This window comes from Danio aesculapii, chromosome 20 (genome assembly GCF_903798145.1).
Source record: "Danio aesculapii chromosome 20, fDanAes4.1, whole genome shotgun sequence".
Lineage (NCBI taxonomy): Eukaryota > Metazoa > Chordata > Actinopteri > Cypriniformes > Danionidae > Danio > Danio aesculapii.
Genome location: NC_079454.1, coordinates 30,683,827 through 30,828,005, shown reverse-complemented (window position 1 = coordinate 30,828,005; position 144,179 = coordinate 30,683,827). Strand labels below are relative to the sequence as shown.

The window sequence follows — 144,179 nt, the reverse complement described above, 5'->3', positions numbered from 1 at the left end:
ACAGGGATGGGCAAAAATACATTGAAGTGTATTTTAAAATAAATACAGCAGCCACATGTACCAAAATAAAATACTGTATTTTGAAAATACTACAAAATACTTTTACAAGGAAGCATGATATTTTTTTCATAAACATTCCATCTATAAGCATATTCAATCAATCCCTACAGCATTAAGTGAAGTTTCATAAACTAATTTCGAGAGGAGCACGTGATATGATTGAGCACGTCTGGCCACTCATCTGTAATCAGTAATAATCCAATCAGAGTGATCCTAGTTTACTATGAATGGATTAATTTCTCCCGACTGTTCTATCTTTGTTTGGAAGAATCCCTCCTTCCACCCCATCTCCTCCTTTTCCTCCCTTTTCTAAAGGGGGAGCTCTCGAGACCTACCTGATCCCGGATCTCCTGATATGCTTATCGACCGGGCGGGAGCCCTGGGCTCAAATATCTCCGAGCTCAGGGTTCTCTCCCGGGACAGCATGCCAAACCTGCTTTATACGCCAAGCATATCTAAGTGGGAACTCTTGAAATTGATTTAGTAAACAATGATTTATAACATCAACTTTTCTCTGAGCAAGTTTAAGTCAACTTCACTGCACCTCATTCACCTCTACTGTACATGAGGAGGTATTCATAAAAAAATGTAACTTGTTTAAGTTTTCTTCAGAAAATTTATTTATGAATAAAAAAATTTGTAAGTTTCATTCATAAAACTTGTTTTTATCTATGATTTTAGTGTAGATTTTTTACAGAAAGTTTTATACAGAAAGACCTGCCTTGGTATGATCTCTTTAATCACTGTAAAAACCATTTGATGCAGCTAATGAGTTGGGATATATTACTATATATATTGATTGTGAAAATTGCGACCATCTCTTAAAAGTCTTATTTGTCAACATTTTTGCGATTGAAATCTTCAATACTCAATGTAAAATCACGATTTCTGATAACTAAAATTTCCAGTTTTAGTCATTTTTAAAAATCATGTTTTTTTTTGCAATTGTACCCTTCAAAACACAATATGAAACTCGATATCTCAAAAAATGTTTTTGACCAGTAGACTGGGATATTAATTAATATTTTTGTCTCATACTGATTAACTATGTCAAAGTTTATAATTAACTATAAGGAGCACGTGCAGATCAGCTACTGGCATTTGAAATGAAGTATTGCAGGTATCGCCAATGTAGGTGTTGCTTGTCTTATTTTCCTGTCTGATTTTGACCTGCTCCCGAATTTACCCCTGCTATTTGTCTGTTACTTTCTTTGTAAGTGATGCATAATTTCCATCCATACTCCAAGCATTGATCAGTTTCTTTAATATTAATCAGTTTTGTAGTCTGATCTCAAGCCTATAGGAAAATAACTAAGAAAACACCAATCAAAGGCCACATTTTTGTCATCATGTACACTTCTTACAAAGTATTTAACAGTATTTTAAAAACACAAAAATACAAGACACTAAAGTATTCTGACACAAAATATTAGCCTGTTTTCACAAACCTTATCAAACACAAATTACAAAATACTATTTTGTATTTAAAATACATATTTGAAATACTTGTATCATAAATACTGCCCATGCATGCACAACCTCAACTAGGAAGACTGACTTTTTATTGATTCCCCATGAAAGATTGTTTCCTTTTGTTAAACATTTAATGTATCATCAGTGGCCATGCATATTAATTTAGTTTTGCCTGTATATGGTTTGTGACTGTAGCTTCTGACTTTTGGAAACATCAAGGACCATGGTTTTAGCTAAATAATATTCTTCAATGTTCCACTGAAGAAAAAACTCTCCTACATCGTAAAGGGAACTATCCCTTTAAGAGGTTTAATTTAAGAGACTAAATTCTCTGACCTTAAACAAGTTCCTTTGTATAACTAGGACTTTTTGTGTGTATTACTTCTTCTTGTTAAATCACCTCAACAAGAATGCCTCCTCAATTGTAAGTTGCTTTGGAAAAAATGACAAAATCTTGGATTCCCTGCATATTGCCTGCCTCAATTGGATTGCTTAGATTGCCTTGAATAAATTCACGACAGATATTCATTTCTAGGTGAACTGTGCTTTTAATAATAGCTTTAATTGCAATCTAAAAATTGCATGGTCTACAATTAGTATTATTATTATTATTATAATTATAATTATTAATGTTATTATTATGTTTCGCTTTGCATCCTTTAGTATGATGATAGTATGAAACATGAAGCTTGCCTCAGTCTGCAATTATTGTAACTACAAGAAAATGACCAACCAGCAAAATGTAGTCTTAGTTTGTAAAAAGTTGAGGGTGGACAACACAGCAAGAAGGTCGCTGAATCGAGTCCCGGCTGGGTCAGTTGGCATATCTGTGTGGAGTTTGCATGTTCTCCCCATGTTCGCGTGGGTTTCCTCCAGGTGCTCCGGTTTCCCCCACAGTCTAAAGACATGCGCTATAGGTGAAATGGGGAAGCTCAATTGTCTGTAGTGTATGTGTGGGAATGAGAGTGTATCCAGAGTGCATCCTTATCCGGAGATATCAGAATCAGTTCACTCATATAGAGAGTAAGCTCGGGGTGCTCTAAAGATGCGTATTTTCAGGCTTGTCAAGCTTCGTTTTGACACTGGTGGAAATGAGAGGTTGATTCCTGTGGTAAGCCACAGTGAGTTGTAAACTCTCAGAGATGGATGATAACCAGAATCCCCGAGGGACAGTGAGAGTCTTTCTACCAAGGGCTTCTGAAGCACAACACACTGGCATTTAGCAGACAGCGAGTCTGAATCCTCTCGATGTTCCCCGGTTGTGTTGGTGTTGATTGTTTTGGCACATTTTCTGCAGGCTTGCGTTCTGTAATTTAATTAGAAAAGTGTATTGACATTTTTGCCAAAATGTGAAACATACTAGTAAATTGTATACTTATAAAGCTGTAATAGTAGGAAAAACTGTGTAAGGAGTTCAAGTAAACACACTTGCTAACAAGAACTTATTAGTTATTTGTTTGGCATCTTGTATGAAAAAAATGTTAAACTACAGAATTAAACTTTTTTTTGTTGTTTCTTCCAGAAGGAGTGATTCATTGTTCTGGCATTATAATCCAGTAATCCAGTGGTAAATAAACCTTTTTCTGTATCATTTTTGTTCTGAACACTGTACGTCATGTAGCTAATGTAAATACCAAAGTAAAGTCATCTATATCTTGCTTTTGTAACTTGGAACATGTAGAAGGTGTTTCTCTGTGACAGTTTTTGATTTAATGGATCTGGACTGTTATGTGACCTGACGGCACTGGTGCTTTGGAAAGTCCATTACTCTTCTCTGAAATACGGAGCCGGATTGCCTCTTCTGCTCGGGATGAATCTGCTGATGGCAGCACTTGATGTGCCAGGTATCCAATTAGAAAACTGAAGCCACAAAATGCTTACCCGCATAATTCAATTCATTGATACTGCAGTATATTGTAGATCAGTGTCTGTGTAACAAAGTGTTTAAAATTCACATGAGATATCACCAGAAGATTACATCTTATGAATAAGTGTAAACAACTCTAAGATGTTCATTGATTGACTCCCACCAAAAGTGTAAACACTGTGGTTCTGCGCTCTCAGTATTTGATTGATAGTTCTGTTTTTGTTACATACATCCCAACCAGCCTTGGGATCCAAATCTAATATTTAGATTTGATTAGATTTTATTTTAATTAGCAGAATTTTTTAAAATAGTTTTCCACAACATAGGCAAACCTGAAAAAATACATGTATTATTTATGCAATTCCAGTCAATGTCATTGGTGGAGCAGAAAGTATACATTTAAAAAACAAACTAGTTTTTCAACTCTAGCCATGCCTTTGTAACAACCTCTGAGAAACTGTTGACTATTTTCTTTCAAAGTACACAGAAAAGAAGGAAGTACTCTTGGAACTGACAGAAGAAACAAAACGTAAGACACTTAACATGAGAAATGTCTTGTTAGGCAATAAAAGACTAGTTTTGTGGCTGGGCTTAACGCCAGTGAAAAATATCCATCACTTACTGTGTTTATCAGATCTGCAAATCATTACAGCCCATTAAGGGCTAATAAAAAAAAAAGTCTTTCTTAAATTGGACCTTATTTAAGGGGAAAGTTAGATTTAGCTTAGATTAGCACAAAGAGAAATATACTAGCAAATGGGGTAAAGCACTTTTTTGTAATCAGATCTGGAGGAAAATAACTAACAATCGGATTCTCAGAGAGTTCATACATACGCTTGGGTCTCAAAAAGGCCTTGATACCTTTATAATCTGTATAAACCTCAAGATTCCTGATGATCCTGATGGGATTCTTAAAGATGAAAATATTGAGATAAGAAAACTGGTTATTTATAGTGAGTTAGGAATCATCTTATTGGAGAATCAATCATGAGCTGATGCGGAACCAGCAGAGAACAATCATAACCATGTGATTCTCTCGAAATTAGTTTATAAATAAACTTCACTTAAACCAAATCAAAAAAGCAGATTTTGGTACCTCATTTTAGTTACAGTTAAAACAATGGGCATGGGAAGTAGAGGTGTGGAAACAGGCTTTTTATACATATGAAAAAATCAATAGGCTAAATAGCAGCCCATTTGTAATACAACTGCTATTTGCGGTGATGTTTTATTAACAAAGTTCGGGAGAAGCAATAAATTTGACATAGGTGTAAAGCATTTAGCTAATCATCTTAACTAGCACATACTGTAACATGTATAAATATCCAGCCCACTTACCTCTGTCTTAGGAAAGTTTACTGGCATCCCTCTTCCACCCCAAACTCCTCACTTTTAATTGATTCATATCCCATACATGGGATGGGGAGATTTCACTGGGTTCAGGCCATATTTCAAGTTTGGAGCCCTCCCTCAAGACAGCTCACTAAAATATGCTCACTATACACACTACCATCAGATTAGATGTAAGGGTGAAATTATTGTTAAATCTGCATGTTGTGTGTGCATTCTAATTCTAACATGCATACAGTGTTATGTTTGAGCAGCTCAGACATGTTTCGAACTACTCAGATTGTCCAGATATCAGTGCTGAACTGGGCCATTGTTTATTTCTCAGTCTGAAAAGAAATAGAGAGATGGATCAACAACAGCACTACGTTAAGACAGCAATAACCATATGGTGAGTTTATAGGTGCATATGTTAATAAGGAATAGTTGATATTGGTTTCTGTACTAAAACAAGTATAAAGCTATTTTTAAAACAATTTAAAAAATAGAGAAACAGCAAACAATTGAATGACAGGCTGCAAAGGTATAATGTCAACGTTACTATTGTGTCAAAATGTATTGAATACAGAGGAATTTATTGTGTACTGCAGTGTTATAAATGATTTCATGATAGATTTTTTATCTTCGCAAGAGAAGGCAAATATTAGAGCTGTAGCAAAAATCGTTACTGTGCATTCACACCGAAAGTGGCGAGAGTGGCAAAATAGCCAGAAGTGCCATTTTTCCAACCTAAAATCCACCAAATATCAACGTCTAATCATGTTACACCTTGACATTGTGTGGACGTTACCACTATGACATGTATCAGACATTGGATTTTGGTCACTTTCCAACACAACCTAAATATCAACATAATTTGACGTCGTTATTGGACGTAAAAATAATGTTGTCCTTAGACACTGACTAGACATTGAGTTTTGGTCACCTGACGTCATGATCTAAATCAAACCTAATATAAACGTCTTATGATGTTGTGTGCTTGCTGGGTGGAATGTGCACTTCACAATCTCACCGGAAGTAGTAGGTCATCCGGGTACTTATCTCATACTGATTTTCAAATTCTATGAATTACTATTGTTTTTAGCGTCCTATATAGTATGGAAGTATGCGGTTTCGGATGCAGCCTTAATGTTACTGTTGTGCATTATTGTTATTGATGTGCATTAATGTTATTTTTTTTTTTCTTTAAAAAAGTGGGAATCTTATGCGACAATACAAATTAGTGTTGCTGCTTGAGAATATTTCAAATATTCAAAAAATATGGACACATATTGGAGCAAAGCCACACCAAATGCAACTTGATCTTCCATTGTTAAATGAATTTGATAAAAAGTGTGTAACATTTTCATGCTAGAAAGAATGTTTTTATGCAGGAATCTAACTGATTTCCTGAGCGTTGACGCTCTCACCGCCTTCAGTTTGAACGCACAGTTAGAGAAATGGATTCTGAATGGATTCTGAGACAATGAACCGGAAGTTGCTGAGACTTTTAATTTAGTATGTTGATGTACTTCCAATCAAAATGAAATATTGAGTAGGGGGCGGGGCTTTCTTTTTTGCACATCATGACTAACAGTAAAAAGGGGTGTGGTTGAGAACATTGTGGCTGAAGTTGTCCAACTGACATCATAAGAAAAGGCCTGCCATTGCAAACAAGAAAAATCAAGCGGTCAGACATTGAAGATTACCAAACCAAACTTTTTTTGGTCATTGGATTACCAATGTGAACAAGCTATACAAACATTGTACATTTTTGATATCACACCAACTTAAAAAATAATCTCTAAAAGAGAATAGCAATGCATAGTGAAAATCTCAGAATCTATTTCTCGAATGATTTGTCGCCACAGCTTGTCATATTTCTGTAAAATGATTTCAGAAATTTTAAAATGGTCTGCAGCAAACCAAGAATAACGACTACTATGATGTTATTAATTAATACCTTTATTAATAGATTAACAAGTTTTAAATAAAATAATTTCAGCACTGGTACCACAGATGTCCCAATACTTTTACCTTGACAATTCGATGAATAAAAAATTCTGCTCCTTGGTATTACAGGAAGACTAATCCTAACCGACCATTTCCTCACTTTGTTCGCTTCCCTCCAGGAGCAGATAAGAGACACATGCACACTGAAACGTGCCGCTCTTCAACATCCAGCATGGCTGTGCAAACTCTCAGGAATGTGAGAGACAGTCTATGATGATAAGCAGACAGCGGACGAGAGATTACCAGCTCTGAAGGAGGGGGAAAAAAGACATCTAGCAAACAGAGAAGTGAGAAGGTCTGATTGTTTTATGTTAATAAATGATAATGTCAAATCCTTACAAAACCTATACAGGTTAAACACTCTACTGCAAGTGTTAGTGTGGCAGAAGTTTAACAGACACCCAGTCTGTGACGGGACCTCCCTCCTTGTGCTCAGTGGCAGATTAGATTATCTGTCTCAATGCCTTCTGCACACACATTTGCGGATGTCCTTGCCCAGGGAAATGAACGCACCATTCCAGGGTGGAGACCAAATCATCCTGGAAATAAAAACAGATTTGAGATAAGCACTCTGTCCATCTTTGGAGTCAGCTGGACACTGTTTGAATCTCTTATAGAGATGCTGAGCTGCCTTTTGAAAACTGCCCTCCCTAAAGATTGTTAATTGGAAGTCATTTTCATCAGGGACCAAAATGTTCTTGGAGATGCAGGATGACTAAAATTGACAGACTGCAGCAAAGTGATTACTGCTCTGTCCTGTCATAATAGTGAGAAAAAAAATGAAATCTGAGCTATTGTCTTATGAATCAGTGTCTCCTGTGTCTGTGCAAGTTCTCGCCCACTATGCTTGCTCCTAAAAACCCAGTTTTTAAAGCAACATCCACTTTGTATTGCAAATATATTTTCTAAAACAGAGATGCATTGATGTATTGGCCACTAAGTTTTATTGGCTAATATTTGATCAGATTACAATGCCATGGCAGCTACAAGATGGAAAAGGTTGATATTAGAAAGCGATTGTTGCAAAATTAAACTTTTTTTGAGTTGAATGAAGAGTTAAGGTGCAAAAGATTGGCATTTTTCTCAGACTCGTCTTCCTGGAGTCAGTCATTTCTAGAAGATTATTAAGTAATTTCTATAGAATCTATTCATCAGCATAAAAGTGAAATTACTGAACATTAGAGATGCTTTGATTCAGGATTTTTGCAGCCGATACCAAGTACTGATTCCTTGTCATGGTGATCAGCTGATATAGAGTACCGATTCTGATGTTTTAAACTTTTTTGATGCATTAAGCACATTTTCCCTCTAAGTATGATACTTAAATGAAGATCTCTGCTTAATTTAGGGAATAAATTAAGGATGCTACATATTATCCCTTAAACACGTCTCTTATAACCATTTAGCGTGGACAGAAGCAGCTTTATAGAAAATAATAGAAAGCACAGATAAAAAATGGTAAGAAAAATGACTAACAATGCAAACTGCAAACATTGCAAAGGATGAAAGAAAAATCCAACATGTCTCAATCAAGAAAAAGTTTAGAGAGCATATCTGATGCATAGGAAATTAAAATGCTCACCTATAAATCCATTACTTCTTTACTAAAAGGAAATAGGCCTATAAACTACTGTTTATTGCAATAAGTAAAGTGAACTTGCAATTAGGGATGTGCAAAAATACATTCAAATGTATTTTGATAGAAAATACGAAATACCTCAATTTTACATGTATCAAAATAAAGCCAGAAATGTATCAAAATAAAATACTGTATTTTAAAAATACAAAATATTTTTACAAGGGAGCATGACATTTCTCCGCAAACCTTCTGTCAATAGGCATATTTGATCAATCCCTTGACCATTAAACTGACTTTCTCATTCATTTTAGCATACTTTTTGTACAAGTTTCATACAGAAAGTCCTGTCTTGAAGATAATCTCTTTAATCACTGTAAAAAACATGTAATGCAAATAATGAGTAGGAATAAAGTGTTATATATCTTTATTGTGTTTCCATACATTGCGTGGCCAATGAAATTGCAGCCATCTCTTAACAGTCTTATAATTTAAAGGGAGATATATGAAGATGTTATATTATTTATTTTTGTTCAATAAATGTAGTTTTTTTGCAATTGAAATCTTCAATACTCAATGTAAAAAAATGATATCTGAAAACTACTAAACTCTCCAGTTTTAGTTATTTCCATAAATCATGTTTTTTTGCAATTGTACTTTTCAATGCACAACATAAAACATGATCTCTAAAAAATTTGTTATTTTTTTAAACTATTTTTTCAAATAAACTGCTCATATACATCCTGCTGCTGCCATGTAGTATTATTAAATATTTGTGTCTCAGAAACTGTATTGTGCCATTTTGACATCTCTTCTTTAACTGTACGCTGTATCTGCAGATCATCTACTGGCATTTGAAACAGTCTATGAAGTATTGTAGGAATCACCACTGTAGGACTTATTGTATGTTGTTTGTTTTCTTGGCATCTACATCAGCAATCCACATAAAACTACAATTATTTGTACAGTATAGTAATTATTCCAAGATGTCTGAGTTCTTCTTTAACTGGAAGAATCTGTTTACCCTCTTAGTGAACACCAGTAAAGTCTTTAGGTGTTTTAAATTTCTAAAGTGCCTCTGCATTTCCACCTGCAGCACTGAGACTGAGAATGATTATTTGCTGAAGGCTCCTCATCATGTTCTTAAGAACTGATATTTTATTCCATCTCATTTCTTAAGCAAAGATGCTAATGCCAAATTGAACACTAAATTGCCATTACATATTACTGGTCTTAGCACTGTGCAGTATACTATTTTCAATGATTATGGACTTGTTCCCAAATCTACCCATGCCATTTGTCAGTTATTTTCTTTGGTCCCTATCATACACCCGCTGTGTTTGCAGCGACGTGTTTCTATTTTCAGACCAGCGCAACCTTAATTTTTAATTTTGTGCCAAGTTGTTTAAATAGTAAATGTATTTGTGCCACTGTGTGGACTCATGGTTGTGCTGATGCTTTTGTACCATGCTCTTTAGACTTTGTGCCTAGATTGTTAAAATTTAACCCTTTATGTGTGTTGCATAATTTCCATTCATACTCCAAGCATTGACCGCCTTCTTAATTAATTTTCTGTTCAGATCTCAAGCCTAGGCAAATATCTGAGAAAGCACCAATCTGAAGACCCATTTTTAGGATGTCATCAATTAGACTTCTTACAAAGTGTTTTACAGGATTTTAAAATACTAAAATATAAGACATTAAAGTATTTTGATACAAACTACTAACCCATTTTCATAAACCCCATAAAATACAAATTACAAAATACTATTTTTATTTAAAATATGTATTTTAAATACATATATCACAAATACTGCCCATCCCTGCTTGCAATATTGTCAAAAACACAGAACTTTAAGTTCTTAAATGTAAAAAGGCCTAAATACATGCAAGGTCATTCAAATATTTTGCTCATCTCCAACTAAAACAAACACTAGCGATCGGTTCATGAGATCAGTCTGATCAGTACTAATTGAGTCATGAAATGTGATTATCAGCAGAATCTGAACATATATATAGTCAGAATTATTAGCCCCCCTTTGAATTTTTTTTTTAATATATTTCCCAAATTATGTTTAACAGAGCAAGGAAAATGTTACTATATGTCTGATAATATTTTTTTCTACTGGAGAAAGTCTTATTTGTTTTATTTCGGCTACAATAAAAGCAGTTTTAAATTTTTTAAACCCCATTTTAAGGTCCAAATTATTAGCCCCTTTATGCTATATATTTTTTTCAGTAGTCTACAGAACAAACCATCATTATACAATAACTTGCCTAATTACCCTAACCTGCCTAGTTAACCTAATTAACTTAGTTAAGCCTTTAACACTGTCCTGTAGAATGTTAATGAATCATGTGCAATGAAAACTCATTTCTCTTAATGTATATCTCTTAATGGATGTTTTTTACTGCTACTGTATTTTAAAACATGAATTGAATGATCTTTTTAATGACGAGCTTTTACACACTGTTTTCAGCTCATATTTAGGTGATTTTTTTAAATGTGTTTTAGCTGTGTAAATTACTAGATGACAGCGATTTGATTTTAAAAATGTTTTTTAAAATAATATAATTTTCTTTATAACATACAAAAATGAACTAATGTCAAAGTAGTGTTAAATGTTAATTATTCATGCACATGCATATCCGTTTAGTCTGTGTATGAGCACTAAAAACAGCAAGTGCATGAACACAGTCCTGTAATCTGCCAAAGTACATGCCAAATACTGGCTTTTTTCATGCATATTCATGCATATTTTTGCAGTGGTGGAAAGAATACTGAAAAATCATACTCATGTAAAACTACCATTACTTGCCCAAAAATGCAGTGGAAGTAAAGTAAAAGTGTCTGTTGTAAATATTACTCAAAATATGAGTAGTGTGTATTACACTGTGAGCAACAGCACTAAAAAAAGTACTGAAGGGAAAGTAAAAGTCCACATTTTTAAAACTAATTAATAAACTACAATTTCTGAGAAAAACTACTCAATTACAGTCATTTGAGTATTTGTAATTTGTTAATTCACATCATTACACTTTTGAGAGTTGTCATTTTGTATGTGAACAGGGATTCTGACAAAAAATGTCATATAATCAAAATATTTTAGTTTTTAGTGCAGCTGTTGTTAACCCTAAGGGAACCCGTGACAAATATCAGGATCAGTCATAAGTTCTTTAATAAATAGATTAACTGATTTTATATATCGTCTGAATATCAGATATTCAATTTAGTGGACTTTTAATTCATAATTTCTGATTCACTGCAAGCTGTTATGAGATAATTTGCCAAGAGAAGAGATCTTGCTTTTGATGACTTTTGAAGTGAATTCACTACATGAAACGGAGATGCCAGAGAGCAGAACCCAAAGCCTCGAGCTAAAATTACTCATGTACCTCTAATCCAGACTTTATAAATAACAAAAACTTTAGATCTGTAAGTTTAATTAAAGTATTTCTTTCAGAAACTTGCAGTGATTTTAAGCATTTTTTTCTACCAATTATTATTAGAATGATTTAAAACTCAAAGTTTAAATGTATAGATTTCCATACTAATGGCTCATCTCCTATAGCCATCCATAAGTAATAAAAGGGCTTTTTGTAGCTAATACCCGGTTCTTAAATTTTTATTCTGTGTAATTCTTTTGATATCACCTGGCAATGATAATGCAGTAGAAGTGGATTTCAGACAGCGCTATGATTTTTGGAGAGCTATGACAGACGCTCTATGGCATAAGGACAGAGGAACCTCACAGATGGCTTCTAATGGCACTTACTCAGGAAACGAGAAGCTTCTGCTTTCAGCGTCATCGCAAGACCATTAACTAATTATGACAATGGTGAATCACAGGTGCAGAATATGACCTCTTGTCAGTGTAAATCTTCAAAATGGCACTACACCAACCGAAAACGATGGAAAATAATAGAAAATATAACGGCTGCATGTGAAGCCTTGTAGAAACGCTGAAAACAAAGATTACTGCTTAAAAATGAGCCCTTTGACTACAAGACTTAATGTTATGCTGAAAACTGCCAAATAAATATTAGATATTATTTATTCGCATAAATACATCTGAATAAAGCCAAAATTCAATCTGTTCGTTATGCAAAGTGATCGTGTCTCCTAGCAAGACTTGGATTATAGCACTTGATTTTTGTGGTTTTTGTTTGTTTGTTTTTTTATCTCTGTATGAATACTGTTTTTTTGGTAACACTTTATTTTGATAGTCCAGTTGAGTATTAGTAGACTGCTTAATATCTGTTGATACTGCTCCTTCAACAGACATTTAATTGACTATAAGAAACTTTGCAAGTACATGTCAACACTCTAACCCTAACCCCAAACCCAACCTAACAGTCTACTTATAATCTACTGAGAATTAGTTGGCATGTAGATGTAACTTAAATTCAGCAAACGGACCATCAAAATAAAGTGACCTTTTTTATAGATGGTGGGTCTGAATTTGGTCTCATTTTATTTTCATGGTTCATTTAACATATTTTGTTTATTATAAGGTACATTGAAACTACATACCAACTTATTGACACCAAACTTTATGAGCATTATTGTAACCTAAAACTGACCACAACACATCACATTTGTTACTCTGCCACCTATTGGTCAAAAGTTATAAACCTATAAATATTAAGTTAATTGTGTTCATGATTTTCTGATATTTTAAGTGAAACATACTTCAAATGATTTCAAAATCTCATTGTTTCACTTGGTCAGATCATACCTGCCAACACTCCTGGTTTTCCCGGGAGTCTCCCGTATTTCAGACCCATCTCCCTTTTGGTTCTGTCTCCTGCAAAACCCCCCCTACTAATAATTTCCAGCATGCCACTCACACCTACACATCACCCACCACTCGGCGCCCACCCCCCTCCGCCTCTGCCTCAGCCATCACTGCTTTGCTCATTTTGTCTCTGAAGTGTTTGGCCCCTTAATTGCTGCTTGCAGCTATATTTTGAATTGAATTTGTTAGTTTAACATGTATATTGTGAATTGTGGCAAGATTCACAATATACATAATCAACTACCAAAAGAGACAGACCTAATGTTAAACAGACCTAATGCCCCTACAGGGTGGCTCTGGATAAATTTATCATTTGCCTTTCCCAAATCTTGTGTTCTGACGATGAGTTGTGATTAGATGAGATACTCCATGTCTATTTGCATTATCTCAGTCATCTATAATGCCGGTCTTGTTTTCAAAATAATTACAAGCTTAGGCTTAAATATATATATATATATATATATATATATATATATATATATATATATATATATATATATATATATATATATATATATATATATATATATAAAGATACCATTGTTGTAATTTCAGGAACGAAGAAACAATGATGTTTGAGGCTAATGGTTTGTCATTTCCATGTACTGAACTCTTATTAAGTACATTCCGATTTTCATATGGCATACATTTAACATGTTTTATTGATTGTAAGATAATAATACTGATTTTAAAAAAAGTCTATAGATAAACTACCATTAATGACATCCACAGAAATCTTGATTGTTTTGTTTTCCATCAGACGAACAGCAGCTACAATCTGGCAACAGTTCAGCAGCTTATTGCTTTCTCAAAGATGCATTCTGTGAGCCAAGTTGGTGGCTGGACTCTCTGCGATATTAGTTTTTATTGTTTCCAGCTGCCTAAATGATGACTACATGTCAAAGAGATGCCACATATCTGAGAGAGTTTGACATTAATTTCATCTCTCCGCAATTGTCTCTGCTTATAAACTTCCAACATAACTCACTTGACAGCCACTCCTGGCTTTTTTATTACATTTCATTCACACCCAGCCGAAGAGCCCTGGTCCTGCTGCTGTTGAGTAACACTGTTGTATTTCGTTCCTCCTTGTTAATGGACAAACATCTTTGGATGTTGAGTCCTAATGTTGGAATGTTGCACTAATATTATGAGTAGCGCTGGTGTGTGAAAAGTGTGACAGTGACATCAGAGAGCGCTTAAAAATCATGCAGAGCACAGACTTCAAAACCGCAAGACTTACAATTCAAGGTTGGTGCCCATCTGTTAGATGACCTCTGCTGTAAATGTTGGAGGAGAACAAAGGTCTGTGAATGTATGTGTGTGTGTGTGTGTAAGAGAGAAAGAGAGTGTATAGAGCAGTGATGCCCAAAGTAGGGCCCGCGGGCCAAAGTTGGCCCATGGTAACCTTTAATTTGGCCCGCCACATCTGAGAAGAGATTTAGCATGAAGTTTGCAGCAAATGCCTTTAACAGAGATCATCATTTCTAATTTAACATAACCTTTTGTTTGGTTGTTTAATTGTTGCGCTACAAAAAATCAACTGAAATTAAATGTTTGAATTCAATGTTGTGCTTAAATCTGATTTTTCAAAATGTAAATACTGTCACTCAAAGATAGAAAACAATACACAAGACATCGACGAGCAAATCAAAGCAAAGGCAGGTTCAGCTTGACCCGAGTATTTAGTATTGAACAGCATTGTGTTATAAATGTGTTTGTTTATGTTTGTATTGTAAGAAGTCCATTATAAATTGTAAAGCAACACGTATAATTATTAATATGATTAAAGTATTTTTTCTATTTATTTTTCAATATTAATAAATTAGGAAATTACCATGGCATCTTTAATGGAATAGTTTGACATATTTACCTTTGGCCCACCCCCCTCAATCAAGTTTTGGTTTTGGCCCTTCATAAGTAAAAGTTTAGGCATCCCTGCTAGGAACCTCAGGCCGATGTCTGTATGTATCTTCAGCCTGCAGTTGACACTGTTTTGCTCACAAAATCATAAAGGTGACCCTCATCAGCCAGTTTCAGTTTCACAGAAACCACATACAGCTGAAGTCAAAATTATTATTTTTTATTTTATTTTTTTTTAATTTTTGTAATTATATACATTGTTAGGGTGATGTGGTGGCGCAGTGGGTAGCACGTTCGCTTCACAGCAAGAAGGTCGCTGGTTCAAGCCTTTCCTGGGTCAAATGGCATTTCTGTGTGGAGTTTGCATGTTCTCCCAGTGTTCGCGTGGGTTTCCTCCAGGTGCTTCGGTTTCCCCCTCAAGTCCAAAAACGTGGTATAGGTGAATTGGGCAGGCTAATTGTCCGTAGTAAATGAGTGTGTATAGATGTTTCCCAGTGATGGATTGCAGCTGGAAAAGCATCCACTGTGTAAAACATATGCTGGATAAGTTGGCGGTTCATTCCGCTGTGGTGACCCTGGATTAATAAAGGGACTAAGCCAAAAAGAAAATGAATGATAAAATTATTAGAGTTTTTTCAGTGAGCAAGGAATTTTTCACTGTATTTACTATGTTTTTTTTCTGCAGAAAGTCTTATTTGTTTCATTTCGGCTACAATAAAAGCAGTTTTTAATTTTTTTAAAACCATTTTAAGGTCAAAATTATTAGCTCCCATCATTACACAATGATTTGCCTAACTTACTCAATTAACATAGTTAAGCCTTTAAATGTACTTCTAAGCTGAATACTAGTGTCTTGAAAAATATCTAGTCAAATGTTATACACTGTCATCATGGCAAAGATAAAAGAAATCAGGTATTAGAAATTAGTTATAAACTTCTAAACTATTATGTTTATAAATGTGTTGAAATTACCTGAAATTAAACAGAAATTGTTTGGGGAAAATAGACAGGGGGGCTAATAATTCAGGAGGGCAAATAATTCTGACTTCAACTGTGCATCAAAAGCAGCACTGTCTGACATTCTATAATTCTAAAAAAAAGGTGATTTTTTTATTAGATTATTTAAATGTTCTTCATTCTAAATAAATAGTTGTTGTAAGAACTGCACACTAAATGTTTTAGAACCTCCATTTTTTGGTATAAAGATGCACTTTGTTCAATCGGATCAAAATGAAGGACAAACATTCCTGTTTACACCAGGTGTTTTGATCCATCTCTTCTGTCCACTTTTCTGCTTTCCTTGATGGGAGTGTCTATGGATGGGTGTAGGCATGGGTCTTTTCTGAACTAGTGATCTAACATTGTGAAACCATCTCACAATGATACAAGAACAGCAGCTCTCATTACTGCTCCGCAAAACTATACTAAACACTATAGGTTTGTGCTGTAATCAGACAATTGATTTTGGTTACAATAAGCACACCATAATGTTCATGGATTAGGTCAGTAGGAGAAAAGGTACTATTTGGTGGCTGGCCAAATGCATTTGACCAGGTTAGAGTTTAAGCTACAAAAGCAGTCCATTAGAAGGCATTTTGACTACATTTAGAAGTTGCCAAATATGAACAAGCTTTAACAGTTACACCTGTATTTAGTGTAATTCACTTGTTTTTACAAAATACATCTTAATACCAGGTGGGTCCTGAGCCTCTATCAAGAAGGACGTTCATCGTGTACAAGGCCACTGATAAGCCAGTTGTCTACTGCTGCATGGGTAAACTACAGCTGTACTTCAGAAGAGATCTGGACCACTGAGCATGGTTTCTCCCAAGGTTTTTTTCCTCTCTCTTTCTATTTTTGTCACCTGATAGACTTTGGCTTCCTTGACTCTGTCACCTGTTTATTAGTCACAGAAAAAAAGAACTTCCACAAAGTCTCAAACTACTTTATTTCTAAAGGAAATAACGTAATTAAATAAATCGATGGGATATTTGATGGGATTGTAGTTCTTTTCATCATTTACACCATCTAGAGTATGTTCTTGTTTCTAATCTGTTTATTATGGAAAAAAGCTACCGTTAATTCAATTCAGGCCCGTAGCCAGGGGAGGTTCGGGTGGTTCGAAAGACCCACCCCCCACTGACTAAGGTCCAGAATTTGTCCCATACATGAGCTCATTTGTCCTACTTTGACAGTTATGCCATCATTAATTGTTCAAATAACTAATCGAAGAAGGCTTTAAGACCATGCCGAATCTGATAAGTCATCTTTCAGTACTGACCTACTGAATACAGTTTATGAGTAACTTTTATACTAAATCTTGGACCTTATTTGTAAATGAAAAAGGACTAATAAAAAGGTGTGAAGCAGCAAAAGGTCATTCTGAAGCATGTTAAAGTTGATTTTAATACTAATTAGGCTATTGTTGTTATCTATGAATTTTCAAATGTACTATTTTACAAAAGAGGCTAGAAAAATGAGGAAGCTCAGTTCAGTTTGTTGGCCAGTTTGTTATTTGCCAAATAAATGACAATAGGCTAGTTTTTAAGTTAAAACTTTAACAGATTCTTTTTTTAATGATATGTGATAAACTTGAATTTTACAAATAAAATGTATAATTAAGTATTTATTTATATTTCTTTATTCTAAATCTTTATTTAATGTTTTTTAAGATTATTTGAAAAAAGAAGCAAATAACTGCAAAAAGGTCCACTTTTTGAGAAAAAAACTTTTGTCACTCTACAATTAGTTTTGAAAATCCACCTGATTTTAACCTGCGTTTTCATTGATCCATCCACTGGTCTGGCAAAACACCTTTTCCTTTTAACACTACTGAATGAATAAATGGATGTCACATGGCTTCAGAGCTCTGGAAGAGATCAAAACATGACAAGCTCTCAAGCTCAAAATGAGTCCATTTACACCTGTATTTACTGGTACATGTATAAACAGAGCCTTGGAAATAAGCAAATTCGGTATCATTTTATTTTGGTTGTCTATTTGAGTATTAGTAGACTGTTTGCTTAATATCTTTTGATACTGCTCCTTCAACACAATTAACTGACCATAAGAAACTTTCCAAGTGCATGTCAACTTACACTAATCCTAACCCCAACCCCAACCTAACAGTCTACTTATAATCTAATGAGAATTAGCTGGAATGTATGCAATGTAACTTAAATTCAACAAATAGCCCATCAAAATAAAGTGTGACCACAAATTCTTTTTGCTCTTGTTTCGATTCAAATTTAAATTCAGCTTCCTCTGGTGTGCGGACACTTTAATGAGAAATAAATCAAGGTGAGGTGGAGTTTCAGCAACTTTAGTGAACATATTAACTGAAAAGTTGTCTCACCTCACCTCAACAAAGGACAAAGCAGGTGATTCTGCAGCATGCAGAACTGAAGACTGATGAAAGACACAGCCTCACAGTGGACATACTGGTGAGTGGAAGACAGGACAGATAAATTAGGTCAAGCCTTTGTGGTGAGCAGCCAGCCAGAGTGACAGCTCCATTACCCAGAGGTGGGCAGATGCCCGCAGCATGCAGCTGGGGCAGTGGGGGGAGTGTGAGAGCGGGGCAGGGTAAGCAGGTGTTCTCCCTGTGGGCAACAGCCTCCCCATCCTCTACAAGCACCAGCAGCCCCCCAGCTAGAACACTCCCCATGACATCCACATATGGGCTCCCCACCTGGACACTCAACCTACCACACTCAGCTGAACACCAAGGAGGAAACTTCACGACCAAGCGTTCGTACTTTACGAGGGCTCGTCTTCAAAGATGATCAGTCAAAATGTGAAGCTGTGGAGACAATGGAACAGTTCTGAAGCGATGCACTTTTCTCAAGTTCTGTTGTAATAGTGGAGTAGATAGAAGTGCATGCTGGTTTCAGGTTGTTTTGTTGACGTGGGTGGGGAAGCCCAGAGAGCCTTAGGTGCAACTGGCACACATTTCAAACACCTGCAGAGTCTGTTTGTGTGCTGGGAGTTGCTAACGACAGGTAGTGCTTCTACTTACTTAGCTACATTTTTTCTGTAGCATGATAGTAGGTTAACTGTTTTTGAAATAATGTAGTTTTTCCAGTAATGACCTACTTTTCCAATGAGCCTGGAGTATACATTGCCATTTTTATGTCCGAGTGAGTGAACATTTATACTGTATGTTCGTGTTGGAAAGTCCAGTTCATTCTAGAGTCAGATCATCCTAAATAAATCATCTTTCTCTATTGTGTTGTGTATATGTTGAATGTCATTCAATGCAGAACAGTTCTTTCTACCAATTTGGTTTGTTCCAGATGGTTCTGTACTTTCTCAAGTTTTGCACTTGAAATTTTGTTCCGAATGGATCTTTCTTTTCTGACCTGTGCAGTTGCATTTAAATTTAGTTAAGTTACTTCTTAGTTAGTCAGTTTATCTACAGCTCTTGTTCTCTCACAGATGCTGCTCTGAAAGTTGTTAATCTTAGTGAATCACTTTGTCCTTTGTCTTTTATGCAGTGTGAAGCTTTGAACAGTTTAATTTATTGTAGTGAACTGGTACGTCCTTAACAATCCTCAGTAAATTAAGTGTATGAAAATGAACAGTGGTTTTATTATAGTAAAAGTGTAGTACCCATGTTTTGGCCACATTTGTAGAAACCAGCGGTGCATCAGAAATCGCATACTTCCTTTTCATATTTACAGTGTGTACGGAAAGTATACAGACCCCTTTAAATGTTTCATTCTTTGTTATATTGCAGCCATTTGCTAAAATATTTTGTTCTTTTTTTCTCGTTAATGTACACACAGCACACCATATTGACAGAAAAACACAGAATTGTTAATATTTTTTGCAGATTTATTAAAAAAGAAAAACTGAAATATCACATGGTCATAAGTATTCAGACTCTTTGCTCGGTATTTAGTAGAAGCAATATTTTTATCTAACACAGCCATGAGTTTTTTGGGAAAGATGCAACAAGTTTTTAACACTTGGATTTGAGGGTCCTCTGCCATTCCACCTTGCAGATCCTCTCCAGTTCTGTCAGGTTGGATGGTAAACGTTGGTGGACGGCCATTTTTTTACATGTTTCCCGAGATGCTCAATTGGGTTTAAGTCAAGGCTCTGGCTGGGTCATTCAAGAAAAGTCACAGTGTTTTTGTGGAGCCCCTCCTTCATTATTTTAGCTGTGGCCTTAGGGTGAGTAGCTATGTTTCCATCCACCTATTTTTATGCACATTTTGAAAATGCACATAAAAAATGCACGTAAAAAACTGCGATGGAAATATTTATACCGAACAAATTCCAGTATGCGCATTAAAAAAGGTCATGTGATTTTGTTATAAAAGATCATGTGATAATAAAGATGTGTGTGAATGGACAAACCAGCAGGATGACCGCATTGTAAAACATCTGAAATGTTGTTTTGATCATTCTCAAACCCCTTAACTATTTCAGTGTTAGTGTTATGAGATTATTAATTACCTCTAGAATCAAGAGCGTCTGTGCTCCATGTCTTACGCCTTCAAATGTCACTGTGCGTTCACTGCATGTCAAGATTGTCTTCTGAGGTGCAAATCATTTATTAAATGAAGAAAAGATTCACGCAGTTTCTCCCACCGCAGCAAAGTCAGTTTTACTGTTGATATTTGATGCCAGTTAATCAGGAAGTAAAGATTTAGTTCTCTTTGACTTGTTGGATGGAAACCCTGCTTTATTCGCACATTTTTTATGTGATATACCAGTTTTGCGCATAAAGTTAATCCGCATTTATGGATGCAAACATAGCTATTGTCTTGTTGCAAGGTAAACCTTCGGCCCAGTCTGAGGTCCTCAGCACTCTGGAGAATACTTTCCATACCCACTACATTTATATTTATGGTTGTGTGTGTGTGTGTGTGTGTATAAAATACAATAAAGCCTAGTTGTAAATCTGAATTCATAGGGTTCAAGAAACAGTACGACAGAAGTTTAGAATATTTTTTTAAAAATAGTGAATTTTTGAAGTGTCCCACAGGAGAGAATTTATGAATTGGATTAAAGCAACGCAACTACCTCAGACAGATCACATATAATGAGAAAATGACGATTATAGTACGTCTGAATTCCATTTATACAACACACGTTTATACCATATAGAAGGTACTTTTCTAATAATCATGAAGTAAGCTCAAACTAAAATGTAGTACCTACTAGAGTTCTATGTGTTTTCAGATGCCGCTCATGGCTAAACTAGAGTTAGTGTAGCAAAACCATTGTTGATTTATGGTTGCTGTGGTTTAAAATAGCCATTTTGTTGTTGTTGTTTTACTTTTAGTAACGCAATGGTCAATTGCATGAAGAGTCGATTCATCCATTGTACATCCTCTTATGGTGTTCTGGCATGTGTGATTTGATTAAAATAAACTATACAAGATTTTTTCTTCATACCTGCAATGTTGCCCATTACAGGTCAATGCAAGTGTCAGAAACACAGAAGAATTCCTGGTGCTGTTTTGATTTAGATTAGTTCTGATAAAAATACTTATCACTTATGTACGCAGTAAGCATGTTTAGCATGCCATTGTTTTAGATGTTTGGCAAGATATCTTTAATAAAATATAAATATTATACAAATCATTTTTCCATCTTTAGTTTGGACTGAAGTGGTTCAGAAGTGATTTTGAAATCCCATTTACAGTTCTGCCATTTAGGGGCTTTTATATTTTGTCTTTTTGTGCTAATTTGCCTGTTTATGTGTTTGATAGTCACTTTTTTTCTGTCTCTTTTTTCTTTTTCTTTCTTTTTTTGTGCCAACAAAACCATGATTCTAATTATAAATTATTGCATTTTTCCTTCTGAAATTCTAGTTCCACGTAGTTGAACACTGGTGTGGATGAACATATTGCTGTCATTAGAGGTCAGCTCTTGTTGTTACTATAGAAAGAGACTACAGCCGCAGCTCAATCCATCATGTGTGATGAAAAGCACTCACACATTAACTTCCTCATGCATTCTTTACTAACACTCAGGTGTGACTCCTCTAAATTGTGCACATATATTTCCACTTGAGTCATCCATCCACTCATGCTTAGTCTCTGATTTATCAGAGGTCACCACAGCGGAATGAACTGCCAACTATTCTGGTATATGTTTCATGCAGCAGATGCCCTTCCAGCCACAACCCAGTACTGGGAAACACTCTTACACACACACACACACACACACGTACACACACACACACACAATACAGCCAATTTATTCATTCAATCATTCATTCATTTTCCTTCAGCTTAATCCCTTTATTCATCAGGGGTCACCACAGCGGAATGAACTGCCAACTTATCCAACATGCAAACTCCACACAGAAATGCCAAATGGCCCAGCTGGGACTCAAACCAGCGAACTTCTTGCTGTGAGGCGACAGTGCTAACCACTAAGCCATCGTGCTGCCTCCACTCAATTTATTCAGAGCAAATCCTTCCCTGTCTTTCTTCACATGGCGTCTATGTGTCTCAAGCACATAGCTACCTGAAACAGCTCTGAGGTCATTTCAGATATAGCATCTATCTAAAGCTCTGATTCCCACCTTTGATGTCTGGGCACAGTTGTGGGGCAGCAGGGCAAACAGCACCTGTCCTGTGAAGTCATGCCTGAGGCGTCTCTCAGACTCCAACTCAAAAGAGCATGTAAACAACTGCACCCGAGGTCATCAGCACTGGCTGCTTCTGATGGGACAGATGTAGAAACATGCAACTGTCGCTTCTGGAAGTCTTTGCTGAAACACTTTATCAAGTAGCAAATACATGTTGATATGGCTACAAATTTGTGTAAGACATAAAACATCTGGTTAAATGTACGTTAAGCAGAGGTTACAAGACAACCAAGAATAATATAATATAATATAATATAATATAATATAATATAATATAATATAATATAATATAATATTCATTTATTTTCTTTTCGGCTTAGTCCCTTTATTAATCAGGGGTCATCACAGCGGAATGAACCGCCAACTTATTCAGCATATGTTTTATGCAGTGGATGTTTTGGAAAATGAATGCACATATTAAAGATTATCATCTTGCTTTGTAATCTGGTTGCCTAATAAAACTATTTAAAGCATCATAATTTTATGTAATATAATACTGAATGGTTATTAAATAATTTACAACAGTTCTGTCTGGTTCTTGAATCTGATTGGCAGATATTCTGTCAGTAGCAGCACTCGTACCACCTCTTCACCCTTCACCCTTGTGTATTACTCCGCCCACATACAGCAACAAGCAGACAACACTTCACAGTTTGACAAATATTACTGCTATTGGACAACATAATGTACTTTTGAAGCTTTTTATATAGCTTGATATAGTTGTTTAGATTGCAACTATGCAGTTTATTTATAAGGATAGTGCCTATTTTTAAATATTTATCATTTCTGGGAGACAGTGCGTCGGCGGCCATTAACCTGTCATTGAGCAGACCAAAGATGGTTGACGTTGTCCATCCACAAGATGGCGACATGGACCGCATAATAAGCCCTTAGAGGAGGAAAAATACAGTGTAATTTTATACTACAGCTGATCAAATCATTATAAAACAGGTAAGTGACTTTCTAAGTCAATCTCTCTCTTATGTATGTTGTAGTGCTGTATTTATTGTGTGAGATGGGACTCACCTTAAAGTCTTAAAACCGGTGATTGCCATCTGTTTCTAATGAGTCTCTTGTTTTCGCTACTGCAGACTAGTTCAGTAAACAGAAAGAAAGATGAAATACCTGCATGTGATCTGGTAGTGATTGCGTTGCTTTTTCGGGTTATTTATTGTGATCTTCCGATTGCAACAGAGAAATACTGGGAAATGTTTGTAGACTGATGGCATTTCATGTCATTTAGCCTTATAATCTTAAAATGTGAGGAAAATCACCTATTTTGTCATAGGCAGTATACTATGAGAATCATTTAAATACTAGCTCTAAAGTGACATGTGTGAATGAGCAATGGTTCCTGCTGTTTTGACGTCAGCTGCAGATGTGAATAAATGGCGGAAGAAAATAGTCCCTTATACAAAAGGAGACTGAGACTCTGTGTTTGATTTTCTTTTTTATATACACGATTATGCCATCGAACTGTTGTATAAACAATAGTTTGTTCAAACTACTTTTTTAAAATGAGCTGAAACAACCCAATTTTTGAGGTTATTTGGACAACTTAATTGTTTTTTGTTCAATCCACTTGAATTTGTAAAAACTAACAAGTTAAGTTAATTCCTTCCTTTTGCCCTAACATAAATCGATTGTGTGGAACCCAGCATTTTTTACAATGCAATATAATTACAGTACCTTGCAAAATTTGCCAACAAAATACTGTTCAATTGTGACTTTTTACTACAGTACTTTTACATTTATTTATTTGTTTAAGCACCTGCTGACTACAGAAACCAAAGCATACATTACCATGTTAATTTTCTTGTACATAACTGTTACATAACAAGGCCTACTTTCACCTATTTATAAAACTGGGCTTTTCTTCAAAATGGACTATTTCACACTGCAAACAAATAAATAAATAAAGATTTGACAAACATTTGACAGTCATCCTTATTCTACAAATACACACACAGAGTGTAAAGAGACAAAATGTGGGGCCATAAGTTGATATGGGAAATGAATGTTTCTCAGAATACACACTGCCTGAAAATTGGCATGACTTCAGGAGCACTCTGGATTGAGAAAACATGTTCTTCTGCTCATATTTCCCTGAAACAGCTGAGAAAAGAACATTATCCTGAAACTCTATTCCTTTTGGCTTGTGTACTTCAGTAACGGGCACAGAGAGAGCCAGAAAGGCAAGCTCTGGGTTCTGTGTGATGCTCCAAGGGATGCCATTCAGTCATGTAAAGTTAGACACATTCCTTTGTGTTTGCACCACTGATAGTCTCTGGAGGAAAAGGTCAGAAAACACTCTCCGCTGTGTCATTTTAAGATACTAGTCCATCATGATGACTCGCAGACTCTTCCTTTGCAGAATGAAAAAAGTAAACATTTCCTTCTCTACCACTACAGGAATATTTCACATTTCAAAAGCATTGCCAGTTACAGTAGGTCAATGTGTGTGACGTAAAGGGGAAACATCTGAACATTTAAGGCAAATCTCTGCAGGCAAAAACATTGTTGTTTTTTTTTGCTTCATACAACTGTCAATTTTGAGATGTTGGGGTTTCATAAAGGGTTTGTTCGCCCAAAAATGAAAATTATGCAATCATTTACTCTCTCTTGTTTTAAACCTAAGATACAAAGAGTTTAGATGCAAAAACCTCTAAATGTCGTCGGATATTTCCTCTAAAATGAGCATCTTTATCAGGCTCATGTGTGTATGTTCAGTAATATCACTTTAATGGCACAGAATAAGTCCTTTTCCTGGTCTTTAGAGTGAAATATCTCAACATAGACAAAGGAGGCTGAAAAAATGTTTTCAGACAGCACTTAGAGGTTTTTGCATCTGAACTCTTCATATACTGAAGAATTCTTAAAAGCAGCAGCCATTGACTTCCAGAGTATTTTTGTTCATACTATGAATGTCAATGAGTGCTTTTTTCCCAAAGCTCATCAGAATCTTGTTGTGTGTTCAACAGTGGTGGAAAGAGTACTGATAAATCATACTCAAGTAAAAGTACCATTACTTGGCCAAAAATGTAGTGAAAGTAGAGTAAAAGTATCTGTTGTAAATATTACACAAACTATGAGTAAAAAGTAGCCCTTCAATATTACGCTGTGACTAGCTGATGCGTTTTCATGCAATTTGTGCATGTGTGTGAAAACGTAACATTCTGTAGTGCGTGATTGTTAAGGCCATTTGGGCAGTCTAAATCACCTCTGGGTCATTGCATAGAAACATTTTAGACATCTTCTTGGACTGCTTCAAAACGGTTTGGTGCCTATATAAAGCGGCCAGGTCTGGAGGTTGTTCAGTATGATGCGATTTATGTAATATGTACAATTTGATTGGACGGGAATCACAAAACTGATTTTTCTTTTCAGCCAATCCCCATAGACAAGAAAAAATAAAGTTGTGATGCAATTTGAACAAAAATAGTGGAGTAAAAGTACAAATGCAGCGCTAAAAATGTACTCAAGGGAAAGTAAAAGTACTCATAAAACAACTCAATTACAGTCATTTAAGTATTTATAATTTGTTACTTTAAAAAAGAAATAACGTTTCATTCGTAAAAGTTTAGAAAAACTGTGAGTAAGTAGTGAGGAACTGTCCCTTTAAGTGTTTTTCAGTCTGATGTAAAGAAAGTATCCAAAATACATGTTTAGGTGTTTATTTTCAGGTTTCCATTACAATACATCTTTTACCAAAAGTATTTTCTCAAAATTAGTAATTTTCTGCTGCACTGAGCCATAAATCTCCACTTTAGCCATACTTTAAAGTTATTATTCATATATGAATTATTCATTCATTCATGTTCTTTTTGGCTTAGTACCTTTATTAATCAGGGGTTGCCAGAGCAAAATGAACCGCCAACTTATTCAACATATGTTTTACCCAGCGGATGCCCTTCCAGCTGCAGCCCATCACTGAGAAACACCCATACACTTTCATTCACATGCATACACTACAGACAATTTAGCTTACCCAATTCACCTGTACCGCATGTCATTGGACTGTGGGGGAAACCGGAGCACCGGAAGGAAACCCATGTGAACACAGGGAGAACATGCAAACTCCACACAGAAATGCCAACTGACCCAGCCGAGGCTCGAACAAGCGACCTTCTTGCTGTGAGGTGACAGTGCTACCCACTGTGCCACCACGCTGCCCAATTTGAATTATCTGTATTCTAAATTTTTACAGAGTTCAACATTGTATTCAACAAAAAAAATAGATTCTTTTTTTCGATTGTTGCTTCATTTTCTGAATTATGAAGTGATAAAAGTTTTCCAAAATCCTCTCAATAAAAATTTGTATATGAGAGATTTTGAGAGTAACTTTATTCAGTGTTCAGCTGTGTGTGCCTGAAATGTATGCAAATTAGTTTGTAAATAATGAAATGACCCCATGTTGATGTGGGTTTCCAGGTGCTCTGGTTTCCCCCACAGTCCAAAGACATGCAGGTGAATTGAATTAACTCAATTGACCGTAGGGTATTGTATGGATGTTTCCCAGTACTGGGTTGTGGCTAGAAGGGCATCCGCTGTGTAAAACATATGCTCTATAAATTTGCAGTTCATTCCGCTGTGGCGTCCCCTGATGAATGAAGGGACAAAGCTGAAGGAAAATGAATGAATGAATGAAAAGTCTCATTTGCATATTCAGACATAACATTTTAGAAAACTTGTAATATAATTTTTTTTGTAATTCTTAATGTAATCAGTCAAGTAGGGAAATATGGCGTTAATTGTTAGTGATTTTTACCCTATATAAAGCATATATTCACATATTATTATAGCTATATGTGAAAGTATACTGGATGAGCTAAAACACTGTTCTCATGCAGGGGTGACCCAGGGACTCAACTAGACAACTGCTGATCCAGCTTTATCAGGATTGCGTCTCTAAGCATTGCACTTGACCTGCAAATAGTGTGCTATCAATTACCTGGGATGAAAAGGTGTCCGCGTAAAGCTTAAGCCGAGTAAACAAAGGCTGATGTGCTTGAAGAGCGAGACCGAAGAAAACTGAAACAGAGAGAGACGAGCTGCGATGTGCTGTGCTGCAGGTGCACGCGTTCACTTCTCAAACTCTGAAAAGGACGTACCGCTCTCGGCGCCAGAAAGTCGCGAGTTTAGAAGAGCGCGTTCACGAGCGAGTCATCTATGCAACTTGGCTCTTTTGAGCAGATTGTTTGAAAGAATCGATTCGGTGAAATTTTATTGCGTCACATGTAACTACGTCATCAAGCCGTCCCTGAAGAGTCAAGTTTATTTATTCATATTATTAAACTTTATATTTGTTTTTTTTTTCCAGTAAAAGTGTTGTAGCCATGAAATGTATTTGCATCTTCTTTAAAAGCGCTATTTATTAAAAGATGAGTTGATAAAAATTTGAAAAATACATAAATTATTAAATATAAAAGAAAAAAAAGAAATATATATATATTACTATATCACACTTGTAATGTCTATGATCTAGTCTAATGATTCTATTAACATCTTGCTTTTTTCTCTGTGAACTGTGACCTCACACAACGTGTTCTATAGGTTTTCTCGCAATTCTTATATTTATTGCTATTGAGGTTATAGCAATTCTCGCTTCTTTTCCCCTCAGAATTAAGAGACGAACTCAGAATTGTGAGTTTAAGTCGAAATTGTAAGTTACAACTGTGTTAAATTTAATTTGCAGTTAGGCCTAACTTGCATATAGGCCTAGACTAATCTGATAATTTAAAGAATAAATGTCTGGATTGTTATAACCAGTCTATGGCTAAAACTCACAAGTTCAAGACAGTTTGTTAGAAACTAAAGGTTTGTCACTGCTAAACTCAAAAGTTTCTTTCAAAATTTCAAGATTCAGATTGCAATTAAAAAAAACATCTCTCTCAAGTTGCTAGGCATTCTTGCAATTTGTTATTGTTTATATGGTTAATGTTTTTTTTTCTTGTAGAATAATTTGAGTTGATAAAAAGTCAGTTCTGAAATGAAATATCAAAAGAAATTATTTTTTCATAATAAGATATAAACCCACAAATCAAAATTTAAACTAATTTACAGAGAAAAAAGTGAGAGAAGTAATCTTGCTATTGGGAAAAAACTATTCAGAATTCTAAATGTGCAATCCCACAATTCTGACATTTTAATATCAGAATTGCGGCTTTATTTCTTATAATTCTGATATTTAAAAAGTCAAAATTTTGAGATTGCATATTCAGAATTCTGAATTGTTTTTCTCCCAATAGCAAGATTACTTCTCTCACTTTTTTCTTTACAAAATTTGTAGACCCGCAGAGTAGAGTTTTTCCTCCTTGCAACTCCAGGTTTCTCACAATTGTACTTTCCCCCTCAATGCTATCAATAAAAGGAGAAATTTTAAGCAAGAAATTGTCTACAAAATTGATGTAAAATAACTAAAATAAAATAAATAAATCAGTTCTCAATTTTGCAATTAAGAACTGATCTATTTATTTATTTTATTTTTGGTTATTTTATATCATTTGTATTATTATTTATAAATAATTATATTATTATTTTATATCAGCTGAAGATATATTTTAAACTGAGAGCTGTAAACTTGGAGAAAAAGAATCTGAATTGTTAAATAAAAAGAATACTCCAAGTCGGATACAATGTAGAGTAGAGATGCCCAAAGTAGGGCCCACGGGCCAAAGTTGGCCCATTGTAACTGCCATCCCATCTGTGAGCGATAGATAGAGAGGAGAATGCCTTTAACAGAAATCATCATTTCTAAAATCACGTAACCTTTTTTGTTTGTTTTATTGCTGAGCTGCAAAAACAGCAAACTGAAATTAAATGTAAATGAATCTGAGTTTTTAAAACTATAAATAATTTTTTTGTTGTTTTTACTGTAATAAATAGGCTACATTATAAAATGTATATGTGTATATATATATATATATATATATATATATATATATATATATATATATATATATATATATATATATATATATATATATATATATATATATATATATATATTTAGTTCGTGTAAAGCAATGACTTGTAGTTATTTTTAAATATTATTATATTAATTCGGAAAGTACCAATGGCAATTCTATTTACCCTTGGCCCACTAGCCTACATAACGTTTTGTTTTTGGCCTTTCATAAGAAAAAGTTTAGGCACCCCTGCACCCCTGATATAGAGTGTGAACTAAACTGACATACAACGAAAGCATCTGGCGTTAATATGATTTTATAACGTGACAGAGGGTTTTTTAATGCTGACCCATGCGCAAATGCGCGTCCCTTGCGAAATCAGCCCGTCCCCACATAAACAAATGATGTGATGTTATTCTTCTTTGCATACAGTTGCTCGGATACTCTTCAGCACGAGGGAGGAATGCGGGGATGTGGGAGGCGCTCACGTGCTGCACATTTAGCCAATGTTGACGCCTCGCTTTACAGAGTGACGTCGTCTCATCGACCAATCCGCGTAATTCTTTATGCCTTATAACAAACCCAGCTCGGTTGCTATATAAACGCACTGACAACAAGCTCTCAGCGCAGAGATCCGAGAGAAAGAATCGCATGTGCTGAAATCAACCACAACATCGGCACATCCACCATGAAGGCAGTCAGTCCGGTGAGGTCCGTCAGAAAACCTGCCTTGTGTTTTTCGGAGCATAATCTGGGCATCTCGCGGAGCAGCGACCCGCTCAGTCTACTGTACAACATGAATGACTGCTACAGCCGGTTGAAGGAGCTCGTGCCGAGTTTACCGCAGAACCGGAGCGTGAGTAAGATGGAGATCTTGCAGCATGTTATAGACTACATTCTGGACCTTCAGATCGCACTGGACCAGAACCCGCTACAGCAACAGCAGCAGCAGCTTAGCCTCGGACAGAGCCCTCCAAAAAAGAGTGTCAGATCACTGGGAGCTGATATCAGCATCATCTCTTTCCAGGTAAGGCAAGTTTTGTACTGTAGCTGCACATATCCTACACCGTGCAGTCAAAGTCATTTACAAAATTACATTTAAAAGGCTTTAGAAAGGAAAAATAGAAACTGCATGACGATTTAGGCTAATATATACAATGCTGCACTGCGATTTACTGTTTTCTAGTACAAATATACATTCATAAACATTTATAAAAATAGGCGTCTGAGCAGTAAAATACGTTTTTGTTTTTAATGACAAAGAATTGTTATGCTTAAAAGAAACAAATATCTATCAGTGCGGTAAGAATAATAATCTGAATTTAATTATGTGTATTTTTCTTACCCCATTGACAGATATAAGCAGCATTAACCAGCTTGTTTTTGTCTTTTGCTTTCTCAGACAAGTAATTTGGCTTCTCAAGTTGATGTATGTCTTTATGTTTTTATTCTGTTGAACACAAGACGATGTTTGGAAGAAAGCTGAAAACATCTGACCATTGGCAACCATGGGAAATCAAATGGAAACCAACTGTTACTAGGTTTCTAAATATCTCTTTTTGTGTTCAACAGAAGAAAAACCCAAACAAGTGAAAACTAAAAACTAGTGAAGAGTGAATTTGAATTTTAAGTTATCTCTTTAGGAAAACGTACATATTTACACTCTACAAACTTCAACATTAATGTTACACATTATAAAAGCTTGATACATTTTAACACCAACTTGAAATGTAAGTTGTGCTGGCAGCGACACTGAAAATCATTGTTTACCTCTGTTAATTAACAGCCCAGTAACCCTCAAAGAGAGATCAACACAGATGACCTCATAGCCCTGTCTCGTTGAAATGGTGAGTAGATGCTCTACATTCATCTTCATGCGTTGACAAGCCAAGTTAAACTTTTGCACGTGGGGCAGTTTGCTGTTATACAGTAAGCATACAGTAATTATTTATGCACTAATTTTAAAAAAGTAATTAAACCAATACTTATTAGACACTACGTTTCGTTACAATTGCTAGAAATGTCATTATACTGCTTTTTTCTTCGTGTATTCATGTGTCTCGATTCATTTTTCTGATGGTGTTTCAAACCTACTTGACTTTTGTTCAGTGAAGATGGTTTACTAACATCACCGAATGAAAGTCATAGGCTTGTAGCAAAGAGGATTGCAGAATAATTCTTTGTTAATAATAGTGTTAGCTACGTGAAGTGCTATCAAATGTAAGTGTGAGATGCTGACTAGAGTCCGCCATCTGGAGCTGTATGGGATTGCCCGGTATTTCGCTTGTTTGGTTAAAAGTCCGAAAAAAACGTCCTGTGGCTTCCTCCCTGGCGCCAGTCTGTCCGGATCTCTGTCCTTTTGCCTTCTCTAAACACGCCTCTCTCTCTCACAATCTCTTGCAGGTGTTTCGGTCGTGGAGCAAAAACAGAGGCTTTTTGTGTTTTTTTTTGTCCCGTGTCATTCTCCTGGACTTCATCTTGAATGACAAAGGATTTCCCTCAAACGGACAAAAAAAGATTCTGACTTAGTTGTATATGGACTCTCCAATTCTTTCTTCCAAAGGAAGATTAAAAGAGACTGAAGGAAAAAAAACTAATTACGCAATCTTAGAAAGATGTTTTGTTCTTTTGTGTTGTAAAGAAATTGAGGAAAAAAATGTACTTTTGTTTTCTCTTTCTGCTGAAAATGTGATGTTTATAATATTACAGAAATTTTTATAATTATAACGTAAATAGCACTTTTATACTGTACATAATTAAATGCAAAGTATGAAGTCAGTGTCCTTGTCTGAACAAATGTTACAGATGCAATGTTTTTTGTTGTATTTTTTGTTTTTGCATATACATAAAGCTTATTAACTTATTACCGTTCAGTGGCTGTGTTGCTGCTCTCTTCAGTTTGTGTTTTAAAAGTATAGTTTTCAAAGTATGAGGGACAAGCCAATACAAAAGTTAAATAGGGATTTATATGTAGTTTTTAATATTTATTTCCCTGCTATAATTTCAACTCTGTGGGCGTTTCATAAGGAACACGTTTAATATAGAATCCTGCAATGATTTCAAATTGGTCTTTACCAGATGTTTCTATGTGCTATATGTAAGTTGTCTGCCATATTGGAAGTCAAAACCAGTCACTCAACAGCTTATCTGTGGTAATTCTAAAGTAGATAAGTATGTAAGAATATATAGTAGCGCTGGACAATATATTGTTTCAGCATCCATATCGCAATGTGGAGTTAGGATTTTCCACAGTTGAAAACACGTAATTTTTGAATTCACTGCAAAACTGAACTAACGTTGACCAACATGTTTATCATTTGCATTTGTTTTTAAGGTCTGTGAGCATTTCAAGCCAGTTTGAAACATTCAAAACAGGCAAGAAATTACAATGCTAGTTACTTTAAGAAATATTAACTGTAATTATGTATTGGTACAATGTAGACTATACAATGACATTTACAATTAAGTTTATCATTATTTTGCCTGCTAGACACCTAGAAAACCTTAAAATTCTGTGCATTTCATTTGTATCTTTGCTCCACTGTATTTATCAATGCTAGTTTGCTTTAGGTATTTTTAGCAGATGGACTAAACTGCAAAATTATCCTAATCAATCATTTCCAAACAGAGCCATTTATTTAATCTAGTGAAAGTATACTCAATAGCACAATATGTATTGCAGAAAAATTTAATATTTCAATGTCAGTTTTTTTTTCCCAATATTGTGCAGCCCTAATATATAGACTAGGTATTCATATCTATGGTTCGGTTCCTTAATCATCAGCCTGTATATCAGACTTCGTCAAAACAAGTACTCAGTATTGGCATAAAAGTGTGACCACAAAAATGTTTGTCTGTAATGGGGGTTCAGATATTGTTGATAGCTCCTGTTTTTTTCTTTCTGAGTCACTAATTCACGCACTGAAAGGACACATATGTGTTCTGGGTGTGGGATATAATTGTAATGCATGAGCTACTGGTGCCACCCGTCTGTAATTCACGGTACTAAAATAAGTTTGCTCTTAGCAAACCTCTCGTGGGAACATGAGCGTGTACAGAGAAGCAGAATGTTGATTTCAAACAAAGACTCAAGAAACATGACTACTGTCAGGTTTATTCCATTCCATGTTGAAGACGAGCACCACAAAACATGCATTATTTTTCAAGACAGCTGTCAATAGTGCTAGACTAACATCCAGAGGCATGCAGGTTCTACTGACTAATTTAGCAGCCTGACACATGCTTGTCACTGCTTATATAATACTGTAGCTACAGCACAATGATCGCATGCAGGACAACTCGGTACAACACACTTCCTAGCCAGATCAAAAGGTTTAGCTTTACCACAACTCCATATAATTTAACATTGGGGGACACTACTACAACACTGATTTCAAAAGCCATACAACTGATGACTAATAAGTTATTACGTTACTAATACTGATTAGAAACTCCACAAATACTTGAGGATGGTGAACTTCAGAAAAGAAGTTAAGTCAAAACTCTGATAAAGGAAACTGGGTTTTCTGTTTCAGAATGGGAGATATGTCAAAGCTGAGAAAGCGGGGTAAGTCAAGCCCATATCGAAATATAGGGTTTGACATACCTCCCATTTTGAAACACTCGCTTATTTCAGATTTAACATACTCTGAGTTTTTACTTAACGTCCCTTCTGAACTATACCCCTGAAGTGAATGAAAACAACTTTAATAACACTTAACATGTAGAAATGTGACAATAACCACCATTACATTTATGTAAGCATTACACCAAGCATGCATTGACACCACAGAACATCAACCGGCTAAGACCAGTTTGCAATAGATCAAGACGTCAACTACAGGATACTTTCTCGCTCTTCTCCGAAGGTGACGGTTTCAGAGGAAACTTTGAGGATCTCAGGAGGATCTCCAGGGTTTAGACCCCTCTTCAGATGCACCACACGGACATTTTCATTCTGGGTGGTTGCCGAGGTGGTGCTGGTTCCAGGATTTATGATGACGTCACTTCCAGTGGTGGTGGAGGTGGTGTTGGAGCTATCTGATGGTTGGCGAATGTGGTTTCCTTGTTGGGCGTTAGTGTTGTTATTGAGGGTGGTGTTGCTGGGTGTCCGGTTGAGGTTGTAGCTCTTGGAGGAAGGCCAGCTCTCTTCAGGGCTGCTGGCCAGAAGACTGCACTGGTCCTCCGAGCAGATGGACATGCGGGCGATAGTTGGGTCTTGGAGGCCACTCAGACTATTCGGCAGGCCTCGCTTTCGGGCCGAGTTCTCCTCGTCAAGCTCAATCAGGTTAGCCCTCTCCGATTGTGACAGATCAGCCTCTTCATCTTGTAGTGAATGGTTAGGTGAGCTTTCATTGGAGCGGACACCAGAGTCAGAGGAATCCTTCTTATCTGAAAGGTAATCTTTACCTTTGGTCAAAGATCGATCTCCGCAATCTGAGGCTTTGGCTTCAGGTTTCTTCCCATCTTTAAGCAGAGGGGCATTATCAGACTCTTCGGATTCTTCATCATCACTGGTCAGTTTCTGGTAACGTGAACCTCCACCAGCCTTCAACTTCAGATCAGCTCCCTGAAAGAGGCTCACCTTGTCTCCAGATGTTTTGCGTCCCAAAAGGGACTTTGATGACCCATGGTCAACCTTCTCATCCTCTTCTGTTATGGGATCCAAAGTGGCTGCATCTGCTGAGGCGTAATCTGTGTTATCGTTTCCAGACTTGGCGCTTCCTCGTTTGGATTTGCGCCCATCCTGGTCACTTACATCCTTCTTCTTGTCCTCAGAGCTGGAGTGCATTAGCTGGCTAACAAAAGGTGGCACAGGTTTTTCCATTCCTAACTCAAGCTGAGACATGGAGGCGATATAATCTTCATAGGCGTTGCGGTACTCTGCCTGCTGCTTGTCTGTTAGTTTGCAAATTTCATTGGAGGACTCTTGAGAGTTGAGACTAGACATGCTTGGTGTACGGTGAGTAGTACCCTATAAAAGACAAAAGATGTTTGACAAGTGTCTGAAATCTAAAGGCTTGCAAGAGCCTGTAAAGAAACGCTCACCATCCATGTAGCATTGGGATGTCTAGGAGGCTCCTCCAAACCCACGTTACTGAGCTCTTCAAAGCTGAGGTTAAAGTTATACATGGGTGAGGTGTCCGCATTTCCGGCTCCTCCTTGAACGGCTGCTCCAGTATGTCTGCAAGGCTCCACATGGCCAACCGTAATGCTACCCTGCTCACTAGGAGCCTCCTCATGCAAGACCTGGTTCTCCACATGACGCATCTCCAGCACCTGCACAATATTGACTTCATTACACCAGTTTTAAAAGCCAGTGTTTTACTGTCACTTGGAATGTCTTGAAGCTTGGATAGTATGTATGTATTTTATTTCTACAAAACTGTAAACATTTTGTTTGGTCTTAGATTTAGTTATGAATTATTTGGAGGCACAAAACTACAATTTTGTTCTGCCAGGGTCAATGAAAATGTTGGGAAGGCATTCAGAAATCTAAACTACTGAGAAAGTTTATAAGTCAGAGACACTACTTACTGATGTCCTGAAAAGTTGCCAATCTCCAAAATTCATGTTCATCTCTTTCTTCAGCTCATCAATGTTGCACTGAGACAGAACTCGGCCATTTATGTTAGCCTGAAATATCACAAAATCACAAGATGTAGAGGAAAACAACCTCATGTATTTTTCTTTTTTTAATGTAGTAAAAAACAAATACCTTCTTAATGGTGGCTGTATACTGAGAAATCAGGTTCTGATCAATACCGTCGATAAGTTTGACACGCTCACAGATGACATCTGTGCTCATCGAGCTGAGCAGAATTGATGGCGTGCCTGAGACCACCGAAGCTGAGCCCTGGTACACAACACACAGACACATTAATGATCTATATTCACTACAGTGTGTATGTCAAGCATCTCTGAAGCCGTGAAGACCATAAAAGATAAACCATGCAGATTTTTAGACAACAGTAGAAAGGGTTTGCAAAAGGTCTTGAATCAACGTTCAAGGATGAAAGAAGGGTCGAGAAGAGGAAAAGATGCAATTCATTTTGAATGTATTGCTGTCAGCGGGATAAAGAAGCTGGAGCAAATTTAGAGTGATATGAGAGCAAGAAAAAAAGTTTGGGATACAAATAGTCGCACTGAGAGTGCTGGAGAGTCACATCTAACACCACACTTAACATTAAGCATTATGTAGCTACGTCTAATTATAACAAAACCAAAAACTGTGACCTATACTACGGAGACTATAAATACAGATCTTTGTTAAGGGAAAGTCAGAGTGGCACCTGGGTTCTATACTTTTAAAGTTTTCTAACAGAAAGCTTAAGAAGTTTAGCATCCAGGCCACGCTGTGTGAGAAGCTGATTGTTTCAATAGCTTTTGTGCAATCATTGAAACACTCGCAAAATCACAACTGAAAGGGGACAGGATTGCTTTCATTTTTTATAAGGACAGAAGCTTGAAAGATCCAGAGGACAGTGAGAATTCTGGGGAAGGAGAAAGACTGCTCAAAGTTAATTCCTATTTTTGAATGAGATATAACAGTGTTTATAAAAATATATATTAATCAATGAACACAAGATAATGATAAGAAAAGATTCTCTTCTAGATAATGTGTTACTAAATAGAAGGTGAACAGCATGTCACTCAAACAACATGGATCCAACTATCTAATAAATTCTCAACGGACAAAATCAAGTCCTGCTCAACATCTACATGTTTAAGAATATATTTAAAGGGATAGTTCATCTCAAAATGAAAACTCTGTCATCATTTACTCATCCTCCACTTGTTCCAAAAATGTTTGAATTTCTTTTTTTCTTTTTTGCAGAAAGATATTTTGAAGAATGCTGGAAACTGTAAGCTACTGACTTCTAAAGAACTTTCTATTCCTACTATGAGCATCAATGGCTTCAGCTTCCCAACATTCTTCAAAATAGTTTTTTTGTGTTTAACAACACAGTAGGCACAGGACATCAACATGACGTCTGATTGACGTTGTACCCCAATGTCGTGGGACATTGCATTTTGCATGGGTTACTTTCCAACGCAACCTAAACGCATTATAGCTTGACATTGTGTGGACGTTACCAATATGACATTTATCAGACGTTGTATTTTGGTTGCCATACCTGACAAATAAATGTCAGTATTTGACGTCAATATGACATTGGTTTGATATGTAGGCTAAACGTTGGATTTTGGTCAACACAACATAAAATCAACCAAATATCAACGTCATTTCACATTGTAATTGGTCATCAAAATAACATTGTCTTTGACGCTGGCAACCTTACCTAATCTTACCTAATATTAATGTCTTATGACATTGTGGGCTCTAATTTGACGATCCATGTTCAAATTTCAAAACGCAGGGCGCAAACGCATTAAGGGCGTGTCAGAATCCACTTTTGCTTTTTTAATGGTCTAATAGGGTTGAGCTTATTCTCTTAATGAGTTATAGGTGTGTTTTGAGAATAAACCAATCAAGAGTCTCATCTCCCATTCCCTTTAAGAGCCAGTTGCACCGCGCCATAGCGCATTTGCTATTTACATTGCAGACTTTGTGAGTGGAAAAACTGAACCCTTCACTAGAGAGAAAACAGTTAAACACAGCATCTACAGCACGAGAATGAGAAATGAGCCTCCTCATTGTTTACTTTCGCTTTCACTCTGCTGAATAAGGAAACTTGTTGTGCGCACAGATATCTATTAGCCTATACAGAATTATGTTTGTTAAGCGCAAAGATTTGTTTCAAAACTATTTCTAAATTCAATTCTAATTTCCAGCAAACGAATAAACGAGTTAAATCCAAATACACATGCTGTGCCCCATATGGTCCAAAACCATAAACGCGACAAGTGGGCAAATCTAAGCCTGTTTTTAATAAAACAAATATAAATACAGTATGCATATAATGAATAATACTGCGAATAATGATTACATTATACAAAAGCAAATTCTTAAAATAAACTGAAAAAGCGTCAAGCCCATCCCCCCCCCCCCCCCCCCCCGAGATAAAAAAAGTCATGAAAGTATGGTTTTTATATTTATGTCACCTAGAAAATAAGTTTTTTGTAATATTGTAATCTTTTAATTCTTTTTCATATGTAAAGATATTTGCGTATTTCTGTACATCCTGTGTGTATTAAGCAATGTGTAAGCGAGGCGCTCTGCGAGGCGCTCTGCGCTGGACAATAGACCAGCTTTGATCTGGTCTATTAAACCGTCTATTTAAGTTCCTCAAAATAGCAACACGCCAGCAATGCGCCTCAACACACCTCCTTTTTTAGATCAGAATGCCTATGGGCGCACATATGAGCACAAATGCATTTGCTATTTAAACAGCGTGGCGCAAAACATCAAAACGACTCTTGCGCTGAGCTGAAACTAGCAAACAACAATCGCGTCGCGCCTTGCACCGCATTGCGCTGGGTATATGATAGCGCCCTGTGTGTCTGATGGGAAGTAAACTTAAAAGTCTATGTGAAATCAATATGTAAAAAGTTTTTTTGTAAACGCACTTAGTTATTCTTTAGGTGAACAATTAATCTACAAGTTAGCACATTGAAAATGTTTTGGTAGTCTTTAATAAAAGCTCACCAATTGCTTTTGCGTTTGGAGTGTCGGTCTTTTTCTGATGATGTCAGTTTAACGAATTCAGCCACAATATTCTTAACCACATCCCTCTTACCGTTCGTTTACTATGATGTAATGACGCACAAAAAGCCAGGCCCCTACTCAATACTTGATTTCAGTTGGAAGTGCATAAAAACACTGACATAAAAGTCTCAGCAACTTCTAGTTCAAGCTTATTTTATAGTTTGGAACAACCTGAGGATGAGTAAATTGTCAGTAAATAATCATTTTTGAGTGAACTGTCCCTTTACTCAAATACACATCAGAATTAACAAAGGTTATAAGTAAGTTCCGACTTTTAAATTCTACTATACTATTATACTATGTACAGTTAATTAATTCCTCCTTCCCCACTGTGAGAGATTTAAGATGTTTTTTTGTCTTCTATCTAGTGCATGCGGGATGTGAGTGTTCAAAGTTCTGGAAAGTGTTAGTGTGCGTTTGCGAAGGCAGCATCAGCAGAGCAGCAGAACTTAAGCCGAGTCTAGAAGGATTCAGTACCTGCTTCTTTTTCAAAGACGGTACTTTACCCTGCTTGAGGAGAGAGAGGAGAGGCAAAGAGACAAAGGGGGTGGAAATGGTGAGGGAACCACATTCATGTTGATGAAAGAAAGAAAGAGGGAGAGAAAGTTTAAACAGGGAGCAAATGAGTCTTTCTGTACAGCATGTGGGAACTGGTGGACTGTGAAAGCCTCCGGTGAACATTAAGGCAGCTGGTGCTTGACGTCACTAGTGCAATGCATGTTTGAACACTGGGTTGTTGCTTCTGTTATCACACAAATACAGCTTCAAATGCTAGACACTAGGTTTAAAGCACTTTCTACAAATAGGGTACAGAATAGTGTTTTATAAAGGCCTTCAGGTTTATCATTTGTGTTGCTATATTTTTTTATAAGAATGAAAATGATAACTTGTGCTAATGATAAACTGTGTGTCAAGTTGTTTTTAACTATCTTTTTACTTTTTTCTTTCACTTTCTTAAAAAATTGATCACAATTTTTCTTTTCTTTTTTTCAGTTCATTTTTATTCTGGATCCTTTTAACATTCACATTGGAGCCTATCTGAAATGTATCTGTTAACTACATTAAGATGATATGTTGCTTTGACAGACTTGCTGAGGATTTTCTTTTTGGCTTAGTCCCTTTATTAATCCAGGGTCGCCACAGCGGAATGAACCGCCCATATAAATACAGTGATTAAATACAATTCTGTAGCTCCTGGTCAGCTATAATTCAGACTGGACATTGCATATCTTTGCGATGTTACTATTGCGAATGCGCACATTGTGATATCGAATCTGAAACGATATATAGTGCAGCCCTACTGAGAATGAAACGTTTCTAATCATTGACAAAACACAAAATTAAGGTTTTTCTTACAATTAAAGAAATAAAATGTTGAAGCAGCAACATGCAAAAGTTAATGCACGTAACATATCTTTTGTAAACAAAAATATTTAATAATAAACAGAGCTTTTCATTAAATTACTCGAAAGAAGTAAAATATATATATATAACATTTTAACTTGTGACCTTATATTTGGGACAAACTTTAATTCAGAGGGGACATAAACAGTTTTTGATCCATGTAAAATTTCTGACCCTCCTCAAACAAGCTTTTATAGACATTTTAAGCTACAAAACAATGAAACAGTTCTGACATGAAAACTATTGTACCTTATTTGCACAAAGTTTTAACATCATCACATATATAACTCTACAAAAAGTATAAAGTTTATTTAGAGCAAGAAGATAAAAACCATGGAAATAAAACCATAATGACACGCAAGACAAGAGGGAAGAAGAAATTTAAATTGGTGTTTATAATAGCAAACACCTGCAGAGCAAAAATTAAACATTAGCTGTGGAAGAAAAGTGTGTCAGCATGTGGAAACCCTAGCAAGGCTAGCGCTGTGCTATTATCTAAAAGCATGAAGTCTATCAGCTTTTGTTCACGACTAGTACTTACAAGTCCACTGCTATGGTCCTTGGGATAGCCGGATTTAATGAATGGACGGTGAAGAACATGAGCAGGGAAGGAGCTGCCAGTGAACTGCCGTGGCAGCTGGTAAAGATGTTGGGGGAAATATGGCTGATAGACCAAATGTGAGGGAAACAAAAAAATATAAGGAATGACAACATAACAGAAAATCATAAATAAACATTTTCAGGAATGTTCAGCTTAGTTCAGTCCAAATCAATAAACTATGTTAATCTATATTTAACTATTAATAATTAAGCCTTTTCTTTAGGTTTTTTGTTTGTTAGTTTAAGTTACAAATATTTTTTGCAATTAGATTTCCACAATTATAGGCATAAGTACTTATTCTCAATTTATTTGACATTTTAATGAATATTTTCTAATCTTTTTCAATCAATGATCCAAAGACCATTTTGGCATTCAAGAGATTTTGTTTCATTACTGAATAAATCTGCGTTTTTGAATGAATCGCTTGAATGATTGATTCCATCAATGACATTAAATTGTAGCTATTTGTCACCACCTACAAGCAGAATTTAGAATTATTTGTTTGAAGCATCATGTTACTTGCAAAAGATGATTTACACTATTTTAATCACTGAGGACATTAGGGTTGAAATCTGATCTAGAAACAAATATAGGAAATGAAAACAACAGAAAATCAAATAAACATATGCAGCAATGTTTAGCTCAGTACAAGCTAAATCCATAAACTATGTTAATCTATATTTAACTATTTAAAAATCACAAGTCTTTTCATAAATGTTTTTGTTTGTTTAGGTTACGCATATTTTGAATTAGATTTCCACAATTATAGGCATAAGTACTTATTCAAATTTTTTATACATTTATTTCAATCAATGATACAAAGTTCGTTAGAGATTTTGTATTATTATCATTGAATCGATCAGCATTTTCAAATGACTTGCCTGAATCATTGATTCCATGTTGATAATAAATTGTAGCTAATTGTCACCACCTATTGGCAGAATTTTGAATGAAAATTTTTGAATGAAAAGTTACTTGCAAAAGATTATTTACACTATTTTGATCAACACTATGGACATTAGGGTTGAAATCCGATCCACAAACAAATATTAGAAATTAAAACAACAGGGTTAGGGTTAGGGTCATCTATATTTAACTATTAAAATCACAAGCAAGTTTTTTTTTGTTACGTATATATTAGATTTCCACAATTATAGGCATAAGTACTTCTCAATTTTTTTACATTTTACTTTGTAATGATTATTTTCTAATCCATTTCAATCAATGATCCAAAAATTGTTAGATTTTGTTTCATTACTGAATGAATCAGCGTTTTTAATGAATTGCTTGAATCATTGATTCCATGTTGACAATAAATTGTAGCTATTTGTCACCACCTACACGCAGAATTTTGAATGAAATTTTTTTGAAGCATCAAGTTACTTGCAAAAGATGATTTACACTATTTTGGTCAACACTGTGGACATTAGGGTTAAAATCCGATCTACAAACACATATAGAATAAATGAAAACAACAGAAAATCATGAACATTTGCAGAAATGATCAGCTCAGTACAAGCTAAAGCAATAAACTATGGTAATCTATATTTAACTATATTAATAATCACAAGCCTTTTCTTTAAGTTTTTGTTTGTTTTTTTAAGCTACAAATATTTTTTTAATGAGATTTCCACAATTATAGGCATAAGTACTTGTTCTCATTTTTTTTACTTATTACTTTTTAATTAATATTTTCTAATCCATTTCAATCAGTGGTCCAAAAATCATTAGATATTTTGCTTCATTATTGAATCAATCAACCTTTTTTAATAATTCGCTTGAATTATTGATTCTGTGTTGACAAAATATTGTAGCTATTTGTCACCACCTACTGGCAGAATTTTTTATTAATTTTTTGAAAAGCATCAAGTTACATCAAGATGATTTACACTATTTTGATAAACATTGGGGACATTAGGGTTGAAATCCAATCCACAAATGTTTATCTTTTGTACTTTTGTAACTGAAATATCAAAACTGTGTGATTGAAAGGTCTAAAGACTTACGCTGTATCATAACTTTACACAGAGGTTTGATTTGTCAGCAGTTTAACAAACTGTTCTCACTTAGAAATTGAGTTTAAATTGACATTGCAATCTTTCCACGATTAATCATGCAGCTCTAGAATCCTCTATATGGCAACATGTAAAATAATGAGGTGTCTAATACATAATCTCTCTCTACAATGCGCACAAACATCATGTAGCCTTCATAAACACCTCATTTTCTTACATCAGGAGGGCTAAACTTAAAAAAACAAAGCAAACGCAAATCAAAATGATGCTGAAATGAAGAAAAACAACCACTGAAACATGAGCACAGGGAGATGAATGAAAAATAGTCTGGGTGGGCATGTGGAAATGTTTGGCACCGAGGCTGGAATATTTGGAGAGGTGTGTGTTGGGCCCAGGGACTTCCCTCATCTCTTAAATGAGCCGATGTGCCTGGTAAAGTTCAGTCTCTAGAACACATCAATCTACACTTGACGCTATTTATCAGTTTTAACTGGATCCGTTTCACCTCAAATGTCCCCCGAAGAGATGGTAATATTGCGATGATAGATTAAAACAAAAACAAGCTCGTCAGAATTTCACAGTTCAGGTCATCTTGTGTGTTTTATCAATGCAGTGACACTCACCCTATTGTAGAACAGGTGAAAATGGTAATATTGTGAAATATCTAGGGCTGCCACCTAATAGTCGACTAATTGACTGAAGCCAGAAAAGGCTTGGTCGACTAAATTTTCATTGGTCATTTAGTTGAAAAAGAGTATCCACAACTTAATTAAAACTAAGATGTATTTTTTTATTCGATGTTTCATTTAAAGGCCTATGCTTTGAGGTAGTTATTATTGTCCATTAACAGTGTTTTTTAGTTTGACTATGCTGTTTATTTGTATTATATAAGCTATATGCTATAATTATTGAGAACTTTATTATTCAACGTATAATTTTAAGGCTCATCCTTTAGGCTGACTGGGTTTGCCGTTTTCAACATTATTTAACTCAAGTCTTTTCGTTTGCTATATATTCATTAGCCCCTTTCACACATACAGACCTTTAAATTAATATTTAAATTAATTGCGGCAATTTTCCGGAAAGAGAAGTTGTAACATTACCGGTAATTTGCCGGAATGCTGCGCTGTGTGAACGCAGAAGGAAAATTGCCGAAAAGAGCGTGTTCATGATTAGAACGCACGGACGTGATACGTCTACTCCAGCCAATCAGAATATTCAGACGCATTCACATCCGCAGTGTTTATGAAAATAAAAGCCTTTGAATAGTTTTCCAGACATTTTTCTATGTTCCTTCTTAGTGTCGAAAGTATTATCGATATAATACTTATGATAAAGCGTTGTTGGTTTACCTTCAAGCTCAGCTTCAGTTGCTTGACACTTGTGCATGTGAAGCAGCCGGTGAGTGCCAGCACACACACATATTATGTACCATCAACCATCAACTAAAGCCCAACCCCTTCTATGTTTACAAATACAAGCGCAGTAGTTTAGAGCTCATTTCTGGTTAATGATGTCAGAATCTTCCAGTATTTTGGAATAGATGTGAGAATGGTCTTTTCCCAATAAAATTCCAGAATGTTCTTGCCTGTGTGAACAGCGCTTTTTTTAAATTTACCCATAAAGTCGTTCCGGTAATTTTCAGAATATTTACCAGTATCACTGTGTGAAAGGGGCTATTGTGTTTCGTTTATGTATATATTTGACTTACATAAATATTTAATACCTTAAGAAAGCCAGTTTTTGCCTGCTTTGTTTATGCTGTTTGTTTGCATTGTTCATGTGACTTTGACCATAGACTAGGGCTGCACGATATTGGAAAAAATGGACACTGCAATATTTAGTTTTACAGCGATATACATTGCGATATGAAATATACTTCACTAGATAGATTGAATGACTCTTTTTGTGAATAACTGATTATTTCAGAATGATTAGGGTGATTGTATAGGAGAGTGCATCTGCATTAATGATTAAAATTAACTTTAAAGCACTTTTTTTTTTTGACGTGATCTCAACTGAAATATGAAGAAAGGCAGGGCATACAGTAGCTCTGCCCCTTAAAAACAGTCAATATTTAGTTTTTATTAATGCTCTAAATTACTAAAACTAACTTTAAACTTGATTTTTACTGGTAAAATTTCAAATGAATGAGAGAAAAAAAATGCTTTGTTTTATATTTGTCTGGTAAGTCTTAATAGCAGTTGGACACAAATATTAAAAAATATAACGTACACTTGGTAGTCTTCACTGTAAAAATGTATGTTTGTTAAAGCTACAAATGCTATTATTTCTTGTGCCTGAATGTTTTAAACTCACTTGATGTGTTTAACAGGAAAAAATGCAATTAATAAACTTTAAATGGTTAAACTTTGCCATTAATCTACAAACTCCTGGTTAACAATAATCCGTACTTGACATTGAGATCCTGCGATGGGAATATTGCGGATGTGCACATTGCGATATCCGCTTGTTTCCGGGTCCAAGCCGCTACTCATTTGAGTAGAGAAAATATTTGTTTATGGCCACTTTGTAGTCATATCTCACTTTAAAGTGAATTTTATATAAAATCATAATGTACACAACAGTCTCTGGACTTGCTGCATCACAAATACCAAAATTTTTATAATTTATAAAAAATGCATCACTTTCTGGCCATCGAATATTAGGCACGGATATATACATTGCGATCATGACTTTCGAAAGAATTACATCACTTTGTAAATGTTTATTATTACCATTAGATGAGTCTCCCCATACAGTTTGACAGAGCGCTTGGATCTAGAAACCGCTTCGCGTGACGTCACACTTGACAAGCGGATTGATGCTGAAACTATATATTGTGCAGCCCATAGACCTACTAACAAAATTGTTGCTTTAGTGTCATGATCAAACGGTGAGAATTATTGTTAACAATTTCATAAGTTGTGATTTGCGTGAATGTTACACTTTTTATTAATAAATAATGAATATTCAGAAAAGCTCTATGGAGTTTTTTCTGACACATTCATAATAGTATAATTTGTCAGTGCAATTTCATGTGTGCAAGTTCTTAATGTCTATTTTTAACACATTATCATCATCATTATTATTATTATTATTATTATTATTTAGTAGATCTGTAAAACAATGTTCCAAAAAGACAAACTGAAGACTGTTTACAGCAGTAATTAAATTAATATAATAAATGGGCAATTAGTCGACTAATAACTTTAATAAATGACCACTGCTCAACTAGAAAAATATTTAGTCTGAGGCAGCCCTGGAAATATCATTACAATGAAAAAAACTGGAAATGAAGCAGAATTTTCAGAAGTCATTTACTTCAGTTTTCAGTATGAAATGATCTTGCAGAAATCATCTGATTCGGTGCCCAAGAACTCTTTTTATTTGAATACAAACCCACACCTGTTACTTTTGATCAATTGACTGTGTCCCTGCTGAATAAAAGTATTCATTTCTCTCAAAAGAAACATTACTGATCATAAAATTTTGAACAGTGGTGTGATTCTGAGGCTTTTGTTTTGTAAAAAATCTGAATTATATAATTTAAAGTCATTTTTTTTCTCTTAGAAATAACATGCAGTGATAAATTATTTTAGGAAGATGTATTGAAGAAAGTGTCACTCACCCTGTTGTAGAAGGGGTGTTGTGGTCCAGCCATACCGCTAAAGTATGCGCTGTGGGGCTGAGGAGAGACTCCTGGAGGGTTATACGGGCCGTTGAAAGAGGCAGTCGGGGAACAGGCCGAGGACTGCTGGCTGTACACTGATATGGGACGGCCCTCCTGCAGAGGCAGTGTGGGATAGGTGACACCAGCCATGTTCACCTGTTCCCGGGCAGCACGCACATCTAACAAGAGGATACAACAAATACATGCTTTTTAACAGGGAACTACTGCAGCAGATATAAATATAAGATGATTACTTTAATCCTGTATGTAGGAGTTTTGCCTAATTTAAAATATTAAATTTTTATTTAATATTTTTTAGCTATACTGATTTAATAACATTCATTCATATTCATTCATTCATTCTCTTTTCGGCTTAGACCCTTTAATAATCTGGGGTCGCCACAGCAGAATGAACCGCCAACTTATCCAGTATTTGAGGAACATGCAAACTCCTATACAGTTTATATTATATTATATTATATTATATTATATTATATTATATTATATTATATTATATATTATATTATATTAAAAAACGTTCAGTAATGTATTTTATTAGCAATAAACATAACATATTTATTATAAACAAAAACAATACTATTAAAAATAATGATTAGTTACATTATTTTATTATAGTATATATTTTAAAATATATAATATATTTATATAATGTTATAAAATATATAATTTACGCGATAAGCAGTAAACACTTCTTAAAAACTATTTTTTTAAACAACTATATTTTAATAAAATAAAAGCTACACTTTATTTTAATTTATTATGTGAGAATTACATTTATCTGTTTTATAAATCACTAAAATAAAACAATTAGTTCAAACTAAGGTCAAATTGGAGATCAAATGTGGTTAATTTTATGATATTAAATTAAATATACAATTTATGGGGTAAGCAATAAACATTACATAAAAACAATAACTTTGTTAAACTTTGTTTGTTTTTATTTTATAAAATGAAAGCCACAATATTTAATTTTAACATATTATGTAAAGCTTATATATTATTTCTGTATTATAAAATACTACAATAAAACAAATAAAACTAACTAAACTAAGGGATAATTTATACCAAATGTGGTTAATATAATATAATATAATATAATATAATATAATATAATATAATATAATATAATATAATATAATATAATATAATATAATATAATATAATATAATATAATAAATATAATTTAATATAATATAATATAATAATATAATATAAATGTTAAGTAAAAAAACATTACATTAAAAACAATGACTTTAAAAAAATAGATATTAATTAATTAAATATTAATAAAAAAAACAAAATATTTAATTTAATCATATTTTGTGAGAATTACATATTATATCTGTATTATAAAATACTAAAATAAAACAACTAGCTAAAACTAAGGGCTAATTTATACCAAATGTGGTTAATATAATATAATATAATATAATATAATATAATATAATATAATATAATATAATATAATATAATATAATATAATATAATATAATATAATATAATATAATATAATAATATAATTTACGTGTCAGGCAATAAAACATTACATAAAAAACAATGGCTTTTAATATATATTAATTTAATGTTAAATTAAAATTTAATTTAAATAAAATTGAATTTAAAAATAAAAAACACAATATTTAATTTGAATATATTATGTGAAAATTACATATTTTATCTGCTTTATAAAATGCAAAAATAAAATAAACAAAAGTAGCTGAAACTATGGGCTAATTTGGGATCAAACGTGCAATTTTAGCAAGAAATGTACCTGCAATGATTTCTCTGAGTTTGGGATCTAAATTAACGGTGCATGGGAGGAAAGTTCGGATGTCTCGGGCTGCAAGCACCGGAGTACGTGATGAAAGGAAAACCTCAAAGCTACGAACATCCCCATCGATCTCCAGCAAAGGCTCCACATCTTTAGTGGTCGGAATATTCTTGGAGATCCTGCCAGGCAGAACGTGAACAGAAACAGAATGAGAAACACGAGACAGCACCAACATTTAAAGCTTTAAAAAATTGTCCGTCACGTTTTTGACTAAAACAATGCAGGTCTTGTGAGAATGACTGGTCTCAACATATATACCCTGGCATAAATTACACCCAGCTGTGCCAGATTAAACTAAGACATGATGGTTTTACAAGAAAAAAACGAAAAGGATGCTGATATAACTCAGCGTTAGCAGCACAATATCCTCATTTTATTTCGCGTTTCTGAGGCATGGGCAGCTTTAAGAGTGGAAGGAGTGCGTAGACGGCCAGTATCAACACAATACAGCAATATTACTGATGTTTTGGACGCCAAACCTCTTCGTAAAACCACAAACCTCATATGTTTCCACTTAAACAGACCTAAGGGTTTTCAAAAATGCTCTATAAAGCGCTCAATATGTCAGAATACACCCAGGCCGCGAATGCATCGGCTTCTCTCTTTATTTCTGAGTACAGCAAGAGCCGTGCAGTGATTGGACGAGTTCAAAAGTAAACAACAACAGCGCCATCTATCATGGTTTGACATCTGAAGACAAGACAATATCTGCGCAGTTTTCACAAGTCTTACAGGAATCGCATCATCTGACTAATCACCGCAGGGAAGCCTATCTAATGATCTGGGCCTGCTTTCCTTGGCTTCATCTGACATTCTGTGGCCTCCCATTATTTCTTTCCAGGAAGATTCCCTAAGGAGACATTTTTCTCTAGGACCCTAATGGGCTAATGAACAAACTACATGCGAATAGAAATCATACAGGACAAAAATGCATTACATAAGATTGTACGGATTAGCACTGACTTGAGTTGTTGATCTGGAGATCTAAAGCAACAGATGTTTCTTGTAATGTGATAGGACTGTAAAGAATATAGCTTTTGGTGATAGAGTGAAACATCAGGAATCATGTTGATTTATTATGGCGAAATGTGTGATGGAGATATTGCCTTTCGTAGATGGTTTTGAGATTGGTCTGGTCTGGGATGCCGTCGGTCTCTTCTAGGTAGAGTATAAGCCAGGATGTGCGATACGGCCACTGCTCAGTCAGGTTGATCCAAGATGCGAGCCGGTCCCAGTTAAAACTGATCTGATTAGCCCTCAGCAAGCGGCCTGAAAAAGATTGATGAAAGTTCGAACTTTATGATTTCATACCTGACAGTTTATATCGCATTTTACTGTTCCCTTTTCAAATGTTTGGGTTTAATATTTCTGATTTTTTTTGTTTAAAAATACAGTAGAAGCTGTTCAATTGTGAAATAATATTACAATTGAAAATAATTGTTTTCTGTTTTAATCGTTTTAAAATATAATGTATTACATAGTATTTTATATATAGAAAAGGCTCAGAAATGTAATTTTATAAGCAATGGACATAATTTAAAATTATCTTAAAATCTTATAATTTTCGGAACAGAGACCTTCTTCATATTATAGTTTACTTTGCTCGGAAATGTATCCTTGTAAAGTGGATTACTGAAGAACCCCCCCAGTTTAAATCAATGGCTGCTTGCAGTCTGCAACATAATCCCACTTGAGGCTTTTTCCACAGCTATGAAGAACAAACCTTTTCTATTTTATCGGACTTGGCACTAAAAACTATCTTGGACTGGGACAAAAGAAATGTAATATGCCTTTTTGTAATATAATTTTTATGTCATTATTATTTTTTATTTATTTGTTTGTTTATTTAATTACAATTTAATTTGATTTATTAATATATATATATATATATATATATATATATATATATATTTATTTATTATTTTTTTTTATTTATTTTTTTTTGTTTTTTTGTTTTTATAATTTTTCATGTGGGGGTCAGGATTCAATTTACATTTATTTATGTATGATGGATGTTATCTTATTACTCAGTTTAATTGTTTACATGTTTTTGTACTAAAAATGTTCAATAAAAATATATGTAAAAAAATAATAATTATGTCAGCGCCAATAGCCTAGTGGTTAAGTGCACCGACATATAGCACCATGGTGCTTAGGGTGACCCAAGTTCGATTGCTGGTTTAAGGTCCTATGCCAATCCTTCCCATCTCTCTGCTCCTAACGCTTTACTGTCTGTCCTCTACTGTCCTTTCCCAATAAAAGGTGAAAACCCCTAAAAAAAACTATAAAAAATAATTATGTTAAAATCAATGATTCTGTTTTTTAAATGAATTGTATAATTTTAATATAATAAATGTTTTTATATAAGCAATAAAAAAGAAGAGCGCATTTCATGAGTACTGAATGTTCAGACTTTATGATTTCATATCTGAATGTTTATATTCCATTTTAGTTACAACATACATCACTGTTCAAATGTTTGAGTTTAATGTTTCTGAATTGATTTGAATAAAAACACAGCTAAAAAAGAAAACTATATATATATATATATATATATATATATGTATGTATATCTATCTATCTATCTATCTATCTATTTATATATATATATATATATATATATATATATAACTAACTTAGACATGTCATGGCATCTTTTGCTGCTCTGTGGAGCTCTGAAGTGCTTCCTTTTCTTAAAGGTGTTTTTGTTGAACATGTTAAATATGAAGGATGCAGTACAAATAGCTTTTCATTTTTTCTTTTTCTTTACATTTAGGTTCTGTAAAAATAAATTAATAATATTAAAATAAAATACAAATAAGTAATAATATTAAGTAAAAGACATATTACTTTTATATATAGAAAAGAAAAGGAAAAGAAATCTATAAAAAAATTATTTTAAAAAACTAATAAGGAAAAGTTCTACTCTTCTAATATAACAAGGGTCCATCTTCTTTATGTGATCTAAAACAGGTTGCCAAGTGAGAAAAAACATATCAGTACAACATCTTACAGTCTATCATATTTTATCTAAGGTGAAGTGGTGTAAAAGTTCCATAAGCCATTGCTTAAAGGTTGGCAGAAAATGTTCTTTCCATTGGCGCAATATTGAAGTCCTTCTTTTATCTTTATTTGTACGTCGCTTTGGATAAAAGCATCATCTAAAGAAATAATCTTACAGACCATAAAACGGTAGCATAATTCTGAGACTTTAATAAGACAGTTTTTGCGACTGTAAAGTGACATATTTCAAAGTAAATGAGCTTAATTAAAAAAGAAAAAGAAAAAAGGAAAATAGAAAAACATTTTTCATTTGGATTGTGAAAGTTGGCCATTACTGACCTGATTAAAACAATGGCTAAATAGCAGTTTGGCTATTGACTGACATTACCTAATAGTTCAAGTGACATCAGAAAGGAGGTAGTTTCAAAACAAGAGTAAGTTACTACATTTTGATTCAAGATTAGACAGATTTTTTAATAATAAATCATTTGAAAGACAACGAAGCTAAATAAGATAAAATCTGATTTTACGTTGAGCTAAAAGCTTGAAGACTGACCTGTGACAGACACGATGTTAAGCAGCCTCCTCATAGTCTGAGGGCTGATGTCACTGAACCAGTCCTCGGTGACGAGCAGTTTGGTGAGGTCAAAGGACATCTGACGCGTGACTGACCTCTGCATCTGTCGACGGCGATAAGTATCCTGAAAAGAGATATCAGACACGTTTAAATCTTGCTTATTACTCAAAATCAATAACATTATGGAATATGGCGAAGGAAAATGTCAGGGGAGATTTTTTTTGTGTTATGACCACATCATGTGGTCAATCATGATTACTGTCACTGGATTATAGTCAGACAAACGGCACAAGCAGAAACCTTGGGGTTGCTAGACATGATGAATAATTCAATTAGTCTTTGGAGCTGAAAACATTGTGTAATTGTAAATGTTAGATCATATGATTTATCACATACTTATTAATCCTATATGAAAAATGTGTTGTTATTGTACAAGTAGACGGAATAAAGCAGCATATTTCTCATCTTACCCTGCGGTTTAGAGTTGTCTTACTGCCAAACTTGGTCTGGTCACCCAGGCTGTTCTGGGACAATTTTCTGTCCAGCTCTTCATGCCAACCTATAGCATAAGAAAATGTTAAGAAATTGAATTTGCAGGCACCACAAATATGTCCTTACTGCATTTAGCTTTTCGATGAGAAAAAAAAACTTACATACAGTGTTAGCATAAAACACAAGATATTATACATTTTGACCTGGTAAAAGTCTGTGGTTTTACCTAATGCTTTTATTCGGCAAGGATCCACTTAATTGATTATATAGAATTGAAGATACTTATATTTTAAAAAGAATTTTCATTTAAAATATATTTTGTTTCTTTTCTTTTTTTCAAAAACTTTCTGTTCATCAAAACTCATGTGTTTAAAAGATCATGAGACAGAAACCTGGAGTAATGATGCTGAAAATTCAGCTTTACCACTACAGGAACAAAATACATTTGGTAACACGTTAGTTTTAAGTACCAATTTTCGCTATTAACTAGTGGATTATGACCTGTTTATTATTAAGATATTGGCTGTTTATTTGTACATAAATAAAGAGCACATTGTGGAGCACATATTCATGATTATCTATTACATGCCTAATTAGGAGTTTATTGAGGCAAAAGTCATAGTTAACGGTTTATTAATAGCTAGAATTTTACCTTAAAATCAACCATACGTTGCAACCCAGGCTCATTCTGAGAACGTAGTCCCGGGGACGTTTCTGGAGACCGCGAAATACGTAGCCGGGGGTACGTGCGGCTGCATTTCATTTTTTTAAGCGAACGCTGCGGGGCGGTGTGACGCCGTTTCCCTTCGGCGCTCGCCGGCCGGCCAGCCGGCCGCTCGCCTCCGTGTGGAGGGCTTTCCCGCTGCAACCAGTTTGTCCGGTTAGCTCTTCGTGTACTCGAGGCGCAGAGAGGGGCTGACCACCACGACGACGACCGGGTTCGAGTCCGGGGAAGAGCGGTTCCAGGAATCAGGTAAGAAAACAAAAACAAAATCCAAAAAATGAAGCGAACAAGTTCGTCACAGGGTGAGAATGTGGTCAAAATCCGAAAACGTGGTAAAAACCGGACTAGGGCTTTTCTTTTTCTGGACGGCTTTTGTGAACCGTCGTTGGTTGGGTTTGGGGACGGAGGAGGGCGGGTCAGCCGATTGGCCAGTCGCACGGTCAATCATTCCGTCGTGAAGACAGGCAGACGGGCGGAAGGTCGTTCGACAGCGGCCTCCAGCGGGTTTACGCGAGAACGGCGCGGGAAAAAGCGCGCACAGCGGCCTCTCGCGGACTCGCGAAAACAAAAACTGCACAAATACGTACCTCCCGGGACGTATTTCGCGGTCTCCAGAAACGTCCCCAGGACTACGCATTTGAATATTTTTTTTACAAAAGATGCGATTCCAGTTTGTGTTGATTGTCCTGTCTCTACAGATTTAGTAAGTGTGTGATCAGTGTTCTTTGTTTATGTTTATTTAGAGGCAAAGATAGTTAGTATCGTCAGCAGTACTCTTTCAGTTTTTAAAGACATACCTTAGTCAAAAGCGTATACTAAAAACACTAATAATCAGTCACTATTTGAGCCAGCCTGTTCCCCCATCACATATTGATACAAACCCTCAGAGTTGCCGGTCTCTCCATTGGCAGGAGCGGGTGCACACATCTTCTTTGCGCTGCTGAGGCCACGGCTGTTGAGGAAGACAGGCAGGTGGACGATGTTGCGCATGTAGTCATGGCCGTTGATGTTGGAGTCACGCAAGACACTGTTTAGATTCTGGTTTATAGCTTTGATGATGATGTGAGGATCACTGGCGAAGATCGAGATAAAAGGACCCTTGGAGAACAACACTCTCACCTGATGACAAAGACACAAATTTATAAATGTAGAAATTTCTTCAAGCAAGCATGCGCTCTACCAGTAAATAAGAAATCTGTATTCAAGATATTCAAGTATTTTTTAATGTATGAACACATAATCTAATTTATAAAAAGGCACACAGACATTATCAGGGGCTCAATGCAATTGACTAAATGGATGAGGAATGCTTCTGGTTACCACTAAAACAAAGGGCCTGTTCAGTCTTTGTTAGACTAGACCAATTCAGAAAAGACGGTTGTATAAGAGCATTTTCTTTTCGAATAACTTAATAAGCTCGAATGCATCACTGCACATGACAACTCAAACTTCAGATTTAGTGAGAGATTTTACTGCTGATGACAATTCAAAAGGGAGTCCGTTTCAGAAGTAGACTGTTGATGTTTTTATGATTAAAGCTAGACAGAGAGCAGTAAACCAGAGATACTTATTTACATACTGACACAGTATTTACTACTATTTTTAAAAAAGAAATCATTTTGATTTCAGTCCTTTTGTCATATATATATATAGACTATTTTCACAAGACTGTTATGATGTGTTTAACGCTTATCATACTCTTAAATCCTTGAAAAGTTTTTAATTTTTTTTTAAATATGAACATTTATATGCATTTATGTATGTATTATATTATCTTTGCTCATGTGAGGTGTTTCTAATGCAGCGTCTATGGGGCTGAGACTAAATTTGACGTTATTCTCTCCTCTAGCTGCCGTCATCAGTCTCACATTATTTTTGTTCACTTTTCTGAAAGTCTTGATAACAGTATCGTGGAGTTTTTCTTGTATTATTTCAGCAAATAGGGTTGTAAAAAAATATTTTGTTGTACTCTCTGATTCACTGCGCTTACGTTTACCCAACCATGATGACAGCCACTACTGAGAAACCCGGAAATGTGAAAAGGGTCCATTATAGCTCGTTTCCATTAAAGGTCCCATGAAGTGCTTGGAAATACACATTTTTATACGATGTTTAACATAATCTCAACCAAAACATGAAAAAAGGGTGGAACATAATGTAGCTCCTCCCCTTTAAAAAAAAACAGTCAATAGTGTTTATCATTGCTCTGCCAGTGGGAGTGGTTGAGCTCAGGTACATCAAATGAAAAGCAAATGAGAAGTGTCTCGAAGAGGACAGGGCATGTCAGACACTAGAGAGCATTTGATTGGTTATGATCTATGGTTATGATTTGATGAGAAACTGTGGTATGAGGTGACGTGAATAAAACAGTTGATCCATTTAGGTGACACACTACAAGCTTTACATGTTTATATCACTTTTATATCTTCTAAACGCAAATTTTGTCACTGTTTTGGAGCAGACTAGATTATAAAAACTATTAATACTGATACTAACATCTAAAATACAGGGTGATTCAAAAAGAATACCACATCTTTGAAAATAGAGAACTCTCTGCAAAGAAGAAGATGAGAGCTGAGCTCTTTCTGTTGTCGATTTAAAGAAGCTCTGATATTTGTTAAGTACTCTTCACTTTGATTAATTCCCCTAAGTTCCATCATGTTTCTTTGATTAAATACAGATTTTCAAAGTTGTGGTATTCTTTTTGAAGCCCCCTGTACTTTATTTTAATTTTAATAAACTTTAAGTGGTATGGTTCAGTAGAGTACAATTTGGTATGGGTAACCCTAATCAGGTTTGCCTTTCCACTCCCAATAGTACCCTTAATTGGTAGGCATGGTGTATACCAGGAAGTTGCAACTGACATCTCTTGATAGACATGAAATACAAAGAAAAGTAGGGATCAATGTCATTCGGGCTATACGGGCCGTTCACATATTTCATCTTTTGCTCAAGTTTGTGCATTTTGAGTCTTGCTCCACCCTTTAGATATAAAAGAGTCACAAAAAATGGTACGTTTTGTTATTTTAGTACCATTCACCACTTTTTATTTTAGAGTTTTTCACCTTCATTGTACACGACAGTATAGTTGAGACAGGAAAGAGTGGGGAGCAGAGAAAGGGGAACAGGATCGGTAAAGGAACTCAAGCCAGAAATCAAACTCGGGTCACTGTGAGCACGCTAAATGCTGGCACACCATTCACCACTTCTGTGCAATAATGGGCTCTATGCACAGCTAGTGTTTTTCAGCCAATGATGAACTTTCGGTGAAAAGTATATGTGACTATTTTCAATTTCATAAGGTTCCTTTTACAGCATCGATGTTGTAATGTAATTCACATATAATCAGCTAAATAGACTTAAGCCTTTATTTGGTTGTTAAAGCGTAAAAAGAGCTGAAAGACCCTTTAAACACCAGCGCCATCATTAGCAGCAGGCTAGCGCAGAAACTCTATTAAAAATACAGGGGTAAATTTTATTTCCACATTTTAAAGACATGTCGCTGAAAAATATAATTTAATGCAGTGCTTCTTGTTTGGTCTGATACCCACTTTATATCGTATCTCAGCCAGGCAGTGAAGATTGCTGGTTTTTAAAGAAATCAGATTTTAAATGCGGCGATTTTGTATGAAATGACAATTACCCAAAAGCCCTGGCTGATTGAAATTAAAAGTCTGTGCACATATAGCCCATTGCATACTGTACTGTAATGAGCCATTATTCATTCAGTTAGTTGCCAAGTGATATTTAATAGTTTGAGTTAACTTTAACAGCTAGTGCTCACCGTGTCTAGCATCTGTAGCACTTTGTCCTGTTCACAAGAATCCAGACCATCAATGATCACAACTAGACGTGTTTGGTTCTGGGTGAAGCCGTCTATAGTCTTTGCCATCTTAGCCATGAGCTCCACTTCATTTTTCAAGACCTGTGAAAAGAACAATTCACCATTAGAAATGCTGTATGTGAATATTACTTGTGTATTAAGCCCTGTGTACCAAGAGGTCTGACAGCTAACCTTCATAAATCCCTCACTCTTGAGTTTGTGCATCTTGTTGGCGGCACTGTGCAGCCTCTTCCTCTGAGAGTTCAGCACAGAGTCGGTCACCTGCCACCAGGTGCGACAGTTCAGCAACAGCGCCAACCCAACAACACTCGCCATGGAGACCAGCACTGCGTTCACAGTCTGGTTTTGCCCATCCACCTTGAAAACTGCCAGCAGGGCCATACCCATGATCAAGCAGCCCAGGATAAAGAGGAAGATAACAAAGGATGGGATGCAGCAGGTCTTCTTCCACTTCTTTTTACCTGAGGGTAGAGATGGTCACACCAATAAATGATGCTTCTAAAAAACTGTAGTTTCAGAATAATTCGAAATGATTAAGCGGCCTTTACCTTGAGTGTCCTCGGTTTTGAAGACTCTAAAAAGTCTGGTTGCCAAAAAGCCAAACTCTCTCTCACAGGCATCCGAGAGAGTGGCAATCATTTCAGCCATGGATGTCTCTCCACCCACACTGGACAACCTGTTATAATCGGTGAATAGAAACCTGGAAGAAAAGAAAAGCAGTTATTCTGAAATTTTTGCTTTAATAAAAGTAACAGAAAAAAATCCTTTAAACTACTTTTTAAAAGCTTGGGGTCATTAAGAAAATTTTGTTCCAAGATATCAACACTTAATCACCAAGGACACAATGAATAGTTGAAATGTAACAGTAACAGCATTCACATTGCAACAAAAGATGTCTACTGTCAAGTCAATTATGTTCTTTAAACTTTCATTCATCAAAAAAATTTGAAAGAAAAATCACAATTTATTGCAAAAAAATATAGTAAATACAGTGACATTGATAATAACGATATGCTTGAGCACCAAAATAGCCTATTGGAATGATTTTGAAGGACACTAATAACTAAAATAATGGCTTAATGTTGAAATTGGACTTTGTCATAATAGGAATTAATAACAATAAGAGTTTTAAAATGAATAAAAATGCTACATTTTTGATCAAATAAAAAATCTTTCAGACTTTTTTCAAAAACATCTCACTGACACCAAACATTTGGAGATAAGCATATACACTACCTGACAAAAGTCTTGTCGCTTATCCAAGTTTTAGGAACAACAAATAATAACTTGACTTCAAGTTGATCATTTGGTATCAGAAGTGGCTTATATGAAGGGCAAAGGCCTCTAGATTACACTTATTTTACCAAAATAAAATATGACAATGCCTTGATTTTAATTATTTAATTAGGTCAGTAAGGTCTGACTTTGCTTAGACAAAAGTCTTGCAGGTCTCCCAGAGTTCATCAAGATTCTTTGAATTCATCTTTAATGCCTCCTCCTTCATCCTACCCCAGACATGCTCAATAATGTTCATTTTTGGTGACTGGGCTGGCCAATCCTGAAGCACCCTGATCCTCTTTGCTTTCAGAATTTTTCATGTGGAGGCTGAAGTATGAGAAGGAGCGCTATCCTGCTGAAGAATTTGCCCTCTCCTGTGGTTTGTAATGTAATGGGCAAAACAAATGTCTTGATACCTCAGGCTGTTGATGTCGCCATCCACTCTGCAAATCTCTCGCACGCCCCCATGCTGAATGTAACCCCAAACCATGATTTTTCCTTCCCAAAACGTGACTGATTTCTGTGAGAATATTGGGTCTATGCAGGTTCCAATTGGTCTTCTGCAGTATTTGTGATGATTGGGATGCAGTTCAGCGAATCAGTCAATGGAAAAATCTACCTTCTGCCACTTTTCCAAATGATCAGCTAGAAGTAAAGTTATTATTTGTTGCTCTTACAACTGGGATTGACAACATGACTTTTATCAGATTGTGTATATGCTTACTTAAAAATAATTATAATATTTAATCTATATGAAGTCAATATAGTTTGTTTGATTGCAATATATATAATAACTTTATATAATACACAAGATTTTCTAACTCTAATATTTCAGTATTATACAATAGTACAGGGAAAATCAAACATACAGCACAATTACATTAAGTATCTTGGAGGACTAGCTAATATATGTTACTGAAATCCCCATGAAACTTTTCCAAAGGCAATAACAGTGGTCTTGTGGAGTCCAAGGACACCCAAATCCACATCCAATTTTTAGGACGTCTTAATGGCTTAATGCTTTATGTGTGGGTAATTACCTGACAGGCAGAGCTCGGGTGGTCTGTTCTGGAAGCTCTGGAGGGTTGACGAACATGAGTTTGAGCAGAAGCTCCAAGTATCCAATGTGTCGGGCCAGGCGGGTGCTAATGACCCACGCCCAATTCCAGCTTTCACCCTCACGTCTGCTACCAAAGTATACAACCACTGTGCAAAGATAGTATACATTCACTATACCTTTCAATGGTTGCGGATTCAATTTTATATCATTGTTCAATTATATGATATATTTCATACAGAGGTTATAACAGGCTAGTTTTTCTTACCGAAGAACACATAGAGCAGTGCTAGGATGCTGAGAGAGATGGCGATAGCAAGCTTGGGGTCCACAGTGAAGCCGAGCACTAGCGCAACGGAGCCGCACAGCAGGAGAGATAATAACACAACCAGCCATGAAAACTGGAACAAAGGCTCCACCTGCTGACCTGCAAATGTCTTCATCTCATCTGAGAAAGAAATATGAAGATTTGTCCACCAATAAATATACACCAGATGCGGCGAATTGAGTTCTATTAAACATTTCAAGCTCAGAAATAGCTAAAAAGCTAGGTAGGTACGTGCTGTGCATGAGTAAACTGTGCTTTAAAATACCCTTTTCAGGTCACTTTTCTAGTTTAAGCCGAGCGCCTGTAAATAACGCTCACCCTCGAGTTTCTTGAGCAGGAAGGACTTGCCGCTGCCCCACTGGGCGTACAGACCCACACAGATGGGCGGCTGCATGGTGGGCTCACTCAGGATGTCTGCCAGAGCACTGCTGTACAGGTCGTAGCCCAGCATGTCCCCATCTGACTCTGTTGGGGACAGATGTCCTAAAGGGGACAACACACAGAGGGGCAAAAATACACACAGGTCACTCACAGCCTATACAGAGAATGCAGTAAAATATTTTAGAAATGAACATGAACATCAGCGATTCAAAACATGTGTTTACTTATTCAGGCTCACAGCTGCAGAGAGCAAAGAACTAGTTAGTGTAGAACAATAAGACTGTGTCTGTGTATGATGATGTAGACAATAAAGAAACTAACACACAATGAAATCTGTTTATTTTTATTCATGAACAAATGACTCTAAAGAATTGGTTCTTTTTAGACTGGTAAAACAAAAAATGTGCTATTTGATTCCTAAAATAAAAGACTATTTAAATAATTTTTTTTAAGAACACTTTAAAAAAATTGTTATCTATTTGACATTACACAGTTTTCTGATTGGCAAACATAAAATTTATTTCCTATGTGAGAAACCGACATTAAAACTGCAATAAAAAAAATCAGGATCAAATACAATTAAACATAAATCAGAACTGAAACCAAATAGATAATAAATTTACATGTACACGTTTGGCAGATCCTTCTATCAAAAGCCACTTCATAGTATCCAACGATTGTATCCAATGTATTCACACATATTAGACCTTGTCTTGTTAGTGCCTTGCTCTTACTGTTAGAATTTCAGGAAAGCTCATTCAAAATCAGAACTGAATCAAAGGCTTGTGAATCAGAATCGAAATGAATCTGAACAGATGGGGAAGGGAACTCGATTTTGCAATTGTTTTAGAACTTCTGATTCAGAACTTCTTCCTATGGAAGAAATGACTAGGAATAATAAATAGTAAAAAAACGGTCAAACTATTTGCTCAGCAAACAAATGCGTTCAAGATTTTACATAAAAAGTAGAATAATAAAATAAGAAAAGATCCATTTGCAACATTAGGCAGCATAACAAGCTGTTTTTAACATCTAAAAATTAATGGAAGTGAATGAGACCGCAAGTCTCAAGCCAACGTGTATGTGATCTAGATCTAGTCTCAGACTTACGGGCTCCAAAAATCTGGGTGAGAATGCTCTTCTGGTGGCTGCAGTCGATGTTATAAGGTGTCTCTCCTGCCTTGTTTGGCCGATAGAGCAGGCGGCCATCTTTAGGGTTACGCAGAAGAAGCTCAGCCAGTCTGCGACTTCGTCCACGAATTGCAATATGAAGAGGAGTGTCTCCTCTCTGCAGACAAACAGAGCATAAAATTTATATACTATAAATATATATAACATATTTACAGTTAAAGTCAGATTTATTAACCCCCCTAAATTATTAGCCCCCCTGTTTATTTTTTTCCCCAATTTCTGTTTAACGGAGAACTCATTTCTAATGACTGATTTATTTTATCTTTGCTATGATGACAGTTAATAATATTTGACTAGATATATTCAAGACACTTCTATACAGCTTCAAGTGACATTTTAAGGCTTAACTAGGTTAATTAGGTTAACTAGGCAGGTTAGGGTAATTAGGCAAGTTATTGTATAATGATGGTTTGTTCTGTAGACTATCGAAAATATATATAGCTTAAAGGGGCTAATAATTTTGACATTAAAAGGCTATTTAAAAATTTAAAAACTGCTTTTATTCTAGCTGAAATAAAACAAATAAGACTTTCTCCGGAAGGAAAAATATTATCAGACATAGTGTGAAAATTTCCTTGCTCTGTTAAACAGCATTTGGGAAATATTTTAAAAAGAAAAAAAAATTCAAAGGGGGGCTAATAATTCTGACTTCAACTGTATATATGACATAAAGTTCAATACAGTCAAGAGTGTGAATTATATGCATGAAACTGTGATCGAGGTCTCACCTTGTCCACTGCAGACACTTTGGCCCCTTTGTCCAGCAGCAGCTCTACTATTTCTATGCTTCTCATCTTGGTGGCTTTGATTAGTGGGGTTTCAGAATCCTGCATACACAACAAATACAAACTCAACACTGACTTATAACAATGTGACAATCTCTTTTATGTGCATTTTGCTGTTCTCTACCTTAGTGGTGGTCTCTGTGTCAGGGTTGCACTGCAGTATGTCTCTAACCATGGTTGCATTGCCTTTCTCCACTGCCCAATAAAGAGCAGTCTTATTTTCCTGTAACAATACAATGCAGTCATTTTAAAATTTCCATTTGCTTTTATCAGGGTTCTCACACATTTTCTTTTTTAAAAGTCAAATTTAAGCACTTTTCAAGCACTTTCCAGATGCATTTTCAAACTTTTTCAGCATTTTAGTGGCAAATTACGAATTTACATACATATAGATACTTAATACTACATATACATACTTTATCTGTATATATTTATTTATTTATTTATTTATTTTAGGAGTATGGTATAAGTACTCTAGGGAAAAAAAATGGCATGTCCAAGCCCGACATTGAATTACTGTCATTTACACTCTCAAATTTTATTTACTCACATCTTATTTGTAAAAAAAGACAGCCAGGTCATATATGCACAGGCTCCAGAGTTTTAATCTTATTCAAAAGCAAAAATATGTATTTTATTTAATTAAAATAGTGAATTATTATTACTTATTTAATAATAAATTGTTATGAAAGCAACACAATTACATTTTCAAGCAGTTTCAAAGCACTTTTCAAACACTAGATCAAATTTGAAACATATTTAAGCAATTCTAGCACCCATAAGAACCCTGTTTAATGTACTGTTCTTTTTTACTGTGTATGTTTTCACATGGTATGTTACCTGGCCTCTAATGTCGATGTCTGCATACTTATGCAGCAGTGCCCTCACAATCTCAACATGCCCACCTCTCACAGCTCCAATCAGCACAGTGTCTCCACTCTGCACAGTTAAAACAAAGCACACGATAAAACACATTACAGTCATTCTTCTCCATGATTTATGTTCTGTTTCTGATTTCTGTCAGGTTTGTAGTGAGGATTAACCCACCCTGTCTGGGATGTTGACATATGTGCCAGCATCAAGCAGGTCTTGCACGATCTCAGTGTAGCCCTCTTTAGCGGCGATCATCAGAGCTGTGTTTCCGTCCTTATCAGTCATGTTTACATTGGGGTTCCTCTTCAGAAGCTCTTTAACCACCTCTGTATATCCTCCTTTCACAGCCACGATCAGTGCTGTCATGGAGTTCTGTGTGGGAAAGATTAATAAAATGAGTACCAGAATCCCTCAGGCTTCTGATGTAATGGTGCCGAATCAGTGCTTCACTAAGGACGGAGTCCTATTACAGGGTTCAAACACATTTTTACTACTAAATTCCATGACTTTTCCAAGACTTTTCCAGAACTTTCAAGTACCTTTTCATGACGTAATGTTTCATGTAATGTCTACAGATACATGGTAAATAATAAGAAAAACAATGACGTTCAAATTTATTACAGCATATCATAGAACATGTAACAATCTCTTTTGTCTAAATTTGTTTTTATGTCTATGTAAAATGGATTTTGATAATACTTACACAGCACTAACAATGTGAGAGTAAGGCCAAGGACAGAAAAGAAGTAAAGAAAACCTATCTACAAGTTAGGGCTGCACAATATATCGTTTAAGCATAGATATCGTAATGTGTGCAGCCGCAATAGTCACATCGCAGGATATGCAGTGTTGGCATTATAGTTTAATCATAATGGAGTAAAGGTTTATCATCTGCATGCATTTTTAAAGAGATAGTTCACCCAAAAATTACTTACCATTTTCATTACACCATTTACTTGTTTCAAACATTTGAGTTGTTGTTTTTTAAATGAACACAAAAAGAATATAAATTAATAATTCCTAAAGTATTTAAACAAGTGAAGTGTGAGTAAATAATGAGTACATTTTAATCTTTGAGTAAACTGTGTCTTTAAGGCCTGTGACTGTGTTAACTTTTTAATATTTTAAACTTTAAAACATCCGGCCACAAGAAATTTTTTGTAACTTTAATAAAGATTAAATAATATACAACGAAGACTATGCAGTGTTGATTATTCAATATCTGTGCCAGAATAGTAAATACCTGAAAACTATTATTCACTTTTATCTTTACTATATTTTATTTATCTATGCTTGTAATTTATTTGTTTCTAATTTATTCGAGATTCACTTCTCTACAAAATCCTCCCAATCAATCCAAGTAAACCTGTTAAATCATCTGGTGAAATTGTATTCACATCGCAATATAGATTTTTTCAATATTGTGCAGCCCTAATTCAAGTATACAGATATTTGTTAAACTAATTTCCATGACTTTTCCAAAACTTTGTGGGTTTTACTGTTTTTCCAAAACTTTTCCAGGCCTGGAAAATGCCATGTCAAAATTCCATGACTTTTCCAGGTCTTCCATGACCGTATGAACCCTGCTATTATGGGGTTCTAGCTATCATTCAGGCGAGTCTCAGAATAAATACAAATTAAATAGATAAAATTTTAAAATGAAAAAAAATTAGGATATTTTAGATTTTTTAATAAAATATATAGTCGAACCATAATCCCACTGTCTTCGAAAACATTACTTTAAGATGCTGATTAGAATTATATCTGATTAAATAATGAATATGAAGCTTTAGTCTACATTTTTTGGGGTTAATATTTAATAATATGTTTATGTGTATATGAGAATGAAAATAGATTATTATGATATATAAAGAAACTCATTCTAATATAAAGAAACATTCTTTTACTGTATATGAATATAAATATATATATATATATATATATATATATATATATATATATATATATATATATATATTTTTTTTTTTTTTTTTTTTTTTTTTTTTTTATTTATTTATTTATTTTTTTAATGCTTAGCTACAATTGTAACAGCTTGTAATTGTGAGTAAATAATATTTTTAAAGTTAGAGAACTATTAAAAATTGTGGTAGACAGCAAGAGTCAAAATGCTAGAGCATCATTGTGCTGAATGATAAATACATACTGCCCCCTCCTGGTCAACATCTGCTCCATTCTCCAAAAGGTGCATCACGCAGTCGTAGTGGCCTTTTCTAGCAGCCCAGATCAGTGGGGTGGTGCCATACTGAAAGGGTAAAATTAGATGTTTTAATATTAATGTGCAGGTCATTCACCTTTGATATATTTTACAACTAAAATGAAAGAAATAATATTTCTGGCTTAATACAAATAAAAGTCAATCAATTGTAAAAACAAAACATAGCAATGCATAATAGGAGTCCAAAGATTTATTCAGAGTACTAATATTCTCTGACAAATTACCCACATTTCACTAAATAAAAAGCTTGATTTTTTAAACTTTAAATCAAACAAGCTGCTGTTGTGCTTATATATTAATACTACTTAAAATAAAAAAACATAATATTAAAATGGCTTTAGCTTGAAAATAATTTTGCATTATTTTAATAGCCAGGAACGGCAAACAATCATTTACCTGACTCGTTGTTTGTGTGGCTGTGAAGAGCTCGACTGAGTTTTACAAAAATTATATTTAGTTTTTATCTAGTTTTTAACACCCAGTTTTTGAAGAGGTCATTTTGAAGCCAGAGCTCCTAAAATTTATATTATCTTGACATTTTTGGCTAAGTGGATGCAAGCTAATGGGATAAAAAACTAAATATAACACTGGATGAGAAACAATTAAAATCGAATATTTATTTCAATGTCTACATATATATTTAATGTCTGGAATAAACCTTTTAAAATTCAATGACCCGTGTATCCTGTATTTTGTTAATATAGCTTGTATTAACCTAGAATATTTCATCTCACCTTATCAGAACAGTTGACTTTAGCTCCATGCTCCAGCAAGAGTTTGACAATCTCTGCATGGCCTCTACCGGCAGCCCAGATTATGGGGTAGACGCTGTATTGCTACAAACAACCACATAAAACGTGAAATGCATAATAAATTCTGGCATCTTTAAATGAATTATTTCAGTATTTTTCATTCTTATGTATGTGTCTCATATGGAAGGGGAAACAGTACGAATATCCATCTTTACCTGGCCAGTGGTGTTTGGGTTTGCCCCATTCTCCAGCAGGACCGTGGCCACCTCAACTCTACCTTTATATGAAGCCCATGTAAGAGCAGTCCAACCCCCCTGCACGACACAAAGTCAACTCATTGAGAACGTGATTATGCTACATTTATTGCCTTTGATCCAACATTTGCTTTTAAACTCTCACCATGTCTCTGTGCTCAATGTAAGCACTGTTTTCAAGCAGCTCTTTGACCACCTCCACGTGCCCCTCCTTTGCTGCAGAGATCAGAGCAGACCAGCAGTCCTATCAGGGAAAAGCAGACAGTTGCTATGGAAACTATTGACCGTTGACATGGTAACAGTAATAGAGCCGACTGTAGTGAAACGCCCTGTGGCACTATGGCTCTATATTTATGTACAAATCCATGCCATATGTATTGCACAGGAATCTTAATGACATTCAATACCTAGTTTTAGAATTTTTACATTTAAAAAAAAACATTGCTGCTGTCAGTAAAATAAAATAAATTGTATGTTAATTCTGCAATTTACTATACTATACTTGATCACTATAACATACAGCTATGGAAAAAATAGGAGGAAAATTATTTACAAATAATTTCTCTGGATTACTACATGAATAAATAAATAAATATTTTTTCATTTTATTATTGTTATTAAATTGGTTATTCCACAAAAAAATAAAAAAAAAAAAAAAAAAAAAAAAAATATATATATATATATATATATATATATATATATATATATATATATATATATATATATATATATATATATATATATATATATATATATATATAAATATATATATATATATATATATATATATATATATATGTATATAGACAGAGATTCTACAGTGCAACAGAATGACAGAGACAGGACAAAAACAGATAATAAATATATTTTAAAAATAGAAGCAGTGATACAAATATACACAATATACAAACTGACAAGTGTATGTACAGGTATATTATCATATACAACGTTATATGTGCATCTGTTTTGTGCCAATTGGCATGTAAAGTACAGTTGAAATCAGAATAATTAGCCCCCTGAATTATTACACCAAACAACCCCCCCCCCCCCCCCCCATTTCTAAACATAATAGTTTTCATAACTCATTTCTAATAACTGATTTATTTTATCTTTGCCATGATGAGAGTAATAATGTTTTACTAAATATTTTCCAAGACACTTCTATACAGCTTAAAGTGACATTTAAAGGCTTAACTAGGTTAATATGGTTAACTAGGCAGGATAGGGTAATTAGGCAAGTTATAGTATAACGATGGTTTGTTCTGTAGACTATCAGAAAAAATATATATAGCATAAAGGGGCTAATAATTTTGACCTTAAAATGGTTTTTAAAAAATTAAAACTGCTTTTATTCTTGCCGAAATAAAACAAATAAGACTTTCTCTAAAAGAAAAAGCATTAACCGACATACTGTATAGATTTTCTTGCTCTGTTAAACATCATTTGAAAAATATTTTAAAAAGAAAAGAAAAAAAATCAAAGGGGGGCTAATAATTCTGACCTCAATTGTATGTCGTTAAATAACTGCCCAGCAGTCCGAACTATTTGGCGTAGTCTACGGAGGTCAAATTTGGTGATTCAATGATGGAAGTGTTTCAGCAGCTCCTTTAAAAGGTTGAACTTCCTCAGCTGACGAAGGAAGGGTAGCCTTTGTTCGGCTTTTTTGACAATGGAGTCAATGTAATTTCTTAACATTTATGAAGTTAAAACATTGATTTTGTGTTGTTTAAAAATTAACATAAACAAATATCGTATGATGAAGAGCCAGTGTGCTCGAAATGTCACAGGCTATGTGATAGCCTGTTAACAGGATTTGGTGTTGTGGCCCATGAACATTTCCCCCGTGTTGTTAAACTATTTCCTAACTGTAACAGCTTAGAGGCAATTTAATTATAACTTGATTTTAAAACAGCTGTCATAATATTATTTATTAGTATGTGGACTTTTTTTGGATTCTCCGAAGCAATGTAAATGTAAAACAGGAAATACGGTAGGACCATTGCTATTGTTTACATCCCTCAAAATGGTCCATTTTATTATTTAATCATAACTGTACATTTAGCATTTTCTCACCACATCATCCAAGTTGACATTGGCGCCCCTTCGGATGAGTTCTTGAACAATCTCAAGACTGCCCTGCTCTGAGGCCAGCATCAGAGGAGTCTGTCCGTTCTTTCAAAACACAATCAGAGAAACAGAAATTTAATATTCAAACACTTTTTGAATTGAAAACTGCCCATCTTAAACGATATATCTTTTTTTAGATGTCGCTTACATCGCTCCGACCGTCCACTTCTTTGAACTTGTCAAGGTGGACTTTCACCGCAGCCAGATTTTCTTCCTCCACATAGCTGAAGAGGTTCTGGATGGCCAGAGTGGTCATCTTGATGGAGGTCGTGGTGTCCATGATTGCACTCACTCAGACGCCCTGAATAAACACACATTCAGTCAGACTTAGATTCTACAGAGATTCTGTCCAAATTAAACATGCATAATGCAATAAAAACGTTGGAGGATAAAGAGTAAGTGATATGAATTTTTTTGAGATATTCAACTGCTGAGTTAGCCTGACTGAGTGGCAGGTGATATCAGCGCACAAGAATAGACACAGGCAATGGACTTTAAATGTCAGGAGAAATGAGGCTAGCACAGATAAGCATAACACAGACATAACATATTCATTTTGTCCAAACACATCCACTGACACACTCTATAATATGTTTCCACCACTTTCTACCCTCCTGCTGTGTTGAAAATCTGAAATCTGCAGGATAAACTTATGTTAATAGCTTTTCAAACTAAAAAATTAACAGTATTAAATAAAATAACGATTCATGTAAAAAAAACGACGTCATTCATTAAAGATTTAAAAATATTAATTATTTATTTTTATTGAAATATTATTTTTTACTTATAAGGGCTGGGCGATTAATCGAAATCGACATTCAGAAGCTATAATCGATCAATTTTTCCAGGTCAATTTTTTCGATTACTTTCCCTACTGCCTGTGGAATCATGTGACCCCGCTATGTTAGGCCTTTATTTATACCTCTGCAGCTACTTTTGCAGCCACACCTGATTTCTGGTCAAGTAGGACAATGGACCCATCCTTGAGCCTTACTTTGCACTACATTGACGATGATTAGAAGCTGCGCTGAAATCCATTGAGAAGGCATATTTTCCATTAGATCAAAATTATTATTTACATTAAAAATATTTGTTTACAGAAGATGCAAGAAATGCATTGTTTAAAATATTATTTTGACAGGATATAAGTTATTTTATTTAGAAGAAACTGCTGATTTTCTACTTTTATTATGAAAAACATTCAAAATATTTTTTTTTCCAGAAGGCCAAGTTATTTATTTGAAGTGACTGTTGGTTTTAGGCAATGTGTGTTTTAATTTCAGTTGTTTAACGTTGATGTTCAATAAATAATCATAAAAATAAAATAAAAACTAAATAAATAAATAAAACAATCGTTCATTAATCGTAATCAAGTTAAAATGTTCAATTAATCGAGATTTTCATTTTAGGCCAAATCGTCCAGAACAATTACTAGTTATTAGGGTTGCATGGTTTACCGGTACTATGGTAGTATCGCGATACTATGGCTCCAAAATACTGGTGGTGCCCCTGTAGTTTGTAAAAGGTAGCATCGTCATTAACGGTCTTTCTACAATACATAATTTTGCATGTGGAAAAGTCACTAAAATGCTCACATGTTTGTGCAACAATAGACCATTTTATTTTAATAGTCTGTGGAGCCTTTAAGGTTGGTAGCTTTCTGATGTTTTCTGACATTAAAACGCACATGAATCGGTTCATTTCTGTTCATCTCAATATGATTTAATAGCTACAACAATTGCAACAATCTCTTAAAAAGAACGACTCACAAAATGACATTTTAAATTACTTCGGATTGTAACCTGATGAGACTGAAAAAAAAAGTAGATAAAAAAAAACCAAAATAGCAACAGGAAACATTAAAAAACATTTTGACCACCTCATATAGCCTAATTTGGTTGGATAATGCTCTTTTTGTAACTAATTTTGTTTGGTATAATTTGTATCTTTGTTTTAATTTATTTTTTTGTTGGTCAATCATAAACAAAAAGAATGAATACATTTTAGGTGAAATGACATGCAAATGATACTTTTTTCAATAATAAGAGAATTAATAATTAAATTAAAGACTTATTTTAACATGTAAAATATAGTATTTCTGATATAGAGCTCCCACAACAATGTATATTATGAAGTATTAAACACGTATATTGAAATATAAATAGCATCCCACATTATTTGTGCATTATAAAAATTAAAAAGTATTATTTACAGTATTAAATATAATTATATGGATTAAATTAATTATTAAATATTAAATAAATATCATTATTTATTAAATCACAGTTTTTGTTATTCTTATTATCAAAATTATTAATATTAGTGTAAATAGCTTTTTATTTCTAGTCCTCAAATCCTTGTGAAGATTAAATCTGTTAAATCTGGCATTTTCAGTCCTGCAACAGATTAAATTAAACAAATAAATGAAGAATCAGTGGATTCAGTATAAAATCAGTTTAAAAATCGAGCTTGGGTCAGCGTCAATAGCCTAGTGGTACTGTGCACCGACATATAGCACAGACACGCTCACGGCGACCTGAGTTCAATTCCCAGAGATCCTTCCCCTCTCTCTGCTTGAAATGCTTCCTGTCTAAAATCTCTACTGTCCTATCATAATAAAGGTGAAAACCCCTTAAAGATAATTATATAAAAGCTTGGATTAAATTGTGTTAAATGTATTTTGTGTAGTTATGAATAAATAAATATATTTTCTCTTTATTTATAAACAGAAAACAATATTATTCCATTGCTATCTGATGATTGATCAATCAATAACATTACAGAGAGAGACAGACAGAGAGACAGCGATTAAATGTTAATTAAAGAGACAATACATACAGCATCCCCAACAGCACGGTAAAAGTCCAACCACAAATCAATGCAAATAAATATTTGACATTCATATAATACAGCATTTGACCTTATTTAATTTTCACCAGTATGTGACCCTCAATTTAACCTTCTATACAAGCTGTTTAAATCATAAGGAAAAACAGACGAGCAATTTCTGCAGCGGCAAACAAACAGACAATAACAAAGAGAACAAGGCAGCTCACTCTGGAATCCAAGAGGCTCTGTAAGCTCTATCTGTGAAACACGACCCCAGAGTTATTCTTATAAAGCAGTATGTGACAGCATAGATCCAGCACACTCAGAGTCACGCTGTCCTCTGCTTTTGTCTGGATGCCTGCAGATTGCTGACTGATGTCAGTCTGTCTGCTCTGGAATGGCATCATACATTATTTATGGCGACCAATAGTGGTTCACGCCTCGAGTCTACAGCAAGATGTTCAGGTGACTGGCAGCCATGCAATCATAGCCATCATTTATATTCTAGAATATGAATCTACACTGAAAAAATTCATTGGATTTACAAAAAATGTTTATGGTAACTGGTTGCAAACAAATATATGGGCTTAATTCAAACGTTCAACTTAATTTTTTAGTGTAAATTCAGCCCATATAAATTGTTTGCAACCAGTTACCTTAAAAAAAATTTTAGTGTCTAAAATACACAAAGAGAGCAATAATATTTGAATCCATAAACATTGTGTATTATATATTTTTTATGTATTTATTATTATATTCATTAACGTCTTTTTTATGTCATACTGTCATATTTTCTTGTTTGTGTATGTATTTCTCTAAGTTCTGATGTGTGTTTTTATGCATGTATATATGTAATGAATAATCATTACTTTACTCATTGTTTACATAATGTGCAATGTTTTGGCAATACTTGACAAGTCATGACAATAAAGAATAAAGCTCATTTGAATGAGAGAGAGGGGGAGAGAGAGAGAGAAACAAACACACACACACACACACACACACACATTTAGATTATTATAAATGAATCATTGAAAAATCTGATTATTATTCATTATTAATGTTTTATCCATAAATGTTGATTGTTAAATGTAGTTTATTGCTTAATTTATTTATTTTTGCTATTTTTATTTTTATTTTATTTCATTATTATTATTATTATTATTATTATTATTATATATTATAATACTATATTTACTGTGCTTATTATGTTGTTGTTGTTTTAAATATATATGTAAGTTCTTTTTAATGTAAACTTTATAAATGCTTTGGCAATACATTTGCAACATTTGTCATGCCAACAAAGCAATTATTGAATTGAAATGAATTGAATAATGGCAGATCCACTGATAACGTTATAGATAGATAGATAGATAGATAGATAGATAGATAGATAGATAGATAGATAGATAGATAGATAGATAGATAGATAGATAGATAGATAGATAGATAGATATGTAAGCTATATGTGACACGAATAAATAAAAACAAATAAATACGTAATAGGTAATAAAAGTTGATAAGGTGTCTGCTAATTCTGGTGTATTAGACAGTCTGATTATTATTATTATCTTAAAATTATTATAATTTGATACGAGAGAATGCATTTCTAGAAATAAACAGTGCGGCAGTGTCTCGCCAACATGTCTGAATGTTGATGCACTGGGAGACAACACAATTATCTTAATCGGCATCAAAAGAACCATTAACAGATTAACATTACCACTGTATTAGTACATTAACATAACAAATTACATATTTTAAAGATGCTAAAATCTGCTTAATTCTCCAGCTTGATGCTCGTTGCTGTGCTTTAAGAGCTTACGAACTGTCAATCATACGCGGCATCAACGTACAGACGCGATTTAAACTCCCACATCCGCCTTTTGAAAGCAAACGTACCTCGGTTAAAAGAAACTCTGAAATATCCTTAAGTCTGATCAATGTCCGGTTAGAAATTTGTATTTCTGTCGGTCGACGGCGCTTCTGTTTTCCTATTCACCATCTTCAGCCACAGCCATTTTGAAGAAGCGAAGCACAGTGCTGCTGCTTCCTCTCGGGCGAGTCCCTGACAACACACCGCGTGACGTCAGCGCTCACACTGATCAGCAAATGAATACGCTTGAGAATTTACTGTTGTTTACTGTATTCACATTAGTAATATTGGAAGTTATTACATAATATTGTAGTCACTGCTAGAATGTGTCATTTTGTGTAACTCGACGCGCAGCTGGTTTTCTTTTTGTAAATATAAATGGACAAAACGATGCATTTCATTGTCTCCAAACGGCTGATGAATGGTTTCGGCCTTTAAAACTAATATGAAATATGACATAAACAGGTTTTAATATATTTTGGATGAAGGATTTGGTTTCAAACTAAACTATACTTAAGAGATAACTACGATATTACATAGTTTTTAAGTCAAAAATAGCTTTTTTAAAATAAATAATTGATAAACTATAATAATTGATAAAATATGTAAAAGAAAAGAAAAGAAAATACTTGTTTTTAAAGTACAAATTGCACACTGGTACATGAAAATGGCCCACGGTAGAACCTGTCCCCTAAATCATGAAGTCAGTAAGATCAAGGAACTTATTGTTTGTTATCTGTCATGGCACAAAGTGCAAGGTTTATGTCTGCAGAGCAAAGAGCAGATTTTGAGCATGTGAGAATACGAAAAGCTAAATTATCAACGCTTCAAACATTATTCATTACTGAATAATGAATGCGTAACTACAGCATGCACATTACCCTTGCAAAACAGTTCATTAGAAGTCAAATGCACAACAAAGAAGTAGTAAAAAGACCTCTTTTAATCACATAATTTGCAAAAGAAAAAAAAAACATCGTTCCAGATCCACACAGAGAACATATATGGTTCAAACAAATCCAGTGGACATCCTCTACAACACAAACATCAGCTTAATTTCCAACCGTAAGCAGGCCAAACCTAGCTGACTAACACCATACAAAATGTGCATTACAGTGCATTCAGAAGCACTGTCTGCCTGACTCTCAAAAGTCATGCAATTAACAGTACTTTCCTTTTTTTTAATAATTTCGCTGGGAATTACTTTAACATTCCAATACTTTCCGAAATTCCCAGTTTAGATGGGATTAGGCTGAGAAATACTTTCAATAATGAGAAAAGAATCTCTGGTCTTTAGAGTGGAATGTATTATGTGTAACTTTCAGACAATTTATGTGAAGACTACATGGACAAGACGATACGACAGACCATAACAAACATAACATGACGAAAAAAACCAAGAGCCCGGTTGTTTTAAATGGTGCCACCATAAATCATCAATCAAAAACTTGTCTTAAATTTTGAGGACATTTAAACTTTGCACACATTTCCCTCCGTTCCAATAATCCAATAATTTCGGTGTTATTATGTTACCTGTTAGTTTAGTTAGTCGTATTTATTTTTACCCCTAGAACATGAAAACTCGGCTGTTTTCAAATACATTTCCAGCTTTCTGCTTGTCATTTTGCAAGAAAATCCTATTTACAGCCCAACACCACCAGGTTAGGACACTAATACTTGCTGTGACAAATTGGATTACAAAGGGAAGGTCACATTAATCTATACAACGGTATTTTCTTGGCAATAAAACTCTTCTTATACCAGTCAGATTTGATTCCAACATCTCAAATCACTGTCGAATCCCAGATCCACTACATGAGCCAAGGGATGACGTTACTCTATCAGTCCAGACAGACGCTGGTTGGTTGGTTTATTTGTGAGCTTTAGTTGATCTGACTCTCTTCAAGTGTGGCTGGAGAATAGGTACATTTGCCCAGTCTGTGAGTGTAAAGACGTTTGGTAAGTTGTTCCAGGACTCATGTGGCTTTTTGTTTCTGGTTGCTGTCTGTGCTCTCCAGGCTAGGCTGTGCAGCGGATTGCTGCTCCTTCAGCCGCAGGTGCCTTGGTTTGACCGGCAGAGCGATAGCCAGCAGTATACAGCCTATGTGGAGGCAGAAGTACCATGACCTGCGGAGAGATAGAGAAAGCAGAAAGTCAACTTGTGGATCAAGAAAAATGCTTTTGAATGTGTTTGAATGTGATGCTTTGAATGTGTTTTTGTTTGTCTGTCCCACCTGTAGAACTTGAGCGAGGGGCCCACAGAAAGCAGCACAAAGGGAACTACTGTGTAACAAATGGCGATCTGTGTCGCTGCCCATGTGATGACGTCATACACAAATTTGTGACTTGGGGAACCCAAGAAATGTGGTCTTACATTGTGCCTCACCTAAAAGAAAAAAGGGACAATGATCATCATCTATAAAGAGTTCAACCAAAAATTAAATAAGCTGTAAGTTCACTTCAAAAAAGATCATATGCTGTTCGATCAAGCATGTTGTTCCAATCTCTGAGACCCTTGTTCATCTCCGAAACACAAATGAACATATTTAAGATGAAATACAAAAGCTCTCGTCTTCCATAGACAGCAAGGTTCTAGAGACGTTCAAACTCTTGAAAAGCAACCAAAAACATTAAATGGTTTCATGTGACTTCAATTGTTCAACTGTAATCATGCAAAGCTCCAAGAAGAACCCTTTTGTGTTCCACAGAACTGCAAAAACAACTTTGTTCATTAGGGTGATTAGGGTGTGCAATTTTAATACAATGCTTGTTTGTTGTGCTGCTGACTCGTACTATATGTATACGGACAATACATTCTTGGAACTTCATATGTGTTTGTGTTCTTGGAACTTCATATGATTACAGTTGAACCACTTAAGTCACATGGAATGTTTTGACAATGTTTTTGGTTCATTTTCTGGACTTTAGGTCTCTAGATCAGTGTTTCCCAACCCTGTTCCTGAAGGCACACCAACAGTACACATATTCAACCTCTCCCTAATCAAACACACCTGAATCAACTTATCATAACATCAGAAGAGACTCCAACACCTGAAGTTAATGGGTCAGAAAAGGGAGACATCCAAAATATGTACTGTTGGTGTGCCTCCAGGAACAGGGTTGGGAAACACTGCTCTAGACCATTGCGGTTTATGAAAGATGAAGATAAACAAAATTTATGTTCTGAAGATAAACAAAGGTCTGCGGTATTGAAACGACATGAGGGTGAGTAATTATTAGGAGAATTTAAATGTTTTGGTAAATTCTTGAGTTTTTGCTGAGGTAGAATTTAGAAAAGACATGAATGTTTGAAGAGAGTATGTAGTCTTGATGGCATAATTTAAGATGTTTCATGAGAGTAGACGGCCTCGTAGAACAAAAACAGGACAAGGCAGATTTTGTCCTTCTTCTTGGCTTTGTGATTGTTCATCAAGACGATGACAAGGTTTGTTTAAGCTCGGGTCGACCATGGCTCATCATGATATGTATATATTATTACGGTGTAATGTCTCGGCTGTGTTTTTAAAAATGGCGGTTTCTTTGTTTTCATTCTCCTGGCTTGTTGGAGGAGCGAGTGACATATCTCTGTAAACCAATAGCGTCCAGTTGCACGTCTAGCTCCTTTCGGTACCCTTTTGGCGTGCTAGGTACCCTTTGCAAAGGGTAGCCAAAAAGTGGTATGGTATGGTTCACTTTTAGGTACCCTTTGACAGTGGAAACGGCCATAAAAGCGTACTGAACCAAACCGTACCGTACCACTAAGTGGAGCTAAAGTTTCCTTTTGGCATACTTTGCTCACTACGATTCTCTGAAAGGTGGAATTTTTCTGTACAGCATCATGGGTAATGTTTTTATTTCCAGAACCCAACTGCTGTGCACTACAGTATTTCATGAGTAGTTATGTATTGCAAAACACGTGAATATTTTTATCCATTTCTCAGTAAATTTGGGTAATATATATTGGTGCATTTGAACAAAACAGATTTATTAAACAGATATATTTATTAAATTAATATTTTAGTCACAGAATATCTTTATAATACATTTAAATTCAAGCAAAATATTGCAAAAAACAAATTACAAACTGCGAAAATTCAACTAAATTTTATCAGTTTTTGTTTCTCTTGATATTTGCTATTTTTAAAAATTGTATTTAATATTTTTCTATAACATATAAATTTGGGCTGAAAATTTTTGAACCATTATTGTAAGTGATTTTGTTAGATTAGCTCCAGATTTGGCTTCAGTACTGACTAAACTATTGAATATGCACAGATATTGTGAAGCATCCTATAGAAAATATTAATTTAAATGAGAGATTTGTGAGGGGTGTACTAATATATGCTGAGCACTGTATAGTTGTGTATTTAGTGTTTTGCTTTATTGTACTACTAACAGACAGATCTCATTTACACTGATAATATTAATGCAGCAGATGACCCTAAAAGTAACTGTAATTCTAGTCCTTGTGCTCCTTATGGCCAAGCAAATGGCTCCCTCAGATGAAAATGAAAGGAATAGTGTGAAGTGCACTGCATGTTTGGTATCAATATGGTAAAACTCACGGCTCTGGCTGCGAGAGTGATGACGATGCCTGTGAGGAAGGTGAGGTAGTAGCCTGGATAAGCCCCGTGCCACATGGCTGACAGCAGGAAGGTGGCAGCAGTGGGATTGTAAGGACAGCGTTCATAACATACCCTACAAGACAACATATCGTGTCACACATAATAAACCAGTATGCAATTATCAAGCTTGCATGTAAATGAATAAAGGAAGGAAATTAGAGAAAGGAAACTCTTCATCTTTTCAACTAATGCTTTTATCCGTAGTGTAGTATTCCTTGATGACAGGGTCAACAATTTACATGTTTCATTAAGAGACACTATATATTTGTTTTTAAATTAATAAGGGCATTGTTATAAATTTACCATATTAATTGCAACTGCGTTAATCGGGGCAGCAATATTATGTCAAACATAATTATATTTTTATAAAGTAAAGTACAGTTATATAGTTTATAATTACACTTTAAATTGAACTAATTATTATTGCCGATGATAAACAATTAATTCGAATAGAAGGTATTGTACAGGTTTTGCGTTAGGGAAAACAGCATGTTGCATTTTTGCACCATAATGGTCTATGAAATCAAACTAGCATGGTTAATTTTCTCCTTTTTTGTCAAGAAAGCAACCCTTTAATAGACCCTTTTCACAAGCCGCTTATGACTCGTTTAACAGTCATCAGCATCGTAAATCCTTGAAGGGTTTAAAAAAAATGCATGTATAAAGCTATACTTTGTATTATATCATTTGTCTTCAAGTTACAAAAAAAAATAATTACTGCATATGTGATGTTTCTAATGCAGTGAGCCAGTAAATTTGACGTTGTTCAATTGTTCATTGGTCAGTTTTTTTTTTGGTTTTCCTTTTTCTGAAAGTCTTGATAACACTATCGATGAGTTTTTCTTTTATTATTTGAGCAAACAGGAACGCGAAACAGTACTCTCCCATTCACTGGATTCTTAGTTTACCCAACTATGATGACTTCCGCCGATGAGAAAACCGGAAATGTGAAAAGGGTCCATTCAGAAAGGATGAATACAATTGAACAAAAGTGGTAGAAAATATTTTACATAAATGTTATTCTAGTGAATGATCCATTTATATATATAAAAAAGAATGACATCCACAAAAATATGAAGCAGTTATACAAGCACCAAATGAGCCAATTATAATGCTTTCTGAAGAGTCATGTGACACTGAAAACTGAATTTGACAGTTTAATTAAGGAATAAATGACAATTTAAGACAAATATTAAAACAGAAAACGCTGATCTTGTTTTGTAATAAGATGTCATAATAGTATAGTTTTACAGTATTTTTTATTAACTTGATAAGAATAAATTCATTTGAAAACAAAAATCTTATCAAAAGTACATTGTACAATAGGTTTCTAAAGTACAATATAGGCAATCCTTTACAATAAAGTATCTCATTAGTCAATGTTAGCTAACAGACTAAAATCAAAAGAGAAAAAGCCAGATTCATTACAGTCATTATGTTAATAGTAGTTTAAAAAATACAGGTAAAGTTAATTAGTTATTAACACCATTTAATAAAACAATTATGACAATAATGACTTGATTTAAACACATTATTAGGCATTAACATCAGCTATAGATTAATAAAAGCTTTTGTAGTTTTCATTGTGACTTTAACAAATGTTAACTGTTGGAGCCTTAATGCCCAGTGTCAACATACAATAGCCCTATAAATAGTCACAGAATTGTTTGAACTATTAAGCTTACAATTGAGACACCAAGCATTTGTGCAAGATAGTACTCTTCCTATTCTTACCTTTTAAGCCAATGTGCTGTTTGGATGTTCCAGTTATCCAAGAATACCTTAAAGCTGGTGGCAAGCTGAAAACAAATTTGTCTGATTATGACTTCTGATTGACTCATAATAAAATAAAATAAAAACTTTAGCTTAGCTGACCTCTATATTCATAATCCTGATGTTGGAAAGGAGATCCCACCGAGGTGAACCATCACTGTCGTAGCCATTAAAGCCAAATCCCGCAGCGTTGTTGATGGCATCAGCTAATAAGAAAGACGGCATGAGTGTCAAAATACTTTCACATCAACATATTACTCTAATCAAAGCCACAACACGTGTCTCCATGTTTGCCTCGAACATTTATATGAAATGGGGCAAGTATGTGTTTGTCAAAACGAGTCATTTAGTGAAATCTGGATATGATCAGTATAGTGTTTAAAAAAATTACATGTATAATAAGAATTAAATTAAATTAAAAAGTAAATATATAGTAAGTGTTCGAATATGAATGGTTGCACAGGAATATGAGTTTTAAAAATAAATAATGAGTTAAAAATAAAGCTAAAATAAAATAAAAAATGTAATTAAACTAATATAAAGTACAGTATGTGCTCAACTGTTGAAGAGGAATACGACTATTATTTCAATCTTTTGTCTGAAGAGGGCAGTGAAACACAAGCTATAAGAAGCGTGTCTGTGTTGTGTAAGATGTTGATCCCAATTCAAATAGGTCACAAAACCAGTCCTCACAACAAATGATGGATGATGCATCCTAATGTGTAATTAATTGTGCCCGCGGCGCAGCATAAATGATAATGATGGAATGTAAAAGGCAAACTACCGCTTTGATTAAATGATTCTGTCCGGTATGGTTCAACAGACGCATATATAACACAATAGGTGGATCGAAAAGACAAGTTGAAAACTGGAAAACAGATGACAGAAGCGCATGCTCGTTCAGAATGAAGGGTTGCATGCTTAATTATATGCCGAATGGATTTCCCAAAAACATTCAATGAAAAGGAAAAACTAAAAACATTTAATTGTCATTATCAATATTTATTGATTAAAGTCAAAACATCACATTTTGATGCCTGTTAAATTAAATGTGCAAAAGTGATTTTATTTAGATGCATAGAATATTAATTGCCTTATAAAAGAAATTCTGTGTAAATGTCAAAACATAATGATGTATGTTCTTAGATTTATTTGGTGTACAGTATAAACTACTGTTAAGAAAAACTACATTTTGGTGGATGTCTTCTGTAAGTATAGCAAAAATGTATGATTTCCGCTGAAATAATGTCTTTATTTTTATGCATGTTATAAATATATAATTAAACAGAACCCAATCTAAAGTCTGAAAAAAGAAAACTGTTGTTTAAACATTTTAAACACCCTTTGACCCATATATTTTAAAACAAAAAAGATGAAAGCACAAAAACTTTATATATAGGTGAAATTATGTTCCATTGACCCTATAGGTTACAGCTTGATTTATGTAAAGAAATATAAAAAATACTTATTTTGATCCATATATAATATATATAAATGATTAAGTGATCATAGTTCATTTTTCTTATTACAATTATTATTAATTTAAATTATTCTTGCTGACAAATGGGTAAAATAGCAGTGTGAACGATCATGGGAAGGAATAAAGTATTTAAATGGAAATTAATTAGTATTTTAAGGCTGCACTGTTATTTATTATACATTTCTTTAATGGGTTCTATGCACAGCTAGTGTTTTTCAACCAATGACAAACTTCCAGTGAAAGCTTAATGTGACTATTTTCAATTTCATATGGTTTCTTTTACAGCATCGATCTTGTAATGTAATTACAATACATTCAGTTAAATAGACTTAAGCATTCATTTAGTTGTTCAAGCGTAAAACGAGATGAAAGATCGTGTAAACGCTAGCGCTGTCAGGATCAGCAGGTAAGCGCAGAAACTCCATTGAAAATACTGAAATAAAATAAACTGTCATATTTAAAGACATGGTGGGGAAAAATGGAATTTAATGTCCGGTCTGAGACCCACTTTACATTGTATACTTATTAGGCACTGAAGATCACTGATTTGAAAGAAATCAGACCTTAAACGTGGCAATTTTATAATAGAAAGGCAGTTCACTAGAAGCGCAGAGACTGGCTGGCTGAAATTAAAAGTCTGTGTATACCCCATATGGCATCAAATGAGACATGTTCTTAAATTTTTGGTATATAAACTGTAAATGATGATAAAAATTTATGACAAACACATAATTAAATTAAATTAAATTAAATTAAATTAAATTAAATTAAATTAAATTAAATTAAATTAAATTAAATTAAATTAAATTAAATTAAATTAAATTAAATTAAATTAAATTAAACTAAATTAAATTAAATTAAATTAAATTAAATTAAAGAGAAAAAATGTAATCTTATATCTATAATCGATTTATTTTCTAAGAAAAAAGAATTATAAACATCTCTAAAAAGCAACTAAACTTTATTAACCAAGTTCATGATGACTCTGCTAATAAACTATAAAATCAAATCCTGAAATCAGAAGAGACGTCAACAGAAGAGGACAGAAAGCATTCAATAAAGATTCAAAAACAAAAGGAGGAAAAAGTAAGTCAGAGAGATGTGAAGAGAAGGAGAGGCAGGAAGTCCACGCACCCAGAGTCCAAACAAAGTAGTATTTAGGCCGGGTGGTCAGCATGGACAAATACAGGTAGACCACCTGAACATAGAAGGGTGAGGTGGCAATGAAATCATCATCAACATTACGCTCCACAGGAAACACCTTGCAGACGGAGAGGAAGACCAGCAGAGAGATGAAGCAGGTGGACAGCTTTCGAATCACCTCTGTCTGTTGACAAACACACGCACAGACTGATTTACAACAAATGTAGACAATTTTGGAATCATTTTAAAATAAACCACAGATAGTGTACAGATAGTGTACTGTCATTTAAAATCTTGGGATTTATACATACAGTTGAAATCAGAATTATTAAACACCCTTTGAATTTGTTTTACTTTTTAAAAATATCTCCCAAGTGATGTTTAACAGAGCAAAAACATTTTCACAGTATGTCTGATAATATTTTTTTCTTCTGGAGAAAGTCTTATTTGCATTTTTTTCGGCTAGAATAAAAGCAGTTTTTGATTTTTTTTAAACTATTTTAAGGTCAAAATTATTAGCCCCTTTAAGCTATATATATTTTCAATAGTCTACAGAACGAACCATCATTATACAATAACTTGCCTAATTACCCTAACCTGCCTTGTTAACCTAATTAACCTAGTTAAGCCTTTAAATGTCAGTTGAAGCTGTGTAGAAGTGTCTTGAAAAATATCTAGTCAAATATTATTTACTGTCATCAAAGATAAAATAAATCAGTTATTAGTAATGAGTTATTAAAACTATTATGTTTACAAATGTGTTGAAAAAATCTGCCCTCCGTTAAACAGAAATTGGGGGGAAAAAATAAACAGGGGGGCTAATAATTCTGACTTCAACTGTATGTTCGATGTTTAAAATAAGTTAATAGGTTTATTCCATTTTCGATTAAATTTAAAGCCACTCATACTATTTTTATACACTTCTGTTTAAAACAAATCTTTAAAATTTTTTACTAATTGAATAAAATTGGATAACACAAAAATATACATTGATAACACTTCAAAAGCCTTGCTCAAAGGAATTAATTACAGCTCTGTAAAAAAAGAGAGAGACCACTTCAAAGTTTTTATCGGTAATCGCTTTTTAGTAAAACATTTTTATAAATAATTTGATGTTTAATTTAATAAACTGCAGATAATGTGTTGCCAAAAATATCTATTTTTAAAATATATGAAAATAATATACATTATATTATTTATAAATAAAAAAGTAGTGAACAATATAAAATAGTCCATGTTTTCAGACCTTAAATATTAAACATGTACAGTCAAGCCCCAAACGGGCTATACGCGCACAGACTTTTAATTTCAGTCAGCCAGCCTCAGGGCTTCCAGGTTAATTGTCATCCCATGTAAAAATTGCCGTATTTAGGATCGGATTTCTTTTTTAAAAAGCGATCTTCGCTGCCTGGCTGAGATCCGATATAAAGTGGGTCTCAGACCAAACAAAAAGCACTGCATTAAATTATATTTTTCCATGCCATGTCTTTAAAATATAGAAATTGTTTTACCCCAGTATTTTTGCGCTAGCCTGTTGCTAATGCCGCATGCGTTTAAAGGGTCTTTCATCTCTTTTTAAGCTTTAACAACCAAAATAGATGCTTAAGTCTATTTAACTGATTATATGTGAATTACATTACAACATTGATGCTGTAAAAAAAAACCTTATGAAATTGAAAATAGTCACATTAAGCTTTCACCTGAAGTTCATCATTGGCTGAAAAACACTAGCTGTGCATAGAGCCCATTGAATGAATAATTTTGGGCTTGACTGTATGTAAAATATGGACATGTACACATTTTTCCCAAAGTGAAACCAGGAACACTGACAGGGTAGTTCACTAAATAAACCACAATGAACCTTATTAGTACTTATTAATGGCAAATTCAGAGAACTGATAATACACTTTTAAGAAGTATTATAAAATATAATTATTGTTTTATAATTATAAACGTTTTTTAAAAAGTAATAATACAAACATTTGGTGAAGGGTCATTCAGTCTGCTCTTCCCATTGACTTTTCCTTTGGGCTTCGAGGTCTCGGTGGCGATACGGCGTGCCCTCGATGAATGCAATGTAATCATTATAAGAGCAGGTGGGACCAGCCAAAATGCCCATAAAATTACAATTATAACTGAAGTACTCCAATAAACTGGGCATCCGTCTGGATGAAGCACAGAGAAAAAAAGATTATATTAGAACTGCTTTATCACAAGAGAAATATCCCATGCTACTAAGATATCTGGCAATGATGAATATGAAAGGCAATACATTTTATACTCGCATCTTTTTAAAAATAGTTTAAATTTAAGCTTTTTATAAATGTACATACCGTATAGCCAACAGTTTTTGACCCTGGTTGAGCTGCTCTTCCTTCCTCGCCATTCCTGTAAACATAACATATTAACATTCAGAATCTAATAAAAGTCCAAGGTAGTAGATAACTATTTTTGAAAATGTGTTGCCAGAAATCTGTAATTCACTCCCCAGTGAAAACTCTTATTCAATGAAAATCCATGGAAAATTTAAAGAAACGTATATTACTTCACTGTGAAACCCAACAGTCAACTTTATCAACTGAAATGAGTGTAGTTAACTCAAAATTTACTGAAGGTTAATTCTACTCATTTGAAAAGAATTTTGAACTCAGTGTTGAAGGTAATGAGTTCATTAAATACCTCATTACTTCAACTTAATTGAGTAAGTTCACAGTACTCGTGTAGTTAGTTTTTTTTTTACTCAAATGCTTAGTAGCAATCGGTTTCCTCAAAACGGTTTGAGTTGCCTTAACTTATTGGGTTTTACAGTACTCAGTTGGTTTGAGTTCTCTTCATTTATTGGGTTTTACTGTGCTCAAATTGCTTCGTTTACTCAAATGGATTAAGTTCACAGTACTCATTAGGATTAGTTTTTGAACTTAAATGGTTTTTTTGCAATGGGTTTCCTCAAATGGTTTGAGTTACCTTAACTTTTTGGGTTTTCCTGTGTTTAAATGACATTTTTTCCTGTTTTCTATAGAAGAAAGTCATAACAAAATGAACATAATGAAGTCTTTACTGTCTACCAGTGATTAACGTGAACTTTGACCCTTAAACACTGCCATTAGCTAAGGTCTGGAAAATTTGATTGTGCTTTCGACATGTTGAGAAAATGCCATTTCCTGTTCCTGTTTCCACTTTTAAAGGATATGTAAAACTAAGCTTGTGAGGAAATGGAATGTTTGCCACCATTTATACACTCTTTTCACTATAAAAAGAGTGATGACAATATTATCGAAACGAGAAAATAAAGAAAATTCTGTCAGCTATGGTCAAGCTACTGACATCTTCACCACAGCGCATTAGCTTTGGTGTAGTGTAGCAGTAATTCACAGCACTGTTTATAAAGATTACACAGATCTAAAACAAAAATATGATCATTATTTGACATCTTTTGAAATTAAACTGTTTGAATTTTGCTTTCTTTTGCATTTTTACTGCACAATATAAATAGTAAGTTTCCCTTTGAATTTCAATTGTTTTTCTTTTGAGATTTTTTTCTGTAATTTAGTAAGAGATCAAATTAATAAATTAGAACGATTAAATGGCAGATTTGACTAAAATAATAAATTACAAATTATGTTTTTCAAAAAACGCTTTAACATCAATGATTAATTATTAAAATGAATGCATTTGGCCAATACTATCAAAAAACCATCCTGCAAATAAATTATTCTTCAGGAAATGAAAGCGTCTTTTCTCATAAAAAGTTATTCTTGTATTGCATGCAGAAATTCAATTAAATAGTCTGATTTCATGTTCTACAATAAGTGTTTTTTTAATCCAACGTTTTACTACCTTTGTAGTATCCTCTAATGAAAACACAGGCACATTCAACACCACAAAGAACCTTTAAGTGAACCTCTGCATTTGTAAGCCTTCTCAAATTATTACAATGCTTTAATTCACTGGTTTTGACAACTCGCATTACACCTCAACCCCATCATCACTGTTCCAGATGCTATTCACAGGATATTCTAGCACCTCTTGTGAAATAGGCATACTGCAGTCATACTGGAGGATTAAATTCAGCAGGTACCTTATAAATAAAGTATTTTATTCACAGACAAACTCAGAATGCAAAGTTCTTCAGGAAAGCTTATGTGGTGTAAAAAAATTCAATAAAGACATTAAAAGTACATACTTCTTGCATATGCAGGAAAATTAATAATATTAAGACAAGGCTAAACATGCAATTCAACATATCATATGCTATTTTTATGCATGTCTTTTTATAGACTTTTATATGTATTTTTATACACTGCCCACCTAAAAGAATAAAAGTCACACACTCTAATATTTCGTTAAACTTAAATCATTTCAATATGCTTCTGTGATGTCACAACATTTACTCCCATCCAAAGTTGCATGAATGTTTGCCAAGATCTTGTATTTTGATGGGAGAGTGAGACCGTGCAAACTCTTCTCCAATACATCCCAATATAACAAGATTCTCAATAGGGTTAAGATCTGGACACTTTGGTGGCCAACTGATGTGTCTCATGCTCCCTGAACCTTCACTATAGGAGTCTGACAAATCCTGGAATTATCATTGTGGAATGTGTCTCTGCCATCAGGGGAGAGAAAAAAAACCCTCAAATGATAGAATAACCTGATCAATAAGTATATTCAGGTAGTCAGCTGACATTCTTTAGGCACATAATGCTGCTGACGGCACTGCCCCCACAGGCTTGTATGGTAGGCACTAGGCATGAAGGGTGCATGACTTCACCCACCTCTCTTTAAAAAGTCCAATCTTTATGCTCCCTTGAAAACTGAAGCCTTTTTATAGCTTAGTCTTAATAAAAAGTGGTTTTCTTCAAGCTACACAGCTGTTTAGTTCCAGCCCCTTTCAGTTCCTCTCTCATTGTGCATGTGGAACTGCTTTTATTTTCACTATTAAAAAAGCCATGTTTAGCAGAGTTCTACTGTTGTTTTTACAATCTGATTTCACCCGACCAAGCATATTTCTTTCTCGCATTATCTTTCAAGTTTTGAATAATGTTTTAGACAGTTCTTAATCTAATTTTAGTAGTTTCAGCAGGCTCCTTAGATGTTTTTTCTGCCTGATGCATGCCAATAATTTGTCCTTTCTGAACAAGATCCTTTCCACAACCACAAGATGTGTCTTCCGACATGGCCGTTTAAGAAATGAGAAGCTTCTGCATCAGTAAGGGTTAAATAACTTGTTACCAGCTAAAACATAATCATCTATGCAGTAATTATCTAATAGAAGGCTCTTACATATTTGCTTAGTCAAATCCAGGTGGTAACTTTTTTGGGGGATGGGATGTTTATCAATTCAATTCAATTCAACTCATCTTTACTTCTATAACGCTTTTTACAATGTAGATGGTGCCAAAGTAGCTTAACATAGATGAAGAATCACCTTCTTCATCTTTTAAGCCATGTCAATGTTTTTGGTGTTAATGTAGTTTCAATGTCAATCTTCACTCACTGAAATTGATAATGCTACTAATAGATTCTCCCTGGCCAATGCAGTTACCAGAAAGAGGTACCATTTACCAATAGGCTTTATGAATGGAAGTGTGTTTCAACCACTTTAAACTTCCAGTGAAAGGTTGATGTGACTATTTTAATTTCGTGAGGTTCCTTTAAAACATAGGTCCCAAACCCTCAATTCCTGGAGGGCCACAGCTCTGCACAGTTTTGCTCCAACCCTATCAAACACAACTAATCCAAATAATCGAGGTGTTCAAAAAAAGTCTTGAACACCTTCATTAGATGAATCAGCTGTGTCTGATCAGGGTTGAAGCAAAACCATGGAGAGCTGTGGCCCTCCAGGAATTAAGTTTGAGACCTATGCTTTAAAAGCATCAATAATGTAATTTAATCAAAATTTAATCAAGTGTTCGAGTGTAAAACAAGATGATAGGTCGTTTGCCTGTCAGGAGCAGCAGCCAAGCACAGAAAAACCATACAAAATAATGTAGTAAAATAAATGACCATATTTTAAAGACATGCGTTAAAACAATGGATTTTAATGCAGTGCTTTTTGTCCCTTGTGAAACCCACTTTATATTGTATCTCAATCCGGCAGTGAAGATCATTGCTTTCAAAGAAACTTAAACATGATAAGTTTACAATGGCATCACCAGAAACAGTTCACCAGAAGTGCTTGAGCTGACTTATTCAAAATTAAAAGTGCCTGTATACATACAGTATAACCAATTAGAAACCATTGGGCACGCAGTTACTTCACCTGCAGAGACTCACTGTTAGAAATCTTGCCGTTTATTTCTAAACAAAGTACGTTTGTCCATTCATGAGAAGTGGTTTGGTCTAACACTCCCTGATTTACAGATGTAATTAGAAAGGGAAGAAATGTGCTGTAAATTGACTTGGCTCAGAGTTCATATGGTCGACTCGTGAGTCTCCTCTGCCTCAGTTGTTTGTCTTCCTGCGCGATAAGACAAAGGCAAGGCGAACCGAGGTAAGTGGCTTGAATAATTTCATGTGTTTTATTGCCACCCTTATGCACATAACAAGAAGACAGGCCACTTAAAATGCCTTCACTACGGTTTATGAGCAACAAACAATGCAGCGACAGACCTTCATCCAAAATAAGGACCGACATTTCCAAGAGCTAAGGATGGAGGTCTGCAAGCCCTTCTATTGGGAACTGTGTTCCTATTAGTGTCCTACGGACCACAGGGAATATCAATGACAGGTTATTCAGGGCAACAGGCGAGTGAAACCACTTTATAAGAGTCCTGGCAGACAGCTAACAAACGATTGTATCACAAAATTTAGTTATTTTATAATCACAGAAACAGAATTTAAGCACGATTTAGGTATTCATGGTGGAAATCGATGTAAAATGCTTTATATATTAAATAACCAATGAGGCAATGCCCCTTTTTGGATAATCCACTGGACTAAATACTTTGAAAATGAAAGGTACTTTGTCTAATTTGATTATTTTCTTTTTATCTGGAATATGATGGACATGAACTAGAAGATTAGTCAGAACAAATGAACAAATGATGTCTGGGATCAGTGCAAAAATAGCATCATGTTACGCAATGAAAGCTAAAAACAGGCTCTAATAAATAAAGATGAATAATTATGATATTAAAAAAACTTATAGATGGCACATCTGTGACAGCACATCAATTTAATTCTATATCAGTGCGATACATTGTTAAAGTGCAGCTACTATTGTAAAAGCATTAAATAACAAAAATAAAAAACTAACTCAGATATTCTTAACTGAAATGTTTTATATTATATTTTAACCACAACAAAAATCTAATTCTACAACTACATAAAAACAAACACATTTATATTTATAAATAAAATAAAAATGTATTTTAAATTTGAATCTTAAAATCTGAAACAAAAAATGTATAATAATAATAATAACAACAACAACAACAAAACGCAAAACAAAACAAATATTTATATTTATAGATAAAATTAAAATGTATATTAAATTTTTATACTTTTAAAATAACTAATAACAACAACAATAATAATAATAATAATAATAATAATAATAAATAGTAAGATAAATAAATATAATAATAATAACAAAAGCAAAACAAAACCCTGACTTGGGTTTGATTACTCAATTAATGGTTATTGAGGATTTGACACAATCCAGGATCGTTTCGTTCCTCAAAACTGTTCTCTCCCCAAGGGGTTAAAAGAGAACACCAATATGGACTTTTTAGATACAAATGCGAGGAAGGAATAATTAATTCAGTCATTCACATGTTCAGACAGATAGCCTAATATGCTGGTGATTTTATGATTCGCAAAAGTTTCAGACACCTTCATCAATATTAAAATTCTTTTTTGATGCAGAATTCATTTAAACAGCTAGTTATTATGCCGATTGATCCGCATTAAATGTAAAACTAAATTAATTGCTAAATCCTCCTGACACAAGAAAGTGTTAAGCTTGCAGCCTTTCCACATAGGTGGAAAGTTATTGCGTATCATATTTAACAAATCATTTACTACAAATTTGATGGAATTTTGCTCATATGGATAATTGAATATTAATCAGATGGTGTCAGTACGCTGCTGTGCCGTCAGCCAATCGCTGCATTCTGATCATGATTTCGAGGATTGATAGATCAGTCCTTCACAACACACGCAGCGATCTCAGATCAGTTGATCCAGACATTTTAATCTGATTCGCAAACTTGTTTGAAGAACTAAATTAGCCAGAGATCAGTTACAAGATTTAAAGATCCAAGATCTGTCAAATCATCTTAGATCATTTAAGTGAGGTACGAAGAACAGACCCCAGAATAAAAGGTACTGACATAATCTGAGTAAAATCACACAATTTATTGTTAAAAACAAACAAACTTATTTATATTTCTGAATAAATAAAATGTATATTAAATTTCAGTACTAAAACCTGAAACTCAAACTAAAAAAATAAAATAAATAATAATAACAACAACAAACAATACAAAAAATGAAATATTTGTACAAATTAAAATTAAATTAAATTAAATGAATGGACAAAATCTGACACAGCATAAGCAGTCAAATCCCCTAATATCACCTTCTCCTGCACAAGCGATGCAGCAAGGTTATAACAGAGAGGACAAAAAGCAAATCTAAAGTGAATCTGCTCTTTGTCATCTCCATGACAAAGGTTTGCAGGCCAGCAGCTGAACTCAACAGAGGACAAAGAAATAAATTAGTGATAACGGTAATATTAAGAAGAGCGGTGTGGGGAGCTCGCATCATAAGGGTAATCTGTCACCCTGTGGAACAATAGAGGGGCAAAGCGAAGGAGGGAGTTGTTTTCATTTGCTTTCATTTCACCCTTCTGCCTTCCATTCCTTTAATTAGTTTCTCTGGCCCTTTGGCAGCACATTTAACAATCACAACAGCAGCCGTCTGGAACAGCATCCAGAACTGAACCCCAATGCGTCATTCCTCTGTGTTTTCTGAATTTCAACTAAACACACGGACGCACTCACCATCATGGATCTCAAAAGCCACACTGGTTATTTTCTGTGTGATGACCATCATTGGCCTGTAAGGGAGTAAAAGAAAATTGTGAGTAGACGATAAAGACAATGAAGCTCAGAAACCTCAGAGCAAAAGGCATTTTTTCTTACCCCGTAAAATCAGCAGAGTACATTCCGTAATCGAAGACGTAAACCCGGGTGATTTGGCAGAAGCTGAGATAACCCAGGGCGACCACCAAACAGTATCTGCAAAGCAAACCAAAGAGCGTGTTTTTTTACATCTAAGCTGTTTCATATGCATTGACGCACTTCCTTACAACCGTTTTACTTTAGGTAATACAAATAAACTGCTGTTTTTTTAAAGAGCTTTGACACTATAAGACCTGCAGGATGTAGAAACATCATTTAAACAAGAAAGCTTACAAATAGCTCAGAGATGTTTCCACAACTCTGAACTGCAGAGCCTGTGAGTGTGTGCATAAAGTGTTTGTGTGCACAATACAACGTTTCTGCATTGATATCACAATGTGTGTATCCACAATAGTCACATCGCAGATTAAAATACATGAGATTTAAAATACAAGATTTGAGTTTAACAATACTGCAAGTTATTTATTTGCATGCATTGTAAAGGCATTTAAAGGTAAGAGACTTTAAAGGTGCTGCTGTACGTTTATTTTTATGATTATCCAAAATACATAAAAATACCATAATAGATTTGCAGATATTTAGGAAACATGGCAAGTGAACATTCTTGTTTATCTGAAAAACAATGCTGAGGTCAGATATTCTGCTTTGAAAATGTGCGCTCCGTGCCAGAACGCTTTCTTTGTTTTGTTTCTGTTAACCCGCCCAATGCCACTTTAGCCAATTGTATTTCAGCAACCTGGGTTGCCTTCATGGAAATCCACATATTTCATTCATTCATTCATTCGGAAAGACTCTCAAAGCATGTGCGCGTGACCGAAAAGCGACCTCTGGTGGACAGTAGCAGAGTCCGAAATGAGACACACATTCCGAGTTCCACATGAGATTATTAATACGCAAATAATATAAATATTATGAATGTAAACATTAGGTGAGCAGGTTACATTGTAAATCCGTGTCCTAACAACATGCTACGTGACAAGATTTGCAGTGATATGCAATTCAATTCCAGCCAAAACATGACAGAAATTTAAATACCGCCATTCAGAAGCACAGAATATATGTGCACTTACTGCACTCCAACGAAATGGTAAGGTTTATAATTTAATTAATACATATTAAACCTCTTTAAAATTATTAAATGTGCATGCTGAATCACTGATATGTTTTGACTTGCACTGAGTCACAGTTCTAAAGTTCAATTTCTAATTATTTATTTCATTTTCAAGATCTGAGGTGAACTATCTGCTGCTGTTTTTAGTAGTATGGCAATAAATGTCATGTAAAATGGCGTTCAAACTCTGTTAACACTGAATAAAGCACATATAGAGTAACATAAAGAGGTTTACCTGAGGTGATCATTGTCATAGTTTTCTGTTGTTCACCTATGAGAAATAGAAGCTGTTTCTAATATATCAATTCGAGGAGTTGGTTAGAAAAAAAAACTTCTTTTAATATGGAAAATATTCCTACTATTGTGCGCCGTTGCTTTTATTTAGAACACGGTTTAAATCAATTTTTAGCCTCGATCGTCAGACTCGCTCTTTGTCCTCAATCTGGCAACCTGCGCTTGCATTTGTTTTGATCCTAGTTCAACCACTTTGTTTCAAACTTACATACTGCACCATTAAGAGTTTGAAGTGCACAAAAAAGAACAACATTTTAAGTTTAATAAAGAGTAATTTTACTAAATGCATTATTCATACAATAAAGACTATATGGTGTTATTTTACATTTCGTTATTCCATTTTTGTACATGAATAATGTTTGAAAATAATTAAGCACTGATTATTTAGACTTTTTTATTTGCTCTTTTGTAATAATTTTTGCTCAGAATTTTGTCTATTATCATATATATATATATATATATATATATATATATATATATATATATATATATATATATATATATATATATATATATATTGCGATATGAATACAACTTCACCAGATGACTTAAATCGCTCTATTTGATTTTGGGGTGATTTTGTAAGGGTGTGAATTACATATAAAAAAAAATAATAAACAAATTATTAATTTATTAAGCAAGCAACAAGAATTACAAAAGAGCAAAAAAAAATAATAAAATAAAACAGTGCTTTATGGTTTTCCAGAGAGTCAAACAGTATTCAAGTACAGAAACTGAATAATTAAATGTAAAATAAAACTGTACAGTCTTCATTGTAATAATAATTCAGCAAAATTATTCTTCATTAAAGTTACAAATGTTGTACGTTAGTGTGCCTGAATGCTTTACACTCTTGAAATGCCTTAAAAAACAATGCCTTTAAAACATTCATTTACTCTCAACATATATTTATACAATACACTTAGTATTTTCGGATATAATACCTGTTAAAGTAATCCCTTCTGCAGCTCAGCGGTACGTTTCCCAAACAACGACGTAACTCGCGGCTGAGCTATCATAGTACGATGCATCGTTTCGGAAAAAAATGATGTAGTGACGAGTGTTTCCCAAAACCAGAGTTTCTCTGTAGCAGATCCATCGCTTGAACCACGTTAGTTACAATGTAAAACGCCCATAATGATGCTCTAAACGGGGTGGTAACAACTTCTTTAGAGAAGAACCTCATAATTTCTTTGTGCAAATTATATTGTTTTACATGTACTTAAAAAAAATCCAATACTAGTTTTGGTAAAAACATGCACTCGATTTTCATATTAACTGAAATATTTGTAAATGGCACATATTGGGCCGATGTTTACTTTACAAATATTATTGAGAATATTCCATATTCTATTCTAAAACATAAAAATCACTTACAAAAGCTAACACATATTCTAATATCATATATAAACCATTTAAATAAATAAATAAATAATGAGGCTATTTATTAAGAAATGAAATTTAACATTTATTATTTATTAGGAAATTAAAATTTCATTTTTAAAACAAAATGAAAATTATTATTAATAATAATAAAATAATACTAATAATAATAATAATGACGATGATGATATTATTAAGCAGGATATTGTTTATTTATTTAATTTTTTTTTCAAAAGTCTACTTTTCCAATTTGAAACATTCAAACCACTGCAGAAATGTTCTAACCACTAGGCCCATGTCATATACAGTACAGATATTTAATAAATAATCTACTATAAATTAAAACAATTAACGTATGCTATGTTTTTTTGTTTTCACAAGCTTTGGAGATGTAACATAAATTCCGCTTTTAAATAACAGGTCACCTATAGCTTTCGTCATGAGCCACGGCTGCATTCAAAATGACATCAATGTTTTCAAAGTACACTACAAATGCAACGCAATTGTATACATGAAGATTGCTGAAACTGAACTGTAAAAATACTTTGAAAGCAAATTACACCTAAGAGAGATGACCTTAATGTTTTTTTTTTAGAATTCCAAGTTTAAATGTTAGAATGTTCTAAATGAATAGGGAATAGGGGGGATAATGGCGAATAGAACACAGCCAGGAACTACGTTTCTAACTACAGCTCTAGAGATTACAGCTCTAGAAGTTTGCAACACAGTTTGCAAATGTTTGTTGGAACAATGGATTTGGGAAACGGCAAATCAACGAACTAAGTTTGTAACGATGGAACTTGCGACCTTAGTTGGCTAACGATGGTTTTCGGAAATGCACACCAGGTCAATAGAGTGATATTACAGTATATGCCATGATAAAAGCTTTAGTAATCCATAACAACTAAGCACCGAAATGAAAATTATTGGCTGAAATTGAAAACTGAAAAAGAGGAAAGTAAGATCAAAAACCGAAACAGTGAAATAAATTGTGCCAATTAGTAGTACCATTGCATTTATGGCTGTGACTGTGGACTAACCTAAAATCAATAGGAGAGGATACATATAGATTGAATAGACATGCAGCTTCAGACAAGCATGTGCAGGGTGCGGTTTCTGTTTGTGTCATCACAACATACTGTTGTTTCGGCCGTGTTGTTTTGGTGATAAAAACCTTTAGGTCGAAAACTGAACACAAGATGAAATCGACAGCATTGTTATTGCGCAATACATTTATTATATGGGAGAAAAAATAAGTAAAAGTGCTTGCTCAAGAAAATTGTATAAGAATATATAAGAAATGTTAATATTTAAACAGCCTAGTAAACTTACAGGACAGTGAATACAGGACTGTTTTCATTACATCTGTTCAAGAGAACCAAATCTTCACTTGGGATATTTGAGCAAGTTATCATTAATAAAAAAAGATGTTGCTGCAACCTTGAGCAAGCACTTTAGCTCTTTTTCCTCCCATATAATAAATGATTTGTGCAGTAACAATGCTGTCAATGTTATCTTGTGTTAGGGGGGCGGAGGTCTGGTGTTTGTGAATGCAATCTTTGCAGACAGTTCTGACAGGGAATCTCTCCAAATCATTTTAATGACTTTAGACTCAGGTATTCCAAGCACTAATACAACATTTGAGATGGAATGCACTTTGCTTGTTTTGTTATATGAAAAATTATCAGATTAACAATTTATGCATATGTTGACCTTTCCAAAAAGTGTTTTGTATGAAATATCCCAAAATATGTTTACATTTTGCAAACCGCATTGCGGAGTCTGACCACTGATACACTCAACAAACTGTGCTAGCTACTTGCCTCTTACATCTGATGGTCAAATAATCTCGAGTTGAGGTTACTACAGGGAAACTACAGGGTTACTACAGGGAAACAGGAGATTATTTTGATAACAAACATCCTTTGTTGGGTTAGCCATAACTGCTGCTCTGAAAATGTACAAACATAAATAACCAGTAAATTCATGTATTTGACTGTAATTGTGGCATGATGCAGGTTTATATGATTCTAAATGAGTTGGATGCAAAATTTTAATCAATTTTATTGTAACATCATTTTTATTAAGATTTCCCCGCAAAAAAAGGGAAGAAATAAACCTGGTGCCTTCCATGATTGTTTTTATTTCTGACAACAAACCAACTGAAATCAAATTAGCTGGTAATCGTAACTTCATAAGTAAGAAGTAGTGAAAAGAATACTATCATTCGCCTGTAATAGCCCTAAACTAAAAAAAAAGAAGCATGTAAAAGCATTTAATTAAGCTAAAACAGCTTGTGTCATCGCAATCATTATTTTGGCTTTAAAAGACTGTCAGGAATTATTAAAGCAGTGAAACATTAAGGCTGGCCTTATTACATGTACATTTGTTGGTCTTTCCTTTTCAGATACATAATTTATGGGAGAAGAGAATGATTTACTAAGGCTAATAAGGTAGTCAGTATACTGGGATTTGCATCATTATTTAATTGCGAATAAAATGACCTTATTTTGTGTTTTAGTAGATTACACAAACCTCATCATCTTTGGCTCGGCTTATTTGCAACAAAATTTTTCTGATTTATACACTATAACAGATCTTACAGAGGTGAGCTGATGCGTCTGCATTCTTTATTGTCAGTAGATTTCATTCATTCAATCATTCATTTTCCTTTGGCTCAGTCCCTTATTTATCAGGGTCCCCACAGCATAATGAACCACCAACTATTCCGGCACATATTTTATGCAGCAGATGCCCTTCCAGCCGAAACCAATTACTGGGAAAGACTCATACACTCTCACATTCACACTCATACACTACGGCCAATTTAGTTTATTCAATTTACCTATGGCGCACCATATAGGATTGAGGGGGAAACCGAAGCACCCGGAGCAAACCCACATGAACACGGGGAGAACTCCACACAGCAATGCCAACTTGTCCGGCCGGGACTCAAACCAGCGACCTTCTTGCTGAGAGGCGAAAGTGCTTACCACTGAGCCATCGTGCCACCCTCATTTTTTTTATATATATATATATTTTAAAAGCCTATATCAGAAGTGTAATTTCGAAACTAAAGCCATAAAACCATGGGAATTCTTATAAGTAATAATATACTATTTTCCAATTCCAGTAAATCACAGAGTACAAATGAAGGCGTTTTAGGGCCATCTAATATTATTATGGACAATGAGACGCAGAAAGGTTGAGATAATCATTTATGTATAGCCAATTACACACTCTATGAACGCCATTTGTTTTAGTGGACAGTTTAGGGCAATAACGATAAAGAAACAGCTTTAAAATTCATTCTAAATTATTGTAAAAACAATTGCAGCATCTAAACCACAACCATAACCATAACAGTGCCATTATTGTTACAGTTGTGGTCTGGACTCATCTGACATTGTTTGTAGAGGAACAATACAGTGGAGTCGCTTCTTTTCCAACTTCTGAATGATCAAAACACTGACAGGAAATCAGACCAGAATCTACTTTTGAAAAGATCGAGATTGTAATTAGAAAGCATGTGCGTTCATATTACACAAAATCTAGTTAGCATTATATCAATCTTCAAAGCTATGGTTCTTGGTGCGAACTGGCCTTAAGAGTTTAGTTGAAGACGTCAAATCACTGCTTCTGGTGTTTTCTGCTCAGTTACATGACAACAGCAGGTCATTAGTCCAGTATCCACGTGGCGTTAAAATCAAAGGTCTGTTAACTTCACAAACAAGGGGATGGAAAAGCAGATGAAGCTCCCAGTCCTCATTATTTCTTATGCACACACACACACACACACACACACACACACACACACACACACTGGAGCTCTGTAGCGATGACACATTCGGCTCAGGTCCCCAGACACTGCAGGTGTGAGAACAAAGATAGACGAGGCGTGTATGTGTATGTGTTTGTGTATGTGTGTGTGTGTGTGTGTGTATGTGTGTGTGTGTGTGTGTGCGTGCGTGTGTGTGTCTTCTCCATTCAACAAAGTGAGTGTGTTTTACAGGTCTACAAAACTGTTTGCCCTCCAAAAAAAGGCCAAAAATAGAAAGGCATCCACTGCATGTTTCCCCAAAAGGACACAACCAATCACGTCAATCGCCTTATTTTTTTTAAACATCCCACCAAAAGAAAACAGAAAAAAAGAGGAGGACAATTGTCTACCTCAACATCTGCCCCTGAATCTCCCTAAGACAGTAATATCACCTCGTTTGAAACAAAATGTCCCTAAAGAGCCATTTGGCATGAGTCTGACATTGAGGCAGTTTTATATTTACCACCCTGTAAAAAGTTTCTGGCAGCTGGCAGAGACGGCAGCGGGGAAATAATGGAAGATTTTATTACACCTGTGAGGAGGACAGTGACTGATGGTCAGTGGGTGAAGAGAATGATCTCCTTCTAATTATAATTATCTCTGGGTCACTTTTCAACTCTTTCATCAGAAGAGTCGGGCTATGAGAGGGAACGACTTCCATTAGGATGGACCTCAGTTCACTTCCCGAATGAAAAGCGAACCACGAGAGAGTTATCTACATCTGTTCAAAGAGTTCTGCAGAACTTGGAGTTTTTAATGTCATGGAATTCTGTACTGTCAAAACATTTGTGAAAGAGAACAGGCAATAAAAGAAATGCTTGGTGATGTCACCACAAAAAAAGCTAAATAATTTCTGTGGAAATTCGGTTTCATTTTTTAAAGAAACTAATATTATTCGGCAAAGATGCATTCAATTGACAAAAGTGACATTTATTTATTTATATATACAGTTGATGTCAGAATTATTAGCCCTCCTGTGAATTTGTTTTTCTTTTTAAAATACTTCCCAAATGATGTTTATAACAGAACAACACATTTTTCACAGTATTTCCATTATTTTTTTTTTTTCTGGAGAAAGTCTTATTAGTTTCATTTCAGCTACAATAAAAGCCGTTTTTAATAAAAAAATTAAAATAAAAAAAAAACATTTTAAGATCCATATTTATTAGCCCCCTTAAGCAATACTTTTTTCAGTTGTCTACAGCAGTGGTCCTCAAACACCAGGCTGCGGACCGGTACTGGTCCGTGGATCAATTGTTATTGGGCGGCACAAGAAATCATTAATTATTTCCGTTTTATGTATTATCTAAGTCTGAACGATCTTTTATTTTAAAAGGTCTTTTATTTTGAAAATTACTGTATTCTTTCAGTTACATCTTGGTCACTTGTGCGCCCAAATTTAACCCACAAGCAACAAAATGAGTAAAAAACAGGCGTCTTTGGAACATTTCTTTGCTAAGGGGAAAAGGCCCAGTGAAGGACTCTCGAAATGCCAAGGAATGGATCCGCAACACATTTTTAAACAAATCAGGTGAATCCACCATGGCTGTTCAAGAAAATCAACGAATTGAGATCCCAAATGACGGCTGCCAATTAGGGGCCGTTCACCTATCGCGTCTTTTCTAGAGTTCGCACAAGTTTGTTGTTTCCAATGGAGGTGTGGTATGTGCGCACAAGGGGCGTGACGCGCTCATGCCTTTCAGACGCAAACAGCTGAATGCACCGTGAGTCACGTGACAAGAATTGACAGATCAGTTTCAGCTTTTATGGAATATACACATTTAGGGAAGACTAATTATCCCAGACAAACACAGAACACCCAAGCACTGCAGTGCTATGTGATTTACTCCATAAATAAAACTTGCATCAGAGTTACAGCAATGTTTTCTTAAGCTTGTCATTCTCTGAGAAAATGGTTGTTGGTCGCCTAGCAACCTAAAAAAAAACACCGCCATCCCCCTATCTTCTTCCTGTTAAACATAAACAGAACACCCTTTAAATCAAACACTTGACTTCTTTGCCTTTTAATTTGTTAGGTTAACTTTAAGGCCATTTTGTGTGGCATGTCAAAAGGCGAAACACTTGACCAGCCATTTTATGTGCACTTTATTGGTTAATGGAGTCAGTTTTGACTGCATTTTCAAAATGTGAAAAAAGACTTACTTGTGCATGTGCTCAACTCCAGTCAGAATCATAATGCCGTATGTAATGCCACTTTGCAGCAAGAAATGCAGAGCATACCTGTGGAAAAATGACAAAAATAAAAGTTCTATTAAAAAAGGGCATTTGTTTCAGAAAGACTACACAACAAAAACAGGTGTCACTGTACTATTTGGATCGTATTCTAAAGAAACGCCATACTATTTAAGAAGTAACCACTCAATGAACATGAATGGGACAAATCAATAATGGTTAATATGTAATATGGAACAATGCAATATTAATAGGATTCAACTTTGCAGTTAAATGTCAACGGCCTTTCTGGCACAAGTTAGGCTTGTTTTAATATGTAAATATACCAGAAAAAGGGATAAAAGACACCTTAAAAACCTTATTGACACCAGGGAGTTCACCCTATTTTTATACAGGAGCATGCACAGCCACTTGTAATTATCATATGTCTGGCTTTTCATGTCATCTACTTCCAGTCATCTTAATTATTAGCATGATGGTTAGTGCAAACCGTTTTACAGATTATTTGTTACTCTTCCCCTTACTTCCCTAAAGCAACTAATGAATCGGAAGTCTCATGCTGTACATTTACAGGAAACTTCTGCATTCAGAAATATGACTGATAGAAAAACATTATTTTTTTAAGTTTTTTTTGGTGTTCAAACATAACCTTGACAGACAGTTTTGGAGATTTGGGTCTGTCTTCATTCAAGTGGAAATGAGCTAAATCTGTTTGCCTTTTAGTCAGATAAGGAAACTCCAGAAGAGACTTTACGAAAGCTTATCTCCAAGTCAGATCCACTTAAGCACGCACACATACACCAACAGTGACACTTTAATAAGGCTTTTAAAAGATGCCACTAATTAGCAGCCAAAAGTCTGTCCGTCCTTTATTATCACGAGTGTGGCCTATTGATCTGTTTGTCTTATTAAAGCGACATGTTAATGAGTTTCAGATTTTAGTCACCACCGACACATCAATACAAGCCTGAGTGTGCTGCTAGTGAATCTCACAACACAGACACTAACGTATCTAAAATTATGTTAGTATCAGTCAGCCCTTTTCTAATGTTGTTCTATTAATAACATTGAAACACCAGCTGTTCTTGCTAAGGTTCAACTTCCCACAAATATACTGAACTGCTGGAGATAAAAATAATAATAAATTCTATTCTGAGCTGGAAATATTATCAAATGTGAATGAAGGTAATTACTTACCTAGACACAAAATGCAATATTGTGAGATATAGTACAGCTCTGTCTGACCTTTAATTGTTATCATATTAAAGAATCATATATAGAGAGCTTTCAAAAAGAATAAAATAAAGATAGTAATGTAAATTGCTAACATAAACCATATTATTCATTAAAATATGCTTTTCATTCCAAAAATATGACCTATAAGTAAGCTTGTAAGCATGCAAGCTACCTAGCTAATGTAGTTAGCTAGCTACTTAGATAGTTACTTGGTTAGTTAGTAAATAAAAACAGGAATTTGTCATTTTTTGTATACTGAAAAAAACAGAATAACTTTCAGTATATTGCATCTTTATAAATATAGTTTCATAGTATATTTTTAATTAAATTAGTAAGTTAGTTTGTAAGTTAGTAAGATAGATAGTAAGTTAGTAAGATAGTAAGTTAGTAAGCTAGTAAGATGGATAGTAAGTTAGTAAGATATATCGTAAGTTAGTAGGCTAGTAAGTAAAATAGTACGATAGTTAGTTAGTAAGTTAGTAAAGTCGTTAGTAAGATAGTAAGTTAGTAAGATATATAGTTAGTAGGCTATTAAGTAAAATAGTAGGTTTGTTAGTAAGTTAATAAAGTAGTTAGTAAGATAGTAAGTTAGTTGGTAAGTTGGTAAGATATATAGTTAGTATGCTAGTAAGTGAAGTAGTAAGTTGGTTAGTAAAGTAGTTATTTAGTAAGAAAGATAGTAAGTAAATAAATAAAAACAGGAATTTTTCATTTTTTGCATATTGGAAAAACATAATCACTTCCAGTATATTTATATATATATATATATGGGACATTCTACCAGAAATGTACATTGTCTGTCCCTGAAATAAAAACATAAATACAGTAAATAAAAAGTTTTTCATCCCAAATAACTTCTAAAATGAACTGATGGTTGATTTCTGTGAGCTGTTCTGTAAAAGAATATGTTACTCATTTGGTTCTCAGATTTTTCTCTTTATTAAAAACACTTTACAAATGTACAAACCATGTCATTGTTCTTGTCCTCAGCCCAATTCACCCTTCAGCTTTAATATTTTTTGTTATATTAAAACTGTTATTTAGAAAAAAAGACTTCAAAAATAGCAAGTTTAAGTGGTTATCATTCACATCAATTGATTAAAAACATGAAATTATAAATAAATTCCACAAATAAATACTATTTTGCAATTGTCCCCATGTTTCCTTTTAGGCTATGACTGAGAGGAAGTGACATTATTTGATGGAGGAGAAGCTGACAGTGATCAAGGATGAGTTCTATCATTGAATTGTCTGATTTTATGATTGTTTTGTATGATTTGCTGAGGAGGACAAGCTTAAAGGACAGGCCCTGTCACATTTTTATAAGTGAAAATGCACGTTTCTGGTAAGAATATCCCATATATAGTACAGTCCATAGTATATTGTTAAGTTGTTTTTCCATCACATGTTTTATGTTACAACAATTAATTCCTTCACACTAGTATGAAGTTTTGTATTTCTGTTTTCATTAATGTTCTGTTTTCATCAGTGTTTTGTGGGTCTCCGCTCAAAGCATAATTATACCCTTTGTCTGGTCACTGTTGCGCTCCACTGAGGGAGTCATACAGGTGTATTTACAACTGCAAATGACCACATAATTTGACACCTGACAGTTTACTACAGACATCAGCTTCAGCTCCCTATAAGCTGTTTGTTTATTTTGTATCAGATGTCTGTCGTTACACAGGCCGCTACATTTCCTATCGATCGGAGTTCGTTTTTATCTTTCTGCAAAGTCACACCAGCACATTTCCTGCAGTCCAGCAGCAGGGAGTACAAGCAAAATCTGGTTTCAATTTCCTTGTGGATGCACAGAGGGGGATGTGTCGGTTCAGTATATGTGTCAGTATGAGGCAAAAACTCACCAGCCAAAGCAAAATAGGGCAAAGTATATGCCCAGCAACGTGGCAACCACATGACGCACAAAAGGACTGGTCTTGCTGGGGTGCAGATACAGTCTGAACCACACGGCCGTGAGCAGTGCGCAGAGCTGACATACTACAAAATTCACCTGAAAGGGGGAAAAAAAAAAACCACTGATCAGCAATTGAACATAACACCATCACGGACAAATGTGAAGTATATACACAAACATACACACACATGTAATTTATTCCTGTAAACTTTTAGCAGCCATTGTTATAGTTTTCATTGTCACACGATCCTTAAAAAAAATGTAATTAATGTTCTATCATTTGATCCAACTATCAATCGTAAAACCAAAGAAAGTTTGTAAAAGAATTGTAAAGGGGTTTCTTCATCATTTGCATATATAATATTATTAAAAGCAAAAATTATTAGCACTCCTATAAAATTTTTCTTTACCAAATATTTCCTAAATTTTTAACATAGAGATGATTTTTTTTCCGAAACACATAACACTTTAAACATAATCGTTTTAATAAGGGCTGCACAATATATTGTAAAATTATCGTTATCACAATAGTAGTATATGCAATATATGCATCACAAACATGTGTGATAAATGACATTTATTAATTCAATGGTGGTTTATCTAAATTTGACCAATCAGATTGGGCCTTAATATACTTATCTCCACCTCCCCAGTAGTTGCTGTTCTGCTATTGGCTGGAGTGGCCCAAAGGTGACCCCAGAAAATAAATACTAATGCCAAGAGCCGAGACTAGAGAGGAAAATGACAACAGCCAATCAGAGTCAGAATATCTGCTGAGGATTTTGCTCATTCATAAAGTTTTAAAAACTAAATGTTTGCACCTTGACACAGTTTTTGTCTAAATTGCAATTACGTTGATCTGAAAAAATATCTTTGATTTGTTTATTTTTTTAATATTATTAAATAAATAAAAGATAAAAATAAATCAATAAATAATAATAGTAATAAATAATAATAAAACTGCTTTTTTTTCTAGGGAAATGTTATAGCGTGAGAAATATTGTTATCGCAATGCTCAACATCCCATTTTGGATATTTTTCCAGTATCATGCAGCCTTACTTTTAATACTGTAACTAATTACCAATCCCTCAATAATTTAGTCTTTGCCATGATGACAGTACATATTATTTTACAAGATATTAGTATTCAGCTTAAAGTGCCAATTAAAGTCTTAACTAGGCAAGTTAGGACAATTAGACAATTCTTAAAGGGGTCAATAATACAAAAGAATACATTAATAATAAACCTTATTGTCATAGGATTTATATCTTTCAAAATATTTTGTTATTCTAAATTATGTGTGTGTTGTGTGTATCATTTTTTGTAGTTACATTTGAATACTTTTGACATCCTTTTATAAGATACGTTACGTATTAGCACAGCACAATATATCATTTGAGCATCGATATTGCAATGCGTGTCAGCTAGGGTTGTGTGATTTGAGGAAAATATAAAATTGTGATTTTTTTTTTGACAGATATTGCGATTTCGATATGATTTGTGATTTAATTTTGTAGTCAAACTTCAGCTCAATATTCTGTATCATAGCTTCTCACTGTTAAATGCAGTGTGTTAGTTAAAAAAAGGAACTTAAGATATAACTTATATTAGCAAACATCTCTAAAATTGTACTTTGCTGTTGCTAGCTACAAGATTGAGTGTCACTGGCAGGGCTTTACAGTAGCAAGACGCTCATCAGATAGCCCCACCTGTGGTGCTTTTTTGGGTGCTGGTTGTTGTATTTCCTCGTTCTGCGGCAGCTCTTACAAATTACCTGTTTTGTTTGGTGTCTGTGACCAAGATATTCCCATATTACCGACCTGCTTTTTTTCTTTGATATTAATTAGTCCATTAATGCTTCTGAAGCGGCAGATGGCATCATCCCACTCGTTTGCGATTTCCTGTTTGTTTGTTTTTTAATTGTTGGCTTTCCGCATAGTTCGTTTGCACAATTCTGACTCGCAAGAACTAAAGTGTGCTCACTCAATTGCCTAGTAAAACGGCAGTCAGGCATTTGCTCTGGGTGGGGGAAGTTAAATGATATATATTTCATATCGCAGCCTCTTGTGATTAGATAATTGTAACATTTCAAAACGCAACTGCGATTCAATTTCGATTAATAGCACAGCCCATGTGCCTCCAATAGTCACATCACAAAATATGCAGAGTTGGGATTACAGATGACCAGGAACCACAGTTCAACGCACATGAGTTTTGTGGAGACTCTGCAGATATTAAGAATAAAAGAGTGAAAGTTACCTATCTACATGTGTTTTAAGGCCTGTGACTATGTAAGCATTTTAGGAGCTCAAAGCATTTTAATAGAGCATAAAGAAGTTTAATAAAGATTAATTTTATGGAACAATTTATATGATAAAGACTATGCATTGCTAATTATGGTGGCTTGAAAAGCCAGCATATTGTTATCTATCTTAAACTTATTATTCTTCTTCTTCTTCTTCTTCTTCTTCTTCTGAGACTAATTTCTAAGTGTATCTCCTCCTAGGCCTTTCAAGCTACATACTTCAAACTTTCGTCAAACCTTCAAACTGGTCTGACTCGGGTTGCTATATCTTTTCTAACTGATCCGACCTTGGGTTTTCCGAAAAACGACCCAGAAAAATCCCAAAAGTCCCATTGACTTAACATTGGATCAACCTTTGTGAGCTCATAACTCTGCATCAGACTGTCCTACAGACTAGAGTCTGGCCTCATTCAACTCAGTCTAGCCAGCAGCCAATCACTGATTACCTTTAAACTTACTAGCCACTCCCTAGCAACCAATTTCAGCACCCTAGCAACTGTCCCAGAGACTGTGACTAGTTATTCTAACACACGCTAACAGTTTTAACATCCTACTGACATGCTAATCTTGCTAGAAAGGTGCTAGCAACACGATAGTGACATGCTAGTCATGCTAGTAACATGCTAATTCATGCTAGAATCATGCTAACAACATGCTAATTCATGCTAGAAACAAGCTGACTCATGCTAGAATCATGCTAGTAACATGCTAGTTACATGCTAATTAATGCTAGAATCATGCTAGTTACATGCTAATTCATGCTAGAAACATGCTAATTCATGCTAGAATCATGCTAACAACATGCTAATTCATGCTAGAAACATGCTAGTAACATGCTAATTCATGCTAGAAACATGCTAGTAACATGCTAGAATCATGCTAGTAACATGCTAATTCATGCTGAAATCATGCTAATAACATGCTAATTCATGCTAGAATCATGCTAGTAACATGCTAATTCATGCTAGAATCATGCTAGTAACATGCTAATTCATGCTAGAATCATGCTAGTAACATGCTAATTCATGCTAGAAACATGCTAGTTACATGCTAATTCATGCTAGAAACATGCTAATTCATGCTAGAAACATGCTAATTCATGCTAGAAACATGCTAATTCATGCTAGAAACATGCTAGTAACATGCTAATTCATGCTAGAAACATGCTAGTAACATGCTAATTCATGCTAGAAACATGCTAGTAACATGCTAATCCATGCTAGAATCATGCTAGTAACATGCTAATTCATGCTAGAAACATGCTAGTAACATGCTAATTCATGCTAGAAACATGCTAGTAACATGCTAATCCATGCTAGAATCATGCTAGTAACATGCTAATTCATGCTAGAATCATGCTAGTAACATGCTAATTCATGCTAGAAACATGGTAGTAACATGCTAATTCATGCTAGAAACATGCTAGTAACATGCTAATTCATGCTAGAATCATGCTAGTAACATGCTAATTCATGCTAGAAACATGCTAGTAACATGCTAATTCATGCTAGAATCATGCTAATAACATGCTAATTCATGCTAGAAACATGCTAGTAACATGCTAATTCATGCTAGAATCATGCTAGTTACATGCGAATCCATGCTAGAATCATGCTAGTAACATGCTAATTCATGCTAGAATCATGCTAGTAACATGCTAATCCATGCTAATAACATGCTAATTCATGCTAGAATCATGCTAATAACATGCTAATTCATGCTAGAATCATGCTAGTAACATGCTAATTCATGCTAGAATCATGCTAGTAACATGCTAATTCATGCTAGAAACATGCTAGTAACATGCTAATTCATGCTAGAATCATGCTAGTAACATGCTAATTAATGCTAGAATCATGCTAATAACATGCTAATTCATGCTAGAATCATGGTAGTAACATGCTAATTCATGCTAGAAACATGCTAGTAACATGCTAAATCATGCTAGAATCATGCTAGTAACATGCTAATTCATGCTAGAATCATGCTAATAACATGCTAATTCATGCTAGAAACATGCTAATTCATGCTAGAATCATGCTAATAACATGCTAAATCATGATAGAAACATGCTAGTAACATGCTAATTCATGCTAGAAACATGCTAGTAACATGCTAATTCATGCTATAATCATGCTAGTTACATGCTAATTCATGCTAGAATCATGCTAATTCATGCTAGAATCATGCTAGTTACATGCTAATTCATGCTAGAATCATGTTAATTCATGGTAGAATCATGCTAGTTACTTGCTAATTCATGCTAGTAACATGTTAATTCATGCTAGAAACAAGCTAGTAACATGCTAATTAATGCTAGAATCATGCTGCTAATTGATGTTAACAACTGCCTAGCAACCACTCAGAATACTTTAGCAACTGCCTAGCAACAACCTAGAAACATGCTAACATATATGTACGTATCTATGACGACTGTTTCAAACTTCATAAAAACTGCTTCAGTTATTTACACTTTAAAACGACTTCAAACTTTTAGACTCGGCTTTTCAAGCCACCATAAAGTTTGTCCTCAAACTTTAATAGCTAGTTTACATTTAATTATTCAATTTCTGTAACCGAATACTGTTAGACTCTCCACAGAAAACAATAAATCACTGTTTATTTCACTTTAATATTTGTTCCATTGTGTTTTATTTATCATTCTATTTTGTTTGTTTATTACATGTATATAATACATTAGATTTACATTTCACATTCATCTGGTGAAATTATATTGCAATATATTATATTATATATATCAAAGAGAAAAAATAATATCGCAATGTCAAATTTTATCAAAATAGTGCAGCCCTATTACGTTTAATGCATATTTACAGTTCATTTTATGGTTTAATTGATTAAAGTTTATCAACGTTTTGAGAACATGAACATACAGTATATTGCAAAGACCTTTTTTAAAACTATTATTTGTAAAACAGCTTTTGAAAATAAAACAATTTCACAATCCACATACATGCCATTAATCAACATAAAATACATGTTAAAATCTGCACAATTAGCTAATTACTCCATATTTAAGGTCTTACTGTGCATTAAAATGTGCTGCTCTAGTGTAAAAAAGTGACAAGCCTCAAAATATTGTTTTGTCATGCTGTCTATGTATCTCCCCTCACAGTGAACCGCCATTAATCCAGATCCTGCACCACACAGCTGTACATTCAACATCCAGAACTTCAGCATGGACAGAAAAGCTACAGTATGTCACGCTGGAATCATGTCATTCGCCCCAAGAATACACAAATACAATGGAATTCAGTAGAAATAATGAGCAGGATGAACATAACGGCTAAACGAAAACAAATAAGGACTAACAGTGCCAGGGAACAATGATTCCCCGCTGTTCCAGGAGAACGTCAGAAGGTTTGGCAGGACTTTCAGTGAGGTTCCTGCAGTATTTCAGGACCCAGCAAGCTTTCTGACCTACTTAACAGACAATGCCTTGAGCTTCACACTGACATGCTTCTCATGAACGCCAAACACACCAACAGCATGAGTCGGAGCTTTTGACTGGACACAGCTGTGAGATTTCAGCTGCAAGTCATCTGAAGCCAACCAAATTCAAAACGTCTAACTGTATTTACCTTTTACCCCTGTGCTTTATATAAAGAATATGCATCACTCGATTGCCGAATAGCTACTTTTTTTGGCTGGTGCAGCACATTAAAGGGTAAAATAGGTGTTTTGCCAAGCTTCCTGCAGTAAAACAAACAATAGTGGTCATCCTGAAGGTCATTAAAGGAATAGTTCTTTCTGCGTTTTTTCTGCTGAACCTACAAGAACAAGTAACCACTGACTTTCATAGTAATAAAAAAAACAAATACTAAGGAAGTCAATGGTTACAGGTTTACAGCTTTCTTCATAATATCAGGTTAATCCATTAAAAGTTGTAAACTGAATCTGCTATTCAATAAAAATGAGCAAACAAGGCCATATTAATCAGAAAATAAAGCATATTAAAAGATGAAAATGTTATTTTTAATAACACAATGTTTTTTTATTAATTAATAAATGCACAACATGTAAATAGTTGTTTGTTTTGTTTGTTCAAAATAAACAACTCCCGGATGAGCCCCCAATTTATGTTACGAACCCTGTTTTTCAAAATTTTAATCCACAAGAGAACACAACATAAAGAATACACATGAATCCAGTTTAGTCTAACCTAGTAAACTTATTACAACAAAACAAACAAACAAATCATGTGGCACAACTAAGCAAGAATGAATAAAGAATCAAAACTCACATTCTCCAACAAATACCCAACCCTAACCTAAGACTAACAAACCTAACAAATTACAAAGCATTATAAAGTAAGACTTAAGGAAGAAAAGCAGGAAATTAAAACAAAATAAATAAAGCTTGATGGCTGGCAGTGAAGTCTCCTCTCTCCACTCAACATCGGTCCATATTTATAGCCAATTTGCAATATAGCGCAACTCGCTGCAGGTGCACAAAGGCGAACTAGACTCTAGGAAACAAACAGTGAGTGACTTCATGACACACAGGCACAAGCGCGCAACAAACGAAACAATAATGAATACCCAGTATACACTAATATTTATTTTAAAAGTCTTTGTGGCCCGGTTCTAAATATAAAGTCATGCTAGCTGCCATTCAATTTAAGCGAGGAAGTTTTTAAGTAAAGATGCTTTAAAAAAAACTGCATCTCATAATCTAAATTTTACATTCAATGCCTGCAAAAAGTAGCACTTAAGAAATCCAACACAACAGGAACACCACATGTTTTTGTGGCATCCGTTGCATCTGTCAGGTTACCCAGTGTGGTTTGCAAACCAGACCAGGGGGATTATGGGAGACTCTTGGCAGCATGCTGTAACTTGTATGCAGCACTTGCAATGCCGTAATTGCAAATACATTGACTGTAAAATCATTTAAAACTAAGTATTGAGCATATAAAGTTCAAGACATCATTATTATCGTGTTATATTTAAATTAGTTTTCAAATATTTCCCAAGTGTTGTTTAAACGAGAAGATATTTTCAACATTTTTAAACATACGAATTTCATCTGTCATAATGAAAGTACCTGAAAGTTATTTTGGAAGATAATAGTATTCAGCTTAAGGTGCAATCAAGAGACATTATTAGGTTAACTAGGCAAGTCACTAGAAAACGGTGATTTGTTCTATAGCCAATCGAAAAAATAAAATAAATCTACTAAATTTAAATTTACTATGTTTTTTATTTTGCTACCTCACATTAATATTCTAAATCAGAGGTGGCCAAAGTTGGCCCATGGTAACCTTTGGTTTGGCCCGCCATCCCATCTGAAAAGAGAGAAAGAATGATATGGAGTTGAATGGGGCGAATGCCTTTGACAGAGATGGTCATTTCGAATTTAACGTTACTTTTTGTTTCTTTGTTTAACTGAGGAGCTACAAAAAAGCCAACTAAAAGTTTTAAAATGTAAATACTGCCACTTGACAGATAGAGAACAATGCACAAGACATCAGCAAGCAAATCAAGACAAAGGCATGCGCAGCTTGTAGTCAGCATAGATCTCCATTGTGTTATAAATGGGATCGTTTATGTTTTTACTATAATAAGATCATTTTAAAACATTAAAAATGATACTGCATCATTAATTAATGTTTTAAAGCAATGTTTTCCGAGTTATTTTTTAAATATTAGCAAAGAAATTAGGAAGTTACCCATGGCATATTTTATGTAATACGTTTGGTATATTCAACGGCCCACAGCCCTCAGTCAAGTTTGGTTTTTGGCCCTTTGTATGAAAAAGTTTGGGCACTCCTATTTTAAATGCTTTTTTTCAAAGGTTTGTTACATTTATTATTCATTAAATGGGTGGTCCTGACTGTATTTGTAAGGTTTGGTTGTGCTTATGGAGTGCAAAGCAATGTGTGCTCATGCTTCATTTGTGAAAAATCCCGTTATTTTTTCATATATCTTACTTTAATTATATAAAGCTACTCATCTAATATAAAAACAACTGTCATATTTCCTAGTTCATTCGAAAACCTGCCCTCAAGAGGCTCTGATTGTTCAGCTAACATAATGTGCTGTGACTCGCGGATCGGCTCTATGTCAGCAGAAATCGTCTCTGCTATAACATGAGTGCATCTAGCCACACCCCTTTGCTGTATGCTCGTAACCTGAAGGGTTTATGGCATTGTTAACCCGTATGTATTTTTGTAGTCCTTAAAGTTCATTCGCTTTGCTAAGCTAACTGTGTAAAAGCCAATGTCTTTGAGCGTATTACAATCAGAGATGTTATATATGTTCACACAGTTACATTACACATCAAATAAAGTATGATACCCTAGTGGATCACCCCTTTAATAAAGCTTTGGTTCCAAAGAAATCCTTTGTTCAGTAATTTTACAAAGCATCCCAAGCCAACCACCTTCTTCCAAAACATTTGCAACTCTCCACACCCCCACACACAGTGAAACAGGGTTCCAATTTCATCTTTACATTTTGTGCAATAGTCCGGAATGTCAGAGTTAATCCTAACGTTATCTGATGTAAGGTGTAAAATAAGTCCTTGTCCTCCATTGGGGTGGTATTCTACATCTAATTTTAATTTGAGCTGAAAGAGGCTCCAAATAGGTTTTAATTGTCAAATCCATACAACTTCTAATTTAAAGATAGCACTTACAGCATTTTTATTTAATGAATTCTTAATCGGTAAGCATGCCGTTTGATGGTGTGACTGAATGATGCTGTTAAGAAGTTGAGCAATGCATAATTATGAAGGCTTACATGAAGTCAAATTATTCATAATCCTTGACGGATAAAAGATCATCAGTTCATTTTGACACAAGCTCGTTTTAGCTTCTGTCGCTTTCTTTGAAGACTTCCTGTTGCTCTCACTTAGCTCCATCTGTCACACTAACAGCAGACATGAAGCTCTTTGCAGCAAACGTGAAGCACATGCATTAAATTAATTTCACCACTTTTGTCGTCACAGCAATAAACTACATTTTAACAATTGTAAAAATAGAACAATTATTGTCGACATGTAAAAATTGCTAATTTTTTTATGCAGTCTTTGTGAGCCTAAGAGTTATCTTTGAAATATTAAAAGTGATTTACACGCACAAATACATATAAAAACAATTATAAAATAAACTAAAGTAATTACTAAAAATGTATCACTTCCTGACAAAAGTCTTGTCACTTATCCAAGTTTTAAGTTCAACAAATAAAAACTTGACTTGTGTTTGATGATTTGGTATCACAAGTGTCTTATATGAAAGTCATAGGCCTCTAGATTACACTTATTTTACCAAAATAAAATATGATCATGCCTTGATTTTTAACTATTTAATTAGGACAGTAAGGTCTCACTTTGCTTAAAAGTCTTGTCACTTAACAGAAATCATGTACAGCATAGTATTTAAAAGACTTAATATTGTGTATGACTCCATGAGCTTGGATGACTGTATCCAGGGCTTGACATTAACTTTTTTGATCACCAGCCCCCCTGGAAATTGTGGCTAGTGAAAATGGTGAGTGGCTAGTAATGTTGGAAAACTACTAGCCACTCACCATTTTCACTAGCCACAATTTTATTGTTGGGAAAATATATTTTATACACACAAATATGACTTTGACATGCTAAAATGACTTGATTAAGATTTTGCGTTATCTCCACATGCTCCCTCATTAATTTCACTTTTTGTGTGTCGTGTATGAGCTTGCTCAATAATCATGAGCAAATGGGTCATGGTTTCATAGTATTACAATTAGTTTTTATTTTACATAATTTTCACAGCTCAAAATGAAGGATTGACCAAATTTATCTCTGACTGCACCAAACAAACAATTAATTATTTCTTAACCACAAATTTTAAATGTGTCAAAACAAGCACAATATAGCTGTATATATATATATATATATATATATATATATATATATATATATATATATATATATATATATATATATATATATATATATATATATATATATATATATATATATATATATAGCTATTTAACAAAACATTTGAAAAGTAATCTGTCCTGGCTAAAGGTCCCAGATCACCAGTTAACTACACATAAAATAGGGAGTTAATCTCCCATTAAAGCAATGCTATTGTAAAAAAAATATAATTAAACCATGTTAACGCAAAAGAAAGCAGGTAAAAAAAAAACATACCGTGTGATAATGACAAGATGATCACATATACACGGTTGATGTTAGACCTATATAAATAATCTGTTCAAAGAATGGTTCAAGCGAAAGCAACCGGTGCTGCTTTCAAAAAGACAAATCTGAAACTCTTGAAAGCAGCAAGACTGTGGGTGCATCACTTTTTGTCTAGTCTATTTGAAAGAGAACCGATCACATCAGTTGTGTTTCTAGACACAGTAGCTTCACGCAAGGAAATGGGAGCGTGCACACGTGTTAAGCAATCGTGCGCATCACCTCAGCTGTTAGCGCGAGTGATTATCCTCTCATTCGGTATTCACCTGCTTTCTATTGCTCGAGCGAAAGCAATTGTTTTTGTCGGTCGTGTTGCTTCTCAATTCTAAGATCACCTTTGCATGCATTCTGTGAGAATCTTGGGTCCATGGGGGTTCCAATAGGTCTTCTGCAGTATTTGTGATGACTAGGATGCAGTTCAACAGATGATTCATTGGAAAAATCTGCTACTTTTCCAAATGATCAGCTAGAAGTCAAGTTATTATTTGTTGCTTTTACAACTGGGATCGACGACAAGATTTTTGTCAGGTAGTGTAATTAATAACTATTTGAGCACTAACAGCCCCTGCATTACACTGACCCAAATGAATTATATTCATAATTCGGAAGTAATACACACTGAAAAAAAATGATTAATTGAATTACACATTTAAGGTAACTGGTTCCAAACAATTCATATGTGCTGAATTTAAACAAACAAATTAAGTTGAACATTACTAGATTTTAGCAGTTTCTTTCAATTTAGCCCATATAAATTGTTTGCAACCACTTGTATATACCTATAACAATTTAGTAAATCCTACAAATCATTTTTAGTGCATAAATGACATGATTTATAAACAGCATTCACAAATGTTTGTATAGATTTTAGGTTGCCAAATATTGACCAGCCACACAGAAGCATTTCAGCTTCACTGTTTTAGGACAAATCTAACTGCTAATTACTCATAATTACACAAATTATCTTGAAAAGGAAGCTCAACTTCACATCACTTTACAGAGGCAGGTTGTTCTGAATACTATTAAACCAGGGCTCACCCTGCTTATATTCACACATTTGCTTGGGTTCAGACAAAGTTGCCATGAAAGTTGACACCAATTCAATACGTCAATACAAAATATAAAGTATTCTCTCATAATAGCTTCAGGTAAAAGATAGTGGAAGGTGAGAGCGGTGCCAGCAAATCATTTTATAGTAGAACGTTAAAATATTTCTCTGTTTATAAATGAAAAAGATGAGGAAAAAACAGAAAACCAGGGCAATACTGAACACAAATAGTCCTAAGACACCAAAAGATGAATTTCACCTTTTTTGACACATGATTCAGCATTACAAAAACTACTCAATAGCCCATTTTTGTAAGATTATTTCTTTATCATTGACCAGATAAAATGACTTTTAATAAAATTAAACCATAAATAGAAGAATGTTAAAATATTGCCCCTTTTTATAAATGAAAGAGGTATGCAAAAACATAACACAACTAGCCCTTATTTTAAGCACAAAAAATATATATATACCGAAAAAAAAAAAAAATATATATATATATATATATATATATATATATATATATATATATATATATATATATATATATATATATATATATATATATATATATATAAAACTTTGGACTTATAGCCCATTTTGTCATTTACCAGAAAAAAAAAAATTCGAATAAAATGATTAATTCAACCATAAATGAATAATTTTCTACAAGAACATAAAAACTAATAATAACTATAACTATCATATTCAAATTGTTATGGCTGAAACTGAACAGTCTGGTTCTTACCTAAATTATATTAAAATATTTTGCCCTTTAAGGAATAAATTCCCTAAAAATTAAAAATGACTCGTGTGATTGTAAAAATGCATTTCTTCTGTTGCACACAAAAGCAGATATTTTATTATTAATAATGATAATAATAATATTTTTTTTTATTTATGATGCGCAAGATATACAACAACAATTAAAAATGCAACAAAACCCAGAATTACAAGCTTGCATAAAATCCCAGTAGCAAGTAGGCATGGGACGATAACCAGACGTTTACTGCTGTTTAGAAAAGTCAAAGTTTTCAAACCGCCAAAATTTTCTGTTATACCATTCCACTGATATACGTACAGTTGCTTTTTTTTTAGGGGTTTAAGCGAGAAGCCCTGAAACCCTGTTTTTTGTTAGGATTTTTAATTATTTAATTATTATTTTTATTATTTGACTTCTGCCATAATTATTATTTCCCAGATCAAACCGTAAGGCATAGAGGCTACAAACTTTGTCAGATGGTAGTAGTCCTCACTGCTACTCATATCAAAGACTTGTCTAAGTCGGCCAATAGGGGGCGCTACAGCACTAAAAACAAACAAATTTTTGTATTTTGGCCCACATTCGTACATCGTTTCTCCTAGACTCAAAAACTTTACATATTTGGAATCCTTGGATCAGCCTGAACAAAAGTGGAGTCATTCAGATTTTCTCTACGATGCACTGTTTATCAGCTACATCAAGATTTGTCTGAAACCTATTTTGCGAACTTGTCCTAGTTTTACACGTTTTTTGCAAATATTTAGTTTGTTTTTTAGGGCAACAGTATTTCCAGCAGAAAAGGACCCTCCACATCAAAAACTACCATTTCAAAATATTTTAAATGTTTCTTAAAATAAAATATTTTGTGCGCAATGGGGGGGAAAACGTTGTTGGTTTTGTACCCAGACATTTAAAAAGAACTTATTTTCGAGCAATAATCACAATACCGTGTTACCGTGATATTTTTATCTAAGGTTATCATACCATCACAATATTATCCCGGCCCATGCCTACTAACAAGCCAAAAAAAAAAGTCTAAATGCTATTAACTAAAAAAAATTATTAATGGAAGTCAATGGGTGCCAGCAGCAGCATTCTTCTAAATATCTTCTTTTGTGTTTAACAGAAAGAAACTCTGACAAGTTTTGAAAAAGTGAAGGGCAAGTAAATAATGACAGAATTTCAATTTTTGGGTGATCTATATCCCCTTTAACCTACAATATTGTGCATCAATGTAATACAAACATGTTGCTCTGCACTTAAAATGATGGTGAAATGTGGCAGGAGATTACATCATATACATCTGATCTACAAGTGACGTGAGGAAATCAAATGACAACTTTAAACCTCCATCAATAAATAACTCAGTAAATCTGCACTGTTTCATGTTGCTGTTCCTATAAGGCAGGTTAGCCGGAAAAGTTGGACGCCTCTGTCTTTCTCTCTCTCACTGTGTTCTTTAATTAATGATCCTTGATGCGTCTCATTACATTCCTAGTCTCCTTTATGTCCAGGTTAGAGGGTACCTGGTCTCCTGTGTCGGCGCAGAGGAACCTGAGCAGAGGTCCAATTCACCTCAGTGAAGCTGGAGATAAAACTACATCTGAGATTCAGCCAAACCTACAAATTCTGATAAGAGTCAGATCAATCTGTTTTCTTTCTGTACGTGTGACTCAAGAGCGTTTGGCTGGAAATATCCTGAAGATTCATCAAGGTTAGCTGACACAGAAAAACGCAAAAGGAATTTTCAAGGCCTGCACTTGATCATGCTGTGAATGTCACAAGTAGACTTTTTTATGTTTAAGTGGTTCTCAGAAGAGTGAGTCAAGTTAATAAAAAATTGCATTCATATTTGCTAAAGAGAACATCAAAGATAACGCTTCTCTTTATTTATTAAAAAAAGGAAAAATTAGAGATTGATGACTATAGTCTGAAGAAAGATGTCAAATTGACATATGGCGGTATTCAATAATTCAATATATTAACATGCATAATATTGATATGGTGGGCACTTCAAAATATCATGAACAATTATGTATTATTTCATCTTTTAGAGTGCTTTTTTAAAAGAATATTGTATTTGCAGTGGTGTTCATAACAGAGGAATTTGCTTGAAGACTTTATTGGTTAATTAGTGTAATAGATCAAACATGAACATTTTCACATGTTAATCTGGCCTGGGCATACTGAAATATTGATTGAACATGCTGTAACTGTTTATAGAGTTATTGTACGTCAACACTGTGCGATAAAGCTCCAATAGTTAATATTAGTTCATTTAAGTTAATTAGTTAATGAACAAAAACTGCTATCAATCTTAGCTGATGTTAATTTCTTTGCTGATGCCTAATAACCGATTAAACTTAGTTGCAATTGTTCTATTAAATGTAGTAAATAACCAATAATGCAATTCAGTTGTATCTTTAACTACTGTAATAAATCTGTATTTTTTTCACTGTTGATTTTAAATCAATTAATTAACATTTACTAATGAGAATTTATTGTCAAAGGTCCCGTGAAATTAAAATAAATTTTTGTTTAGATGTCAGTATCAGTATATTAGTTTAAAAGAGAAGGTTTGCATTTAGAAGATATGAAACTGAGATAAACATCTAAAGCTTGCAGTTCGTCACTTTCGTCATAAACGGGTCGACAAATTTTTTTTCATGTCGCCTCATACTTTAGTTTCTCATCACTTCCTTACCAATCAGATGTGGTCTAATATCAGACATGCCCCGCCCGCTTCAAGACACTTCTCATTTGCTGTTCATTTCATGTGCTTGAGCTCCACTCTCACTGTCAGAAATGTGATAAACAAATCGCTACTGGCTGTTTTTTTTTAAAGGGGGATGGGCTACTCTATGTCCAACCTTGGTTCGAGTTAGCTGAGATTATGTCTAACATCAAATAAAAAAGGCACATTTCAAAGCACTTCACAGGACCTTTAAAGGGTTACCCATTACAATCACTTTGCAATTTAATTTAGTTGAAACATTTGTTTACTCTGAACATGTATTTATGAAAAAGCAATGTACTAAGTATTTTTTGTAATTATACCTGTTACCTTTTTTGCAGTTTAGGGTATTATCAGAATAATAGCGTATAGCAAGATAAAAGTTTCAGCAATTAACCGCAATGCGAATATTTGATACCTTCATAAGCCTAATTTAAAATTTAACATAGAACAGAGTTTTTGTATCTTACTCTAAAAATGCTCAAATGAACAAACTCAGTGATCAAACTTGAGTTAATATTATAAATGATTTTTTTAGCACAACCATTGCTGGATTTGTCCATATTTTACCCACCTTTGTTTAAGGAAATATATAAAATGATACATAATTACACTTTAAATTAGGGGCCTCAAACTGCCCGTATGCGGGCCATTTGCGGCCCCCCTCCTCCTCCCTCCGGCCCGCAACCGACATCAAAAATTTAACGAGATTCGGCGCAACCATAGACTGTAAAATAACAAATTTTTGAATCACTATCATTGTTGTGCAGTCGCATATAGCCGCTTGTGATTTTGACCCCCACCTACTGGACATTTAAGGTACTGTACTATATATTTGAGTTACTTTCAGTTTCTTTCAGCATGTGGTCAACGCACACGCAGATTATTTCTGGGGTTGATTTAAACGTTGAAATATATGTTCGTAAGTGCTCCATTCAGGGTAAATATTCAAGGGTTATTTGATTATAATCAGTTTTATACCACCTGGATTGTGTTGTACAAACACATCTCCATGGCTTACACATTATGCTGGTGGTGTAAATATGATAATTTTGCTAATATTTGTTTCAAATAGTCTCATTTAACAGATTTTCCTAATATGCATATTTAGAATTGTATAAAAAATGTGCTTTAGTAAAATTGTACTGCTAACTAAATTCAACATGTCAAAGTAAGTTTGTTGCAGTTTTACAAAATAAGAGTAAGACTGAGAAGAACAACTGCCAGTAGTCAAAGTTATCCAAACTGCATTCTGCTGTCTTACGTAATCCATTAAACTTAAGCAGCAATTGAGTGGGACAGAATATTAATTATTATTATTACGTCTATTATAAAATTGTAGTATTTTCATAGTAATTTAAACTCCCCCTTAAATATGTACAACAAGAAACAAAAAAGGGAGCTTTGACACTCTAGGGAAGAGTGTCTGAGTGCATCAATTACTTCAGGTTTAAACTTTTTTTGTGTGCTAGAATGTTAAAATAGCCCTCTTATGAATTGTCCGTCTCTGATATGTCCCCCCACCAATTTGACTTTGAGACCCCTGCAGGACAATTCTGTTATTAATTACAATGTTGTTCGAATCCTCTGAGACTTTTGATCATCTTCAGAACACAAAAGGAAAAGGAACCAAAAGCATTGTCAAAATATTCCAAGTGACTCCAGTGGTTCAGCTGTTATCATACGAAACTCAAAGAACACAACTTAGCTTGCCTATGTTTCTGAAATCAGATGAGGGTGCTCGTTTATGGGCAATACAATGCTTGCATGTTGCACTGCAGATACTAATGGCAAATGTTGTATTTCCCAAAATAAACACACCCAACAACTTTTTTTTACTGATGTTGTGCTGCTCAAAGGTGTTCTTGCAGTTTAGTATGATTACAAGTAAACCATTGAAGCCACATAGAACGTTTTGACCATTTTTGGAACTTTGAAAGTCTCAGGACTATTGCGGCCTATGGAGGTTTAGCTCTTGAATTTCATCTAAAATATCTTAACTTGTTTTCCAAAATTAACAAAAATTAAAATGAGGGTGAGAAAGAAGAAATGTAAAAAATGTGATGTTTACATATCAAAATCCTCAAGTCTATTTTATGACACAAAAAACAAAGCCTTCACTCCAGATAATGCTAAAAAACACTATTTCGTGTTGCATTTTTTATTTTTATTCTTTACTTTTAACCAATGGATGGAAAAAAAATATGAATAAATCACATTTGTGCATTGTGCATCAGAGCAAGTACAAGTTTCTCGCTACATTTATTGGTGCCTATTGACAAGAGTTTCTGAATTACATATAAGCACCTGTAATATTTATCAAGAGTCATCGAAGATGTGCACAAACAAATGAAACGATAGGTTTAGAGGGATGTATTGATGAATTAAATGGGCCTGTATTCATTTCATGCTGATTAACAAAACACAGTTGCACTACACCAAACCACATCTGTGCAGCAAAACAAAGCAGCAAATATTGTGAACAATGAAGTTATACAACATATCAATCAAAGATCAGTGGTTTTGCTATAATGAAGAGTAGGACTGTAAAGCCAGACCTCAATATTTCTTCTTGCTCTGCTCTGTAAGATTCAGAAAACTGACTGTGGTTTTGTACTGAAACAGCATCTCATGGTATAGGTCATAGAATTACTGAACATTCATACATTAAGAGTTGCCAGGATTTCTGCAGGTTTTATGAAGGTAAAAAGAAGACCTTTTTAAGACCAAGTTAAAAAAAGTAAGTTAATAATTTGTTAATATGATCTCTAAAAGTGCATTTATAAAAAATCATGTATTAGCAGAAACAAAATTCTACATCGTATTGATGCTTTTGATATAATTGGACAAATAATAGCTTCAAAAATCACCTTTTGCATTATCTTCTATTAAGTCTTGTCTTCTCTTAAATTGATAAAAAATAAAGTATGTTTAAGACAAAAACAAAAATCTGCCAGTACACATGAAATCAACATTTAAGTGGTGATTTTCATAACCCAATGGGGGATACCAGTTCTTGTTGTAAAGAGGACCTATTATAACCCTTTTCATGAGATTGAAAATAAGTCTCCAATGTCCCTATAGGGTGTGTATGTGAAGTTTCAGTTCAAAATACCTCACAAATAATGTTTTTATACTCTTTGAGAATGCCCCTTTTAGGCTTTGATCCTAATTGTGCCATTTTGGTGACTTGCTTTAAATTCAAATCAGATTGCGAATGGCGAATGGCGCGGTGCGAATGACGCGTTTGTGTAAATAGCGCTGCGCGAATGACGCGTTTTGCACGTTTGACGCGCGAAACGCTTCAGTTTGAAAATCTGAGCTTCAGCCGACATTTGCGCCGCGTTAACCAATCAGGAGCTTGCTCTTGTGGGGGCGTGATTATGACGCTTATGATCCCTGTTGTTGGGATCCTGGGGGAAAATCCTACTGCCTACACCGACAACAGTTCATCAAACTGGGCTTGGCTCCGTCAGAAGCACCACTAAATGCTTCCATCATCCAGGTTAAGTTTCTGGAGGAGTTTATGAGCTCACAGAGCTGGTTGCACCTCTGAAAGGATCTAGTGGACTCAGACAGTGCTACAAATGAATTGACGCTGTTTTTCAGCCTCCATTAAGCACATAAACAGTTTTTTTCTCAATAAAGTTCCTGTTAGCCATTTAGCAATGAAGCTAGTCACCTGGCAGACAGAAGCCCTGCCCATGACGCGAGTCCACGTCTGTTCTGATGTTAATTTGACGCGCGAATTAAGCGAATTTTCACGTGCGAATGAAAGTAAACTCAAATGTTCATGCGTCTATTTCCGCGCAAATATTGAGATTTATCCGCGCGTTCCGTGTCTGGTGTGAACACAGCATTAAGCTGCGGTCACACTGGGCTTTTCCTCCCATAGACTTCCATTCATACGCACGCGAATGCGTCAGACCGGAAACGCAGGGTCATGCGTCCAGTTTCGCAGTTCGCTGCGGTGCAAAGTTCAAGCTTGGTGAACTCTGACCTGCGAAATCGCATCACTTGACTGCGTGAGACCAATCGAGGATCAAAACAGGACCTCTCTGGACAGAAATTAAAAAAAAAAAACATGGAGCAATCGCTCTCTTTTTTAATGTCTAATCATCTAGTTTAATCCCGCCCCTTTTCGCAGCACCACACGACTGAATTTCGCACAGACAAAGCCTAGTGTGACCATAGCTTTAGAGCGGCAACTGAAAAAATCTAATTGAGCTTTGGTGCGTTGTTTGGCACTGAGCCAGAGAAAGACTTGTCATATTGCTACAATTATGCAGTGTTTTAACCACCTAATGCATATTTTAGACATGTACACACAAGTACTAGTAAAACAACACATTTAGAGTTTGTAGAACACACAAGAAAGTCTAACAATCCATTCAAATATAATTTGCTGATGTGTTTTATTCATATCAGATACACATAGTGAAAGTAACTATAAAGTTAAATCTATTCTTCTTTAAGTTCACCAACCACTTACTTGCATGTATTTTGGGAGTAACTGGTGAATTTATGTGCTGAATCCTGAGTGTTCTGCTTTTATGAATGAGGCAAATGCGCAGCCTCAAGTAAACATGGCGACGGCCCATCTAACTTTATAGATCACCATAGATATATACATTAGATATTGCATACGGATCCTGAGCAAGCGTCAATAGTGCCGCCATATTTGTACAGTGCTCCCTGGACAAGTGTCATTCAATCGCACTAGTCAAGACAGTGTTACTAGGTAAAGATGCTGGACTTTAGCGCTGTGTACGGGTGTAGTAATGAGCAAACAAAGAAAACAAAGCACAACGGCAGAACATTTCATAAGATTTAGTTTTTTACGTTTTCGTTATGTTATTAACTTTTGTGCTAAACAGGTAACGTTATTGATAATACAGTCTCCTACTGCATTCACCATATGGCAAAGTAGCACCAACTCGCACTAAACAGTCGGCTTATGCTAGTTTTGTTGAATAAAATCAGCAAACAATGCAAAAGAAATGTGACAACGAGATGCTGCGGTGCCAGAAACTTGTATTATTGTTGGCTAAGTGAACGAATCGTTCATTGCGGAGATTCATTCACAAACGAATCGCTCCCTCCGTTAGAATGAGAAGTGAAAGCAGGAGAGGAGGAGTGTTTCAGGACACAGATAAGATCAAATTTAACAGGGAGGGTGTATAGTACATTTCCATACACACAAACACAAGCTTTTTGTCAGGAATGCCTGAGCGATCACTTATCCATCAATGTAGAAAAGTGATGTAAAATTATAAGTTTCGTAATTAAAAAAAAATAAATAAATTTCTGACTCTGGATGGCCACAGTCCTCCACTGCAGCTTGGTCCCGCATTCATTTCAAAGGAGTGCTACCCTGTACTAAAATGGCGGCTCTATTGACGCATTCCTTACAATAGACAACAACAGGGTAGGCGACATCTAATGCATATATCTATGATAGATCACGACCACTTACACATTTATGTTAATTGGAATTTCAGGTAGTTGATGATGACACGATGAGTAGGGATGCACCGATATCGTTTTTTTGGAACCGATCCAATCTCGATACCAAAATTCTGAGTATCGACCGATACAGATCCGATCCCAATACTGTGCCGTTTTTTTATTATTACTTTTTTATTAACGTAATTCAGTTTCTATAGTTCTGGTGCTAAACTCAAATAATATATCTTCTTCAGTAAAAAATAACACACCTATAGGCCTACTGTATATGGCACAATCTAAACATGATGTTTGCTATAAACTATGGGCTTCATTATTTGAGCATTCATTATGACATTAATTTTAACTTTATTGAAATAATCGCTAGTTGCAGCCCTAACTGCATGGATGCTACACTATCCCATGATGCCCCGCGAGAGAATTCATGAATGGGAGTGAAGCGACGCAACTCACGTGGATAGGTCACGTGATCCTGAAAAAATGGTGAATGTAGTATGTCACATTCATTCTGCTCACATTCATACTGCATAGAACGTATTTTTCTAAGAGCCGAGTAATATGTCTAAATTCAAATGCAGTACCTACTGAGTAGTAGGCGATTTCGAACGCAGTCCATGTGTTTTAGCATATTAGCAGTTTCAAAAACATGTCTGCCGCCCTATGCTAATGAGGGAGAGATCTCCACTAATGGGCAGAGCTTTCCCACTCAAATGACATGTGCAAAGGGAGAATGTCAATCAAAATATTTCTGTAGACTTTTTTTTTTAAGTGTGATTATAAAAAATTTATTTAATAAATGTTTACCATTAGAAGCTGGTTATATTCACAGACTGTTGCCACACAACTATGTTAAAACCACTATAAAAGTGGTTTATAAAACTATAAAAGTGATTGTTGCATAACGGGTCCCCTTTAGGCATAAGCTCATTTCATTTTTGATCACTATTTTTGCAGTTTCATTTATTGTCACTAGAGGCGCAGAAATGACACACTTCATCTCTAAGTGCGTTGGCTTTTTGTGGCAATCCTTGAGAAGCCTGTTGCTAGGACACGGTCCTCCTAAAAATAAAAGAGGACACTGAGGTGCAGAATGAAAGCTGCCCGCTGCAGTCATCAGTCTTTCAGCTGTCACAGGCCACACGCTTGGCCTGATTGATTTGCTTTTCTCTCTCGAACACTTCTATGGTGATCAAAGCAGTGAGATGCAACTGAAACCCAATTATTATTTTATTCCGCACGGGCTAAAATGTGATACAGACTTGATATTTTCCCTCCTAGCACTTTAGATCACATTAATCTGATTCTCAGCAGCGCTATTGTAGTATCACTGACATGCTGCTACAATAGTTTTTATTAATATTTTGAAATATATACCAAATGTAATTTTAGTGTCTCAAGTCTTCAAGCCATGCTATATTATATCAGCACTAATAACAAGAACACTGACTGTAGCTTTTCTCACAGCAAGAATTAAACTCAATAAATGTACAAATATTACTGCAATGGTGTAACATATTGCAGCTTTAACTGTTTTTAAGAAAGAAAGTCTAAATTTAGACTTCAAATATGCAATTTATTAAGCCAGAAGAACAGCCTTACCTCAGCGTTCTCTTCTGGAATCTACCACTGGCTCTGATGTATATCTCGATGGTGATTAAATATGAGATTTCATTTGTAATAAGCATATCAGTCCTTTGTCTCAATGTTTATTTGTTCCAGAGCAAAAGGCTGTTGCTGAAGGTCAATTTTTATTTATTAAGATGGAACTTTAATGTTGTGTCTATTGTTGTTTGTAAACATTCGTCCTTAGACTAATTTACTGTGTTATTTTACGTTAGATTATTGAATTTCTGTACCTCAATACTAAGGCTGATTTATACTTCTGCATCGAGTGATCGCTTTAATTCACGGTGCATGCCTTGCACATAGCAGTGCATTTATACTTCTGCATTCTGTTTGTGTTGCTTTGCAATAACATTTCCGAAACGCTAGCTGGCAGCGGGTTTTATGTTCCTCTGTGTTGAGTTTTGTCAAGGGAAATACCTGTAATGCTACCTTAATGTACAATTAGCTAAAACTCGCTCATTCAAAGGTAGGAACGCGCAGACGTGCAACGACTTTAATCTTAAGGTTAACACAAAACAAAAGTCTACATCTGGAGCTTCTTCATGGGACTCGACATGTTTTAAACATTCACCTCAATGGGCTTGCTGGTCTCCCGCAGCTCTAGGTCCCACCCATACTCATCACTGCTACCAAGCAGACCAATTACAGAGCTTGTGCTATGCAACAAGGCGATGTGCAGTTATATATTTTAAGAGGTGTGCCTAAGGATCAGTGTCAGCCATGGCGAAGGATATGCGACTGTGCAAAAGCTAAATTAAAACCATCCACTTCCACTTGACGCAAAAGTTTAAATCAACATTTAGGCTATACAGATAAATATAAAAGACTGTTTATTTCATTTTGATCTTTGTTCTATTCTACTGCATCTGTGCTTGTAATTTGCTTATTCTATTGTGTGCAGATTCACACCGATACAAATTATGAGTAAAATTATGAATGCTTTACAAATAGAGTTATTGAAGTCATCCTGTGAAATTAAATTCCTATCGCAATATACAGTTGAAGGCAGAATTATTAGACCCCCTAATTATTAGCCCCCGTTTATTTTTTTCCCAAATTTCCTGTTTAATGGAGAGAAGATTTTTTTCAACACATTTCTAAACATAATAGTTTTAATAACTCATTTCTAATAACTGATTTATTTTATCTTTGCCATGATAACAGTAAATAATATTTGGCTAGATATTTTTCAAGACACTTCTATACAGCTTCAAGTGACATTTAAAGGCTTAACTAGGTTAATTAAGTTAACTAGGCAGGTTAGGGTAATTAGGCAAGTTAATGTATAATGATGGTTTGTTCTGTCGACTATTGAAAATATATATAGCTTAAAGGGGCTAATAATATTGACCTTAAAATGTTTCTAAAAAAATTAAAAACTGCTTTTATTCTAGCCGAAACAAAATCAAATAAAGACTTTCTCCAGAAGAAAGAATATAATCAGACATACTGTGAAAATTTCCTTGCTCTGTTAAACTTCATTTGGGAAATATTTTAAATAGAAAATTCAAAGGGGGGCTAATAATTCTGACTTCAACTGTATATCGCAGAAAAAAACAATATATAGCAATGTACTATTTTTCCAGCATCGTGCAGCCCTAATATAATTCTTGCCAAATGGTCACTACATCCACAGGGTTGTCCATTTTCCCACCATCACCCATTCACAAATCAAACATCTGAAATCCAAACTTTTAACAACGAAGTTCTATAGGACCACCAGGGTCAATCATACTATCTAAGCAAGAACCATGTGTAGCATGGCAAACTTTACAACACTTAACCCATTAATCTTTATAACCAAACATCTGACCTTGGCTACGGCATTGGAATAACATGACGAGCAGTTATCCGATGATTAAATCGCTCTTGAGAACTAAGTGCTCCTTCCAAACAGTGCATTAGATGCTCAATTATTTATCTATGCTGCTAATGCACATGGTGCTCTCATGCTCCTGTCAACTGAGCAGGTAAGGGTAACCATTACATAACACTAAGCCAGTGATGCTACTGAAAAGATCTGGATAAGATGGATGACTCCAATAGAGGCCAAAATAGCAAATCACAGTTAAACAAAGGTTGAATGAGCTTTTGTCTTTGGCTTACAAAAGCAAAAATTGTTTAATTCATCATAGAAATGGACAGGGAATAGAGCAGAATGAACATCAGTTATCGTTGCTTGCACTTAGCATCAGTTATAGATCAGATGACATTATTATTGAATTTAGATGGATTCTGCAGCAATCTTCATGACAGGATTGGCCGTTCAGACAAAGAAATTTCATAAAAATGACCTCTCCCTAAACAGCTCAGTAATTCTTGTTTGAGGTAAAAGATAATATAATCCTTTTCTACAACTGCAAAAAAGTTGTCAAGACTAAAGACGAAACCATTTAAGAAACAATTGTTGACCCAACATTTATATTAGGGAGGTTCCGATCAGATTTTTTTGCCCTCGATCTAAGTCTGAATCATTTGATTTCAGGGTATCTACTGATACCGAAACCCAATCCGATACTTCTATAATACATTAAAAAGAAAAGAGCGAAGAAACAGATCCAGGATGATCCTTATTTTTTGTTTAATTCACCTTATTTTAACGTTTAATTTCTTTACTTTTGGAGGTTTAGTGCAACAGTAAATATTTTTTAAAAAAATCGAATATGAAAACAAATAGCACCTCAACTTAAAACACCCGGCAGGCAATCCCAAGTTCACATATCTCACAGTTTGCTATGGCAACGTTGTCGTCATCAACTTTATAATACCTCCAGACTGCAGACATACTCGCGCTCTCCGCCAGCATTTAACCAATAGTGTCTCTGCAACAAAGTGATGTCATGCCGCATGCGTTGCTGTTTCTGTGTTAAGTCAAGAGAGAGGTCTAACTCTGTGCCACAGCATAACTATTGATGTGCTAAAAAAATAATGACAATAAAAGAACATACATATTCGAGTTCTTATCAGGAGGTAACATCCGATTCCGATCAAGTCTGAAACCACGTGATCAGGTCCGATTTCCGATCACATGATCGGATCTAGACATCCCTAATTTATATATACAGACTCATTTATTACTGAGGTCTTTTTCAAGGTATTAATGCATTACACTCGCAATAAAACTTGAAAACTTTCTGGGCTATACCAATCTTGTGACAAAGACAGAAATATATAGAAATATAAACATAATAAATATGAAGAACTTTCAATTAGTTAAACATCAGCATTTGGATTAAATTAAATGTAATTGTTTCTAAAGATATTTAAAAATGTTTTAAATGTCTTTTACTTAATAAAACAGCATTTCTCTGGCCTACCTTTGGTTGCACACACAATTCTTGGATGGCCCTCGTTTGTTATGTAATCCACAAAATAGCATGTGGCAACGCGAGGATTTGTTTTCCTCCAGCACATAAGAGAAAATGCTGAGTAACAGGGTAAACCGCAGTCTCTAAAACACTTTCACACTAGGATTCTTATCCCCAGGAGACCTGCTAAATTAATCTGCATCTTCTTGTGAGAGACTCAGCCTTCAGAGACTCCACTGCTCCACATTACTCAATGAAGAAAAATGATCAAGCGCTTTCCAATTCGAGCGAGCGCCTTGCCAATTTAGGATCCAAAGAAACATATGACTCACTGAACAGCCTGACTGAGCTTGAGACTATACTTTTGAGCGTGTAAATGATCGTTTCTGCAACTACATGTAAATAAAAGTCAAATTCGCCCATAAATCAGCTCACTGAATCAAATCAATTATTGGTCTCCACTGCGCCACACAAGGGAATAATGTTCTCTCCTTGAGTAATTAGCAAAGAGGCTTCATTTTCCTGTAGGACACAAATACATTGCCTCTTCTCCCATAAAAACTGTATTGTTCAGAAAGCACCTATTCAGGACTCAGACATTCAGAAATTACTAATTGAATTCAATTCAAGAATACCCATGTTAGTTGCTAAATAGTAAAAAAAAAAAAAAAAAGATTAGTTGGCTTTACTCTAAAAAGCGAGTAAACACAATGCTTTTGAAGCTATTTAAAATGAACTTTACTTAGACTAAACCTGCTGCCTTAAAATGGTGTAAAAGTATTGAACTAAAAATATAAAATTTAAGTCAATTTAACAGATCTATGTTATAGGTCAGGCCTGTCCCGATATCTATTTTTGTTGTACAATATATTGCACCAAAATATATTGAGATAAATGATTTTATTGTCCTTTTAAGACCATTTTATGCCACTCATTATATAACGCCAGAATAACAATATAATATCATCACTAACGATTATTTTAATAATTGATTAATCTGTCGATTATTTTTCGCTTAATTGATGAATCGGATAAAAAAAAATTCCAACTCTTTATTCAAAAACAGAACTAAAATCTTTAGAAAGTGCACAAACATGTTGTCCTTGAACATCCCTGAGCTGTTATAATAATAATAATAATAATAATAATAATAATAATAATAATAATAATAATAATAATAATAATAATAATAATAATAATAATAATAATAATAATAAAACAAAAACAAACTTAGTAATTTTGTCCTGGTTTCAATCCGAATATCTAAAATAAAATCTTAAATCAAGATACATACTAGACCCATGAAATAGCAAGAGAAATTAGTCTTGTTTTCTGAAAAAAAACCACCTCAAAATTAAGTGCATGTTTGCTTAAAACAAGCAAAATTATTAGCCAATGGGGTAAGAAAAGATAATCTTAATGACATATAATCTCAAACAGAAGTTTTAAACATCACTTCATTTTCTTATGTCATTTTTCTTGTCTAAGTGAATAAAAATGTGTATTTAGTCTTGCAATGAAAAGTGCAAAGTAACTATACCACCGCTGCTTTACTACTGTTATTAACCAAAAGACCGTAAACAGAGGTTGCTCCACATCTGTATATATTATAGGTGCGATCGTTCACAGTTGTAAACTCGTAAATGAACACTTGCGATCGGTTCATGAGTTCGGCCAAATTGGCTCGATAGAGTCATTAAATTTGATTATCGGCCGATACCGATCTTTGGCCGATCGATCGGAGCATCCCTACTTGCATTTTTTTTATTTTACTCAGTTTTTAAAGTAAAGTAACATCACTTTTTTTTACAGTGATTTGCAATATATTTGACCAAATTATATTGGTCTCAATGTATTTGTCTTGACAAATTTTTATTTGGTCATTTTTGTTAATTAATTTGGTAGAGAGGTTAGATCAAGCATTCTGCTCAATTCATCCAGAATTGCAGTCGTTAGGGTGTGACGAGATACCATATGATGAGATCTCACAAGATTAAATCGAGATGAGGTGAATTTGCCGTTGAGGTGAAAAGACGTCTCGAGAGTTGTGATGTTATGAGAGAGCGTGAAATTAGCATTGAAGATTGGAGGCAGGATTGGATCTGAATCGCAAAACGAGCTTTGCACACATCTGGCAACCCAGACTGGCCTCAGTGTTGCGCATTAACCATGGTTCACAACCATGTGATGAAATGGCACTTTTGATATGCTGAAAGTCATAATCGTTGTAAATAAAAATGGAATTAAGACAAGTGGAGCATTTTTATTTTAGTTGCATTATTGAAGTGCAGTACAGACGTGTAAACACCGTAATCAAACTATTTTCGTTGTGTTGGATTTTAGACGCTATTTGCGACGGGGTAAGCCATAAACCAAGACTTTTTCTATTCATATATTAGCAAAGTATTTTGCAGTGTTTGCCTGTCCTTTACTGCATAAAATTCATTAAAATAGAAGAAAAATAAGATTTATTACAAGTTGATTTAAAAAAATAAGTTTGTTTTCATGGTTTCTAGCATAAAGATGTATAAAAGTACTTTAACATTTAACAAAGTGACAACTTACAAAAGACATAATCAAAATAGTTTCAAGTTATTTTGTTAAAAAAAAACCTTGACAAAACCCAAAAACAGACAATCGATCGCCATAATCGCAGTGATTTTTAGACAAGTAATTGTCAGGCATTATGCATAATCAAGACAGCCCTAAAAATGCGCAAATGTGCTTAGATTACCACTTCAATTATTTATTAGGATAAGCCTTGAACTCAATCAAACAGTCCAAGTGCACCAGGTAGTGCACATCGGCTGATTTCAAGAATTTGTTGGCCCACACAACAAAACACATCGGTGTCAGTAGCATTAATGAGGCTCGGGATCTTTAAGCAAAAGTCAAGTATTGTTCCATTGTTTAGTAAGAATAAAATCTTACACTTGACTTGTTCATTCAGCTCCTGAAATCAACACCTCTCGTAGTCAAATGGTTAAGCAGAGCATAAAATGTTAACACGATGCTTCTCAATTCGCTGGGACTATCAGCGATCTATCCTTGTTCCCTGATCTCCAAATATGCCAGGAAAATACTGATATGGAAACTGTGAATTATTTTGATGTCATGGCAGGTAATTGATGAAGAAACGATAGTGATATTATTGTGGTTAAAATGTATTTGTTAATTAAAATGGTTAATTATGGTTGATTTTAAATACAATTGAATTAAATTGACTGCTGAATGTAGTAGGGATTAACTGATACTGATTTGTTATTGACACCATACCAACAGTTATTTTGATAGTCACTTAAGATAATAATACAATATTTGGCAGATGCTGTATATGAAAAAAAGTAATAACATTAAATATTATATTTGAATTAACCATTGATTGATGCACAGGGATGTACAGACCTCACAACTCACAGATCTCTCGTTTAAACTCATATTTTCTATGCTTTTGTAATAATATATTTGTGGATTTTCATTAGACATCACAACCAAAGCCAAAACTAGAATCAGAGTCCAAAAATGAATACACCAAAATTAATATGTTGGGGGGAAAAATAAAATACAATTTTAATATACAGAAAAAATAAAGAGAAGCAAAAAAAAAATTAAATTTAGTAAAATTCATAGTTTGTAATTTATTAATATTTTTTTTTTGCAATAACATATGGATTTAAATAAATTATCTTTCTATCCAAAAGCTGTTCGGTGAGAAATTCACTGAGAAATTAATAAAAATATTCATATTTAAAAAGGGGTGTATTCATTTATGCTGAGCACTATATACACTAACACATTTAAATATAATATATTATTATTATTATTATTATTATTATTATTATTATTATTATTATTATTATCATCATGCTGTGGGCTATAATCAATAAATGCTATATATAAAACTATATCACTATTCCATAAAATAAAATTAATAAAATATTTTTTATTCTCATTTGATTCTCTAAAACAACAAGGATGCAGAAATGTTGACACTTACAATATAATACTTTGAACTAGGGCTGCACAATATATTGTTTCAGCATCGATGTGCGCATCTGCAATAGTCACATCGCATGCATTTTTTTGCATTGTGATTATTCAATTTCTGTACCTGAATAGGCATCGAACGATAACCGTTTTCAAGGTATACCACGGTTTGGAAAGTCAAGGTTTTAAAACCACCAAAATTTTCTGTTATACCGTTCCTAATGCAGAGTTGATCAGACTGCATGATTTTAGCCCTGATTTTGACTCGCTGACAGGTTTTGAGAAATCGCCGACAAACGCCATAAATCACAGGCAAATCGGTGCACGTTCACATGACAATCACAAATATAAACCATCAAGGACTCGATATGAGAGAATCTCTGATGAGTCGCAGACGCCTGTGAGATATTTGGCATACTAAATATCTGGAGCTGTCTGCGATTCAAATCACACCGTGTGAAATGATTTTTGTTTAAAAAAAAATCTGCAATCACCTACAGCCAATGAGAGAGCAGCATCCACTTGTACGGGTACCTGCAGGCCAGCAGAGGTTGGGGGAGAAGTTAAAAGCGCTTAATTTCAGTTTATTTGGACCCAAGAAATGGAGAAAAAACTAGTGGAAATTTGGCAGCAGCACTCATGTCTGTTTGACGTGTCATCTGATCAATATCACAATCAGGTCGAAAAGTAAATAAAAATTTAAGGAGAGATTACCAGTCTGAACTCGGCATTAGGTATATTTCATTTTTTTTTTTTTTTTTTAGGACAAAAGTATCTCCAACAGAAAAGATCTCCAAAGACGCCGTTTTAAATTGTAAAGAAATCCGTGTGTTTGAAACTAATGAAGACAGCAGAAATTATTTAGCCTGACATGTTTAGCTACTGTTTAAAAATATTAGAATTGTTCCCCAAAATAACATATATATTGTGAAAATATTGTGTTCAAATGGGGTAAAAGTTGTTGTTTTTTACCCAGACATTTAAAAAGCACATATTTTAGAGCAGTAATTACAATACCGTGAAACTGTGATATTTTATCCAAAGTTATCATACCATCAGAATCTTATACCAACTAGACATGGGCCGATATAAGATTCTGACGGTATGATAACCTTGGATAAAATATCACGGTTTCACAGTGGAACAGTGAACATGTCAGGCTAAATAATTCAAATGAATCATTGACTTCTGCTGTCTTCATTTGTTTTTAAAAACACAGATTTCTTTACAATTTAAAACAGCATCTTTCGATAATTTGTTTTGCTGTTGTCCTAAAAAAAGTAACTAAAAAATCTTACTCATACCTTAGGAACGCTATTACAGAAAATTTTGGCGGAAAACCTTGACTTTTCCAAACTGCAGTATACCTTGAAAACGGTTATCGTCCCATGCTTATACCTGAATACTGTTAGATGTCAAATAGAGCTAATCAAACCACCTTGTGAAACTGTATTTATATCACAATATCCAATTTTTCCAATATCGTGCAGCCCTGCTTTGAAGCGGATTACCAATAAATATTGGCTGATTTAGATGGGTGCTTAATTTTGTGACCCTGCTTACAAACAAAATTTATTCATTCATTTATTTATTTATTCTCTTTTCGGCTTAGTCCCTTTATTAATCTAGGGTCACCACAGCGGAATGAACCGCCAACTAATCCAGCATTTGTTTTATGCAGCAGATGCCCAGCTGCAACCCATCACTGGGAAACACATACACACTTATTCACAAACACTACTGCCAATTCAGCCTACCCAATTCACCTGTAGCGCATGTCTTTGGACTATGGGGGAGACCGGAGCACGCGGAGGAGCAGGGAGAACATGAAAACTTCACACAGAAATGCCAACTGACCCAGCCGAGGTTCGAACTAGCGGCCTTCTTGCCGTGAGGTGACAGCACTACCTACTGCGCCACTGCGTCACCCTTACAAACAAAATACAGTTTCATATTCAAATCAAATTCAAGTCGAAAGCTGTTTAATTTTTAAAGATTTTAACAAATGTAGGTCAACTTACTTTTATTTTGAAAAGCAACACTAATTTCCCAAATGTAAAAGTAAAATATTACAATGGAATTGACAGAAAAATCCACAGGCTCTTAATATAATTAAATTTTTTATCTTAATATAATTTATTATTTAATCATTTATTTTGTGTTTCAAAATGTTGATTTTCTTAAGCCAAAGATGACAAAATTCTGCTGAACAGTTTGAAGGCTTTGACCTTACAACCCGACCATCCATTGCTGTGAAACGGCATGTTCTGCATGCGAATATTAAAAGCACTGAAGCTGGTGACCTGCTGTGACCTCTCCACAGCGCTGATGAAATGCGCTGTCATTTGATGAATGCGACTGTAATGTGTACAAACACATCAGAATGAACAAGAAGCAATCCTGTCGCAGAGGGAACAAGGAAAACCGTCTGATCCAAATCAGCCACAAACTGCCCCAGAAACAAAACGCATTAGAGACATTCTCTCTTTTAGGCCCAAGTGTAACAGGAGTCCAGTGTCTGGGAAAGAGAGAGCAATGCTAGTCGAGCACTGCTCACATTACAGTCTGTTCTCACTTCAGCGATATTCTCCATCAACAGGACACTACAGAGGAGTTTACTTTCCCAAGAAAGCCACATCTAGAGTGTCTGCATGTAAAGAAAAAAACTACCATTGGCTAATCATTAGTACTATCATTTAATATTATTGTTATAATTTTTTTTCTCATATTACATATAGATTATTTTGTTTTTAAAAAATATATATTATTTTACCCACTTATTGGATTTTGCAACTGCCATAACACTTCAAAGTCACTTCATTCAATTATTCAGTACAACCTTTTCATGCTATTTATGGTTTTAAATTATGAAAAAAGATCAGCCAATAAATATCTGCGCTAAAATATGAAAAAAAGTCTGATAAATAACAAATGAATAAATAAGAGTCTGGTTTCATGGTAAACCTCTAACCCAGAGATGCCCAAACTAGGTCCTGGGGGCCAAAGTTGGCCCGTTCTAAGCTTTGATTTGGCCAACCGTTCCATTTGAGAAGAGAGAAAGAATGATGGATGGTCAGGATTGGATTGGTGGTCAGGGCAAATATCTTTGACAAATATCATCAATTCAATTGTAATGTAACCTTTTGTTTGTTTGTTTATTTATTTATTTTGTAATTTCTTTAGTTTTGTAAATTTATCAGATTTTTAAAAACTGTAAATACTATCACTCAACGGATATCAAGCAATGCACAAGACATCGGTAAGGAAATCAAGGAAAAACAAGTGCAGCTTCGTGTATTCAGCTCGTGTATAATAACTCTATTGTAATAATGGGATTGTTTATGTTTTTGCTGTAATAACTTCCTTAAACATTTTTTAAATATACTGCATTCCTTAAAACAATTAAAACAATGTTTTCGAGGTATTTTGAATTATTATTAAATAAATTAGGAGATTCTTTTTAGTAGAAATATTATATGTGAGACTTGCTTTGTTTACAAAATAAGTGGTTCTAAATGGATTCTCATTGTAAACATTAAATAAAAGTTCAAAAGGTGTTGTCTTTCATTTCATATATTGAGTTTTTAGTTATGATACTCCCAAAATCATTCCACATAAATCCACAGATTTTTTACAAAATTCTCCACAGAAATAGCAAAAAAAAATGTCCGCAGATTCTGTCTGGCCCTAGAGATTACTCATGGAAACTTTAAATGTACCTTCGCCCCACAGCCCTCAGTTAAGTTTGGTATTTTGCCCTTCATAAGAAAAAGTTTGGGCACCCCTGCTCTAACCGCTCCATAGTCAGTCAAATGCCACTTACTTTTCTTCAATAAAATGTAAGATTCAGTGTCAATGATGTGAAATTAATTTAACCAATTTATATAAACTTGAGATCCTTCTAAACATCTCATTTAAGATCTATCAAGAGAAAAATGTACAATCAGCATCTATATTCATAATATGAGATACCCTCCAAAACAAGCCTCTGTGCTTGGCTTCTGATTTATTTGGCATCTCAATTGAAATACAGATGCATACAATATTCTACAGGTGTAAATTAATTTACAAAACCATATAGGCAGATACATAAGAAATGACTATTTCAGGTGTTGATGCTCATGATAGGTATTTTCCATCTATCACAATAACAAATGACTAATTCCTCTGAAATCATATCATATGATATATAATATGATATGATGCATAATATTTATCAGTGCAGCACATCTAACACACAAGGCGTCTTATGAAAAATGCTTCTATGTTCCTTTGAGAAAATGAAATATCACTGACCGTGACATTTGATTTCACTGAAGTCATGCTAGTTTGTCATGTCTTTTAGAGAACACATTAAAAACCATGCAATTACCCAAGCTGCCATTCTCTGTGGTACATGAAGTGCCATAGCTGTGTCTAGTGAGCTGCCTATCTAGATAGCATTTTTTGCTCATCACAAAATCCTGCCTTTATGGACAGCTCACAGGAATATAAAAAGCAACCCATATACACTTTATGCACGCCTCTTTGCTATACATGCATGATAACTGGGTGTATATAAATGATAACAACATAAAACTGATTGTAAAGGATGCCTTGGGTAGCACAACGTCATGACGTTTCCAAAAAAAAGTGCCTGACACTAACTAGTGTTTTTTCTACCGTGTATTATGATATTAACGCCTACATTAATCTACAATGTATCCGAATTCAATTCGCCATGTCCACACTGGCAAATCCTCGAGCTCTTTATCGTCCATTTCATCACGCAAATGACACATTTAACGAGCACACCATCAACAGTATCCGACGGAAATGTGCGACTGCTCACGCAGACGTCATGAATTTCGGAAGGAAACATTAAAAATGCAACGTTTTCTTTGTCCTTACCAAATTGTTTCGTGCACGGGGCTTGTAGAAAGGACCTGGATGCCAACGAAAGCTGTGATGAGGGTTTTGTGCCCTCAACATTCATCTCACAAACACAGACATAAGAGAAATGTACCTGGTCTAAGGGAAGGTTGGTCATCTTGCTTATTGGCTGTAGTAAGTTGGATCCGGTGCAGGCTGATATCGACTCAGTAGCCATTTTTTCGCTATTGTATGAGTGTTCTGTGCTGTTCTCTATGACAGTGGCAGAGCCCAGTTCGCCCTGATTCAATCCCACACACATCCACATCCACCTCTGGAGAGACTGTTGCTGCTTGCTGCTGTCCACTGCTGGTAAAAAAACGGCAGTACAACACCCTACAGTCCGCCAGACCGATTTGCAAATCCTACTACTGTAAAGGCTTGGCTCATGAATATTAATCAGGTACAATGACGTTCGGATGGCTGATTGGGTGGAAGGCAGACGTTGGTAAGTTTGTGCCAGACTTCACTGTAGCGATCAGGTAGCGATGAGAAAGTCGATCCGTTTTAAAGGGATAGTTCACCCAAAAAGACTTCACCCTTTTCAAACCTTCATGAGTCTCTGTTTTGTTGAACAAACCTGTAATCATTGACTTCCATAGTATTTGTTTTCCCTACTATGGAATGCAGTGGATACAGGTTTTCAACTTTGTTCAACAGATTAAAGAAATATATGAAGCTTTAAATTAAAACCACTTCCCTGCTGAAAAATCCAACTTAAACCAGCCTAGGCTGTTTGGCTGGTTTTAGCTGGTTGACCAGCCTGGTTTTACAGGGGTTTACATGGCCAGCAAAATCCAGCTAAAACCAGCTTGACCAGCCGGGTTTAAGCTGGACATGGCTGGTTTTGTCTGGGCTCCCAGCCTGGATAGGCTGGTCAAGCTGGTTTTAGCTGGTCATTTTCCAGCATGACAAGCTAAGGCCAGGCTGGAAATGGCAGGAAACCAGCCTGGAAATGGCCAAAACCCCTCAAAAACCAGGCTTGTCGACCAGCTAAAACCAGTCAACCAGCATAGGCTGGTTTAAGCTGTTTTTTTCAGTAGGGTTGAGAGTGAGTAAATAGTAAATTTTCATTTTGGATGAACTATCCCTTTAATAGAATTCTTTAAATTAATAGTTTGTTATTAATTTTTGCTGGTTTTGCTTTTAAAAACCGATTTATCATCCAGTTTTCCTCTTTCTTTTGCATGATGAAAAACTAAAATAATATTTTTTCTTTTGTATGATTCAGAATTTCACAATTAACAATTTCAGAATTGTTAACTTCAATATGCTACCAAAGTCTCTTAAAAGGAAAGTCATTTCACTCGGCGGCCATCTTTGAAACACCTCTCGGTATATGCTCGGGCAGTGTGTTTGAATGGGGAAACATCAAATTGTCCAACATTGCTTGCCAAGCTTACAATTAAATTTCATATCAGAAATCACCAATAAAATTAAACAACAAATGTATCTTTAGTTTCATTCTAAACTTTAAAATCACACAAAATCTGCAGAAACTCATGTCTGGTCCGAGCCTCTCCACCAGAGAAACGTCAATTTATATCGATTGATGATTGGCTCCTGTACTAGAAGGCGGGGCTTCATTCACCATATTGGCGGTCACACTTTTTCCCATTAAAAACTATACGACTGACACGTCTTGTGTATCCTATAGTCTTTGATGCTACATAACGGAATTAATTTTTGTAATGACTTTTTAAGGAAGTTTGTTTACAAAATTTATTTATAATTGGTATTTAATTATATTTTATACCAATTGCATATTTAAAATGATGTACTATATAGCTTATCCTCAGTTTTTAAAACATAGCATAGTCATGCTTGTAGCTTGGGTTTAGACTAAAATAAGGTGACATTCGTGTTTGGGTTTTTTTTTAAAGCATACTTACTCCCATGGCCGTTTATATCAGAGTTGATATTTTATCTGCAAAAAAGTTTGGTGTTTCGTAACATCTCATTTTTATGAGGTGGGTCGTTATTCCAATGCTCAACTCCCAACCTGGAGGACCAGGCCATACACACATACAATACGGACAATTTAACTTATCCAATTTACCTATGGTACATGTTTTTGCACCGGAGCACCTGAAGAAAATCCACGCCAACACAGGGAGGCTCGAACCAGCGACCTTCTTGCTGTGAGGCGAACGTGTTACCCACTGTGCCACCGTGCTGCCCAAAAACATAGTAATAAAATATAGAACTAATAATATATACAAACTTTACAATAAGCTATATTCATGATTGTACAACTTATAACAGCAGACTGCGTTTTGAGGACACAATGAGGCATTCAGGAGTACAATGTAAGTGTCTTGAACCATTTTAGACATTTATGGTTTTCAGAAATCTGCATTTTATAGTGTATTTTTGTATTTAAAAATTTAAACAGAAATACAGCTCATATTCTACTTTGTTGAATGTACTACGTTCCTCATAGTCCCCAATTTATCCCCAACGTATTTTTGTCTTACACTTTGTAAATAGAATTTTTTTTAAACATCCTGTCCACTGTTAATCGAAGTATACTTGAGTTTATGTTATAGTGTCCGTCGATAAAGTCCACTGAACCATTTTTGGAGAGTTACAGTGTTCACAGTAATATTGAAATGGTTTACTTCCTGATGACTTTGCATTGTAAGCTCTTAAAAGGAAACCTTACACAAATGAGATTGACTTGCATCCTTTCAAGATAACAAATATAAAGTTTATTTTACAGTGTGAAAATGAGGATTTGCTGAAAATTGCTGTCTGCCGGAGTGAAGACCATGAGGGCTTCAGCTTTGTGGCTTGGATTTTTTTCTCTGACTCACATATGCACTAAACCTCACCCAAAAAAGGCACATGTTTAAGACATTTCAGAAGCTTTTCTTTGAACTGGATGCATGCAAGTTTTCCCTAAATTAAATTAACTCAACAACAAATTTATTTTAAGGGTTTCAGATACAAATCTATCGCTGATTTTGGTGAAAATGCACTGTATTGATGAAGTGATTGTGTTTTTGCGATTTTGAAATAGAGCTTTTAATAAGCGTAGTTTGATGTTATGCAGTACACATGTTCTGTCAGATTTTGTCTAAAACGTGACTATTCCCACAAAAAGAAAGTTTATATGCACAAAATGATGTGTGCACATGCTTTTTCCATGTCATAAATCAAGCACTTGTTCAAAACTTCATCAAGTTTTACAAACATCTTTTCAGAGCTTCAATTTGTAGTAAATGTTATATAGATTTGTTTAAGAAATAATAAATGTACCATTTTGTTTTCTGTTGAACATTGAATAAAATGATGTTGGGCAATGAAAATGCCTTGTGTATTTATTTAATCAAATTTACATTTTAGAAATATTTTTAAAAGTTTAGAAATAAATGAATACATTTGAGTAAAGTGTGGTTGTCTGGCTTAGACTAAGAAAGCACATTGCCAAACTAATAATAAAATAATCATCTATTACACTAAATAATTGAGTAATTGTCACATAATTTATGCTTTATTAAGTAGTTTTTGCTTGAAAAAAAAATGAATCTAAAAAACTGTTTAAAATAATATGTGAAATATTGCTACCACAAATTTTTAAAGTAAGATTCATTGTGTGATTATACATGTTGTGGTGAACTTCAGCCTAAAGTAGGAATGGTTTCAACTTAATATAAGTATTTGATATACAGTTGAAGTCAGAATTATTAGCCCACCTGAATTATTAACCCCCGTTTATTTTTTCCCCAATTTCTGTTTAACGGAGAGCAGATTTTTTCTACACATTTCTAAACTTAATAGTTTTCATAACTCATTTCTAATAACTGATTTATTTTATCTTTGCCATGATGACAGTAAATAATATTTGACTAGATATTTTTCAAGACACTTCTATACAGCTTCATGTGACATTTAAAGGCTTAACTAGGTAAACTAGGTTAACTAGGCAGGTTAGGGTAATTAGGCAAGTTATTGTATAACGATGGTTTGTTCTGTAGACTATTGAAAAAATATATAGCTTGTAGGGGCTAATAGTTTTTACCTTAAAATGTTTTTTAAAAAATTAAAAACTGCTTTTATTCTAGCCGAAATAATACAAATAAGACTTTTTCCAGAAGAAAAAATATTATCAGACATACTGTGAAAATTTCCTTGCTCTGTTACACAATTTGGGAAATATTTAAAAAGAAAAAATATTAAAAGGGAGGCTATTAATTCTGATTTCAACTGTATATTTATATTAATATATTTAATAACATAAGTATAAGTCAGGTAATTAAGTAGGCATGTACTGTAGTATTATTAGTAAAGTAGACACCTTCAGGCTGGACAATTCTTTTACACAATAAACAGCTGCTTTTACATTATAAATATGATATTTTATTGAAGTAAAGGCAGTAAGAGACATTGCTTAACAAACATAAAGAAGTACATTCAGAGGATTACAGTGGTAATGAGGCAAGCAATTATGCCAACCTCGAGAACTCACCTCAGCAGCAACTTAATTTATAATTTGCAGTCCCCCATACTTTACAGTGTATTGTATCAGGCTAAAATATATCTATAATATCATTCATTCATTCATTCATTCATTTTCTTTTTGGCTTAGTCCATTTATTAATCTGGGGTCACCACAGCGAAATGAACCGCCAATTTATTCAGCATATGTTTTACACAGTAGATGCCCTTCCAGTTGCAACCCATCACTGGGAAACATCCATACACACTCATTCACACACAGACAATTTAGCTCACCCAATTCACCTATAGTGCATGTCTTTGGACTTGTGGGAGAAACCAGAGCACCCGGATGAAACCCACACAAACACAGGGAGAACATGCAAACTCCACACAGAAATGACAAATGACCAAGACGGGGCTCGAACCAGCGACCTTCTTGCTGTGAGGCGATTGTGCTACCCACTGCACCACCGTGTTGCCACATTTATTATTATTATTATTATTATTATTATTAGTAGTAGTAGTAGTAGTAGTAGTAGTAGTAGTAGTAGTAGTAGGTGAACTGTCACTGGGGTGGTACCTTTTCAAAAGGTACACATTTGTACTTAAAGGGTCCATGTTGGTACCTTAAAATTATATATTAGTACCTACATTTTTTAAGAGAAACACTTTTGTACTTTTCAAGTTCTAATTTGTACCCTTGAGGTATGGACCTTTAAGGTACAAATTTGTACCTTTTGAAAAGGTACCACCCCAGTGACAGCTCACACCTTTATTTCTGAGAGTATATAGGCCTAGCTGCCTTTACTGCAGTAATGTAATGGTTTCCAAGGCTGCGTCGTCATCGTTCCATTAGAATGAATTCTTTAAAGTCCAGTGTTCGTGCTTTTAGAATCATTCCGAGTCGTTGAATGATCGTGAGTAAAAGCTTTTTCACACGGTGCTTTTTTATGGAAAAAAATATGTTTGGCTGGAAATGTTTTTATAGTTTAGAGAATATACGGTTTTGGGCTGAAATATTGTCTCAATAGCCGCTTTTCCGCTGTCGGACCAGTGCGAGCCAGAGCTACATCTGGCAGGCCTTTGGATAAAGGTCTGGCAGACCAAAAATCCCCCTGGCGGTGACCAGAGAAACCGACGCGGCACGCATCAAGCTCAAGGCCGGACAGTTGAAAAGCAGCTATTACTTTAGACGAAAATACATAATGCTAAACAATAGTTGTTTTGGGAAAAAAGGCTGAAGTAATGCTGAAATTTGGATCAATGTTATTATTTAAATGTGCCTTTTTGGATATTTTAGGGGGAAATACTCTGTTTAGAAGTTTTTTTTTATTAAACTTCTCTCTTGTTTCTTTTTTAACAGTGCTTTACAGTCTGTTTGTGTTTGTCATCGCCATCAGTGTCTAGCAATCTTCTACGTCTTCTGTGTTTCATCATTGCGTTCATTGTCATCAGCATGTCAACTATTGATTTTCACGAGCTTTTCCAACTCATTCCTGCCTCTCTTCATCCTGAGAGCGCAGAGGAGCTCACCGGTGCCCTCGCCACCGGCCGCTGGTGGGCTATTATGGAGGTGTTACACCCCATTGACGAGGAGAGTCAGTTTGACTACACTTCAGTTAACCTGAGTCAAACTCTGAAGGTACTGTTTTCAAAAGTTTTCAAACAATTAAATGTTGCTTTCAGATATGCACAGAAAATTCATTGGAGTTGCTAAAAATGTTCAAGGTTTAAGTGGTTGCAAACAATTTATACACTGTAAAACCCAACAGTCAACTTTATCAACTGAAATGAGTGTAGTTAACTCAAAATTTACTGAAAGTTAAATCTACTCATTTGAAAAGAGTTTTGAACTCAGTGTTGAAGGTAATGAGTTGATTAAATATCTCATTGCTTCAACTTAAATGGAGTAAGTTCACAGTACTTATACAG

At 34.6% G+C, this 144,179-nt stretch overlaps 3 protein-coding genes across 4 annotated transcripts; 1 reads left to right on the top strand and 2 right to left on the bottom strand.

The window, feature by feature from the left end:
• Positions 1-30,094: 30,094 nt before the first annotated feature.
• On the top strand, positions 30,095-32,360 carry id2b (inhibitor of DNA binding 2b). Its single transcript, XM_056481369.1, has 3 exons — positions 30,095-30,524; positions 31,284-31,344; positions 31,901-32,360. The coding sequence occupies exons 1-2, from the start codon at positions 30,186-30,188 to the stop codon at positions 31,338-31,340; spliced, it is 396 nt and encodes a 131-aa protein (XP_056337344.1). The 5' UTR covers positions 30,095-30,185; the 3' UTR covers positions 31,341-31,344; positions 31,901-32,360.
• A 1,233-nt stretch (positions 32,361-33,593) lies between these two features.
• On the bottom strand, positions 33,594-73,508 carry kidins220b (kinase D-interacting substrate 220b). 2 transcript variants are annotated; one of them, XM_056445586.1, is made up of 30 exons: positions 73,346-73,508; positions 68,763-68,915; positions 68,561-68,659; positions 66,633-66,731; positions 66,449-66,547; positions 66,216-66,317; positions 65,410-65,508; positions 63,420-63,617; positions 63,213-63,311; positions 62,497-62,595; positions 62,316-62,414; positions 61,507-61,684; positions 60,334-60,498; positions 59,956-60,135; positions 59,671-59,836; positions 57,901-58,052; positions 57,524-57,813; positions 57,293-57,433; positions 54,390-54,627; positions 52,763-52,851; positions 52,272-52,416; positions 49,819-49,981; positions 48,653-48,831; positions 46,819-47,039; positions 41,113-41,235; positions 39,645-39,677; positions 36,216-36,353; positions 36,035-36,133; positions 35,546-35,776; positions 33,594-35,471 (listed from the first exon to the last, which is right to left on the bottom strand). In XM_056445586.1, the coding sequence occupies exons 2-30, from the start codon at positions 68,892-68,894 to the stop codon at positions 34,335-34,337; spliced, it is 5,193 nt and encodes a 1,730-aa protein (XP_056301561.1). In that variant the 5' UTR covers positions 68,895-68,915; positions 73,346-73,508; the 3' UTR covers positions 33,594-34,334. The 2 variants fall into 2 exon arrangements, with proteins under 2 accessions (XP_056301561.1, XP_056301560.1); XM_056445585.1 differs by lacking the exons at positions 41,113-41,235; positions 68,763-68,915; positions 73,346-73,508 and having other exon boundaries at positions 39,645-39,674; positions 68,561-68,653.
• A 736-nt stretch (positions 73,509-74,244) lies between these two features.
• mboat2b (membrane bound O-acyltransferase domain containing 2b) lies at positions 74,245-138,164 on the bottom strand. Its single transcript, XM_056481718.1, is given in 14 exon segments — positions 74,245-75,446; positions 75,554-75,705; positions 77,885-78,017; positions 79,679-79,743; positions 79,820-79,923; positions 82,332-82,524; positions 84,321-84,386; positions 84,388-84,505; positions 84,674-84,728; positions 91,349-91,404; positions 91,490-91,585; positions 100,261-100,338; positions 103,392-103,537; positions 137,899-138,164. Coding segments are annotated over 14 exon segments (1,587 nt in total). The 5' UTR covers positions 138,073-138,164; the 3' UTR covers positions 74,245-75,295.
• Positions 138,165-144,179: the final 6,015 nt, after the last annotated feature.

What these genes read in the sequence shown, in the direction of transcription:
- id2b (XM_056481369.1), top strand. Translation starts at nt 30,186, where the DNA reads ATGAAGGCAGTCAGTCCGGTGAGGTCCGTCAGAAAACCTGCCTTGTGT. An exon ending in TCAGCATCATCTCTTTCCAG is followed by an intron (nt 30,525 to 31,283) that starts GTAAGGCAAGTT and finishes GTTAATTAACAG; the next exon opens with CCCAGTAACCCTCAAAGAGA.
- kidins220b (XM_056445586.1), bottom strand. Translation starts at nt 68,894, where the DNA reads ATGGACACCACGACCTCCATCAAGATGACCACTCTGGCCATCCAGAAC. An exon ending in TGCTACAGATGCTAGACACG is followed by an intron (nt 54,628 to 57,292) that starts GTGAGCACTAGC and finishes CTTTGTCATCAG; the next exon opens with GTGAGAGTGTTGTTCTCCAA. An exon ending in ATACAGCCACCATTAAGAAG is followed by an intron (nt 36,134 to 36,215) that starts GTATTTGTTTTT and finishes GTGATATTTCAG; the next exon opens with GCTAACATAAATGGCCGAGT.